This window comes from Fringilla coelebs, assembly GCF_963513975.1.
Source record: "Fringilla coelebs genome assembly, chromosome: 3".
Taxonomy (NCBI): domain Eukaryota; kingdom Metazoa; phylum Chordata; class Aves; order Passeriformes; family Fringillidae; genus Fringilla; species Fringilla coelebs.
Window position 1 is genome coordinate 61,701,031 of NC_140030.1, and position 144,179 is coordinate 61,845,209.

Genomic DNA, 144,179 nt, shown 5'->3' on the forward strand with positions numbered 1-144,179 from the left:
ATTTTATTTTGTCTTGATTTGCTATTTAAGTGCTAAAAGAAATTTCGTATAGTCAAAAACACTCTCTGCTTTTATAAATCAAAATGCACACATTCCATCAGCTGAGGAAAAGCCAACAGGCTTTGGAACATGGCAAAAAGTTTTACTAATGAATGATTAGCATTTATCTCACAAATAATATTGCTTTGTTTCAGTCTGGCATCGGACAAAAAAGTATCTGAGTTTTCAAAGCCTCCTCAATAAATCATTACCATAAACTTAAAAACACCCATTGCACTTGAGAACAGGGAAATTGGAAATTAGCATGCTGACTGTGCTGACTGTGTCCTCCTGTAATTCTCCCTCTTAGGGATGGCTCCAGATAAAAAGCTGCTGCCTCCCACACCAGCACCTGCTCCAGCATTTTAAGTGTCAAGAGAGGAGCAGATCTGGTCTAGGGGCATCATCTTTTGTTGGGAAAAATTATCTGCCATGAGTCCAAAGAAGTGGCTGGAAGGGTGCAAGTGATAGAGGGCACTTAGTGAGATAGCTACAGCTTGGTGGCTAAACCACTCTCTAATCTGCTAGCACTTTGAATTTAGATATGGTCACTTTTACAGTATTTTCCTCCCACCTACAAGTTGCACAGTCCCTGAGATTATGAAGCTCTATAGAAACTTTTTCTTTGGGAAATATATTAGTCCAATATCATAATAAAATATCACATGATTAATACTGTTCATTAGGCTTTGTTCACTTCACAGACTTGGTTAATGAGGTCAAAACCAAGAACTTTTATTCAGAGATAGAGTCCATCCACCTACATTTTATTAATTAAAAACCAGACATCCCATTTCTCTTCTCCTGGTCTGTTGACCTCTGCCCCTAAAAGTCTTGCTCTGGCTATAGGATGGCACAGAACAGTTTGTGGGAACAGCTCCTCCACCCAATAAAACCACTAATGTCACTGAAAGGACTTTGTGGAATAAGTTTTTTTCTCCCTACACAGGGTCTATACTTCTAGGCCATGCTTGTCCACAGGTCCCTTTTTCCTTCTTTTGTATTCATGTTTGATTTGCAGTTTGATTTTACTGTAGCAGATAACTTCCTACTTTAACAACACTGAACTTTTGCCTATTTGGAATCAGGAGAATTCTGCCAGCTCTGCCACATACTTCCCATCCAACCTTGTGTGCAGGCATTTGGGCTGGGTAGTATCATCCTTAGTCATGGTGATGACCATGGAAAACACATGAGCAGTCCCACTGAGTGCTCTGGCTACAACACATGAGTGAGCAATCACCAACGTGAGCAAAGGTTACAAAATCCTGTACATAACTTCTCTGCACCTGGGTTAACTACTAGGAAAAAATATTATTTCACTTTCTTAATGAGCAGTGCAAGCTAAAATTCCTTAGCTTGAGAAGAAAGATACTGCAGAAGGGTAGTGGAATGACAGGATGAACCTCTTAAGCTCCCCATCCTATGTTGTGATATTCAGTAGCTTTGATAATGCTCTCTCTGAAACCCCAAACAGGAGACTCCATCTCAGGTGTGAAATATTCTGAGTCAAAGCCCAATTACTGTCTCTGAGCTGTGCTCCCTGGCCTTCTGCAGAACTTCTCTCTCAGAACAAGCATCATGATCAGATTTGAATATTTAATCTTCTTTGAAATATATTACTAAAAAACTTGACCGAAATCCATTCAGAAAATATCTCTTTCTAACATAAATTCTGAGTTTTTCTGATAGGGATTTGTTTGTTTGTTTGTTTCCCTTTGGCAGAAAAAAAATTTCCATGTTGTCTCTGCCAGATGAGGAAAGCAGGTCATGTTGAAAACATGGGTAACATGCTGTTAGCACCCCCACCCCCAAACAAACCAATGATAAATGCTACTTGAAGCAGGTTTAACATATCTGAGAGATTAGGATCAGTCTTTGTCTCTACCCTAGATAGCTTGCTTTTAATGTGACCTCTTTTCCTTGCCTAGACAGATGCTCTTTGTCTGCTGGGAGCACTCCCCGTAAAGCCATCCTGACAGCTACTTCGTTTCCCAGTCTCTCCCGAAGGGCCAAGGCTCTTCCAAGTGGTTTCCTCCTACTGAAAAAACTATAATTAGCTGCTTCCTCCATTTTCTTCTGTTTAAAATTGGTGTTATACAGCCTTTCTTCCTATCTTCTGAAGCCTCATCCCTCATCCTGTCCTGCTTTTGGACACATGTAAAAGGAAATGTTATGCTATGGGAGTGTAAGCACATTGTTCAATAAAGGCAAAATACAAAGTTTTATAGTAAAGAATCGACATTTTCTTCCTTTCCCATTGGGCTGTGGCTTATCTGTAACCCAAAATAGATACTACCTCCTTCTTTCTGAACTATGACTTCCTCCACATTTATGCTAAATATTGTTATTACCCTGTTTATCTCAGTAGCCCAAATATTAAGGTTTCCTTTATTGCTCCAGTATATTTTCCCCTATATATAAGTAGCTGTATAATAAGCTTTCCTGTCCATTTCTATCAGTGGAATAGCTTTTGGAAATGTAAATCCAGCAACAGTACTCAGATTCAAAAACTTCAGCTAAGAATGTATTTTGAAAGAATGTTATGAGGAAATTCTTGGTTTATAAAGAATTTGAAGCTGATAAGTCTCCAAAATCTTAAGAGCAGAGACTTTTCTTACAAAAAAAGTCAGATTTCACAGTTCATTTAACAGAATTTAGTGTCGATGTTTTTAATCTTTTGCCAAAAAAATCCCCAAAACAAAGGGAAAAAACCAAACCCCCCAAAACCTCAGGATCTTAGCATCTTCTAAAAATTGGCTCTGCAAGTTTAGGGAACTTGTCTCAGTTAAAACAAATTATGTCCCAGCTTTTCAGATTTTTCCTACTCAATTATGCAGGTCTCAAAACTCAGATCACCAAAGAAATGACTGAAAAGCTATTTTAAGTTATTTCATGTGCTAGTTTATCCAAGCCAAGCTTTGTAATAAAAATGTGACAATTAGCATTCCTTTGTAATTTAATACAAATTTATTCCTTTTTGATTTATTATAAATTTATTCCTTTTAAATTTATTTCAAAGGAGGATAACTTTACAAAATAATTTTCTAGCTTTTTGCATAGGCTTTGGCAAGTACACTCTTATCTACTGAACTATATGTGTTTGAAAATAGATATACAGTACTTCAAACAGCAACTCTGAATTATTGTGGAAGCATAGCTGTTAGCATGTATTTCTTTTTGGCTTTCTAGCCTAGGACATTTTGTAGGACATACATTCACTTTGCCAATTGAAGTTCTTGTGTCAGTCTCAGTCTCGAGAGGCCCTAAATCCTCTTGTTCATTTCCATACTTTGTTCCTGTCAGTTGTATCCATCAGTTCATAAAGCTAAAGTCTAAGTTGCTGAATCCAGAATCTCCACCCAGTCCAAAAGGCTTCTGCATGTCTTTGCACACCATGACTTTCAAGATAATGACCCTATCAAGACCTATAGAATAAGCACCCAGTTAAGTTTTGTGCTTCAAACTACTCAGATGACATACTAGACAAATCTCACTTATTCCTTCACCACTAAACATAAACTCTGATTCCACCTATTCTCTATTAGTTAATATCATCTTGAGGAATTTCTGGTAGTCAAAATGTAGGTTGAACAAGGAAACATCTAAGATGTGAGCAGTTTCGCCCAAACTCTCGCAAAATTCTAAGACTATTCAAGCAGTTTATCCTGCTCCTTGTCTAAACTCAGGCTTATTGCTGGGTTTTCCTGGTCAGGATCTCTGCTATCATAGGTCATCTACGCTGGTATAAGCCAGTAAAGAAAGTGTATGCCCTAAGAAATCCAGTGTGCCTGGGAATGTTCCCAGACCAAAATGGAGCCAGAGAAAACCTCGTGGTTTACCAATGTCAGTGACTCCCTTTAGCCTACCAATACAAACAGCCACAGAAGACTGCAAACCTCAGCAGCACTGCAGGCACTTGGTTCTGCTGGCATTAGCACAGGCATCTTCTGCACGCTCGGACATTCAGAGCAACAGCAGTGTGCACTTCCAGAGATTTTGTGACCATGAGGTACCAGAAAGGAGAATCAGTACCTGTCACTGGGAGCACTTATGCTGAATTTATGGGGAGCCCCACAAGCTGTTCTACCATGAGGATTACAGAGTAAAACAAGGGGCTCTTGTCTTGCTTGACAAATAAGATGATTTAAACAGAAATACACTGTGACATCCCTTATCAGTGGAGACAATTTTCTGCTTGAGAGAAAGAATGGCCAAATAGTGATACAAGAACAGAAAGCTGACAAAGAAAAGCTATTACACATTCAGCTTTTATTTAAAATTACCTTTGGCCCCTAGAACAGCCAGGGCACTTCCCCACATGCTTCTGCCACTGGTGGCAGAGAATGAGCCTTAGCAAGAGCAAAGTACAGCAGCAGCAGTGGCAGCATCATCCCTGCCAGGCCCCAGCTCTCTGCTGAATCAGGTTGTCACTGAGCCAACAGAGACTTTCATTGCACAGCAATTAATCTACCAATGATTTAAAACAAGACTACAGCCCCTTTCCTCATCTGACCGGCTCACTGAACACCCACAGCAAAATCTGCTGGTTTAACTTCTCCTATGGATGGTAACATTCCAATTATTTTTGTCATTGTGAAACCTGGACTCTGCTAAGCAGGTAGGAGAAATAATAAATGCTATTAGGTTACTCTGAACTGTCTGTTGGCATTCATGTCCCAGGAGCCAACTGGTTGGAATAACAGCCATCAGGCTCAGTTATACTGGAAAGACACTTGAAGCAAAAACTGCCAGTTAATGGGGATACCTGAAGGAGGGACAGTGTCAGAGGAACTCAGTAGAAAACAACCTGAAATGTCCCTTCTCACATGCTCTGTAATTAAACATAAGAGGAGTCAAGATTTTCCTTCAGAAAAAAACACTCCTAAGGGAGACTCAACACCTTGCACAAAAACAAATGCGAGAAAATGACTCAGAATACAAAATCCAAGGCTGTAACACAGCCAGAGGCATTTGGCTTAGGACAGTGAGCCAGCAGCAATTGCTGCAGGGGGACACCGCAGTAGATTTGGCTGCAGAGATGTTTCCAGGCAGTCAGCCCACATGAATGGAATAATGGCACCTACATGGCTGAGAGATGTCCCTGCTGGATCAGATCAGAATATTCTGATGGCTGAGTTAAAGGAACAGTTCTTTTTGTTTAAAAGGAGCATATCTGGCTGTGTCATTGGGCACAGAATACACATGAATAGGCTTGCCTGTGTTAGGGAATACCTCTTAGCTCCAGATGAACAGCCTTTTTGCAGAAGTTCCACCTTGCCAGTCCCCATCCTTCCCCAAATCATGTGACTGAGAGGCTGGAGAGTCTCAGTCTTTAGGTCATCTCTCCTTGAGAAGAGGTCTGCAGTTAGAACCGCTTTTGTGCAAGGAAGCTGCTGAGCAGCTGTAGCCTGAGGGAAAAAAAACCAGCCAAAAAATGGTTGTTGCCAGCTGGGGTCAAAGCAGAAGCTCAGCAGGGTTTGTTTGGAGATTGCTAGGGAAAACAGTAAAGAGGTTAGCAATAGGAGAAGTGGCTTCTTCAAAAGTGAGTTTCTGTGGACTGGGAAAAACTTCTTGGCAGGTCAGAAACCACCTGTAGGGACTAGGATGAGGTAAGGCCCAGATTTTTATCAGTGTTTCAACTGCTTTCTCAATGGTGGTCAGCAGTGCCCAGGGCTCACTTCTCTGCAGAGACACTGTGGGCCTGAAAAGGTACTAGGAAACTCTTCCATTTCATTGCCATTAAAAATTTCAGGGAAAAGTAATCTCTGGATCTGATGTGGAATTAAATCTTTGAATTTGCTTTGCAAGGAAAAGAAGGAGATGGTTGGGAAACCCGACAGGTCAACTATTTAGAAATGTGGGGAAAATGTTCAGTGTGGGTACAGTCCTTCATAGGGAAGGCCATGATTGTAGATTGGAGGGCCAGAGGCTGCCACCAGTCCTATCTCACACAGATGTTTATGGTGGAAAACAAAGCTTGGAAATTGAAGATTCACAAAAGACAACTAAAAATATTTGGTTTCATGACTCACTGCAGTGCTTAAGGAGTTTTATGTTTGTTTGGGTTTTTTAAATGTCATATTGCAGTCACATTTCCTCTACCATTTGTTATCATAACTTTAAGGAGTCTATTTTCAATTTAATTTTGTGACATTGTCTGTAGCAGAAATTTTTTATTCTTCTAAACACCTTGGACTAATGCAGCAATGACAGGAAACACCAGCAACCTTCTAATAAAGAACACCTTTCGGGTAAGCACACCACCAGAGACAAACTGAATGGTGTGATATGCTGAAAAACCCACAGACTGGGTTCAAGAAAAGGAGAAAAGGTACTTCATCATATAGCAGATCTTGTCCTCAACATCTCTTAGGTAAGCTCACTGCAGTAATTTCTAAATGTCAGCTGTTACTTTGATAGCACAGTGCTTTTGTATTTGTCCAGTGACTGTTTTTGATGTCAAGAGCAGCTGTGTTCAGTCTTCTTTATTTAAAAAAAAATAGAGCAGAGCTTAGCATCTGAAAAAATTGGCTTTGTGTGACTAACCACAAACAGGACACATGACTGAGTGGTGCTGCGTTTGCTGTGTTCCCCTTCAGTTTGAACAAGTAAACTTAAAGGGGAACTCTCAATTTACAGAATGTGTTTAGAGCTCCTCATCAAAGCAAGCTCCAAATTTTACCCTCTATCAAAAAAAAAAAAAAAAAAAAAAAAAAAAGAATAGCTGTACTCTGGAAAAGTGAGAAGCAGAATTTGCTCCTCTTTGTCTTCTCTCTTTAACCTCAGTGTAAGAGTCAGATTTCCAGGAAATATTTGTAGGGTTTTTGACACCTGCCTTTCCTGGGTAGCTAGAGCTATCCCTAGGGCTGCTTCTGATAATTTGAAGAAAAGAAGTGCCAGCTAGTATGAGCATCTCACATGCAGAAAGAAGTGAAGCACTTAAATCCCTAAGGTATCATTTTTATTTTAACACTGGTAATAAATTAAATGCTTGAGTAGACTCATTGGTTTTGCTAGTAATACTGGATTTTTAAAAGAGGTTAGAATACTTAATTCTATAAAGCACCTTGGAACTGCCAACTGTTTAATACTCCTACTAATCAATTATCTTGTACCCTGCAACCAAAGAAAAATGCTTTTCTTCAAAACCTTAGGCAGTGTTACAAAAAAAAACCCTAGATACTTGAAATTTTCTGACCTGCCCACAGCCACATAATTTGCTTAGCAGCAATGCAAGATATGCAGCCTACAAAGCCTCTTTTGTAGCCATCACCTAGTCATAGGCTTTCCTTTTTCTTCTCTTGTGCATTATTATCTCTGTACTGGGACAGCATGATCTTTATTGGCTACAATGTGCAGAAACAAATCATAAGGGTCTGAGGGACCTTAAGATTCCAAGATCCTCTCTCAAGACAGGATAAGAGGTCTACATCTAGTTATAGTACATTGCAATTAATGAAAGCTTTACTTGGTCCCGTTATTTTATCCCCTCTTGGAATTGTCTGGGCTAGAAGACAGATTGTGCACAGGAGATCTAACATGGGTTGACACAAGTGAGAAATATATAAGCACTAGAAAGAGGCTTCATAGCTCTTTCTCTAGCTGCAGAACATCCTAACCCTCCTAGAGAGAACAGCTAGTGGAAATTAATATTGCTTTGCATTTGTTTTGAAGCATTTCTCATCACGGTGACCTTAAAGTGATCATTAAATGTGGGTTTATGAATGCAGGGAGACCTGCTGATCAGCAGCTCCTTCCTGTGAAATAATTTCACCGACAATTATTTCTAAAGGGATCAGTGGCTCAAAATAATATTTGAGAGTAAAGGACACTAAAGCCTGATTTAGTCTTTTTTGGTGATTTCATAATACAAATGCTACAGGACTGAATTCCTTGTGTATGGAAACACAGCCAACAAGAGACCCTGAAATCCCCAAAATTTCCAGGATGAAAACAGAAAAAAATGTGACAGAGTAATAAACTGTTAGAAATGGAAAATCACAAACTATATGAAAAGTTGGAATTGTATTTCCCCAAAACATCTGTCTGCGTCATGGGAAAAATTGTGAGTGAATGCTTTGCTCACTTGGGAGCGAAGAGTAAACCAGTGATAAAATACATTTGAAATCTATGCTGGTCAGCTGAAATGATAATTCTTGTTTTTATGAAGAGAGCGCACAAATTAGTATATTTACATTTAAAAGCATATACTCATGACAGAGCATTTATCCACAGAGTCTGCAGCTTTGCTCGCTCACTGTCACAATGCAGAGCAAAGCATGCCTTACAAAGGTGTGACACTGACTGTCCTTTGAATTTAAATATAAATGCCCATAGATATATGCCCATGGATTTGACCCTACTTTCATTAAGCTGCCTCAAAACACTGCAGCCTGGTGCTACACTGGCAGACTCATAGTGTGCCACTGCTCCCCTCCAAAGAAACACAGAGACCAGCACAGAAGGGCTCAGACCACATTTGTCCTTCTGTAGCCTTCTGTAGCTTTCTTTTCAGTGAGCTACTCAGTGAGGACAAACAGGCTGGGCCTTCATCTAAACATGTCAGCAGAGAATAATAATTTACATCTTGAGCACAATCAGCTATCTTTGTTGGAAGACAATTTGCATGCCATCTTAAGAAGCAAAAGCTTATTAAAGTTGACCTCATCATTTATTTACTTGTACATTTAGGTGAATACGCAGTGGATCACACTCCTGTTGCTTTGCTTGTTGAAACCGCAGTCCCCTGAGACGTGAGGGCACAGCAGCTGGCACCGCCCTTCCACCTCAACAGGAAAAATGGAAATAAGCCACAGGCAGACAGCACTGCAGATGGAAAGGGTCAGTAGTGGTAAGAATCAATAGCGCTAATGGTATGTCACTTTTACTAAAGCTAGTAAGAAGAAAATGGAAACATCCCTTTAAAAATATACTTTTTACTAAACTGTATTCTATTTTTCAGGAAAGCTGAGTTCAAAACCTATTGATCCCAGCAGCCCTTGCATTGAAACACAAATAAACATAGAGTATGAACAAAAGATCTAAACCATCTAAAAGTGCATGACATATATGTAGGTACAAGTATCCCATCTCAGATGTGAGCATCTATAATATCAGTGTACAGCTCAGAAGAGAATGCCAAAAAGTAAGAATTTTATTAGTGTCAGGTGTTTTAAGAAGCACCTTGCACAAGAAAGCATGATTTTTGTATAATTTCTTTCAACGCTTATACTGCTGAAAATTACATACATCTATCACTGGTTATTCTGCTGAAAAATGAGAAAAAGAATACCAGAATTGTTCAATTGTTCAGAATTGGTTACAGTTAAGGAAAAAAGGGAGAAAAAACCTGGTCCCCCCACTATTATCTAAAGAAAGAATAGATCATCATGACTAAGCAAGATCCGAACTGTTGCAGCCATGGTGCTCATCCATAAGGATCTGCACTAGGTACATTTCCCTCTCCCCTGAGTGCGATCAAAGCAGCACCAAAACATGACCTTTGCAATCAACTTCACAAAAGGAAAAAAAAAAGAAAAAAGAAAAAAGATAAAAAGTGCTTTCAAAAAATTGACCATGTCTGAAAGCCCATTGCAACAACATCTTGTCTCTTGTCTCTGGAACACCCACGCTTCCCTTCCCTTCCCTTCCCTTCCCTTCCCTTCCCTTCCCTTCCCTTCCCTTCCCTTCCCTTCCCTTCCCTTCCCTTCCCTTCCCTTCCCTTCCCTTCCCTTCCCTTCCCTTCCCTTCCCTTCCCTTCCCTTCCCTTCCCTTCCCTTCCCTTCCCTTCCCTTCCCTTCCCTTCCCTTCCCTTCCCTTCCCTTCCCTTCCCTTCCCTTCCCTTCCCTTCCCTTCCCTTCCCTTCCCTTCCCTTCCCTTCCCTTCCCTTCCCTTCCCTTCCCTTCCCTCCCCTCCCCTCCCCTCCCCTCCCCTCCCCTCCCCTCCCCTCTCCTCTCTCCTCTCCTCTTCTCTTCTCTTCTCTTTTTTCCTGAGTAGCTGAGTAGCTTTTTTACATCTTCTGTGAAAGAAGCTGTTTTTATGGATTTTTAAGAGAAAATTGAATCTGGGGAGTCCACCATGACTTCAAACTGTTAGCTTCACAAAGATGTGTTAAGAACACCCCAACACCCTGAGTAAAGAATTTGGCAAAGTGTGGCATTGAACTTTTCCCACAGTGTAAGAAAACAGCATATTCATACACAGCATAAAGCCAGTCTTGGCTGTATGTTTATTAGAAATATAACTATATAAAACCAGAACTTATCTTGAAAAGGGCCCACATTATATGCCACAGTTCAGATAATAATGGTATTGGATTATCAGCTCTAAGAAGATAAAATCCTTAATTCACAATCAAATGCATGAAGCACAGTCTTTCTCAGAACTGCTTATTCAGAGAGAAATTCAGAGACTGAAAACTCACAGGAATTTGGGTGCAATTTTGAGTGCAATTTTCTAAAGCAGCTTTTCCGGGAAAGTCTGGAGCTAAAATCCAACAGTATTTCAGGACTGGCTGCCTCACTGTTTTGATAGTGATCTTCCAGCACCAGGTGCAGAGTAAGATTGGAAAGTGTGTCTGTAATCTCCTGAGCATCCTTTTAAACTGCCATGCATAGTTCTGGGTAAATGAGAGGTTAAATCGTGCTTTCCTGCAACTGCCATATGATTCAAGATTTCATATACTTTGTGTCCAAAAGTTCCCCACATAAAACAAAGGAAAATATTAGCATTTTTTCCCCTTAGAATACATTTTGTTAAATGTATTTTTCAGATACATTTGCAAGTGATGCCACTGGACATTGCTGAACAGAGCGATGAACAAATGGGATTCAGCAGCTGCTCCCTTCCTGTGCAGATAACACTAAGTTTTATGCATGTGGCAGCTTCTATCATTCTCTGTCCAAATTTGGGGGAGGGAAGGATACAGAAGATAGGAGGAAGCAAAATTCTCAGAAACATTGAAGAAATGGTGTTAACACAATTCTGAAAGAGAAACTGCTCTCAGCTGAGAGGAAACATGACACCTAAAAACCTCCTGGGGAGAAGGGGGTGAAGATGTGCAGATATGACTTCTGAAAATGAAGACTACAGTACTTCTCTTTTTGATTCATAAACCAAATAAATTTTATTTTGAGGCTTTGAAAATGTGAAAAATCTCTACCCCTTCTTAAAACAAGAGGTGTGTATCAGATGACTAAGGTAAACATGATAATTAAAAGGAATAAAAAATAGTCGGAATGTTTTTGTAATTGCTCCCTAGTCATTGTTAGGCTTTCCTGATTAATGTAGTTAGAAACCTTGAGCTAAAAGCATTTAGTGTGGAACTGATGTTATCGTGCACACCACATTGTTAGGCTTTCAACCAAGAAAAAAATTAAATCACTTCTTACTTTATCAAACACCTTTGAAAATAAAGACCTAGAGCAATATAATCTCTGTATGCCTCCTGCAAAGACTTCCCAAAACCAGGCATTTGACAGCCTGCTCCATTTGCAAAGTTGTTGCCACCAGTGAAAATTACTGCTGAAAATTCCTCCAGAGCTGAGGTGAATGCCTTAGGGCCACCTACATCACCCAGGTACTGCTTGGGGCACAGGCTCCCAGAAGGGACAAATTCAAGGTGCACCACCTCAAGGAGCTCCAGAGGACAGTAACTTATAAACCCAAAATGTAGTTCTTTCTCCAGATAGTTTTCAGTTTGAAGGTTATTTGAAGAACACTGTTTCTTTATCATTCCCCACCAAGTTTGCATAAATCAGAACATACAAGGTCACTGAATTCCTGTGAGCTTGAAGCTACAGGCAGGCCTTGCTGAGCAGAGAACATATTCAGCAGATGTTCTCCATGTCCCTTCCCAGAGTCCATCTTTAATTTAAAAAAATCTGCATATCACTGTTGGCAGGAGCTTTTCATTTGATGAGGCTCTGCAGAAGATCACTTCTCCATGAACTCTGAGTTCCTGGGAACCACTGCAGACCAGCTAGCTGCGAAAATACACACCTAGTAGAATCTGTAGAGAGAAGGTACTTATGTGCTGGGTAAGAGATTTTCTTCTGTTACTGATTGTTTTTTTCTGAGGTGGAGATATTTATTATAGCATACATTGGGGCTTTAGTACAAAGTGAATAATTAGTCAACTGTGTTTGAAAGCTGATAAGCTCCACACAGAGCGCTACACTTCAAAACTACCAAATGCTTAGATATGTAAACAACCCCACTGAAGCCACTGAGATTTCTTTTATGTCTAATGCTAAGCAAACATCCAGTCCTAATTAACTAGGACACAGCGTGGTAGCAGAAAAGTAACTAATTTCAGAAGTCTGGGAAATTTTAGGTGGTTTCATTGGCAATTTGTGGGTATTTGGCTCTCTGTGTTAAGAAATAATAAAGCTTACTGCTAAGAAGGGATAGGTTTACTTGCAATCCAAAGTGATTCCTAAGAATATCTTCATTGAAACAAGAATTAACAGCAATTAATTGCAAATAGTATTGGGAAAATCTCATTTTTTTTTTCTTAGAATATCCTCTCACATTGAAAGAAATGGTAATATTTCCTTCATCCCTCAAACTTGTCAAGTAAGACATTTTCAGGAGTACCTCACAGTGGGAAACTGTTGAGGCTTTAAGCCTACAGAGAGGCTGAACAAATCATGACTGTGCTCTTCATTCCCCAGATGGCAAGCAGAGCTCTGCTAAAGCACACTGGGTAGCAGCTGCACATTAAACTTTTCTGGCAGTTGTACTGACCGCAGGTAAAGAATGACACACACTCAAGCTTATGCTAAAGCCACAATTATTGTATTTCACATAGCAAAGCAGCATCTGAAGAAAGGACAGAGGGTGCTTCACAGTCCTATCAGCTGGGGATCTCTAAAGGAGACAGTGCTGGGTCTCTGGGCATCATACCTCTCCCCTTTTAACAAGATGTTCACCAAAGGGCTGGATCAAAACATGCCATGTTGTAAAGGTTGTTCCTGAGAAAGTGGAAGAACAGGGTGTCTTAGTACAGAAATGAAGCCACCTTCAGGGAATTTTGCTTATAAGATAGATGAGATGCCAGTCTATAGATGGAGCACATGGCAAAACTGATGATAAAAACAATACTTCGGCTTAAAGGTGGTGTCCTACAATGTCACTTGTGAGCCACACAGAAAGGTTTCACTTTAGGTACTGCTGTTAAATAAGAAGTTGGAAATGTTGTATTTAATTGAATTCTGAAAAAGCTAAAACCAGAAGCAAATGAGTTTGGAAATTTCTGAAGTTAATCAGTTCAATCACTCAAAAAGCGTGGCAAATGAACAGCCAGCTTCCTCTTATTTCCTCATCCTCGCTTTCCATGGAAACTATTTCACAGGTCCAACTAGGAAAATTTTTTCCAATGTTGAACCTGTGAATGTATTTTTCTCTTTTAATAAAGCCCTCACTGAGAAGCTCTATCAATAGCAGGAAAAAAGCTTGTAATTCCATGGGCAAGGAAATATAGATGTAGAGCTCTATGCAGTTTCCCTACAGGATACCTGCCACCTAGGGCTCTCCCTTGTGTCCCTGATGATTACACTGTGTATTTCCTTCTACAGAAAGGAAGTCTGGTTCCAGGCCAACCACTATAAATATACCAACAAGAAGCTGCACTTTTTGGATGGTGCAGTATCTTGCATGATCACTGCCACAGGATTTTCAAATTCCCTTTGTTTTAGCCTTCCATCTCATCTCTCCTGCAGGCTGGAAGTCAAGTGGGACTGCAGGCAGTTTTTATGAGATGGTCATAGAGTGCCCAACAGGAATGCTACCGACCTTGAGCAGCCAGCCTCTGGTGCCTTTGGCTGCTGCTGATAACTGCTGTACACCAAGGCCCGGCCGAAACAGGTCAGGGACGACGTACACCGCCCTGGCAACCGCGGATGGAGCCTGGCCGAGGAAAAAATTGTTAAATTGCTTTCCTTGCTGTATGGTTGCTTTGAAATTCCCATTCAAAGGCACCCGAGGGGCACATAATGCCTTCCTTCGGGCTCTCTCCCCTACGCGAGCGAATTTGAGGCCAAACTCTGACTACAAAGCAAAACCCTTCAGGGCATGGGGGGTGGGCGAGGTCCGTCCGCCCGCCCCCATCGCCCCCGGGACCGGCCGGGGCGGCTCCCCCGGGGATCACCGCAGCGCAGCGGGTGCCTCCCTCCCCCGGGCCCTGCCGGAAAGGCTGCGGGCAAACAGCCCCGCCAGTGTCCCCGGCTGCCGAGCTGAGCCGAGTCGGCGGAAAGGGCGGCCGAGGCGGGGGCATCGCGGCGCGGCCACATCAGCCCCCGCCTGCCCAGCGCCGGCGCTTGGCTGCTGAGGCGCACAGCGGCCCCCAGGAGGCGGCGGCGGCGGCCGGGGACGCTGAGGAGGAGCCGCCTGCGCGGCCCAGCGGCGGCGGCGGGCGGGCCGGACACACCGACCAACCGACCGACCGACCGAGCAGCCGCGGCACGGAGAGAGGGAGGGAGGGCAGAGCGGCAGCGCAGCCCGCGCCGGCAGCGCCATGGCCACCAAGGTGAGTAGCGCCCGGGGCTCGGGAGGCGGCGCCGGGGCACCCTCTGTACCAGCGGGCCCGGCCGGGCGGGCGGGGGTCCCGGGCGGGCCGGGGGTCGGGGGAGCCGGTCCCTCCCCGCACCCTGCCGCCGGCCGCGGGAGCAACGGAGGGAGCGCCGCGCTCGGGCCTCGGCGCCACTGCCCGGCCCCTGCTCGGGGCTCGGCGGAGCAGCGGCGACTCCGGGGCGGGGGAAAGTTGTTTTTCTGCTGTGTTTGTGCCCCTTCGTCCCCGCTCCTCGACGGAACGACCGTGGGGTCGAAGAGCCGCCGGAGGCCGAGGGTGCTGCTCCTGCAGCCCGGGCGTCCCTTGCCCCGCTTCCACCGAGCCCGGGGAGCGGCGGGGCGCTGGGAGAGGCCTCGGCCACCGGCGGGCCCGGCTGTCCCGGCCCGGCTGTCCCGGCCCGCTCGCCCCCCGCCGCCCGGCCCGTCAGGGCAGCTGATGCTGACCCCCTCGGTGGCATCCGGGGGTGGCTGTGCCGTGTCTCTGGTGGAAGCCCACAGTCCGCACTGCGCGACCTCTTAAGAGTAAGCTGTGATTTTACACGCAAAAAAAAAAAACCAAACCCAACAGCAACAACAAAAAAAGACAGGAAGTTAAATTGTTTTGTTCAGTTCTTCAACAGTATGTGCTGCTAATGCAGCTGTCAAAATTAGCCCATCCTATCTGAAAGTGGCCCCTTTCTAAATAAACAATATTTGTTTACTATAATGGTTGATGAAAGCATCTCTGCTTGTGTAGGTGTGAGTTAACATGCATCAGCAACTCATCTGTGACTTGTCTAAGTATCTCAGGAAGACTTTTTTGGTATTTGAAGTATTACTTTGAGTCACCTGATTCCATTAGGTTGGCCATCAGTTAAAAAAACTTCCTTTTACTGAGACCTTTCTCATACAGTGCACTACTTATGTTGCTCTTCTCAGCGCTGAAGAAATTCCACATCTTGAATGTGTCAGATTTAGTGTATAAGTAGCTGTTTCTGTAACCATGTAAGCTGATGGTGGCTCATCAGTAAACTTTTTCCGAAGCATCGAGAACTTGATTTTAGGTTTCAAAATCACTTAGGCAGTTTAAAAATACAGTGAATATAGTAATTATCATGAAATTTATGTTTCTGTTGAGCTTTTAGAATTTTGTTGATAGGCTTGGTTTTTACATTGGTGGGTTCCAGTAATTCATGGGATGTGTGTATGAATATTTTTTACTCAATCTAACGATTGTAGGTAGCAAGAAAATTACTTCTGGTGGCTATATACCACATAACACACGGTATGTGAGGCAGATACTGTACTAAACCAGTGTACTGTTTCTCAGCTCCCTTTGAGGTGCGCTATCCTCATGGGATCCAGTGTTCTGTGCCGAACGCACGATCCATTTTATTCATACATTTGGAAACTTTCACTCTGCTGTTCTTTAAATATTTTTTGGAAGCATTATGGCCCCAGACGGAAGGGCGTATAATTTCTGACTTCCTAATCCAGACTGGCTTAAAATCAGGTGGTGCAATTTTTTTCATTCTAGATATTGTAAGATATGTAAGATACTTTGACTTGAAGGCTAAAATTGGTAAATGGTAGTCAAGAAGGAGTTGGTATATTATTGCTATTATTTTGCTATGCTGGTAACTCTGAGCAGTACTGAAGAGAAGCTTACTTTATTTTCTGTGAACTCTAGCCAGGAGATGGGTCCCTCTCTGCAAACTGCCCTGGTTTGAATTTTATTTTGTTCACATTGTGCAAATGTCAGCTATAGTAAAGGATATATTGTCTTTTTGAGGAGTGTAAGGGAGTAAATGGCTGAAAAAACAGTTTTTAGGAGCTCAGCCAACTAACCAGTCACCATTTCATTTGGAAAGTAATTTTTTTTTTAATTGTAAACAAATTTCTCACCTTCTGCTCCTTCACAATATGCAAGGTGTATTTGTATTTTATGTGAAATGTTAACAAAACTAAACTGTAAGTAGTTGTCTGGAGTATGAATTTTTTGAACTTTAATGGTGTCTAATCCTATGTAGCTGATAAGGGTGACTGACAGTCTGGCCTGGCCTGTACTGCACGGGCTGTTAGCGCTTCCTGAATTGATTCCTGTTTAAACTAGAATATACTTTCCAAGGAAGGCTGGGGGCAAATGCAGTCTTGGTTTGAATGCTTTCAATGGTGAAAAATTCAGTCTCTCTTTTTTGTTGTTGTTTTTAAGCCATCTCTCTTGCTGTTGATGCATCTTTCTTTTGAATCTGAACTTGCCCAGCTTCTGTTTTCAGATTTATCATTTTCTCTACAAGATTTACAAATGCTTGAATCAAGGTGTTAGATTTTGTGAGGATGGAGGATGCAAATAGGGATTTCTTCCATAGCTAGCTTGTAATCCTTGGCCAGTTTTCTTGCTCCCACTTAGATAAACCACAGCAATTAAATTGCTAGGGTTTTCATGTATGAAGATGTAATATACAGTGTAATGTGCTGGCTCTTCTCTGTACAATTCAAAATCAATGCATTTCTTATTGAAACAATAAAAGCTTTTAGGGGAAAGGACTACTATTTTCATACCAAGAAGCCTTTACTGATGCTTTCCTAGCATATTTGTTAGCTGGCAACTTGGCAGGGAGTCTTCTGTCGAAACAGGTGGGGTGGCTGTAGGCCTTAAGCACTCTGAAGGCTGTGGAGGCTCTGTCTGATGTGAGCTACATTAGCAGGCCATTGCTCCTTCTCCTTTTTTGCTCCTCATCCCATGCTGTATGTACATCCGAGGAGTCTACTCCAACACCTGTCAGGCCTGTTTTTAAGATACAGTAAGTTGCTGAAATAGCAAAAATATTCACTGAATGGAAACAGTGGTGTCATTTCTCCAGTTCTAGGTAGTTGCAGTAGTTGAAAGTTTGCTCAGAACTGATCTGATACAGAAGGTTGGGTGGGGTGGTATAGTTGGCAGCAGGAGACTTTCGCAAAGAAGGGTGAAAATGTAAATGGGAAATGGGGGATCTAAGGCTTCTGGAGGTAGTTTTTCTGTTGGCTAGATCCTTACTGTAGCTTGGCAGTGGACTTTGTGGTTAGCTCAAGGTTATGTGCTCAAAATACTGAAACAAATGTTAAGTCCTATCAAAATAAGAAAAAAACCAAGGTTATTTAGGAGACTTCTAGAGTTTCACAGTCTGAACCCAACTTCAGAGCTAAAGCAATTTCATGTCCACATTTAAGAACCGGTGATTTAAGCTAGATACTTTTATTTTGGATGCTTCCTTCAGAAACAGAGTTAACCTTACTAATTCCTCCTTTTTAACTGTGTCACAAATGATGTGACGCAGAAAGTGCCTGAGCCTAAAAAATTTTCTTAACTTGGTCACAAGGAAGATGCAGTTCGGTAAATGTTTCTGTCATAGTTGCTTACAAAAGCCACAGGTAAAATTGTCATTCTTCTCTTTGTTCCTTCTTGGTTTCTTTGGCCTTTCCTATTCTTTCCCCACTAGAGTTTGCCAAGTCCCTGCTTTACTCATGTCCTTTCTTTTGTTTTTGAGCTTCGTTGAATAGGGAGAGCTAGAAATGTCAGGAAGCAATATGCTGGCTTTTAAACAATGTTCTCTTTACCTTAGCCTATTTTTAAACTTATTTATTATTTTAAAATGTAGGTAAGTCCTTTTCTTGAAAAGGCTGATGTTTTGCCATTTGTTAAGCCCTGATTTCAGAAGGAAGTGAGAGAACTGAATAGGCTCTGGGCAAGACAGTTCTTCCAGTTCTTCTGGAACGTGTGCTGATAACATGTGGTGAGAGTTTTAATATAGAAGTTGAAACTAGGAGCTGATTTATTTGTGTAACATTGTTGATGTTGGTGACATTGCTTTCCCCAGAGAGATATTTCATAAGGCAGTTCTTGATAAGCTTTGTGTAGTTGGGCCCCTCTTACTGTCAATTCCAACAGGTTTTTTTTCTTTATAACTTTAAGGGCACTTATATCCCAGCATTATGTTCTTGATTGTTCAATGGTGTGTGTACTTTGAGGACTCATTTATCTGGTTCTGTTTTCAGGACTGGGCCCCTTTTTGTGGGAGGAAGTCCTTTGAGATGAAAGCTTAGACTGAATATTCTGTTCTTTAAAGAAGATACAACTTAACAGTACTTCTAAAACAAGGAAATGCTGTTCAAGGCTTTCTTGTCCATCTAATCATGTTGGATTTTCTTTTTTAATGTCACGGCGAGGTATAGTTGAATTCAGCATGGTTCTTGTAGTTGTGGTGAAGAAAGGTCATGATTTACATATGAAAATTTCAGGCAGGGAAAGGTAACAACACATTAGCCTTAAAGATTATCCCTAAGTGTGCATCCTTCCTTTCATCTTTCTTTTTCATTCTCTATTACTCTCAGCAGTGTAAGGCTTCCCAAAGAAGTCCCACATTTTCCCTTATACCATCACTTGAGTTGGTTAGAAACAATTCTTTGTTCTGATTTGCAGCTGGGAAGTGAAGCACCCCTCTGTGCTAAACCTTCCAAAATACCCAGACTTTGTGTTCTGCTAATCTGCATTCTGCATTGTCTTAACTTTGGAAGTAGACTCCTTTCATAAATCTCATCTTAAGGGAAGATGCGGTTAATAAATCTTAAGACATCTGTGAGTTGGGATGATCCTCTTCTATGCAGATCACGTCATATTCCATGCAACATGTTTAATTATTTAAATTCAGCAAAACAAGACATAATACAAAACATGAGATCACAGATGATCTGTGTATGTAGATTGTGATGGAACAAAATTATTAGGTGCAGTAATGATTTTGATGTTACAGTCTAATGATGTGAAATGTTACTGAGTCTTTTAGGCTAGTGTTAAGTAGATGTGGGGGTACTTCCTGGAGCTTTTTAGATGATTTTGTTTGGTGGTTTGTTTTTTAAGGGAAAACAAGATGACTAGAGAAGGGCAAAATGTTTGGTAATGCAGATTAACCACAGATTCCTGACCTATTGGAGGAGTGAGATGCTAGGATGAGCATGAGAACTGATAAAGTTATTTTATGAAGACACAGGTTTTCTGTTCTTTTGTCTTTCTGTCTGGCCTCATGGTCTTTTAAAGGTTCAGTGATACGTGTTTTATGTTACATTGCAGAAATTACCAGTTCAAGGTTTCTCATTTCTGTGCTGGAAAACTGGAGAGCTGGTAAGATTCTGAGTGATGCTGTGCTTGAGTAATGATTCCTCTGACTCAGTTTTTCAAAGTTATTTTGAGCACCTAGGCAGAGTCATCCGAGACTCATTACCAGAGGTCATCATTCAAAAACATGATTACAGCAGCCAAAGAGAAGGAAGTTTGATATCAAATGTCATAAGCTACATCTGGTTTATAGATTCAGAGTTTCAAGTTTTCACTCTGGTAGAATTTCTCATATATTGGTATTACTTCAGCAATAAGGCTTTACAGTTAACTGTAGCTTTGTAAGAAAGTTTATATTCTTTCAAGGTTTTCCTCTGAATTATCTTCGTCCTCAGATTTTCAGTTCTTGAAAAAAGTCCTAGAAGAGTGTCGGAATATTCAGTAAATCTCTCCTTATTTGATTAAGGCCTCTGGCAAATTTCAAAGTTTACAGGGATCACCAAGGTAAAAATCATTTGAGAATTTTGCCATTTCAAATATGTGGGTTCCCTCCTCTATTAAATTTACAAGCAATTGTAACATTTATGATGTTGGGAGCAGTCTAGCAAAACATTTTAAAAGCAGGTAATAGAGAGGAGACTGTAAAATAGTGGGAGTGATTTGTTTCAACCAGCCCTGAAGCAGGACAGATGAGCATTTAGATATCTAGAATTATTTTAAGTAAATAGCTATTGCAGTGTTCAGCATTTAAAGCTAAACCTCTTCTATTTCAAAGCATGTTTCACAATTACAGTTTCTCCGAATTCACTTTACACTTCTCGGAGGGCTGAAAATCAGAGCTTGTGCTTTTATTTTCTTTAGTTGCATTCCTGCTTTCTCAGCAATTTATGACTGGAAAGGAGCTTCCCAAGTAACTGAAAGTTCAAACAACAGAGCAGTCTTGTAGTAGTTCAATAAGCAAAATTCAAGTGCTACTAAAGAGAGAGGAAAAAAAAAAAAGGATATTGCTTTCAGAAAAATTTAACTTAAACTCTGAGCATTATCACTTTCTTTCCCAAACCTTCTTTATCTTTGAGCTTTGTATGAATAACAAATCTCTGTCAACAATATATATATAAAAAAAAAATAGACATTTAAGACCAGAATCATTTAATTTTGGCAGATAGTCCTCTGTAAGACCCACCGTAAGGGGAGAAGGGCACAAGGAACAGTGCTTCCTGTAGGGAGCTGCCGTTATGCAGCCTGGTCCGGCTGTTGTGTAGTTGTGAGGAGACATTTGGGACATGGCATGGTATGAAGGGCACCTGAGCCATCCTGGGCACTGCTGGTAACAGGGTGTGTGCTCATAGAAGTGTGCTGGGTAAAGTCAAACCAGTGACTGTGTGTGAACATGTGTTTTGTGGGTAAAAGCTCAATTTCCTCCTGTATTTTAGAGCAGCTCTTCCCCCAGGTCTTGCCCTTTAAAGGAAGCCACTGTACGGGAGGGGTTTCCAGTGTGCAAAATAGGTGGCTGGAAGGAGGAGGAGGTGGTGAGAAGATGGGCAGTGCAGCCTGTGGGAGGTCTCTGGGGAGTCCAAGCAGAACAGCTGCTTCTGGGGAGAGGCAGCCATGTCTGGCCCAGGGTTTCTGCTAGTGGGACTTGCCCAGCTGAAATCATTCAGTCCCACTCCTGTAAAAACGTGGAGACTGGTGAAGAACTGGTTGGTGGGTCTTATTTCTTATGACTTGTCATTGAGTTACAGACTTCTGCTCTGAGTTGCCATCTGCTCCTCCTTGGCATGGGAGCTGTTGTGCTTTTATTTTGTGTATTCATATGGTATCTCTGTTTAAACATAGTAGGTTTTGGACTTGCTTTGCTTTTCCCAGCCTTCTGAGACCGCAGTTGTCATTGTTCAGAGCAAAAATCAGTTGTCATCTCAATTCAAGCAGTATTTGCTTTCCTGGTTGATAGAACAAATTGGCTAATTTGCAAGAACAGCTATAAAAATACTCTTAGAATAGCTTTAGACTGTACCTCCCTTCTGTATGACGAGTTTGGGGTTTTTTTTCCCCTCGATGGTGATTATGTAAGTGGTTTCCAGAAGAAAGACAATTGATATTACATTTATTGTTTTTTCTAGTTCTTATTTAAATTCTGGTATTGCCTGAAGAGCCTATCCAATTCATCTTTCTGCAGCAGTAAGGCGATGACTGATGAGGTGCTTCACCTTATAGCTTCATCAGATTTGAGAGTGAAGCTTAAATGTCTTATTTCCTCTGCTACATTGGTTCTTTTTTGGGGGGTCAAGGTTCAATTCAGTAACTGAATATTGCAATTACATATGATAATATAACGTAATTAGTGCTTACCTAGTTACAGCACACTTCTTTCAGCAGTACTGTAATTTCCTTCCTTAATGGCCCTATATTTTTCTTCTGAAAATGATTGCTTGTGGAATACAAAATTAAGCATCTTCCTTGCTGCAAATAACTAGACCTCAGTCTTGGATGTTTGTATGAAGGTTGTTGAATGACAATTTTTTTATCAACAGCTCTGTCACATTCTGTCAAGCTGCCAAATTTTCTAGTAATTTGTAAGGAAGCAGAAGTTCTAACTTTCTTTTCAGACTTATTTGATGTTTTCTGTCACTGTAAAGGTTGCTGGTAAAAGAAAAGTTTGTTAGGTGTTCTGTTAAACTTTCAATGTTGCATGACTTAATCCAGTTCTGTCATTCATTACATTTCTTGGTTTGTTTTTTTATTTATTAAATGCATCTCTTCAGGCATTCTTTTTCTTCTTTTTTTCTCTTTGTCTTAAAGTGGGATATGCCTACACTGCTAGTGTGCACATTGCATTAAATTGCAGGTCATTAATGTCCAGTTCAAGTGCTGAGTGTTCTCTGGCCAGGTCTAATGACTGAGCTTTGCTTATTTGGGCTGCCATTTATCATGAAACGAAGTTTGTAATCTTACAGGGTCTTGTACTTTTCTACACTGTAACTAGAAAAGCCTAAAATAGCTGCAGGCTTGGATACTTTAGAACCCAAAAAATGTGAACCTTGCCCACTTCTAGAGTAAAGAAGCTTCATCTGATAAAATGGTAATGCATTTATGTTGGTGTAGCAATTACCTCACTTGTGTTCATAAAATGAAAGTAAACATAGGGTTTTACAAAGTAGTGTTTCTAATAAGAACTGAGATATAATAAAACATTAGTATATTGATTAACGTTGGTTACTCAAGTAACAGAGAATTTAGCAGAATTCCTTGTGGAGAGCTCATCCTGCTGTGTTTCAGATTTCTTCCCAACTGCTTTCAGTGAGCATGCTATTCAGCACGTGTTTTCCTATTAATATTTACCAGTGTTTGGGACTTCAGAGTAGTACAGCTATTCATTCTGTATTTATGGATGAAGTTTATTTGAAACAGCACCATTTTAACACGCACTTAGTTTGCTTTGCCAGGTATTCATTTGTTTCTAGAGTGGCCTGTGCATGTGGTACATTGAGATCCGCAATATGTAATAGTGTGCTGAGTCTGAAAGGGCTTGAAGTTTGCTAGATAACCAATTATTAGATAATTACTCATTTTTTCTAATCTCTGCTCTCGTAGAGGCAGCACTATTGTGACTACAAGCTGTCTTAATGAGTAGGTCACAATGTGGCAATTTTTCTGGTAAGTGCTGCTGGCTTTTTCTGAAACCTTCACATCTTACTGGCTCTGTTCTTTGGGGACAGAACTGTGCCCTAAAGTTTCAGGCAAACATCAGGGGCTTGGCACAGCAGGCTTCTGAAACACGCCACTAAATATTGGTTCAGCAAACAGTTGTAAGTTTTGCAGTTTGATTTCAGAGATACAGTAATGATTAATCTAGGCAGAGATTTTAATCACACTTGAGATAAATGCATCCTGCTTGACATCCGTAAATACAAACTCATGCTGCACTTGCTGCATTTATTACTTGCTGTAGTCATGGTGAAACTGGAATTAATGTTATCAAATTCAAAATTGTCGAGTCCCCAGTTTATCTGAGGATCTGGGAAAGATTGGTATTCAGAAAGGAAAACATGGGGAAGGCTGGGCCCTCGGAGCAGTGCAGTAAATTGATTCTGAAAAAAATCTGGTATCACTGGCGTTCCTCACTTATGGTAGGAGTTTTGCAGTACGTTTTAATTGATAACTAGTTTATAAGTAATGTTTTAAACAACAAAAAAGCTTTTCAGGTGCTTAACCCAACGGAAAGCTCAGATGTGATTCAGGGGAGTATCTGAGTCAGCATTTGGAAATATCTCTAAATCACATGGGTGTCTTAAATGTATTTCTGCAACTGAATTTCCCTTGCTTCAGTATTGCTTGGGTGCATGGAGATTCTGCTCTTGGGTCTGACAATACCCCATAAATAAGTCAGTATGAACACACCAAAATGTAACCACCTCTTTTAGTAGTGCATGATAGTTGTTCTGAAAATATGCTGGTTTTTTTAAACCACTGAACTGCTTATAGATAATTCTCGGACTTTAATATTTTTAAGCACTGCTGTAAATCTGGAAAACATCACAGTTTCTCTTTGCTTTTTTCATGCTCTGTGGCATGGTTATCTACCCACCTGGCTTGTAACTGCATGGAAAGAAGCTGTAATTTGTTTCAACATCTTTCAATTTTGAGATCTGTTTTACTCTACCACTTTTAAGAGATCTTAGTCATATAACCGTTTTAGACTTCATTCTGCATCAATGACTTTTAGTCCCAGATGCTTGAATTGAACAAGAGACTTCCTGTGTAGGAATTCACTTGAGCGCAAGTTCTTGGTGTGCATTCTGCCTGTAATGCTGGCCAGGGCCACAAGGGTGTGGTGGTATTTGCTGGTAGGCTGACAGCTGTAAAGAAGCTCATGTTCTGTGAATCAAAAATAAAATATGAAACAAAAAATGAGTGGAACTAGTCTGAACTGAGTTCAGGTGGTCTTTCATGACCAAAAAATTATTTTCAGCAAGACAGTAAAGTCCTTTGTGGTAGATCTGGAGAGTTAATCTGTCCTCTCTGAGGAAAGCCCAAGTTGCTGAAGTGGCTAGTAAGCTGTTGTCTTTATTACTACAGGAAACATTTCCAAGTCTCTTTAACACTTGAAAACTTGCCTAGACACTTCTTTCTTACTTCCATTCTAATTGGAGAAGTTGGTGGGAATTGAGTATTGCCTTCCTGTCCCTTCCCATATAAAGGTGTCAGACTTTGTGGTTTGTACTTTTTGGGAATGCTTCATATTTTGTTGTCAATATGAGATAGACCTTTTAATCCAGTATAATACTTAAATAAATACCGGCCTGAAATATTGTAGTCACATGCAACTTCTGAGTTTTGCATCTGTCTGCAAACATATTTTACTAGCAGGAAGAAATTACACAAGTCCTTGTTTCTTAGATTTTTGTCTGTGTTTAATTTAGTTCTAATATGCTTTTAGTCAGTACTGTTGACTTCAAATGATTAGCTGCAGGCTAGTGAACTTATTTTAGAGTTGAAAAATTACCCAGAGGAAAGTGAGCCAGTGGGTCAAGAGACATTTTTCATGTGAATTTGTAGAGTAATGTGAGGATCCAGCAGTTAGAGCTGGTGAAGGAACTTGGAGTAATGATATTTGAATATTGTGACCTCTCTTCATCCAGAAGTGGAGTTGTTTACTGAATTTAGTTTTACTTTTTGGATGAGTTTGCTTTAATTCTGATGTTGCTAAAAGCAGAACAAAATCATATTGAAAAGAAATGTAATACTAAAGGGAGGTTTTAATTAAACAAGTGAATTTTATTTTTTGCTTATTGTTTAATAAAATCATAGTATAAAATGTTCAGTTTCTTCAAGCTAGTTTTCTAGGCAGATGTTGCTGAGCACAAGAAGTGATGCCTAGCCCAATACAAGCAATATACATTTTCTCCAGTTTCTCTGTAGTTAAAAAGATAAACATTGGTGTCTCCTGCATAATAAGTCTTTATCACTTTACTGGCAGTTGGTAGTATAATAGATAATCTCTTGAATTCCTAAGGTACTGTTTCTGTAGGAGTCTGTCTTAGAAGACAGTGTCCCTTGTGTCCTCTTATTCTTCTTTTGTCAGTTTTGTTTTGTGTCTTGTCTCTTTGGAAAGCCTGTGAGAGGAACATGTAGACATTTCTTGGCCACAGTCAGGACAGAGAGTAGCTGCTTCTCCAGGCTGAGAGTCATAGCACTTGAGGAGCCACTTGATATTTCTGCATAGGCCATCCAAATGCACACTTTGCCTTGCAGTCTGATAGAGTTTGATCGAGGCACTAAAATGAAAAGGCATTTTTTTGTCAAATCATAGCCCCAGATGTTTCCTTCATCAGTAGTATAGATGTTTTTATATTTTTGAGGTCAGGCAGGATGGGGCTTTGAGCAACCTGGGCTAGTGGAAGGTGTCCTTGCCTGTGGCAGGGTTGTTGAAACAAGATGATCTTTAAGATCAGTCTGACCCAAACCATTCTATGATTTTGTGATTCAGTGCTGCAGATCATGCAGTGAAAATCTCTTTGGATTTAGAACACTTAGCTTTTGAACGAGCTTAGATTTCAGGCTAAAGGGTAGGGAAATTATTAAATCTCCCAAAATGTTAGGCACTGTTGGAAGACAGCTGGTGTCCTCAGTCCTCTGAAGTGGGAAAGACATGAGGGGCTCCTGTCTGTGTTCCTGTATTCTTACTGTTTTGGACACCAACCCTTTTAAACTTCTTGCAGAATTCCCTGTCATTTCCACAGAAGGACTTAGCATGTGTTTTGATCTGTGGAGAGTTTTTTCAAAGATGCATTAATTAAAACATGACAACTTAAGTAGTCTGTGAATGGTGAAACAAAACAATGGCTAAGCTGTCATTTAGATCTTTGCCTACCCTGTGTCTTCCCCGGAGCTTCACTGGCACAGTGAAGACAGCGAGGGGTTTGAGGCTTCTGCTTCAGCTGATAACAAGTCAGATGTCTTGCACTTATTCTAAGCAGTAAAATACCTACAAACCACTAGTTTTTTACAGACTGTAATCACAGGGCAAATTGCTGGGAAAGATTAGCAGAGGAAAGAAAATGCAAAACTAGTTTTAATTGTTTTTTGTGTGGAATAGTATTGTCACTCTTTAGACTAAATGCTTAATTTTGAACCATTCTTTAGGAAGTAATCAAAATATACTGCTAATTTCTGAAGTGATGTATTTGCAGCTAGGCTTTTGTCTGTATTATTTTCTTTCTGCTTTCTTAATTTCTCCAATCCTGAGATCCCAACCTGTATCCCAGCTCTGCTATTTCTGTTTTATTCTCTTAGAAGTGCCCTTTAGAATGAATATTTTATTTCTAAGAGCAGTATTTGCGGGGAAAAGTAATTCTGAAAAAAAAATAGTGAAAGAAACCTCACAAAAAATGTACTAAAAACCAAAACCCAAACCCACATCCAAAAAGCTTTTAGAAGATAACTAATAAAATGAAGTCTGGGAAGAAATAAATGCATTTTCTTCTTCTGTGCTTCCAGGTGTGAGCAACATAGTGCATATCAGTATTTCACAAGCAGCAGATTTCAAAGGCTTACTATACCTACTGAAGAATATTTGTACTAACTGAAGCAGTTTTTGTAGCAAGCTGTTCTGAAGTTTATTCATACCAGATGTGTTACTGGAGTTACTTGAGGTGACCAAAAGCCCTTTGTTGTTCATCCCAGCTAAAAGCTCAAGTCTTCTCACTGACACGGCCATTTAAAATGTGAGGACTTTGACTTGTTTAGAGCCAATGCTAATGATTAACTTTTCCTTATTTAAAAAAATTATTTATTTAAATTTTGGCATTCTGCCAGGCTTCCCAAATTATGGTTTCTGCTCCTCCAGTAGATGCAGGTTTTTTTAGAGTAACCTGCACTTATCTGCCTCGTATACTTCCCAAAAGAGAAATCCAGAATTTGATCCTCTTTCTGTCAATATGGGAACTTCTGCCACCAGCATGAGGTGTTGCCATCTTACTGCTGTGATACAGCAGTGGTATTTCTGACAATGGCAAAAAGCAATTTAAACCTCTGAATCCCTGTCTCTTGACAAGAGCAGTGCAGGGTGGCTGAAGCTCTGAACTGCTGAAGTGCCAACTGTGAAGAGAAATGTGTGCAGTTATGGGAATTTCATGCTATGAAACTTCTATGGATATTTCCTTTGTACTGTCTGCCACTGCCAGCTGACCAAGAAAAGCAGTAGTGGTACAAGTTTCCTCAATTGTAATACATGGTTGAAACCGATGAATCTATGGTGTAACACTAGATCTCTTGCTAATACAAATGAAGCCCTGTGCATAGGGAAAGTATTTTCAAAGGCGTGTCCAGTTTTTTAGGGGCTTCTCCCAGTTTTTGTGCTATAAATCATACTTTGATGCAGAACTGTTGCATTGCAGTCAGGAAGTCCAGCATTACAAAAACATTTAGCTTCAGAAGTGTGAACTTAAAGAAAAGCCATTCTATGTGGGTCGTTGATCATTTATCTCAAGGAAGGCTGAGGCAGGGACGATGTTGTAAAAGCTGCTCTGAGCACAACTGATGTGCATTAGCTGTTAGGCTGTCTGCTTATGGCTGGTGAGGAATACACAGGGGCTTTCACTCCATGACAGAGCTACTCTGCTGCAGCTGAACTGTAATGCAGGCAAGTGTGGCCCTGTGCGCGTTCAGTTGTTCAATTTCAGGGTAAGGTGCTTTTCCTTCTTTTTTTTTTTTTCCGAGTAACTTTGATTTCACTGCCATATCTGGAGACTCTAGTATTTGCATCTGTTCTTGTATTAGACGGAGATACATTTTACCTTTCCAGTCTGGTCATCACTAGGGATGTTTTGCCAGTTTTTCTGAAGGCTGATAAAATTTGTCTGTTGCCTTTTTTTCTGGTAAGCTCTCATCATTCCTGTGAACAGAAGCAAGAATTTAATACTATGGTATATTACGTGAAAAAGGCTAAGAAGACTCCCTGGTTAAGAAAGCTGCTTTTCCCATGATTCAGATGTCCAGCATCTGAGTGCTGTTAAATTGACTTGCAGAAAATGGATAAATTTTGGCAACCTGCTAGAAAAAGAACATGTCAACACTTCCATCTGCTGCTGCTGCTGAGGAAAGAGCTCTGGAGAGTGGTGCTTTTTACACCCCTGCTTAAAATGTTCTTGTATTTCTAAAGGTGTGCTGCTTCTCTTCAGTTCATTTTCCAGGAAAGTAAAGCAGCTTATTCTTATATTTCCCTGGAGGCCAGATGTGCTGCTGGAAAAAAAGCAGTCAGTGTTATTACTGAACACAGTTTTTGCCTCTTCATCTCTGTTTTGCATAGCATAATCTGAAAGTGCTGAAAGCCTCCATTCTAAGGGAAAAGTTTTCATGCAAGGGAGCATTCAGAGTTGTTAGGACACATGGTTTTCTGCAATGATATGCTGCTCTAGTGGAGAACACCAAGTGTTTGATTTGTTGTGCACATGGTTTGGGGTTAGATTTGTCAGCTGAACAGTTGAAACTTGTGTGTTTTTTCTCAGCTGTTTTTATTTACACTGCAGTAAAGTATCTTTTGACCAGCCAGAAGTATTTCCATTTGATACTCATGAAATTAAAAATGGGGGGGGGGGGGAAATTCTGTTTTCCTCTGGTTTTCTATAAGAAGTTGTGTCTGGGTGAGGATTATAACAACCTGCAGTTTTGAGACAGACGAGACTTGATGGTAAATGTCTGTCTTTTGGTATTTTTTTTTTCCTATCACATAGCTTTCTTTCAATAGAAATTATTTTATTGTCTCCAGAAAATATTACTTTCTGGTTAGTTTTTTTTTCTTCCCCTTATCCTCCAAGTACAAGAAGGAACTCATTGCTGTACACTGAATCATGTTATTAGTAAAACCAAATGTTTCAAACATTTCTTTATGTGGTGTAATAGCAGAGTCAGTGCACAGTAACGCCGTTGTGTGTCTAAACACTTAAAAATTAGATTAGTTTTGTTTTTCCCTCCCTCCTCATGCCACATATAATAAGCCTAGTCTCACTGCTTGTTTCTGCATTTGCATAATTCTTCCCATATAGAGTCTCAAAACATAATTTTACATATTACATTTTATGCACAGCAGTAGTTACTTATATCTGCAGTTGCTTGCTTTTCTTTTTCTGAATTGCTTGCTCTGTGAACTACTTCCCTTTACCCAAGATGGAGTTGGAATATGTCTTGTATAAAACCAAAAAAAAAAAAGAATTGTTTGCTAAAGTTAGGAACCTTTCCTTCTTTCCCTGGAAAACATTGTAAATATAGTTCTGGACATGACAGAGAACAACCGGTCTTAAATCCCTGTGGTAGAGTATCTCCAGCAAGCTCCACATGAGATTTTTATCTTTTAAAGTTGTTGTTACTGTTGAGTGTGCAGTTCAAATCTAGGAAATGTCAGCTTCCTATGTGCTGAGTTGCTCTTTGTACATTCAGCCTTACCCCACTTACTATTTCTGTAAGTTAAGGATAATTTGTGCTGATGCTTTCTTAATGAAGCCTTCTACAGAAGCTGGAAGCCTCACTGTTACGTTCTTTTCCACATACAGGCTCGTGTTATGTATGATTTTGCTGCTGAGCCTGGAAACAATGAGCTGACGGTCAGTGAAGGGGAGATCATCACAATCACCAACCCGGTAAGAAAACTGAGATGGAGTTTGCTTCAGTGCACTTTCCTGACCTACTTCTATCAGCAGATGGAAGGAAAATGGTGCTGGTGACATCTGAAAGTCCTGGCTACCCTTCCCTGAAGAATTAGCAAAAAACCAGAATACAAAGAATTTTCTAAAAATCTCGTGGAAACAAATGCAATGTTTTGGAGGATGGGGCCTTCTCAAACTGTGCCCACACACATCAAAATGTATTCAGTTTTCCTCTAAACAGAGCTGAGAGACAAGTAAGAGGAAGGAACTAATGGTGATGATAACCTGTACATTTGAATGCCTCATCTATTTTTGTGTGCCTAATATTGCACATTTTGTGTGTGTGTAATCTTTCATGTGCTTGCCACTTGCATTTAAATGTGACATCCAGCTCACTTCTAGGTTTTGGGTTTCTTAATCAATGACTTCAGCATTCCAAGCTTGGTAAAGAACTCACAACAAAAATTTTTTACTGAAATTTTGTGTCCTTTCATAATTAAAGAAATATGAACAAGGGATAGGGAAGAAGTGGTGACAATACCATCACAGTGCTATCAGGGCATTGTTAAATGAATAGGGCTTTTCAGCACTGACATTTGATTTATGTCCACATTTTGAATTTCAGTGTACTTTAATTGTCCCCTTATAATTTCAGTGTACTTTAATTGTCCCCTTATAATCACACTTGGTAACAAAGTATTAGTTGATTCTGCTTTGATTTTTATGTAATGATATGGCTTAGTGAATAGGCTTGCCTTTTGAAACAAATACAGACAAAAACTACCTGATTGTGAAGCGAGGTCTTATTTATTCATTTGTGTAAAACACACGCATTCTGCAGAATAAACTCAGTTCTTTGAAGATCCCAGGCATGTGTAATCCTGATAATTTTTAGTTCCACTGATCTTAAATACTTGAAGCAGATATTTAACAGAGCCAGCACCCTCTTGGATAGTGTGCTGTGTTATGGCAGGGGTAGCATTTTGAATGAATTCAGGAGCTTAATGCCATTTCACTAAAGTAAGACTAAATGTAAATAAATAGATCACCACTTTTAAACTAGCCTCACTGATCAAAACATCTGTGGCTTAAAGCAGTATACTCAAAGTAAAGTAAAAGTAAAACTTTGTTTTATGCTGTCCATGATAAATTGCCGCAAAGGTTCTGATCTTTTTTATATAAGTTCAGATGGCAATAGCTGAAGTCATGCAAAGTCCACTGATGATTGCTTTCAAGTGTAGCGGTGCAAATATGACTTCTGGCTCAAGATGTCATTGCTCTTGCAGTTTAACCAAGCTAATTGAATTTATAATCTGAGATGTCTAATTATTTTTGTGTTCTTGAGCATTAAGCTTTTAGGTATGTAAGAGAAATAAATGCAAGTTGTTATTTCACTAACTGCTTGACCTTTACTGCATAAAATCTCGAATACATAAGCAGGCTTCTCCTTACTGGAGTGCCTGTAAAGTGCAGAACTATATAAAATTTTGAAGTGAAAGAACAAAATTGTGAATAAAGAAATACATCAATTAAAAAGCAAAATAAGAAAACCTAAAATTTAGTAATCGCTGTCTAGCATATGTGTCTCCAGCATCTGTGAACTAGCTTGACATGTAGCTATGTGTTCCCTAAACAGGATGATTTAAAGCAGAGCTGGCTTATTCCAGATAATGTTGTCCTGGAATTAACTTCGCTTAACTGCAAAGATCTACAGAGCTCTCATAGTATATGTAGAATATGTGTTTAAAAAACCCCAGACAATATGAGGATGTCCCACTGAGATCAGAGCTGAACTGTTGTTAGTTCCTTCTAAACTAATAGCATAAGACTACTTCTGAAAAGAAATGTGAAGTGGAAAGAATGAGTCCAGATCTTACGTGGCGCATGTGGCTCTTTTAATTTTGAGAATAGCCTTAACATTTCTGTGGGTGATATCTCTCACTCATCACATGTCTCTGCACCTTCAATAAATGAGGCAGAGATTTTACAGATATCACCAACAGTTTTATTCTTTGAGTCTTGTTTCTTTATAGTGTGTTGATTAAAATTAATTCATTGAAATGGACATATTAATAGCTGTGTTTATATGCAGTCTGTGGCCAGACAGTTGATTGTGGTTTTATAAATGATCAAAAGTGCTGAAAAATCAATTCTTTTTCCCCTTCATGCTTGTTAAAATCTGAAGGCCAGAATAGCTGTGTAAAATCAGCATGGTCTGCGTTATGTTTAAATGAGTATCTGCTGCTTCAGCAGCTTTGAGTGAGTTTGTTCAGTTTCACAGTCATAGCTGTGTTTTGAACATTGACAGCAAGACAGTGCTTCCTGCTGAGCATTTGACAATTGACAGCAAAACAGTGTTTCCTGCTGAGCTATTTGAAGCATGTTGTGGGATCCATCTAGCAAAATTATCTGTATATTACTTCTTTTAGGATGTTGGTGGAGGCTGGTTAGAAGGAAAAAACAGCCAAGGCGAGAGAGGACTTGTTCCAACAGATTATGTTGAGGTAAGTGACTACACTGCTCAGCACTCAGAAAGCAGAACTGCTGAAAAGGCCATCCTCTGGTGTGCTGACCAAGCTGAAATGCTTAAATAGAAAGCTTGGAATATATAATCTTATTGTGGCAGTTGTAGTTGGCTTTGAACACCAGTGTAAATATGCCATCTGAAGCTCCTGAGCTTCTTAGTGGTTTACCAAGAAATGCAACAGGAAGTTGTCTATAGTAAATACAGCTGATCCGCAGAACATGAGTTGTTTTGAATCTGATTTGGCTTTGGGGGTCTCATAATCCAATAATTGGGGCTTTTTTCTGTCTGAAGATAGCAATATGGAAGTGAAATGAGTAATGCACATTTACACTGGTGTTGCTGTGGCAGACTTGACACATGCTCATAAATCTGGAATGGAGCCACATTTCTGGGGCTCAGGATCTGGGCTACAAAATCCAGGGACTACTCAGCTTTCCTTCTTACTGAGACTCTCTGTTGTCTCTTCAGTGTGTGTTGTCCTGATTGTTGTTTAAAGACCAGTGGTATTGTTTTGGGAGTGGAATGGGATCACAGTGCAAAGACTGCGATCACATTCACTCTTGGATGGCCCACTGTCTGCATGTGTGCAGGTTGCTGGTTAGGTGGATGAACAGCTTGGCTGTAATTCCTGCAGCCTCTTAGGGCATGTGTCTCTCTTCCTTCAGCAGTGCTGTGTTTATTAAAAAAAAAACAAACAAAAAGGGGGAGGAGGGGAAGGGAAAGCAGGATCACGGTGGCTCACATGACCTTGTGTTTTTGCTTCAGTTGGTTAGCTCATGGTCTGGTAGCTTTTGGCTTTCTAAACGTACTGTGCCAAATCCATCCCCTGAGCACTGAGTTCACAGTCTCCAGGCACTTACATTAACAACCTTTAATCCCTAAGCAATTTATAGATAGGTGTTCACTGCCACAACGGTCTTGTATGTTGTAGTAGTAAGGCAACCTAGTTCCATCTGGTGTGGAAGTAAATCCTCCAGAGTATCATGTCAGTTTCTTGTAAAAAATTCAATTGAATTTGAATTTTAAAAAGTTATATGCAAACATCTTAAAGTCTAGTGATATGAGTGTTAGGATGATTACACATGATAAAGCATAATTTGGTTAAATGAAGCATGAAAAATCTTTCTCAACCTTTTCCATTTCAGATTATAACAGAAGGTGCAAAGGATGGCATTAGCTGCGGTAACTCATTAGCTGATCAGGCCTTTTTTGATTCCCTTTCTTCAAGTACAGCTCAGACCAACTCTGCTGCCAAAAGCAGTAATCAGGTATGTCTTGTGGTTTTCTGGGCACTGGGGGCATGGAAACTTTTATTGATGTAATTGCTTGCTCTACTTTATTTGTGAACCTTCATGAAAGTACTAATTAAAGTAATTATGTTTTCATTAAGGAACATTTTTGTGAATATTAATGATGTGTGTGGTCAGATACTGTCACTGCTGGAAAATTTAGTAGTCTTAACACTTCCAGAAATAGAGCATTTTTATTCTTTCCAGTCTGCAGTGATACAAATCTGTGACTACTTCAGTCTCTGTAAGTGTAAGTGCACTCTTAGCAAATTTATTTTATTTTCAAGCTACTTCTTTTAGTATGCTAACCTTATTAAGGAACCAGAGCTTTCTTTTTTGATGTCTTATACAATTAGGGGATCTGTACATCAGTAGCCAGAGTGAATAGATATATTTCTTTCTCAGAATTTGAGTAAGAGTAGTTTCTTGGATTAAAAAAGATGAAGTAAATTCATGCATTATCAGTTGGATAAGCGGCTGACTTTCGGTTTGCTGCAAGAATATTTTTGTTCCTCTATTCATAGCTTTTTGCCTGGTGCACCAGTTCCTTAAGCAGCAAATATGTAGTTCCAGGTTAGGTATCTGAGGACACATTATCTTAAACACAAGCGGTTTATTATGGTCTACAGACTGGTGCATGTCCCACATGTAGGAAGTTAAACATTTTGAAGTCCATAGGTCAACAGAAGAGCAAAATCTGCTTTTTTTCCAACAGCAGCATGCAAAGTTCTTTTGTTGGAAACTAAATGCTTTACTTATGGTAACAGCTGGGGGGACACACCTGGTTTGTAGGTCAGTTAAATATCAGTTATTAGTTTTCTTAATTGCACCACAGGACTTTGACATGAAGTGAGATCTTTTGAAAACTCTACATGGGACATTTTTGTATGACAGTGAACGTAGCTGTTCATTGACTATGGAGTGTTTGATTTGGGCTTCCTTGTAGTCAGCTGGACAATGCCAGGATTGTTATTTTGTAATCGCAGGTCCTCACTAGAGGACTCCAAACCTCACTGTGACTGTCTCAATGTTTGTTTTTTTTTAATTGATACCCAGTTAATATGTACAGCTAAACACAGAACTCATGAAATGCCTCATGAATTTTTCATGTCAGACTGAGCCAAAGGTTTTGATTATAGGTTAGTTTTGCCTCAGTAAAAATTGTAGTAGTTTGAATGCAGAATGGGGAACCTCTTTTCTCCTTGCTGTCTGTTACTCTTGCCCCATTTTTTCCTGCTGTAGTGTTTCTAGCAAAACTTTGCATCTAAGAAGGCTTGAGATATTTGCAGCAGCTACTTGCTGCCAAATCAGAGAATACTGTTTCTCAGAGGAGAAACATAATTTAATTTGATCTAGGAAGAATTACTTACTAATCTAATACACAGAATATTTTGCATGGGAATAGATGTATACTGTCAGAGCTTGTTATATGCTTAATACATGGTCTTGTGCTTGGAGAAGAGAAGAAAAAAGGTCTTGTCTTTGCAGAGGGAAAGGTTAAAATAAAGGTATCTGTTATAGTCTGAATAATAGAGAATTACTCTGGCAATCTCGTCTTGGAAGTTGCATTTCTAAAGCAGTGAAAAGCTTGAAAATGTGGTCACTTTACACTGTAGTTTACACAAGATCAACAGTGCATTGTCCCTGTAATATATACAGATTGAAGGGTTTTTCATAGATTTTGGAAAAGGGTAACTTCATGAAAACGGCTTGTCACATTTGCATCAGTGCCCTACTCTTAGAAGTGTCCTGTTCCTCTCAGTTATCCTTCAAATGCTGTGTGAGATAGCTGTGAGGACCACTGTACTGTAATGCATTATGGTAAAACTATATTACTGACATGGAGAGGGGGAGAGAGGAGGACAGTGTGCACCTGGATGTAGTCAAGGCCATGCAAGATGCAGGGGAAACAGATTTCATCGGGCTGGTATCTTTAGGTCTTCAGTTTTCATGTTTTTTTCCATAGGAGGAACCATTCTGTTGTGTGGTCAGGGTTTTATGTCAAAAGTTATTTTCATTTTCTCAAGTCTTTTTTTTTCTTTAACTGATTTCAGTAACTGCTATTTGGTTATATGCATTTTCTGGAAAATTGTAGATCTTGATTTCAAGACTGGTTTCTTCAGCTTCTGACACGTATCTGGTAGTTTTTTCTAGTGGCTTATTGCTAATGGGATTTTAATTTGTATACTAAGCAGTCTGGAAGCAGTTCTGGCTTCCACTTTTGACTGTTAGGCCTTTCTCCCAGATTAGAGAGCTCTCTAGTGCTAGCATTTTCTCCTTCTATGGCTAATTGTCTTCTTAATTAAGAAATCCTGTCCATTCACTCTGTCTTTGTGGTGCAGACCCAATTTTCCTGCTCTCAGGAAGAAAAGCAAGCTTTCTCTTCTTCTGCGGTGACTTTGATCTTGTGTCTGTGAAGTTGCTCCTGTGTGCATCGATCGCACGGTGTCAGACAGATTTGACATTGCTGCGCTGGTGTAGAAACACCTGATAGAGAGAAGGATTGCATTGGTTCCAGTAATACTGCACCAGGAGGTCAGGCTGAGTCACTCATCCCCTTCATACTGTCTCTTTGAGCCACTTTCAATAAGAATGCAATCTCCTACTTTGTGGGTATGGCCCTTCTTCCTAGATGTATTACTCTGAATTTGGTTGCGATAACATTTATGTTTTTCAACATGAGTTCACTGAGGCACTTTGACTTGAAGTCAGATGCACAGCCTGTTCAAAGCTTTAATGACCAACTAGATAAATATACAAAGTTTTTAATCTTAAACAAAACTCACATCAGGCCATGGAGAGTTAAGAAAAATGACAAATTATGTGTCAGTGTAAGGGGAATGGATGCTGGAGGTAGCACTGTAGTGGAAACTAAAATGTTTGTAGATAGATTAGTCTGATAGACCGAGTAAGATATAGCAATATTCCTAAATGCTGCTATTTGATGGTATCTATTATATTTTGCAGTAACACAGTGGGGTTGCAAGTTTATGACAAGAAATTTTTATAAAAACAGTTCTAAATAAACAGGATGTTTTAGGATTTTTTTCTTACTACTATTGTATTGAAGAAATTGCTTTCTATAAACATTGTCACTCTCACATACACATGGTTGCACAACGCCTCCACTCCCCAATTCAGTAAGTCAGAAGATGTTTTAATTCTTAGAATTCCTTACATTCTTCTAACAGTAAGTAAAAAAAACCCAAACCAGGTTGTTGTGTAGTCTTTCAGTGCCAAGCTTTATTAAAAATAATAAATCTGGCTGAGTTGAAATGTGAGTGTGGTGCTTTTTCCTTTTCTATTTTTAGGAGCCCAGTTAAACCACAGTGTTGTGGTTTAACCCTGGTAGGCAGCTCAAGCCACTCAGCAGCTTATTACCTCCTCAGAGGAGTGGGGGAGAGAACCAGAAGGGTAAACATGGGTAAACTCTTGGGTGGAGATAAAGACAGCATAATAGGTAAAGCAAAAGCTTCACATGCAGACAAAGCAAAATAAGGCATTCATTCTCTGCTTCCCATGGGCAGTCAGGTGTTCAGCTGTCTCCAGGAAAGCAGAGCCCCATCATGCATAACCGTTACTCAGGAAGATAAGTGCCCACTCTAGCAACTCTTCTCCTTCTTCCCCCATCCCTTTTTGCTTTCCAGTCAAACAAGAGACTTTTGGTTTCCTACTGTGCTAACCATAACTTTTTGGTGTTAAGAAAACATCATTGACTACCTATTTTCCTAAGAAGGTTTTTGTTGTTGTTCAGCAAATAATCTCCTGAAAAGTAATTAAAGAGCAATAATTAAAAGCAGTTTCTTTTCCTTCCTTTTCTTCCACGAGAAAGACTCAGTAACCACAGCAACATTTTGATATTGTACCCTACCTGAGGTTGCCACAGATGTAAAGTGACAGTAGAAAAGGGGCACAGAGATATTTCCTAAGGTGAAGAGAAGAATTCCACCTGACCCTTGGCAGTTCACTCTCTCCAGCTCATTCCTTGCACCAGCGGTGTCCTAACAATGGCTGCCTTGATAAAGTTTGCAGCTGCTCTTTTAAAGAGCTATCTGAGAAGATGCTGAGGACATCGAAGCAATCAGAGGAATCAGTGAAGCCAATTAAACACAAAATGAGGGAAAATTTTGACTCGAGGTGACTATTCACACAGTCAGAACAAGATAAGCAGATAGGAGAATTTAGTGTTGCATCTGCCTGTAACATTTGTGCTTTAATGTCTGAAAAGCTTTAAAAAAATTATTCAAGAAAATACAATTTAAGGAAGCCTTAGTTGCCAAGGATGGAGGGTTGGCTTGGCTTTTTTATGAGTCTCATGCTGTTTTGACTTGTTAGATCTTGGATAGAGAGAGCAGAGGGAATGAGTAATCTTTCTTCTCTGTCAATCCACTGTTCCTCTGAGTGGCAATGCAAGGTGCTAATTTCAGTCTGTCATTTGGAACAGACAGTGAGTAAGTATATTAGCACTTATGCTATTTCTATTGGTTAGAGTTGCATATATATATATATATATATATATACATATATATATATATATCTCCTAAATTAAGTTACCTGTAGACTCTGTTGGTATTGGAATAATAATGGCACTGAAATGAATATAAATTTTGTAAGGTTAAGCCAAGTGAACCTAAAAAATAGAGTGAACAAAAAGATTGTCATTTTTGATGTGAAATGCATCATGTGTTTTTCTCTTATAGTATTTCTTTGATGCTGAGTTTATTCCAGAGGCTGTAGCAGTAGAGAATATTCTTTCCCACTTCTAGATAATGCTTCTTACTGCAGTTGATGAAGAGGTTATTATCTTGGTGGCGTTTGGAGCCTTCATAATTTAAGTATGTATGGAAATACAATCAGTAATGTAAAATTCATTCTGAGTTGTCTCCTCCAGCTGGGTTGGTTTGGGGTTTTTTCTGGTGGTCAAGATTAGTGCTTCTCTAGTTAAGGATGTGTTTGCATTTATTTGGTTTGTGTTTCAGGTTCAGAGACTGCTGTTCTAACAGCAATGATCTCTCTTCCCCTGTTCTGAACCACAGCTTGTGGTGTTTTTTCATTTATCTAACCTAAAACGCTTTAAAAGTTGTGAACAAGTAGCAGCTCTCTTTTAATAATACTGTTTATCTGAATTATTTAGATTTTGTTACAACTATATTGGCCCAAGCTAGTTATTTTTGTTGGGAAGTTAAAACACTCTCTGTACAGTAATTTCATTAGTGGTCCATAAGTAGACTGTATGTACAACTTGTCACAATGTAGTCCAGCTGTTTACAGCCTGTGTAACCTGCAGCCTTGAACATAGGATAGAAATGCTATAAATTTTAGTATTCTGTATATTTTCATTTGTGTGGTTTCTCCTCCGTTCCTTCTAGAGCTCAGTATAGCCTTTTTTCTTTCTTTTTTTTTCCCCTTCTCTGCAGAATAGAAAGCTTGTATTAGAAATGTATAAATGAAAATAAATTGGGCTACTGCCTCTCTGTTTCAGGGTGGAAGTGGATCACAGCTTCATTGACGTAAGAGCTGTAGATGTGGCTTCCCTGTATTTAAGATACAGAAATAGTTCTTGTACCAAACTGTATGTTGCATTTGTAGAAGAGTTTGTTCCCTTTTCTTGACACTGATTCTCTAATCACTGCCAAGTCTAGTTCTTGATGAAGATGACTGTACAGTTCTTCTTAGTTTAGGATAAGTACCGTGAGAGTTAGCATTTTTGTGAATTACAGATTTTTCCATTGATTCGTGTTGACCCTAGAGAATCCACATGTTTTTTGTCTTCAACAGAGCAGCAAGGCCTCATGGATAGGTACAGGAAGCATTTGACAGAAACCTCTGATGTTTGTATTGCTTTATTCAACAGTAAGAGTGAAATCAGTTGGGATAGTTTCTCTCACAGAAGAAAAGTGAGATAAATGGATTCGTATGTGTGCAAAATCCTTTCCCTTCTGAAAGCTGTGGGACTTATGTATAGACAGGATGAATAAGTAGTTAGTGAAAACACTTAGTTTGATGTCCAGGAGCTGAGGCAACTCAAGTTACCTGTAGATAAAAGTTGTTGAGCATGTGTAAGGAGAGCACTAAGGAAGCTATTCCCAAAATTTTACTTCATATCTTTCAGGCATTTTGCAATGAAGTGCTGGAAAGGCAAATTATCATTGTTAAATTTGCATACCATAACTCCCACTCCCCCTCCCTGAATTGCTGTGAGCAGCAATAAATGCTAAGATTGAAGAAAATAAATATAGTGCTTCTATTAAGAGTGCAGTATTCTACTTATGTGGAAATTCTGACATGCATGTTATTAAATTCCTGTAACAGCATTTCTGTTCTCTCATGAATCTGTGTGTGTGGTAAAGGAGAAGTATCATCACAGGAAATGTAACTCACTTGTACTTGACTAGGTCCAGTTTGTCTTGTTAAACCAGTATGCTAAATTATCATACTACTATGAGGTAGGTTCACCAAGGGAGTTACAATTACAGTTGTAACTTCTAGTTCCTGTTACAGATAATGACACCATAAAATCCTCTGTTGCTGCATGTGATTTGAAAGCAACTCTTTCCCCTCCACCACCTCAGTCACAATATTGCATTCAGACTGGTAACAGGAATTTGTGAGCAGCTTTCATTTAAGCAAAGTAGAAGGCAATGGCTTCTCTACAGTACTGAAAACAGTGGCTTGCTTGCTTTGAAATGAATTACATTTGCATATTAAAAAATAACCATCAACATAAGACAGCAATTTTATCAATTCCATTTATAGAGTTGTGTTGAGCTTTTTTGTGGATGACCCAGTGGAATGCAAAGGTTTAGGCAGGAAGTTGTTAAACTGGTGTATTACTGTGATCACTCCTGTACCCATACCCTCAGGCAAAATATTACTATTGAAAGAGTTTTTCACAATTTACAGTGTTGGTATGCTTTTTTCCTTGTCTGATTCACAGAATTGCAGAATGGGTCAGGCTGGAAAGGACCACAGTGGGTCATATGGTTTGACTTCCCAACTCAAGCAGGGTCATCCTAGAGCACATGGTACAGAACTGTGTCCAGATGGTTGTTGGCCATCTACAGTGAGGAGAACTCTACAACCTCTCTGGGCAACCTGTTCCAGTGCACAGTCACTCACACAGTAAAGAAGATCTTCGTGATGCTCAGGTGGAACTTCCTGTGCATCACTTTCTGTCTGTTGCTCCTTGTCCTGTTGCCTGGTACCACTGAACAGAGCCTGGACCCATCCTCCTGGCACCCTCCCTTCAGATAGTCATAGACATTGATGAGGTCCCCTCAGTCATCTCTTCTCAAGGCTGAACAGGCTAAGCTCCCTCAGCCTTTCCTCATAGGAGAGATGCTTCATTCCTTTAATCAGCTTTGTAGCCCTCCTTCGGATCTGCTCCAAAGGCTCCTTGTCTTTCTTTTGCTGAGGAGCCCAGAACTGGACACAGCTCTCCAGATGAGGCCTCACCAGGGGTGATCATGGCAATGCTCTTCCTAATGTGCCCAGGATGCTCTTGGCCTTCTTGGGCACCAGGACCCACTGCTGGCTCATGACAGCTTGTTGTCCACCAGGACCTCCAGGTCCTTCTCTGCAGAGCTGCTTCCCAGCAGGTCAGTCCCCAGCCTGTACTGGTGCCTGGGATTGTTAGCATTTCTGCTAACCTGCAAACTTACAGTGCCATGTGGCTCACATGTGCTGCACAGTCCCCTGCACCACAGCGGGGTGCTTACTGCAATATGTTGTTTCCTTGCCGAGGTGTTTGGTTGGGGTTTTTTGTTTGTTTGTTTGTTTTTGATGGTGTTTTTTGGTTGTTTTTTTTTTTTCCTCACTGAGCACTTCTTTTAAAGTAGAATCATGGGCATTTGTAATTGAAAGTGATAAACTGAAAATAGGCAGTAGCACTCTTAAATTTCTTAAAAAAACCAAAAAAAAAACAAACTAGGGACACCCCCTTCTCTGTTTCCAAACAAAAATAGACTGCTTTTCCCAAAAAGGAAGGATAAAACCTTGTTTAATCTTTGTAGCCGGATCCTGGGATGTCTGGATGACACAAGTCAACATCAAAGAGGAACAGGGAGTCTTTCTTCTCTTTCTGGCATTGCTGTGATTGCTACTTAGAAAACTGTCTGAAATTTCTCATCTGTGTTTCAATAAAAAACCATTAAGAATTGAAATCAGCTTAAGAGAAGACAAGGATATAAAGAAGTGACTTGATTGCCATTTACATGTTCAGGTGTGAGTAACAAAAACAGAAACCTGAGAGAGCTCCATTGAATAAATTATATGGGATTTTTAGTGTCTGAAAGTTGAAACTAAGCAAACTTTTTTTAAAAAAGAAAATAATTTCCTTGAAGCAGTCAGGGTGACAATAGATGTGTTTTCCCTCCCCTCATCCTATCACTCAGTATTCTTTACTCAAGTCTAAATTATGTATCTTTCTAAAACACCATTCCATACTTCAAAGATGGATTTTTTGTGCTGAATGAGGCATTGATAGATGGAAATTCTGTGCCTGCCCTGTGCACAAGCAATGCAGCCCCTAGTCCAGTTTGGTTGTGAATAACCTTATAGGTAAGGAAATGGGATTTGAAACAGGAAAAGAACAAAAAACCAACGGCTCTGCTCATGCTACTATCTCAGCTGGTCCACTGGTGGTTTAGATTTATTTCCTGCTGAAAACAGGGAGTGTCCAGTGGTTGTGTCTGGGCTTTGTGTTGTTTGTGGGCTGGCAAAGCCCAGCTCTGGTCAGAGTTATGAAGGGGATATTGGAGTTGGTAGTGGAGGTGTTGGATGATTGTTTCCTCAGGAAGGAAGTGAGAAGACAGGAGTGGCTGAAAGGCAAATGGGTTCCTAGAACAGCATTACTACAGCTGCCTTGGCAGCTGCTTCTGGAGTTCATGTTGCTGTCTAGTATTTATCTGCAGGAACATTCTAGTGTCTAAGTCCATAAAGTTGGTTATTCTTTAAAATCTAGCCCATCTCCTCTTTTGCTTTTCCTAGAGGATTTCTTTAAGGATGTTTATGTTGTACTATAGAAAAGAGGGCCTTCCTTCAGAAGTGAAAGAAATGCCCTGGACCACAATGCTAACATAACGATCTACCAAGAAGAAAGCTTAGTCATAAAATATTGTGGGTATGACAGCTGCTTCACTTATCTGCTAATGTGCACACTTGTTCTGACTTAAGCAGCACAGTGGATGGACTTCTGTGATTGCTGCAGAACAGGCTTTTAGCCCTTCATCTTTCTTCATGGAGAAAAACACTTGATTTTTAAGGTGTCTGTCTATATACTCAGTTGTTTGGGGTTTTTTTAAATGTATCTATCAGAGGCTGTTATCCAAAGAAGTTTAGTGTAATGTCTGAGTATGCTTAAGGCTTTGTTTCCATGCAGGTAACTAAGGCAGCTATAAAACTGGAGAGGTATGTTCATTCCTGTAAGCTGTTGAACTGAGTCACCTTGACTTTTCTTGTGTTTTCTGCCATTGCTCTGTGCTGTCTGTCTCTTTTAAACCCCTCTTCAAGGGCATAACGCTTCTCATTGCAGCTTTGGCTGTCCTGAACTTCCCTTGATCTGATCAGGCTTACTTTTGCTACTCACTGCTTCAGCATGGCTTCTGTCTCTGAGTAGATTCCAAGGTGTATTTCTTACAGTTGGAGCTCATTATTTTTGATGGCACACTTCACCTAGGTCTTTCTGGATACTTAAATTAGTTTTATTATCTGAACATTGTATTTGTTTTGGCTTTTGTCCTTCAGCAGTAGAATGGATCTATTTGTCCATCAGGGGCATGCATTAATAGGAGGAAGTAGTCTGCCAGGAACAAATCAGTTGGCTAGGAGAGCAAATAAAGATTTTTAGCCAGGGCAGAGAGATACCTCAGTGCCTTATCTTAGCTTTACTGTCTATAGCTTTGAATTCTCTGGAAAACAGCAAATATGTCATTTCTCCAATTTAATTCATTATTCATTTGGTAAAGATCTGACATTCCACTTCCAAGCTGATTTTTCTGTTGTGGTGGAATTTTTTCTCATTCAATCATTATTGGATCTTTAAAAACATACTAGGCTTCTCTTCCCATCCTCCAGGCCCCACCAGTAGTGATCTGTTTCTGTAGTGAGCTTGAATCTGCCCTTAGTGGAATCCTCTTAGAACATTCAGCAATGGTTCCCTCTGTTGTCAGTTCCCAACATAGCCCTTTTGTCTTGTTTTTACTCCTAGGACAGTAGAAGTGAGCAAGTAGTCTAGTAGTCTACAAAAGGGTAGTAAATCAGCCTTTTAGGAGTTTATCCTTAAATTTAATCTCAGTGTACTTGTTTGAGTCACCCATGGGTTGAGCCCTGCTCTCCTGATCAGTCTTTGGAAAACATGCTGTGGCTGATGTACCTCCGGGAGCAAGGAGATGCAATGTTTAATTTGAAGGCTGATCAATTTCTTAGTTGTGGGATGTGGCATTTCTTTTTGTGTACATTTGAGAAGGCTTGAATACTTGGATATTAGGTGTGCTGTATCAAATTATATTGACTAAATATCAGCTTCTTGTAAGGGCTCTTCACCTTCCTTGTGATGACTAAGGAGAGATCAGAGGATTAGCAATTTCAGTTATGGAAAACTAAAGGTGTTAGAATGTGGCTTGATGTGAAATACTGGAGGTTTAATTAGGGTTTATGCAGCCAGAGCTAGGCCACAAAAGTGGCTTCTCGTATGAATATTGTCAGCGGCTGAAATCCACAGAACTGCTCACTGGGGCTGAGAGGACCTTTTTAATGACTGCTATGTCTTTAGTTGGTCCTCCGTGATGCTCCAAGACCTTGAGGATGGCAGGCCTGATTCCTGAGCCCTTCCCCATGTTTTCTGATTGTTGACTGCCACTTAGGAGTGTCTACAGTATGTGTGCATGTAGGAAAACATTGCAAGAAAGTTGAAGAGGGTCCTGTAAGTGCTCCATGGAAGTTTTTATTTATAGATTCCTAAGCCATCTTTTACTGTCTTCCCCAGTGCTTCAGAAAGAAATGGGGACCCCTTTGGCTGAAAGGAGCAGAGGGGAGAATAGCATATTCCACCCCTTTTATAGCCTGTAGGGGATACACCTAGGGGTAAGAGATTACCCCACAGCTTTCTTGGACACCTTAGAAGTAAATTTTCTGATTTGAAGAGTGCTTCCATCTAGGTGCATGGATATAAGACATCTGGGAGCACAGTTTAAGTAATACATTTCCCTTTGCTGTACAGCATCTGTGTATATCAGCATTTGTCTGTGAGTGTGATTGCTCTAGACAGTCATTCTTTAGTAGTGTCAATATTATTGCCCTCCTCTTTTTTTCAGCAGATTTTAAGGTTGCTTTACCATTTATTCATGTACCAGATTTCATATGAACTACTACAGAAAAGAGGAAAACTTTACTCAGTCTTTTGGTGATCATGCCACTTCTGGACTTTCATTTGCTAGTGATCAGCAAAACATATATTGCAGAAGTATTGGTATATTAATATTATGCAAACTAGTCTTTTCTAGGTGCTCCAAGTTATGTTAGAATCAAGCATGATTTTCCATGTGCTTGGGCCCCAGCCCGGTGTGTTTTCATTTAGCCAGGAATGAGCTCTGGCTAATGCCATGTGTGGTTATTTCTCTTTGCATAGACTCATACCAGTGAAGATAGGAAGAGAGCAGACTGGTATAAGCTATCTTTGTAATTTGCTCGAAGTAGCACTGGGCATCAGCTATTGAAGAGTATTGGTGCCTCAGGGAGTAATGTTCTTGTGTCAGTTTCATTCTCAAAGAAAAAAGAAAAAAAAAGTTCCCAAGTTATCGCTATAAAAACTTTCCATGTAATCTCTCTCTCTCAATTCCTAGAGACCCACTGACACTTGTGAATGGTGATTTTTCTCCCCAGCTTGGGGGCTTGGTCTTCATTTCCACATCCTGTAAGGTTGTGAACCTAAATATATAAAGGAGTTATGTGATAACATAATTTTTGAGTCTTCATTATTTGATACTGTCTATGAAATCTGACTGTCAGATGACTTTATTTGAGGAAAAACTGAAGGGAGACTTCTTATTCCTAAGAATATCAAAGTTAAAATGGGAGGAAAGAATATTTAGTGGAGGAAATTGAGATGTGGAGTAGCTGTACCTTTTTTTTGTAAGACACTTATGCAACATTTTTGCAGATAATAATTTCGGGTTTAGTGGGAGTTTTATTAAATTTCCTGTATTGGCAAATGTTCTAAGATACATGTAAATGTTGTAGTCTAATAGTAATTAATTTATATAAGGCACTTCTTCTTTTATATGCTTCTTCATTGTAAAAATAATGAACTAGCATCAGTAGGATTTGAGACTTCTTTTTACAAAACTCAGTTTCTCCCTCTGCTGAACAAGACAAGCCTTCTCAGCTTTGTTTACTTTCCTTCCTCTTCTCTTTCTTCCTCCTACACTTTGGGTGTGTGGGTTTTGATATATGTGCAGTTTTTTCTTTCTGTGAGCAAGTCTCTGCACTAAGTGTCTGGAGTAGACTACACTTAACTAGTCAATGCTTTTTCAAAGTGTACTGTTAAAATCAAGGATCTGAGCAGGATGCTAAGCTATTAAGCCAAGATGAACTTGCCAAATGCAGCAGTTATCATGTCTGCTCTGCACTCCTTCACTGAGGTTTCCACCTCCACAACAGCATTAGCAGAAGGGGGTGTGTGAGTGCCTTCGCCACAGTCTTATGCTGAGAGAGTAGGTCTACAGGGAGATACCAGACTGTTCCCTGGCAGATGTCTGTTTTCTTCCCCCATCTTCACTGTGAAGGAGTTAAGCTCTGACAGGGAAGCTCATCAGGCTAGGCTTTAACTCCCTAACTGCCACACCAATAGTGATGGTGTGGATGGGCAATTTATTATTTGCTTTGAGTAAAGCCACTAATCTGAGTTTGATAAAATAAGTATTTACAAAAACCTAATTCTTGACTTCTGGTTTTAAATGTGCTGATTAGCCCATGGCTTTAGGTAATTACTAGTTCACAAGTACCATACTTACTAAGGTATCAGTGTAAAATAATTACCATGAGTGAGATTGCTTCCTAATGCTGTTGCAACAAATAATGTAGTTACCCTGAGGAAAAGCACTCTTATTAGTATGTATTGGTGTCACATTGCTGGAAAGCTGATCAGTTCTTCCCAGTGCTTGCTGCATGCAAGAGTTGTGTAGCTGGAAATGCAAGATTTGACAGCTGCTTCTAAATCAAACAAGCGAAGTGCTGAATGCAAACTCAGCCTATCAGCAGATGAAAGACTTCAGAAAGAAAGTACATGGTTGTTGGTCATTTCTTCAGCAACTCTTCTTTACTTTTGTCTTCATACAATTTAGGCAAGCGTTGCCAATGATCCTTGGTCCAGCTGGAACGTTGGGAAGTCTGGGAACTGGGATAATGGAAATGCTGTTGACAGCTGGGCAACGAAACCTGAAAGTGCACCTGGCCAGAGAAACAGCGCTTCAAATAACTGGGAGGCAGCAGCAGCCTTTGGTCATCCACAGGCATATCAAGGACCAGGTGTGCTAATAATGCTCTTTTTTCTCCTTAATAAATTAGAGTAAGTGGACAGTAGAGGTAAGAATTATTTAATCTTTCATAACTATATACCATGGTTTATTTAAAAAACCAAACCAAACCAGGCTCCTAATAGCACATTGCCATATGGGAAAGCTGGACACTAAAATAGCAGGGGTTTTAAAAATTAAATAATTTTTTAAAAAATTGGTTCCACAGTAACACCTCAAACTTTTATGGAAATCTGACAAACCAAAGTCTTGTGCATACATAACCTATTCTCAGGCATGTTGTTTAGCTTGCATGATGAACTTTTAAACTCCCTTGAATTTGTGCTCTCAGGCCTTTGAAGGAATATTCTCTTAAAATCCTTAATTTTAAGAAGTGCCTAGCTTTTCAGAAGGCTTCTCTGCCTTTTGCAGCAACAGCCTAAATTAAGGGGAGAACCCATAACTGGGGAATGCTGACTTGGAGTCTATAAATATGGAACACAGTTGAGTTCATCTTAACACACCATCATCTCTTCCTTATTTTTTTTTCTATTTCCCCTCTCCCTCAGTGGATTTCTAATGCACTGCTTTACAGGTTGTATTTGATGGAGATAGTGGTAATTGAGGAGGAATAGTAAAATAGAAGGCTGAAAGAGATTTTAATATATTTACCTGGTTGATTATTTGTATGTGAGTGCTGAAGTACCTGCTTCTGCTTTTGAAGAGAAATTATGTAACTTTCTCCTTTCCCTGTCCCCTGATCCCTCCTGTACTTCAGCAGCTGCTGATGACGATGATTGGGATGATGACTGGGATGACCCAAAATCAACTTCACCATCTTACCTTGGTTACAAGGAGACTGAGGCATCAGAAGCTGGGGGGGTCCAGCGTGGAAATTCTCGTGCAGCTGCTATGAAGTTACCACTTAACAAGTAATGGAAAATGCAGGGGAAATGTGTATATATTGAAGAGAATTGGAATTTGTCAAGATGTGTAAATTCAACATCCTTAAAATAAGCAATGTAAATATTACAGTTTTGGAGCAGAAGAGAAGGTGGATTTGTAGTTCAGCATATTCCTTAAGCAAGCACAGGACACAGATCCCTGAATGCTTAAAAGTACATGAGAGAGCTGTGTGATTTTTGAAGGTGTCATACAGGCAGATGACACTTTCACAATGCCTAAGCTTCAAGTCTTTGAAATTTAACTGTGTTCGACAGTTTGTTCTTAATGAAAGTCGAAGGTGATGGATGACTTGTCCATACAGTAGAATCTGATCAGAGATGCTGCCCCAGAGTTCTTGAGCAATCTGAGTTTCTGGTGGGGAAAAGTTCTGTTCTACTGTGTTTGTGCATCTTCCAAGTTGATTCTTGAGCCACAGAAAGTTTGATTTTATAGATAAAAATCTTAGAGTAGCATCAAGCTTTGTCAGGATTATGTTGCAGCTTAATTGTTTATTCTAAAACTGCCAATACTCTGAGAGCTAGTGTGTGGTAATCTCTGAGTGGATGAAAGCAGAATGGAAAAGGATTGTAGAATAATGGTTCCTTGTAGAATAATCTAACTAAAATCAACTGTCTCTGCATGACTAGTTAGTTTTGTTCATCAGTGGGTTTTTATGTCCAGTGTTGCATGAGTACCTCTACATCATTGTTTACTTGTAAACTCAGAAAAATAGCTTTTTTAAGAGATTTTTTTGTCTGTGGAATAAGTCCTACTTTACTGCTCATGTTTCTGCAAGCAGGTTGGCAATACCGCAAGGGCTAATTATCTTCCTAATTAGAAAGAGGACCACCATTTGCTTTTTATAAGGCATTTTGTAAGACTTTTAGAATAGTATAGTGGTTGTTTGGCTTTCTTTTAATTGGTGGATAAGTTATTTAAGATAACTTATGTTTAGAAGCACTTGATAGATCTTCTTTCAGGTGATTGAATTCTTGTAATTTGAAATCTCAGGTGCATGAGCATCTGTGTGTGTGGTGTTTCCAGAGAGGGTGGGGCTGCAGAGTTATGATAGATGATACTTTGTGACCTCCTGTTATGTTTTTTATGATGGTCAGCAGAGCAGGAATAACCACTTTGCTCTGCAAGAAGGGGCCTATTACACACACAGACATGCAAGATATACACAAAAAACCTGGATGTCAGTAGCCAAGATTCTTCTGCCTTTTTCCATGCCAAATGTTGATTGTTACAGTAATTCACATTAACTTTTTTCTATACTTGAGAAATATCTAGGATTTTTTCCTCTAATGGCAGGTAGTTCTGCATATGTCAAAGGAAGGAGAAATAATTTATCACTTCATTTTATTGTTAGGTTTCCTGGATTTGCAAAACCTGGGATGGAACAGTATCTATTGGCAAAGCAGCTAGCAAAACCCAAAGAAAAAATTCCCATAATTGTAAGTTGGGGTTGTGTATAATTTTTCTGTGTGGGTGGTATGGGTTTTTTTGGTCTTCTTTTCTCATTGGTTGGGTTTTGTTGGTTGGTTGGCTGGGTTTTATAATCCTCCTCACCTTTCCCTGTTTTCTCAACTGAACTTTTATCCTCAAGGTTGCTCTATATATTTGGGTCAGAAGAAACCAATGCTCAACACATAATTAGAAGTAGAACTGCCATAATAAAAATCCTAAGTGTGATGATGATAATTCTTTTCAGTACTTTTTTCCTCATGCTGCATCTGCATTACTTGTGATGAACATATGCCTTTTTGGGATTGGGATGCAGAGCAAATGCATTACACTGTCTATTCATTATCTAGATAGTTACATGTAAGAGCTACATTTGTAGAGGTCTGCAATATTCAGTTCTCCTGGTCAGGTCACTTTCTGACCTGAAAACCAAGCTCCTCTGTCTATATGCTGTTCTAGTGAAATGTGGTTGAAATAGCCCTAGAATTCACCATTCCTTTGTTATTTGGAAAAAATTGTAAAATACACAAAATAAAGTCAGCTGTGGTCTTTTGTCCCTGATTGCAAGAAGCCTCTCTGTTTCCAGACTCTCAGCCTCTCGCTGAAATCAATTGAAGCTCTCAGGTGAAGAGAGAAGATATTTATCCCCTTGTTTGCAGCTTGTGCAACATGACATATTTAAAGATAGTATTTGCAATTTCTTACAGATCGGTGATTATGGCCCAATGTGGGTATATCCTACCTCTACATTTGACTGTGTGGTGGCAGATCCCAAAAAAGGTTCTAAAATGTATGGTCTCAAGAGCTACATTGAGTATCAGCTGACCTGCACTGTAAGTGTATCTGAAACAGGATCTTTTGTCTTGCAAATATGTGTCATTTTTACATAAAAATAGAAATTGTGTGATTTGGTAAGAGCATTTTAAGAGTAAGTGGTAGTTGTAATATTTTTTTACCTCAAGGATTTCCTATTTTTCTAGAATTTCAAGTTCTTCTGTATTAAGGCTCTATTTCATAAATTTTATTTACATTCCATGTGGTTACCATTCTGGTCATGCTTGTTTCATGTGACTGTGTGTAGATGCCTGTCCAAGTTCAGAGTTGTGTTTCTCTTACAGAACACTAATCGGTCTGTCAACCACAGATACAAGCACTTTGACTGGTTGTATGAGCGGCTTCTGGTTAAATTTGGATTAGCCATTCCAATCCCTTCTCTTCCAGACAAGCAAGTAACAGGTAATTATTCCCAGGTCTGAATTCATGGAATGGGAAATAACAAAATCAGATTTTTATAAGGTTCAGTTATTTCTTACTGTTTGTTTTTCCCATTATTTTTAAATAAGGTGTCAAAGAAACCCCTACCTTTCTCCACTCAAAACTTATGATGAGTTGTTATGACTGATTGATAATAACAGATCAATACTAGGAGAATCACTTCAAAACTCGGGTTCAATTATCTAGTCCAGTGATTTTAAAAAAGGTAATTAAAAGCAAAACAAATCCCCCTAGTTACTACATGAGATAATAATTGCTATTGGAAAGAAGAGATAGCTACTTATGTTCTGTATTTGCTGATTGCCTGGGCAGATGTTTTTGTGTGGGGTTTTTTTTTAGGGTTTTAGGGGAGGGGCATGCATTGTGTTTGGTTTTGTTTGGATTTTTCTCTTTTGCATTGGATAATCACAAGCTTCCCAGAGGAAAGGGAACATCCCCTGACTGGATGGGATGGGGATCTTTTGCTTCCAAGTGAAATGTTGCATCTGTTTCTCCTCTTGCTTGATTTCACACTTGATTTAGAAAGCATCTTTCATTTGTATAGTGTTCTGCTCTGGTTTGATGTCAGTTCAGTTTGACCAAGCTGTCTGAAGCTTGTGGAAATCTTTTGTTCTGACTTCAAGAAAAGTCGGATTGGGTCCTTTAAATGCATTTAAAGTCATTGCAGCAAAATGTGACAATGCCTATGCATTTTCAGTAGTCTCTGTCTTCCTTTCTACAAGTGTATGCTATAATGCATGTGAAGGAAAGAATGGACACCTGTGTAGGAGGAAAATACTTACTTTAGCCCATTTCCACTTGTATGTTTTCTGGTAAGATTATACAGTGCCTAAGATAAACAGCCAAAACCAAACATATAAGCATCGGCATGTTGCCAACCACATGGCCATGGGCATCACTCAAAATGCAGCAGCTCTGCTGTGTTTGAAGAAAGCTGAGCATTGATGAAGTTGCTGGGATAAATGCCGAGGAAACTGAAAAGTGAGGAAGTGACTTCTTCCCTTTAGCCTCGTGTTTAGAATTGACCAGCACTTCTATTAAACATGTGCATGTCTGTTAACAGGAAACCAGAAGACATGATGGGGTCCCTAGATTTCATTGTAACTATATCTTAAAAGACCCAAGAGTCTGGCATCACACCTTGGCAAAATCCATTGCCTGTGAATTTCTGTCTTCTGGAATCTGAGGGAGAGAATATCTTGCTCCATGCAAAAAAATAATAATTAAAAAAAAAAGCCTGTCTCTTTTCTATAACATGAAGAAACTGAAAAAAGTGTGCTTATCTTTCACTGTGTTTAAGAGGCTTCTTTCTGAAGACTGTCTACAAAAAGCATTCCTGTCAATTTGTCTTGACAGAGCAAGATTCCCAACTGACTTTGTCAGGATCCTGGTTTTAATGATGTACTGGTGATGATAAGCTTAATGATCGGCATGTAATTGCAGCTGCTGCTGTTCTGGTGTTCTGCACTCCTTGCAGGAATGCTGTAGAGATTTCTGTATAGATTAAAAATTAAGCAAAGGATTACTGAAGGGTATAGAATGTCTCTTCCACAGTGTTTGATTTTTTTTTTTTTTTTTTTTTTTTTGCTAATTTGCAGGAAAAATACTCATACACAAAGTTCATTTTTCATTAGTGCTGTTGTTTACCTGCTACTCTTGCTAATTTCCATATTTACAAAAAAACTAAAAACCAAAAAAACCCAAAACCCAAACCACAAAAACCTCAACTTTGTAGATCTGCTGCCATAGTAACTGTGCAGTACAATTATATTGAAACAGTACATGCGTTCAAGGCTTGTCATCTGCGCTGCTGTGGAAATCAGGAGCATTGGGTCCTGGAGGAATCTCTCTTTCCTTACAAATCCTATTCACTGTATGCTTTACAAGTCTGATGTCATGCATTTTTTTTAAATTAGAAAGGATTCTCTCAAGAAGACATTTTCTACTTAAACGAAAAGGTTCTTATGAGTACGCAGTGATGATGCATTACTGGTTTAAGAAAAGATGGTTACTTATTTAGTTTGTATTAAAAATATCTTAAGTACAAAAAAAATCAGATACAGTCTTATATGTATGTGTATATTCTAACCAGTTTATGCATATGATTTATTGGTATTTTTTTTCCACAGTTTATCTATATGGAAGTATGTTTAAAGGAGGCACTGCTTTTTAGATTTGTGATTTGTGTTTGAGTGATTTCAAGTATTTTTGAGCAATCCAATTGTAATGCTTTTTGAGCTGTTTAATTTCGGTGCTTTGTTAGCTTGTACATGGCAACTTGGATCGTAGTTCTTTTTTCTTCAATGGTTTTGAACCTCATATTGACCAAGACTTTACTAGACTGTACCAGAAAAATGCCTTCATTCCAAGCCTGTGCCTGGCTTTTCTCTTGGGTCATCTGAATACCTAGTTTTTCTGTTCAAAAGTTTATTCATTTTTTTCCCAAAAAAATGTATTTGAATTGTGGGTGGGTATCAGGGTTTTTTTAATATTTTGTGGCTGTCTTAAAAAGGATCAGAACTTTTGCTCAGTAATCAATATTTAAAACTAATCAATTTATGGTTCTTTTGGTTTGTTAGCATAATGGGCCATTTTTTTATGAGTTGGACTCAATGATTCTTGTGAATCCATTCCAATTCAGGATTCTGTGATTCTTGTAAGTTCAGAGTCATTAAAGTGTTAATAACTCACCAAATGAATTGCAGGTTGTTTCAATTTAAATTAAAGAAAGGAATCTGAAGGTGCTAGCCTGTAAGTGTAACAATTATTGTTCAATGTGTAACAGGGCGCTTTGAAGAAGAATTTATCAAAATGCGAATGGAGAGGCTGCAAGCTTGGATGACGAGAATGTGTCGCCATCCTGTTGTCTCAGAAAGTGAAGTTTTCCAGCAATTTCTCAATTTCCGAGATGAGAAGGTAGGAAATGAAATAAAGTTCTCACACAGACTGAGATTGAGGAATTGCTATCCCCCCGCACTTCCCCTCAAACCAAGAGTTTGGCTCTGTAGCCGCCCCACTGTGGGCAGTAATGATGGGCTGGAAACTGCTGCGATACCTAACTCAGCTGATTGATCAAAACAAGGCATAAAATTGCTCAGTGAAATGCTGCACACCTTTCCTACACAGCTGTGCTCTTCAAAGTAACTTTGTTGCCAGTCTTTCACCGGACAGTTTCAGCAGACTAGGAAGATATGTAAAGCTCTTTTTGCTGTTGCCCTGCTGTGTCTCTGCTGGATTTAGTAATCACTGTGATCCTCTGAGTGGTGCTGCTCTGCTAACAAAAGCTACTTTATAGCAGATCTAGGTTGTGCCTGTATTGTATTTAAAAACAGCCCCCTGCCCCATCCCTATCCCTCAAAACCACAGTTTTTCACTGAAATGGGTTGTAATAGCACTATGTTGCAGCCTTAGCTGATATAACCAGCCATTTTTTATTCACACACACACTTTATTATGCTTTTTTAAAAGAGATTTTAATATCTTCAGTAAATGATAAATAAAGTAAGTAAATATTCAGTAAATAATGGTTTCTTCACGATTGAGCTCCAGCTCTGTTACTAATTAGGAAATAAACAGAAACACTCTTCTGCTTTCTCCTCAAAATAATTATACTTCTAAATACACATAGAATTTGCTGAAAAAGTAAATTATCCAGTCTGGTCTTAAAAATTTCCAAGGTTCAAGTCCCCTGTGACTAAGGTCACAGAAACAGCTTTCAGTCAGAGGTTGAACTAACAGCATACTTCTAACCAGAATTATTCTGTGATCCTGTAAGTAGATGCTTAATAACATAGTAAGTACTAGTCCTGGTGAAATGCTAGTTGGATGGTTAGTGGGGAGTTGTATAATTCTGCCAGCTACTCAGCACTTCTTAGTTTCTTATTTATAGATGTATAAACAGAACAGATGTTGCAATACATAGGGAATTTTAAACCACTAAGAACTTAGCATCATAATTGCATAATAGTTTCATGATCTTCTTGAGAAGCTTCTGATATGAGACTTGTCCTATTTGTGGAGACAGCTGGATATCATTGTTCTTATACTGTATCTCAGTAATACACAAGAAGGGTCTGTTGACCCCAGAATTTAGACAACAAAGTGCACAAAGGAGGAGGGGGAGAACTTTAGGAAACTGTAAAAAGCCTTGGCTCCTCTGAAGATTCCACTTCTTAATGAAAGGTTTTAATTCAGCGGTGGTCTGTTGATTAACAGTTCTCCTAAACATTTAATTCACTCCTTAAGCACATGCCTTTAAAGAAGGATGAGGGGTGGTCAAACTTTGTGTCTCTCTTTTCTTTTTTCTTTTTTTTTTTTCTTTTTAAGGAGTGGAAAACTGGAAAGAGGAAGGCAGAAAAAGATGAAACTGTAGGAGTCATGATCTTTTCAACAATGGAACCGGAAGCTCCTGACTTGGACATGGTAGAAATGTAAGGTGATTTTAAATTTTTTTTTTTTTTTGTATGAGCATTATGCATCTGGTATACAACAAATGCTGAGATAATCCAAAACTCAGATACTAAGTGTGCATATATATTCATGGATTTGAGGAGGTATTAATCAAGTCAGAGCTGAAAATTTGTTTAAATAATGAGATTTTCATATCCCCCCCTCCGATACTTGGTGGAACTCTACCTGATGTCAAGTTAGTTGATAGTTGATTAGTTGGGATCGAGTTCTGTCAGATCATACAGAGTTATGTTTTATACTGCTGTGGAAGAGTGGTTTGATCTTTAATCTTTCAACAGTTCCAAGACATGGTAAACTTACCAAGTAGCTTTAGGATAATTGTAGATGGACCAATAAGCAGAACAATGTTTCTGTAAAATAGTTGTATGTAATGTACACACAGTATGATTTGAATATCTGTAATCCATGGAAGGCTATTAAAAATGAAAAGTTATTTAAATTATCAAATTTCATTCTGGAAGTGCAAATGGATATCTTTCTTCTATATATGTGTATATTACATATACATGCACTTTCTAATGTGTATTCTGTAGGTGATAAACCTTTGGGTTTCACAGAGTTAAAGACGGGATTTACTATGCAGCCTTTATTTCACTCCTTTAGGCTTAATAATTTTTCTTAGAAGATGTAGCATGTATGACAAGCTTTTCTTACTGTTCTAGAGTGCAGAAACCTGTATAATGTTTTGTGTGTGTGTGTGGATAAACTGGATAGAAATGTTTTTAGTAGCAAAGCAGTAGTGTGTCTGCACCCAAAACAGGCTTTATGCAAGTGATGCAGTGCATATTGAGTGGATACAATGGTAGCAGTTCTGTGTGGTACTAGCAGAAAAACATGCACATTTTTAGGTCACTTACACTTCAGCCATGGGGTTTCAACCTAGACTACTTTGCTTTAGTGATGTGGTTTCTCTATATCCCAGTGGTGTAAAAGCTGAAGGGGTGAATGAGAGGGAGGATTTTGCACCCAGGGTGCAGGAGAGGGAATGTACTACATACACATCCCTGGCAGAGAGTGCCCAGCCTGTGGTCAGCTAATCAGTTTGTGCCCAAGCAGGGAGGGCACACCAGCCTGAGGAGAATGCTCACCAGGGATATGGGTTCCTGGGCTGGGGCTGGCAGCCTGGAGTAGTGCTGGGGACCTATTTCCAAGTGGTTGCAGGGTGGCTGTAACATCTCAGATGTCCACATGTTCTAGTGTGTGGGAATGCTGTTAAAAGTGTGTGTGTCTTGAAAGTCATTACTCCATTTACAGAGTGGGCAAACCAGCTTGTTCAATAACTGTTAGGTTCTTCAGTGTGAAGATGTTCTTTACTGAACAATTTCGCTACTATTTTGAGAGTCCTGCACAGGCTCATGAACATTTTCAGTGATCTTGAGACCACAGAGTGTGAAGTTTAGAAAATTAAAGGATGTTTTGCCCCTGAGGTAAGGGGAGTAAAGCAAGAGCCTTTTAGAAAGCCCAGGTGCTGGTTTTGTGCAACTATGTGTGTATAGTTTCCAGCTGAGGAAGGAAGTGCTGGTGGGGAAGTGGGAACCTCTAGTTTCTTGGGCCACAGCTGGAGCTGCTGCCCTGGCTCTGGGGAGTCACTCAGTGTCCCCTTGCTGTTACAGCTGTCTCATGCAGGCTTTGGCTGAGAGCATTTGAAAGATTGGATGCAGTTTAAATAAATCTCGTTGGAAATTATAAAATGCACATTTAGTTTTCTTTTGTAGAGTTCACAAATCACTGCTCTGTATGCAGTGCTGTGATAATGGAACACTCTGATAGCTGCATGCAAACATGCTTAAAGAGGAGTACAAAGGCACATACTAATTCAGAATTCTGGTTGTTTGCTCCCTGTAATGCAACTCAGCACAATGATATTGACAATATAATATGAAAGTATGCATATGTATTTCCCTAGGAGAGTTGCTATATTTTTATTCACCTATGTTAGACTTTATCAAAATATCTGACACAGTTATTTTCTTTTTATTTTTTCATTGTTGTATGAATTTCACTACTACTATTACACTGTCAGAAGAGTGCTAGTCCAGTGCCATGTGTCTACAAGTCTAATAGAGGAGGAAAAATGGAACAAATAATGCCCGTATATAAAGAGGGGAATTCTGAATTCAGTGAAATGGCAGAAATTTCAAGGAATTGGTTTATATCTCTGATATTTTTTGAGACAGAGTTGACATTGCTTAACATTTCAGTATTGTGTTTAAAGTTCGCATTATGCGTGTATTAAACCGCTTTTTGCTTTTGCTTTTTCAAGAGAACAGAAATGTGATGCAGTGGGTAGGTTCACCAAAGCAATGGATGATGGAGTTAAAGAGCTGCTGACAGTGGGACAAGAGCACTGGAAGAGGTGTACAGGGCGTAAGTGTCCTTCTGAACTCAGCACTCATTTATGTGGTGCTTTTCTCTCTTCTTTTTTTTAATGTATATAATTCAAGACACATCTTTAATGAAACTCCTAAATTATCATGGGAATTGTACAGCATTCTGGCTATTTTCAGTCTAAGAGTATAAATTGGGCAAGTTTTTTGTTAGTATGTTTGATGTGGGGCTTTTTGTTGGGTTGTGTGTGGTTTTTTTCTTTATCTCAGAAATATCTGTTCCCTGCCCATAGGTTTAAAAATACTTAAAGGTAAATAATTCCAGTAATGTAGCTAAAGCCTTTGTTGGACCTGTTCTCATATATTGGTCATTTATTTCAATTTTAGTGACATGGGAAAAATAGACCTGTTTATTTGATGAAATCATATTTTCAAATAATTGCACCTTATTAACCCCTTATTTAGGATCCTTGCATGCTAGGAGGAGTGATTTAAAGATGAAATGAGTTTAAGAGAAAAAGAAAAGAAAAACCAACTTGATTCTAACTTAATCTTTAGCCCAATTCTTTTTTTTTTTCCTATCTTGTCTCTTCCTTCCCACAGATATTTAGGGTTGCAGAACTTCACACCAAGTCCCTATGACTCTGCCTGGGCTCTAATTTCCTAGTCCACAGCAGTGTTCAGTGTTTGTGGCCACCACAAGGCAGCTATTGAAAGGAAGCAGGTACTACAGCTGAGGATCATAATAAGAAACACTTCAGGGCAGGCTGTAGTGTCTGGCAACCAAAGACCTGTCATATAAAACTCCTTGAATCACCTTAATTTTTTTTACTCTCCTTTAAACTCCCCCAAAAAAAACCAAACCATCAAAACATTGTCCCCAGAACTTTATCTCCTGAGTTATGTTTCCGCCTCTTACTAATCCAACACTACAGCTGAATATTTGGGGCTGACCAGAGAGAATGGGAAGTGTAGAAGCTCCATCTCTCATGGAAGTGATTACATTAGACTTTAGTATCTATAGGCTGTTACTTTAAATTATTTACATTTCTCAACTTTGAATGAAAGGGTTTCCTTCTACAGACCACTGACCCTCCTGCTGGACAAAAATAGTCTAACACATGACAGAGCTCTAACATGGTACAGATCTTGCTTCACTAGCAAATTATACTGAGGGGAAAGTGGAGAACAGGGGAAGGAATACGGTTCCTCAGATGAGACTAGAAAAACAGCATTGCTTTCCAGTTCCTGAAGCAGTGATCAAACCAAGGGCTGGCTGTGACTTGTGCTTACACTAGAAATTCAGTATTTTTTTAACTGCCAAAGTCTTTGTAAACTTACAACACTAGTGCTTTAGATACTGAATGACTCTTCTAATACTTACAACTATTAATTGGCTAGCATACATGCAGCAATACAGTTGTGATTGTGTTTTTTAAAATCTTTTTTTTTTTTTTTTTTAACATTTAGTTTTCCAGACATTCATACGGAATAAAAAAAAAAGAGAGAGACTGGTAAACTGGAACATGCAAAATGTTAGAAATCACTTAGGTTTAAAGTTCCCTGTCAGCTCTAGACTTAATTCTTAATCAGAAGTATTTTTGGCACTTCCTGAGCAATAGTTACATGCCTTCCATTCAGTGAGATTTAAAATAATTGACAGTGGAAACTTCTTAAATACATGTGAAAAGAAACCAAAGATTCTTCACTAAAGTTTCCACTGGAGATTCAGTATCAGTGTAATGGCTGATAAAAGAACTCTAGTACTCTAAATTGTACTCATAGTGTAAGACAGACCAGTTATCATAAATAGTCTGACTTCTGGAGAAGAGCTTGATCAAAGATAATCAATAAAATTAGGTTGCGGTGGGAGGTCGATTTGGGGGTTTTGTGGTGGAATTTTATACCACACAAAGGTGTTCTTCTGTAAAAATCAGATACTGTGGGATGCTAGAACAGCTAAAAACCTTCTATATTGCCTGAGCAGTGTACCCCCTGAATACAAATATTTGATAAAACCCATACCTATGTGGGGTTTTTTTCTGCTAGCATAGACAGCATATAAAAAATTGCTTTTGCTTTTCAGATTGCTTTTTAGGCCTCTGGAGTGGTGCTGTTCAAAGTGTTAATAATGAATGCACTCATAAATCACTGCTGATTGATGTAATTGTGATGGAGTAATTTATGCATGCATGTTCAATACATAAATTGTAAAAAACAATTTTATTATTCAGATACTTGCACAATTTTTATATCTAGATAATCTTGGTTTTTAGTGCCTTTAAATACAAAATTCATTATTATGGAGAGTTTAGGTATTATAGGTAAAATAATCTCCTCTCTTAAAATATTAATGAGACCTATTCTCGAGATCACAGTGCAGCACTTCCCCCTCTTCCTTCCCCCATGAGGGGGAAAGGAAAAAAATCTCACTGTATGCACAGGAGGACTCAGCTAGAAATGCAGTGAGATTTCTTTTTTTTTTTTTAATAGCATTCACACACTGTTTCCCCAACTGTTTGTACCTTTCAAGAATCCAGATTGCGATTGCTTTATCCAGTTTTGGAACATGTGTAGCAGGGGAGGGGGTAAAAAATAGGATTGTAAATGTGTCACTAGAGAAAATGTAAAACCTAGTTGTTTTTGACATCTGCTTCATCAAGTTTTGGAAATGCTGCAGATTTAGTCTCACTTACCCATGTTGGTTTTTTGCTTTTGTTTCCCCTCTTTTCCTCATCCTTTTCCCACTTTCAGCACTACCCAAGGAATACCAGAAGATAGGAAAAGCATTGCAGAGCCTGGCACTGGTCTTCAGCACTAGTGGATACCAAGGTACTTCTATAGCTTCATTTTTATTTTGCTTAAAAAGAGGTATTTTAATTACACCATGCTACTTTTTTTTTTTTCTGAAGATCTTAATGCTTTCCTCTTTGAGGTTTAGATGTCAAACACGGCTCTGGAAAAAATTCTAAAACCTTTCTTTTGTGTATGTTATGGGGGTTTTATGTTCTAGTCTGCAATCTTGTCTTCTCTCACTGTATAATCTTGTGGTGGGTTGGTGGTGGTGAAAGAGTTTAGTTTGATCTCTTAATATATAATCTGGTCACTGACCTAACTGACCAAACATGCTGTAGCATTTTTGTGATATCAAAGGGAAAGGAGAGAAAAATGAGGCCTTGAAAATGAGAACTGTTGTGTGACTTCATGATACAACAACTCCACACATCGATGGAAGACTTACTAAAATGTTTTAACATCCATTATGTGGGCTGGCTACTGTAGCCTTTTCTGTAGGGTTGGCTACTGTAGCCTTCTCTTGTCCTTCACCTTTGCTCCTCCTTCAAGAACCCTAGAAAAGAGCCTGTCGTGTTAGGTATGAGGGAGGGAAAAGGAAGACATCAATTGCTCAAAGTTTTCCTAAAATGTTGTCTTTAGACCAAGTTTAAAATATGTTAAGCTCTATTGATGTTTTCCAGACAACTGGAAAATATTTCCTCATAGACAGAGGGTGCCTGTTGAGTCAGTTTTCCCTGAAGTTCTCTTCTCAAAGGTGTTTGAGGTTTTGGGTTTTTTTCTTTCTATACTTGATAGCAAAATTACTGTGTTCTAAAACCTTATATGCTATAGCATAGAAGCATCCTGAAATGTTTCCTTAGAAACAATCTTAGAAATTTTAGTTGACCAGTACTTACTCTAATTACTCATCTATATCTTGCTTTATAATCTTAAAACATTTTGCCCTATAAATGATGTACTAAAATGCAACCTTCTGAAACACAGATTCTCTCCTGCTGGAAGTATTGGAAATAGGCATTGTCCCCATAGCTTTTTCTCATCTGTGTCCTGTACTTCAACAGGAAGACTGCTTAGTTAGAATTGAGCATAGCATATTGCTTTAAAGCAACTTTTGGATATGAGAATGAAATAGTGGGTTTGCATGGTTATGAATTCTTAGCATGGGTTAGAAAACTGTAAATTCTGCCTGGATAAAATCTGTAGCAAGAAGTCTTGTGAAAGAACTGAAAATTGCTTGGGCTCTAGCACATTCTTTTGCCAGGGTAAAGAGAAAACAGTATATCATAAAGCTAGGATACAAAATTGCAGATCAGCCTTACAAAGGAAAGCTTTGATTTGATTTCCAGCATCTTTGATTGGTATGAAAAAATTGATCCCATGATAGTTTGGGAACAAGGCAAACATGTCTATCTTTGATTTTTGCCCAGTCATAGCTGGTTGCACCTGAATATTGTTGAGAAAAGTACCCTTCCCACAGATGCCTTTGCCTTGATTCCACATTTTGCTCTTTTCAATAATTTGTACTCTTGTATTATTTCCAAATTAATAATATATGGGATTCTTTACTTTTTGAGTTCCCAGGAAGAGAGAGCAAGTAAGATGCAGATGTGGCTTTAAATGGCTTCATCACTGCTTCTCTCACTCTGTCCTGCCTGCTGCTCACATATGGATTCACCTGATCATTCCAGCAGGTACAGGTCTATGGATTAAGCAGAATCTCTGCAAAAGACATATGCACCTGGATTTAAACTGATAGGCCACAGCTTTCCAGATGTCAGTATATAAAAGAGGACACATTGTTTCCAATGAAGAAGTAGCTAGGCTGAGTATGATGTATGATTTTTCTGGAGTATCAGTAAAGAAGAATGGCTCATTCAGCCATGCTTAAGAACACTCAGTTCAGTTTCTGTTAGGAGCTGAATCTCTTCATCCTTTGTTGTTTATTATTTGGTTGGGTTGGTTTTTTGGATTTCTTGTAATACTAGTGTTCTGAAAGTTTAAGCATATAGGCCACTGATGACTGCAATGACTGATTTGATGACAGAAACATTTCTAGATACTGGTAGCTGACTTCTGACATACTGCATTTACTGTTAGTTGGTTCGTTTGCATAGTTAGGATTGGATGTATCTATTGCCCGTACCACTTTCATCAGTGATGCCTGCTTGCTCTGCAAAGCTTTATGTGTAGTGATGTCTTCTGCCTTCTCTTCTAATTTCCAGCCTAAAATATTTAAGATTGCACCAGCCAAGATACACTTGTTAATCTGACTCACTCTAGCTCTATTTCTCAAGCTACAGAATGAGCCTCATCTATTCATTGACAGTCCCAGTGTGTGTTATGGATCTGTCCCCAGTATTTGCAGAGGCAAGGGTACCTTTAAAACTGTTAAGGACACACTGAAAAGTTCTGATTTAACTTTGCTATGGACTTAGGTACTGTCCAGTTGGTTCCAAGAATGTGCACTTTCAAGCATGGTCCTGGTCCAAAAATGCATATGGGACAGTACCAGAACATGCCTGGAAGTGTCCTGCAGCCTGGTAATGTGTTGCCTATGCTACTGTGTCATAGGATACTCTAAGGTTAACACAGCCTTAAATAGCATGGTGCCTCTTTTGCGGCACCAAATCTGGAGGAGTCTTTCTCCTATATTAAGAAAATGTGAATGACTGGTATGCCATTCAACCATAGTAAGATCTCCTAATCCTACATCACCCCTCAGGAATTCTGTTAGGCAGTTACACACAAGTTTCGCTATCCTGTCAGCTAGCAACAGGCAAATCCTGCTTTACAAGCTGCTTGTGTGCTGAACGTATCAGTTCGAGGTGTACTTATCAAGAAAAGCTTTGCTGCAAGTATTTGCTGCTAGTAAATCAAATTTTGTGATTTTTCCTACTGAGTTATATTAAAATGTACTTTGAAAGAAAAGAAAACAAAAATGCTTCTTGACAAAAAAAAATTGTCTATCCCAGTCAAGACTTGGAGTATTAGTTCCCCCAATGTCTGGTGTATTCCTTCTGAAATGATTATCACTGGCATTTACCAAGCAGTTGAACTGCTAAGAGATGTTCTATTAAACATCTCCAAAAGGCTCTCCATAGTTTTATGTCTTTCTTAATCTCCTAGTGACAGTATGTAGACTGTAAATCAATGAAAATATCTGTTTCTCCTTGTTGTTGGGTTGAAATATCTATGGAATATTACTGTCCATTTTAACTGCTCTTTTTATAGCTACCTTCAGTCAATGCTTTTAGGCCCCCTGTGTTTCTTCTGGGGATATATGTACTAAACACTAACATAATTTCGTTATAAATGTTGGCAACATTTGGGGCTTTCTGCTACTCTGTTGATTAAAGGACCCCTGACATCCTGATGTATCCTTGCACTGGGACCCAACTCAGCTTTCACAGACTGAGTTAAGAAGTAAATTCCCAGCTTTGCATTGGTTCAGAAGCTGAGAATGCTGAAAATAAAAGATGATTGTTTTTGGGAGGGTTTATCTAGATCCTTTGAAGCTCTGATCTATGACGGTTCCTTGAGTGAGTATAGAAGGGGAGGATTTTGTTGTTCAACTTAAATATACATACATACTCTTCCTCGTTTTTTTTTTGTCAGATATGGAAAGTTACCATATTTCATGGCATTGTAAAATGAATAGCAATATCTAGACCAATGTGGCTTCTGACTCTGAAGCCACACCATCTTTTATCCCAAAATCTAGGGGTCAGTTGCCTAAGCAGTAGTTACTTCAAGTTTACTTCTGAACAGACAAAAGAATTCTGAAATGCTGAGAATACTTAAGCCTTAAGCCCGAAATAATAAAATTGATCACCCTACTATTTTTTTTTTGTTTTACAAAAAGGTGAACATATGTTATGAATTGTGTACCTCTTGAGTCTCTCAATGGGAATTAGTGTTGGTGGTTTTATTTTTATTTTATCCTAACAGGCCCAAATAGGAGAAAAATAATTATTTGTTTAGCAGTGTTTGTGTTACTGGACTGATTAGTTCTTAGGATCAGTCACTTTGCCTCACAGCTTTTTGATTTATATGAAACCAGTCTAATGGAAAGTAGGAATCGATTGATAGAACTGAAGCAACATTCAGTCATTACCTTGTTTCCTTCAGAACATGCTAAAATGAAGGAATCCTATGTAATAAATCTCTAATGCAGATTAGACCATATGTTGTAGTAAAACAAGATACTTTAATGCTCAGATTAATCATTAATGAAATCTATGGTACTTTTCAATTAAGTCACTGATTAATATCTATAGAATAAAATCAAAAAGTTCATAAAAGACTAATCACTGCCTAATATCAAGACATGTCTGAAAGATAAGAAAAACTCTTTTTTCTTAAACTAAAGTTTGATATCTGCAAACTCTACCTTCGCCTTTCTACTCTCTACCTCAATTTGCTTTCTGTACTGTTGACTACGTGCTTTGGACAAGCTAACATGGATGGGAAGGTGAAGTTGCATGAAACATACAAGAATGTAAGGCTTGTTTCCATCTTTGTCCCATGTAGCCTGTCCTGTTAGTAATACAGTGTTATGAGTGCTTGTGCTGTTGTCTAGCTTAGGATTTATGGTGATGTTTGTATTGTTAAGCATAGATCGTAGGGTCCTTTGATCTGTTTCATATGAGGATGAAAGTTAGAAACTCACTCTGAAAACCAGTGATTTTTACAGAGCTTGAAAATATTGTCTAAGAGTTCCCTGAAAGATCAGAAGTCTTTTTGTCCAGGAAAAAAAGTTACTTGAGCCTCCGTTTGCTTCTCTGACCTTTGAACAGTTATGGTCCAGGACTGTCAGAGAGCTCAGGGATAGTAGCACATCAGCTTTGTCAGTCTATCTTTTGTAACCCTCCTCATTCTTCCTTCCTTTCCATCCTGGTAGACTTCCTGTTGCCCCATGTGGAGGAATACCTGTGTATTTAAACTGCATAAAATTATTAAATGTGGAAATAAGTAGTGCTAGTACTGTGGTAGAACATTAATTTTCTACAAGACTTTTAGTTTTCCTCCTTTAATGCTTTAAAAAAAATTCTTCATTTCTGCTGGTTATAAAAGCATGGCTAGACATTTATTATTGTGAATAGGCTATTTTATAAATTTGCCTTGAATCAAGGCAAATTTCTTGTTGCAATTGATTTACTGTAATTTGAACACTGATGTTTGTTGAACACTTCTAGGAGAATCTGATCTCAATGGAGCAATAACAGAAGCAGGGAAAACTTATGAAGAAATTGCCAGTCTTGTAGCAGATCAGGTAGGAATATTGCAAATGCAATGGTGTAGTGTGTACAGACATATCACCTATTTGAATTTCTTCTGACTTTTCTTTTTTTCTCTCTGATTAAAACATAGCTGCTAGTGCTATAGACTGATTAAATTGCTATTAACACTTTTAAATGCATTATCATCTTCTTTTCTACTCTGTGTCAGCTCAGGGGGAATGTGATGAGAGGGCATTTCTGTTGGTCAGAAAGCCCTCATGCTTGTTTCTAAAATACTAAAATGATTGTTTGGTCTTTAAATGTGTTCATTTTTTTATGTTTGTGAACTGTCTTCATTACTGATACAAAAGAATGGTATTTAATCAAGGGCAGAGTTTCTGCCTTCTCTCTGCATTCCCCAAATGTCTACAGGACCCAGATTTTGCTGTTGCTCCATGTGGGGGAACTCCTGTGTACTGAACCTGCTCCATTGCCTTGACATGCAGTTGCCTGCTTCAGGAAAAATCTGGCTTAAATAAACCTTGATTGGTGTTCAGGACATACACTGATATTTAGCATGTTACGCTTAAAGTCTCCAAAATGCAGATCTTCTTCATCTCAAGGCTGAGTCTGAAATTTCTTAAGACACCTTTCCACATTGACAACTAAGGAGATGCACCTGTGCATGTACATATTTGTATATGTAATGAGAGACTGCACTGGAAACCCTTCTTGGGTGAAAAGGCAAAACCCCATCACTTCATGAGCTAGTGTTAAGTAAAACAAAGAGCAGAGGCATCTGCACAATGATGCTCAGTGCCTTGCTTTAAAAAGCTTATATTTTAAAAAAAACCCTTTTGATATATGAAAACTTGCATAAACAATATTTTGGTTTGGGTTTTCTTGATTGTTTCCTTCCCTTTTTTCCCCTTTGCCCTTTCTTGGCATCCTAGTTTCTTTTCTGTGATGTTAATTTGCCACAGATACTTTTACTTATGCTTATGCTTTGTTTATTAGCCAAAGAAAGATCTTCACTTTTTGATGGAAACAAATCATGAATATAAGGGATTTCTTGGTTGCTTCCCTGACATCATAGCAGCTCATAAGGTATGTGACAAGCCTTTCTTTTTAAGGGCTGGGCAGTGGGGACAGCAGCAAAAGTGTATGGTACCCTGCATTTGTGCAGCAGCCTGGCCCCTGCTGCTGAAACACTGGAAGTTTCTGTGAAACTGGTGTGTTGATTTTTAAAATAAGAAGTAATTAGAGGGAAGAAAAACTAGAATTTCTCCCAATAATACCACGACTTTCTGCTATAGTAGAGCAGTAGAAGGTTCATTATTTTCTTCAGGTTGATTTCATGTCCCAGTGGGGTGAATAGCAGTAGTGTAGATTTGTAATATTTGAGCCTTATGTAATAGTTGATAATAAAACCATGTGAGTATTGTGGGAAAACTTGTGTACACTTACATGGCTGGCTTGCTGATATGTGATAAATAATCATGCACTGTATTGAAGTTTCTTTAATATCAAAAAACAGAGATCAGAGCTAAGCTCTAACATTTCTAGGGGGAAATGTTACCAAACAAAATACCAGCAACAAAACCCCCAGCCATTTTCTTCTCTGTAATACAAAAGCTATGGTGTATAGTTTTGGATATTTTGCCTTTTTTCTTTTTTGGTCACAGAGTTTTCCTTAGGTCATATGTCTGCTGCAATGTATTTAAAGAAATACTGTGAAGTATTAAAACAAGTGCACAAATATGTGGGGTTGGGCAGTTTTTTTATCACTTGAAGTGTTAAATGTATAGAACAAGAACATAAGAATATACTTCTGAGTGCAACAAAGAAAAAAGCATATCAGATATGTGTATTCTTTCTTCAGGACGTTTGCAGGCCCTCGTCCCACAGAATCATTGGGGCAAAAATACCATAAAAGGAGGAAAATGTTTTTAAAACTTGAAACATAAGCCTACTGCCAAGACACATGTAAATAGATTCTCTTGCATGTTGTTTGGCACAAATACATTGTGTAGGGAAGGCATATCTTTTTATGCTTGTTATTTATGTGACTCGAGGATTTTCCTGAATCAATGGCTATACATTGCATTGAGTTGTAGTCTCTTGAAAAACAGTGTTATGTTGCCTTCTCTTGTAAAATGTGCAAAGAAGATTCTACAAGCTTTTGGATGTCAGTTATGTTGGTCATCTGTAATTTGAAACTTTGTCCATTTGTCTTTTTTGTATATATTCTTGTGTATTACTGCCTGTACCAAACTCAATTTGCTGATGATTCTGATCGTGCCTGTGTTTAAAGTCACTTTTTGCAGGGACTCTTGGAATCAATAAAGTGAAATAACAAACTTTGGATGAAAATGTGAGAAGGCAGAATCGATCATTTTGTGTACATATGTGTACTGACTGCAAACTCAAAATGTAGCTAGTGGCATTTTAGATTACTATGAACACCCCTAAGTTGACTACTCTTCTAACTTTTGGTTTCTACAGGGAGCAATAGAACGAGTGAAGGAAAGCGACAAGTTAGTGGCAACCAGTAAAATAACACCACAGGACAAACAGAACATGGTGAAACGTGTGAGCACCATGGCTTATGCACTACAAGGTAAACCAAATTTTGAGCTAAATGGCAGTGTTGTAGACCTCTGAAGGACTTCTGTTAAGCAGCATACTTTGAAAGAAAATCTTTTGCTACCAGGAATAAAACTTTGGCATGGGTTATTTGTGGGGGCTTTTTTGTGACCTGCTTAGATTTTTTCTAAATTGCAGTTATTTTGCTTCTCCCTTTTTTTTTTTAAAATCTCACATTGCTATTGCAAAAGACACATATGCAATTTTAAAAAACCCAAAATAACTTCCCCAGGCTGATTCTTTGATTTGGAAGTAATGTCTCAAATTAAAAGCATGGACTCTGGTGCAAGAAGCAGGTCATCATTAGCAGAAGTGTTTTTCTGACTTCCAGTTTAGCCAGATATAATCCATCTCCCAGATGAGATTCATGTTCTTTTGGATAAGATCTTTATTTCCTGGATATTTTTTGAATGATCTTTTTCCTCTTTAGGTTAGAGGCGTTGTAAATACAAGGTGCAGCACACCGCACTAGAAAAACTGGGGAAGCGAGGAGTCAGGGCTCAATCCTGCAGGATATCAAGCCATTAAGTGCATCCTGTTACTGACTTCAATGAGATTACTCATTACTGAGGAGGTTGCATCATTTTTAGATGATTTAAAGGCAAGAGTACTCAATATATTATGTGACGAAGTCAGAGCAGCACACAAAATTGATTTTAAAAACAACCAAGAAAGCTCCTCATCTCCTTCCTTTTAGTCATAGTGACGCAAGAGGATTGTGTTTTATGTGTGGTAATTGGGGAAGAGACCTCTAGGATGACTTTTACAATGTAGCATATTCTCCCTCCATTGATATCGGAAATTATATTTAACTTCTTCTTTCAGCCATGAGCTGTGATCTGAGATGTAGAAATTGATGTAAGGTGTTACAGATTCAGTAATGCTGTTCTCAGGTATCTGTTGAAACAGCATAAGTCAAGAAGGAGTCACACACTGCTGGTTGTATCTTTTTTGTTCTTTTTTGTTGAGCTAAGTATTTACAGCTGTGTCTTACAACTTGATATCTACACCCTTGGAAATCTGAATGTCCAAGCCAAAATTCTGTTGGAAACCCTTGAGGAAGGAACAGTTACCTAAGTAGAGGAAAATCCTGCTTGTATTTTTTATCGAATCTTTGTGCACCTGAGTACTGTAATACAAGAACCTGGCTTTGTCCAGGAACTGCCCAGGTTGGTGTGTAATTGACGCCCTACCAATCTGACAAACAATTCCACTATAACTTGAGTGCTGTAAGCAGAACAGGTTGTCGAAGCATGAGAACTGTCCTCCCCTGCTGGCAGGGCTGGACACTGAGCTTGCTGCAGAGAAACTAACTTGAACTGAGTGAAACTGTTCCTAATTATAAATGCTTCTGTTAAATAATTTGTCTCCTGGGTCTGATTGCAGCTGAGATGAATCACTTCCACAGTAACCGGATCTATGACTACAACAGCGTCATTCGTCTCTATCTGGAGCAGCAGGCGCAGTTCTATGAAACGGTAAGGGCTTCAGCAGTCTTTGCTTGGCGTGTACTGTGCTGCTGCTTTTATAGGAAATACAGGCTTTAATCCATGCTCCCACAGAGCACATACTTGAAGAATTGTACAAAAAATTTCTGTAAAAGGAATTGTAAAAAAACCCTGAGAAGTGAAAGAATGAGTTAAAATATTTTCCTATAGATACTGTCTTATGTACATGATGGTTACAATAAACCCAGTAGAACTAAGAACCACTGTTCAGAAACCACATTGTTGATAGCTTGACTATTTCTTCCCCCCAATGCCTGTACTAGGGTTACCAAGTTCTCCGATGTGTAGTAAGCAAGGCCTGCTGCACTGAACAGAACAATAAAACATTTCAACAAAACTTTCCTCCCATAGGATGGGAGTGAGAAGGGAAGCTTTTGTGATTTAAAGCCTGATGTGTACAAGTGTGGGGCAGGAGGGACAGGAGCGTTTCAGGTGACATTAAATATTTTAAATCTGAGCACTCTCCCTACCACTGTAGTTCTCATTTGACAGTGTTGTCATGCATGTATCCTTTGTGATTTTTAAAAAATAAACCAAGAACAAGCTTTCTAATGTGATAAGCTGGTAAACAATTGAGTTTGAATGTGCTGCAGCCTGACTTCTATCACTAAAAGGAGTCTCATGAGTAACTGGTGTCCCTTCACAGTCATAAAAGTTGCCAGTGAAGCTTCAGAGTTATCTTTAGTGGGTGGCAAATGCAGGTCCCTCATCAGGTCATTTTGCTTACTTTCCTTGAAACATCTGGTGGGGTTTAGGCTTAGGTTGCCCCTTACCATCATTCAGGCTCTTGTCCAGTCTTTTTCAATCCTTCTGCCTCACCAGTTTTTTTCTACCAATGCTCTCTCTCTCACATGTTCACATGTGGGGTCATGGCTACCATGAGAACTGTAGGGAGTGCACAGGAGCTCTGTTCTGATGTTTCAGCCTTGCTTCAGCAGGAAAGTGGGTTTCCTGGAAAATCTGGCTTTGTTCCTGTTACTCTCTCGTGCAGCTAGACAGGCAGAATAACAGCCCTGCCTACAATGCTTTCTGCAGCACAACTGGAGCAGTGAAAGTACCAAATTAACAAAGCAGAAAGTGTATATATGAGAAGTCTTTATAATGGAATGTTTTGAGAGTCCTGCATACCCAAAACCTGCAGTAACGCCTGCAGTTTTTCATCACATGAGGGAACACCTAATTTCTTAGCCTGCAGTCATATTTCTGCACAGTGTAAAGTGACTGCATATTAAATATCTTCTGTTTCTTTGTTTCAGATTGCACAGAAGCTGAGGCAGGCACTCAGCCGCTTTCCTGTGATGTAGAGAATAAGGAGTATTCAACAATACAGAACAACTCCAAAGTGCTTTTCTGATGTGGGGGCAATGCTAATAAAAACTTGTTAGCCTTTGCAAAAAAAATCCCAAAAAACCCCAAACCAACAAGAATCAGTTGTTAAAAAGTATTATTTCAAATTTTACTTTATCAGCCTAAATCATACAATAACGCTCTCCTGTCTTGAAAGCTTTCCCATTGATATCATTATTTAAATAAAAACAGCTGGGTAATGCTGTCAGTTATAGGGATCTAAATTATCAAGCTGATATGTTGCCATGGACTTCATGAAGACTTGTCTATCAGATACTATTCCAAAAACTCTTCATCAACACCAAAGTGACACATTTGTAGCTTTTTTTAAAATGGGAAAGCAGACAAACTTAAGAAAATGACCTAATATTCATTATATTCAATTGAGCTCTCCAGCAGTTCAGTAACCAGGAGGAATTATATTCATGTATGTTTCTGGCACATGTTTGTGATAATCTCCTGAATGAACGCTTTGTTCTTAAGTTTTGCTTCCCATATGCAGCCATGGCATCCTGCTCCCAGTATGACTTCTGGTAAATATAAATCATTCTTCCCTGTCTTTTTCCTTCTAACAAAATCTTGTTCTTGTGGCGCACCACCTCAGAGCTTATGCCAGGCTCACTTTTTCACTATGCACTGTGCAAGAAGACAAAGTACAAACAAGGAACGAGCCATTCAGGAAAGTGTGAAAAACAGTTTTCCATACCAGCACTTTGACACCCCCAATGTTATGCCATAAGGCACTGGTGTTTCTCAGTGCTGTACAGGGCCAGCTTCCCCTCTGACAGTTTGTAGAGTTTCAGCAGAGGGGACAGGGCCACATCTAACCCAAACTAGTAGACATCCCCAAATTCCAACTAAGCTCAGGTCTTCCTGTAGTAGTATGGTGTGCTATTGGTTCAGGTTGACTTTTTGTTGCCTTCTAATGCAAACGCAAAGGTGACAAAGTACTGAATAACATTAGTTATTACACAAACTCTGTTCTTTGATCGTCATCTTTTATCAAGTGACTCAGTATCCTCTTCCATACTACTGAAATACCATTTGAGGCCTTGGCTTTTCACAGAATCAAACCAAATAAAGCCACCACCAACTGTGTTCACAATGGGCACCAAGTACAGTAATTCATTTCTTGCCATAGGCAAGCAGGAAAGCCAAAACACAGTTTCTACTAATATGTGCCTAGAAAATAAATATTTTAGTTAAAAAAAAAAACAAACAAAAAAAACAACTAAAAAGGCATTTTACCAATAAGCCATTCTAAGTGACGGGTACAGTCTGCCAGTTCAATAGTTGCCTTACTCTGTTTTGCATTGGTGTTACTTTTCTGTGCTAGAAGGAAAATCTGGGTCTGCCTGAATAACCTGAAACCAAACCAAGCCAGACTAGGCCTAAGTCTAGATGCTTCTCAGTGTCACGAGTTTTGTTCACCTTTTATAAACCTTGTCTTTTTCTCCTCCCAATTTTAGTTTGCTTCCAAAATTCCATAGTGCAGCGTTGTTTGATACAGCCATTTAAATATGTACAAATTGTAAAGAATGTGTATAAATGTTTTACACCAAATGTAAGATCTGCTTGCATGTAGAAGCAGCTTATATAATAAATTGTTACAATGTGTACAGTAAATTCTGAAATCACTTTTTCAAGCCAGCATTTTTTTAGCATTTGTATATTCACTTTTGGTAATGAAATATCTTTGTAACAGACTCTTCATTTGGGAGGGGAAGGGGGCTCTTTTTACCAATCCTTAAATAGTTCCATATGCACTAAAGTTGAAAGCTCTTTATCTTGAATAGATTGTTTTGGAATCTTAAGTGTGAGCTCTGCATTCCCAGTGCAGGGAAGCTATGACAGTAGCAACTGTGTCAGATGCAACATTTTGGGAAAAAAAAAAAAAAAGAAAAAGAAAAGGAAAAGTGTTAAAAGATTTCTAGTAAAATGAAGTTAAACTGATAATAAATATTTATGTATATCCACCAGACTATTTTATCTTTTTTTTTTTAATCATCATGTTGGTTTTTAACAGGGTGAATGTAGAATGAGGCAAATCCTGCCTGTAGCTTTTCGCCAGCTTACACACGGGCCAGCTGAGGAATGAGGAAGCATCCATGTGTCTTCCATAAAGCAGGCATCCCAAGTGGATGCTATAATAGTGCTAGTGACTGCAAACCAGCAAAGGCTACGCATATGCTGTAAGCTTTCTTTATTCAGGTCAGTCCAGCTCGTGGCTGATGGAACCCTCCTGACTGCAAATCAGTAGTAGAGCACAGTGCTACTGTGTGTTCCTGGCTTTGTGTCAGCATGGTGTTGACCCAGAATAGAAATTCGATTGTCTTTGATATTTTTTAAATTAGATGTGAATAGTGTCAGTTTAATTGCATGAGTTGGGGGTAACAGAAAATGTTCACACTAAAGATGTAGTCATAAAACAGAAATACCAAGTTAGTGCAAGGCTTGAGCAGTGCTCTCCTGTGTTTTGTTTGTCATAGCTGAATAATCAGTCTGCAGCATCCACAGCCTTACTACTGTTTCCTGGCTTATGTTTTCCTTCCAGGGAGAGCCAAACACTGGCATTAGCCCAGTGACTTCATAAAAGACATCAATTGCCCAAGCTCTTGGGTTTAACTTTATACTTGAACTGTTTATTCTGTTACTGCGACGACACCCATTTTTTAAAAATAAAATGCAGCTGTACAGAGAGGAAGGGTACCTGCATTTCTTGTTTGCAGTCCAACATAGAATTAGACTGCAGCAGCAGATTCTGTTATAGGGTGTGGTTTTGGGGGTGTACTGTTGACTGCAATTAGTGTTCTTCAATAAGTCTTAATTTTACATGAGTATGGAAATTTTCACACTCCTGAGCAATTCCTGTTTTCTGTCACAAGATAATTGAGAAAGTACTACCATAACATACACTAGATTCTGTAAATCCTAATTAAATAATACATCAATTTTACTGTTACCAAAATTAGTCTAGTTCAGGCTCTTTGAAGGAATTCAGACTAACAGCCTTGTGAAGAAAATTCTCACAAAGGAAGAGATGCATCTCTTGTGCTGTGGCTTAGTTTGACATACACCAGACACTCTGCCAGTCTGGATTGGCCAAAATGACTCCCTCCACAGCCTCAGGCAGTGCAATCCAGCAGCAAGGAAAGCATTCACTTGGGAGGTGCCCTGCTATTGCTGCTTCTGCTTTTTGTAGGACTTCCCACGAAGACGTGCGCATGCACAGGCGGAGGCCGGTTAGTTGGCAAGGGGCAGGGGGGTCTTTGGTCAGTGGTTTGTTCACATACTTTCCTATAACCTTATAGAATTGGAATTATATTGACTGGCTGGTGACCAATCCACCCATTCTGTCGTGTGGCAATGTCAATTACACCCATGCTGTTCTAAAGAACATCTGAGTCACAACTTGGATTAGCTGTTTTTTCCCTTTTTTTTTTTCCTCCCATGGCTCTTTGCACGAGTTGTGACTCTGAGATTTTGCAGTTTTTAAACTGGCTTTATTTCCCTGTCTTATAAAGAACGTGTTTGCCTATTTTTAATCTTCTGGGCCTTTTAATTTTTTCTGATGGACCAGATTTTCTTAAACTATCCTAAATATTTTGTGTCCCTTCAGATTCCAGCTAGTATTACTACTGCCTTCCTGCTGAAGTTTCTGAACTCTAGATTCTTCTCATTTACAGATTTAAAAACTGTTTACTTCACTATAGGATTTATTAGTTTCTTTGAACTGATCCTGTCTATCTGAAGCCAGCTTTCTCATTTTTACTAAATATTGTTCTTTCCTTATTCTAGTCTGTGGCTATATTCTGTTAAAATACATTTTTTTGTGTCAGTTTTCTGTCAGGGCTGAACAAGACTGCATGTAATACTTATTATTTTCTGTTAACAACAGACTTCTGCTACCCTTAGTTTTCCTTCTGTATCTACCATCTTCAACAACTATTCATTTTTAAAATATATTTGCTAATAAACTTGTCATAGCGCACATTTGTCAATTCAAGGTCACTTTTAATTCACATTGCCTTCTGTTGCAATTAAATCTCAGTAGATCTAAATCTAGAATTGTTACTCTTCAGTCATTTTTAATCTTGTGAAATGTCATTCCCAAAAACCCCACATATCTGATGAACTGTTTTCCTAAAAACTATGTAATTGTAAAGATGTAATTAAGTTGCTAGCTCCAAGAGGTTTGTTAGAGGTTATCTTAGAAGAATTACAAACAGTAGGATTTAAAAAATAACAGAAAATATAGAAAGATTGTGGGAACTTTTTAAAAAACAGTATTAAGTGGTTTGGTTTCTTTTGAATTGTATTTTAGTTATTTGACCTTAGTATTGACCTGTCCCTATTAAATTGCTTGTCAGAGCATCCCCCCACACCCACCTGTGTGATTATGTGATGCCTCAATGACTAATGAGTTTGGTCACTCACAGGAGATGCAAAAATAGTGGGACAGCAGACTGAAGTTTATAGAATGAGGATTGTAAAGAACATGTTCTCTACCTTTTGATACCAAAGGAGGATAAAGGGGTTGAAAACACGGCAGTAATAAATTGGAAGACAAGACAAGCCTTTTATTTGTGACCATTTGTAACAGCATATCTGAAGAAAATCAGTCTGTTTAAAAAAACAAAGCAAATACAGTTGTGGATGGAACTGGATAGTAAATATAACAGTACTTCCAATGGCAAAGCTAAATATTTATCAGCCTTCATTCAATCTGTAATTATATCAAGATTTAGGTTTCTTAAGGTACTAGCTGTTGTACTCTATAGCCCTTCGTATAAGGAGTAGTTGCAGTTCCTAGGACTATTAATTATTTGGAATAATAATTATGTAGAATAATTTGAAAATAATATTGCCATTTCAGACACAGTTCAAGAAACACAAACCCTTTGTAATATTTGTAAATCTAGGTAGAATTGATCTCTTAATCCTATTAAATGAAAAGATTAAATGTATCACTTCATTATGTTCACTTTACTGCTTCATATTTTGGAGGAAGAGTATCTCCCTGCTCCCATATGATCCTTGTGCATTGTCTGCTCATCAAGACCTTTCTGGACCCATCAAAATTTATTGCACTTCTGACATACATTGCACTACATTCACTTTGTTGGCATCTCTGAGACCCTGTATCTGCTGTAGGGCAGGAGGGGGTCATTGCTGGTATGTTCTTGCCATTGTATCAGAGTGTTATGAGGGCTTTGGTAAACACAGCACCCCCTTACAATACTATCAGCACTCACAGCTGTAGTATGAATCTGAAATATCTACTGACATTTCTTAAAGTCCCTTAAAATATGAGAATCCAAATTTTGTATTTGGTTGGGGTTTTTAAACATGTCACTATGATGTCCAGTGACAAGCTGGAAACAAAGCCCAAATGAGAGAGTGATGCTGTTTATCCAATGTTCATCTATCTATATTTTATTATTTTTAACAAAATTCCAAGCCAGACACAAAATCTTGTCAAGTTTGGTGTATCCAGTAACTCATCAAGTTAAACTCTTGCAAAAGGAAAAGCTGCTTCAAAAGTAAGTGCCAAACAGGGGTGAGGGTAATTTTTCTAGCTGTTGACTAGTTCCTGACTAGTTGAATCCTATTTTAAGCTCAGTAAAGATTTATTTAAAAATGCAACAGCTGGGAAAGAAGTGAAAACTTAAACATAGCATCTGTTGCATTATAGTAGGAAAATAAAAACCAGGCTGCTTGCTTGATGGGATGGATTTGCTGAGCTTGATACACTGCCCCAGAAGATTCCCATCTGACTGCACTCACCAGGACTGCACCGTTCCAGATGGTTATGCCAGCAGAGAGAACTGAGGAATAAGAAAATTCTTCATGTGTCTTCCCTGTTTAAGTAGTGACACTTTTCTACCTGGTTACAAATTGGACCTACCAAACTTAAAGCAAGGACTTTTTTCCAAGCCTCTGGGAAGGAGGTAAGTCTAGAACACTTCTTCCCTACTTTGAGCATCTTTCTGCCTGTTTGGCAATAGTAACAACTTGTGCCAGTCTATCTGCTGCTTACAACCACAGTCTTAATGCTTGGCAGAAAGGAAACAACATCCAAAAAAGCCTCCCAAACAAATAAATTCACAATGCAACTGTTCATGAAAGTCTTCCAAATTTAAACCGCAATCCGTAAGAGGAGGTTGCTGTCCACAGACAGCTATGTTCCAAAACAAGTCTGCATGATGGCTGCAGGATTTGGGATCTATTTTAATGTGCTGTAAAATTATCACTGAAGAAGGGCAACTTAAGGGACTGCAGTGCTTTCACAGGGGATTGAAGGGCTGCTCCTAGAGTAAGAGTGGAGTTCAGGAAAGCTGTTTGTAGGTACTGTCTGGCACAGCTCACCTCTGAGCAAGGAGTTCATATTACAATTTTCTATTGTTAGAATCTAATAAAAATGACTGGTGGTCTTAAGCCATTTTTAAATAGTAAAATAAAACAGCCCTTCCTAAAGGGAATTTTTTTGTCACACAAAAAAACCCCAAAACCCAACCCACAAGTAAACACTGTAGTGGGTGTTTGCAAGGGAGCTCGAGCAGACACCTGCAGCTAGGCCCTGGACTGTTTCTCACTGCTGTGAAGCCAGAGAGCAGAAATCAGCTCAGGTGCACTGCTGAACCCTGGTTGGGTTTGGGGGTGTGTGTGTGTGGCACACAGGTCTGCTGATGAACTCTGCAGCATGGAGAAAGACAGGACAGATGTGCACTGTCACTCTCTGGTTACATCTCATGCCCAGGATGCAATGACACCTCAGCTGGCCCTCTGCAGCCAGCTAAGACCTTACAAAGCAAAGTGGTTCTGCCCTGTGCTTTGCCAAAGAGGCTGTGCTAGACAGCTGCTGACCCTGAGGGCAGAGAGGAGGTGTTCAGTGTGAGTGTAGCTGACTTCTGACATGGTAAGAAAACATTCTGAGAAATCTGTCTCAGGATACCTTAGATTTCTCTCCTATGGGACTCCAGCCACCACTAAGTTACCTCAGCACAAGGGTATTAGTTCAAGTGGAGATAAACAAAAAGTCATATAATCACCCTTATCAACATGTACAGATGTGCTTCTTAAAGCAGCAGGTTGCTTAAAAGTAGTCATAAAGACTTCTCTGCAATATGTTGTATCCTGACTCATCCATTCTGAGCAGCAGCTTCTACAATTAAACTGAGATTAGTTAATCTGACTTCCCAGAGGCATTTTTAAACTCACAGAACATCTCTGCTTTTATTCAGGCAGACTTTCAAGTCTCTGCATCAGTGTTTCCATGTGGAAAGGATCTGCACTGGTTCTGGCCCTTCCATGTAGTTTGCAATAAATCTCCAAGATCTGACAAAGTATTTCAAATTTCTGGAATAAGTAAAGAGAGAGTTCTGCTGCACTCCCACAAAAATATGCAGGGAACATTATTCAAGATAGCTACTCTGCACTCTCAGCACAGGAAATCTGTCACTGCACCCACCTTTTTAAAAGACATGGGAAGTACTTGCAATAGCTCTAGGTGTCAGGGTCACTAATTACAGAATGTAACCATCAGTGGACCAACTGAGCAAAAAGCATCAGAGAATGAAATGGGGAGGGACAGAGAAGAGGAAGGGCAACAGCAGGGCAGCAAGAAAGGCAATCCAAAGAGCTACTGATGTGGAGGTAAAAACAACAGCAGCAAACACATCACACAAGGTGAATCCTAGTGGACAGGGTCTGTGGCAGAAGAAGGGCTCTTACTCTTGGCTGCAGAGGGACGACATGAGCTGGTTTTCTCCCAAACTACAGCTTTGCTGAGGTTTTCCAGCCACACCCACACAAGGTCTTTCCACTACATGCCCCCTCCCTACCAAACTGTTGATAGTATTTTGGCCTGCCCACCCTCTGTGCTCACTCCTTCCCATGCACAGCAGCACTCCCGGGTTGCTGGTACTGCTGGGGTACCTGTAATGGTGGCTGAAAGTAAGAAAATGCTAGGAATTGAGCACAGCCTACAGAGAAAGATGATTTCTCGCCTCCCTTTCACCCAGGTAACTTTTGAGATAAACACACACACAGACACACACATATTTGGAACAGAAAAAAAAAGAATAGTAGTCTGCAAATGAGTTTAAAAAATTTGTTAACTTGCACATACACATAGTCTGTGGATTTAACTGGTGCATTAGGAATAATGTAACATACCAAAATGTTTGTTCAAATAACTTTGAACCTTGGTATTCCCTCAGTTCTTCTCTTTTCTGGTCTGTTCCCCTCATTCACACACTGTGCTTTGTCAGCTACCCCTTTACAGCAGCACTGACAGAGATTACACCTCATTCTGCAGTCCTCCTTTCCTTTCAAGAAAAACATATGCTATTCACTCTGCCTTCACCATAAATGTGGCTGTGAAATAGCTTTACTCCTTAGCCAGATTGGCCTATTTTACCATTTTAGTTTTTATTTCACCTTCTCCAGTTCAACACTGGTGGTACACTGAGGAACTCCATTAACTACTGTGATTTGAACTAGTTCATATTCACTGTCTTTTCAAATTATTCAGTCTAAGTTATCTTGCCACAAAGCTGCTGAGAAGCAGAGGAACACCTGAGATTTATTGCCCAATGCCATTCAAACTTTACAAAAAGCAGTTGAAAAAAGACCAAACCCCCAGTCTTTCAGGTAAACAAATATGTTCTCTTCCTTCACAGGAAAGGGTTGTTACACTGTCTCTTGCTCCCCTTGCTCTTTAGTCTGAAACCTCTGCTAAATCTGAAAATTAATGGATAGGACTTTCTAAAGCATGGGGAGGCATAACATCACAAAGCATCTGTTTATAAAATGAAATGAGAGAAAGAAGCCTAACTTAATTCTAAAAGCACCACATATGCTGTACTGGAAACAACTCAAATGGAAAAAATGTTGAACATTTGATCACAGAAGAGTGAATCTATGCATGCAAGACATTTTGTGTTCCATTTAGACAGTGACTGAATGACTCTTTTTGCTATATGGGTTAATATCTGGCATACAACCAGTAGTCCCTTATCAAAGGCATGACCTAGAAATTCTATATCTTAAGATAGATACAGCAAACAAATCCCAAACTTTAAACCTGGGGAATGTTTCCCACTGAATTTTGAAGTACCAACTGAGATTCTGGATTGTATTTCAGATTTTGGAGAAATTAACCTACTCATCCCAGAGATGTAAGGTTTTTCTCAGTAGTTGTGGGATGGTGGTACTGGTTGTGAGGTGGCTGATTTGATTGTATTAAAGAGGTGTTCTCCAAATAGAAAACTATTTTTAACCCTTCTTTTTTCATTCAAATACTTGAATAAATCTGAAACTTTTAATGGACAGGTTATGTCCAACTTTTGTTCCTGCCCCTGCCCCCCCCCCAAAAAAAAAACGCACCTTAATTTTACTTTTACTTTAGCTTTGTGTTTTATATGCAAGAAAAAAAAAACAGAGCTGGAATGTGAGAGAACTTTAAGATATAAGCCTCCACTGGGTTTATATGCACATTTCTGTTGACAAAGAACATGTGCTCATCTCATTAACAAAATCCTGTTATAAAATACTACAACTGTAAATAGCCAGTACTGGACATAAATTCAGTTAACATGTCCTGTTATGTTCAATCAACTTCCACTAATGTTTACACACAGAAAATTCATAAAAGATACTCTCCCTTGAATGTCTGATCCCACTGAGGGCAAACTAGAGTTCAATAAGCTTTAAACAAATTAACATTCATTAGTTATGAAAGGAACATGGAAATGCCATTCTCTTTGTCCTCTCTTCCCACCCCCCATTTCTAAATGCCTCATTATAGGTCTCATCTACCTTGTATGCTCCTTTGTTTTTCCAAGTATAGAGAGGGATCAAAAATGAACATTTTCCTCAATAAACAGAGTGTACCATAAAAATTACCCAGAAACATATGAAGTCCTGCTGTCACTTGCCTGACTGGATTTTGTCCTTGACTTTCCTGGTTTTCGTATGATTTGGTTACTCTAAAAATACAAGGGGGGTATTATCATTTTAAATTATTTAGTTTTCAGGTCAATTGTCTGAATCATAATCAGCTTTCTGTTGTGTTCTTGCGTTGTCTGCTCTTGTATTCATCTGTTTCTCTCTGGCTAGTTATAACATCTCAACAGATAATGAACCTTAAAGGATTCTAAACAACCATGAAAACTCTGGTTTTCCTTCTTACAGATATGGAGCATCAACAGAATGGTGAAATTGTTATTTAAGAATGAAGACAGGAATCCCTTTATTGCCGGCAGTCTCTTCTAGTAGTCCATTGTCACCATCTGTGACGATGGCAACTACATACTGCTGAAATGCCATAACTGGCAATGTGGGATTGCCTCTTCCTGGAGTTTTCTTCACAGCTGATTTATGGACAAAAGGAAGGCATTTCTTTTGCCTCATCAAATCTATATCCCTTGGTATGATGTAACCAGTAAACTCTAGTTTCACTGTTGATAAGCAAGAGAAGTGTGCACAATTTTTGATGATGAGGCATGTGCTCACTGAGGAAAACCTGCCAACATACTTGCTGCAGCTCTTCCTGTGCAGTTTTAAGCAGCCCACTTTAAATTCAAATTTTCTATTTTATTAAGCATTTTGTTTTTCCTGTCAGGAGTTCCAGAGAATGAGGCAAGAAGCAGTGGAAAACTCTGTGGCTTCCTAGTCCTTTGAACATAAAAAAAAGGATACCTACAACTAATCATAAGCATGTCAGTCTGGAAGAAAGAATTAAAATTTTATCTGGTTGTCTGGTCACTATTACTGCCTAAATAAACGTCATCTGACAAATGCTGCTCTTCTGCACATAGATTTGGGATGAAGAATGTTAAGCTTTAAAACAGCTGCTGTTACTGAAAATAGTCTCTCAGTACGAAAAGGCTGGTGCCTGTGAATGCAGTTGATCTGCCTCTCCAGAGAGCCCTCTTTCACTTAGCACACACAGAGTTAAAGTATAGGTGGGAGAGGAGGTGAGAAATTCCACTGACCTCCCAGCAACATAGTTTTTCATTAGCAGCATTTCTAAAACTCTTAGCACTCCACCAGAGCATCTCTCAACCACTTCTGCTACATGTCCAAGAGCTTGAATTCACAGCTCAATCTCCTGCCAATCTGGAGCTACAGCCTGCAGCCAGATAGACCCTGGCTCAGTCTGAACCTAAAGCTAGTTTGCTTCCAGTCCAACCACCTTGAGCAGCCAGACCTGCACTGTTTATTCACTTGAGAAGGAAGTTTATTCACCCAAGCAAGGAGCTCCGAGATTTAGGCTACTGATATACTTAAAGTCAGGCATATGTTTAGCTCCTGCTGAACTAGAAGCTCAGGTCTGAACCCACCCACCTACCCTCCCCTTTCAAATAATTGGTTAAAGAGTAATACAATACAGATTAATTAGCATCAAAAGTTTCTTTTTCCAATTGTAGGGATCACAGACCAAAATGGCAAGGAATAAGGGGAGCTTGTCAGGAAAGATTGCAAACAGGAGCAGAAATTTGAAAATATTGTCACTAACTGAAGCAAAGAAAATGTCCCTGCATCTCTCCTCTTACACTCATAGCAAGGTCAAATGTTCTTTGTCAAAATCTAAACAAAGCATATTAATTTATCACTCATGTTTCTCATGCTCTTCAGTTATTTTTGAGGAAATGCAGTTGATTTTAATGAGTAACAGTGACCTAGCTCAAACTGTATTGGATTGTCTCTGTAACAAAGTATCAGATGTCTTTTGCACATGAAGTTCTTTACTAGGCCAAGAGAAGTGTAACCAACTAGAATAGAAAGCTCTTCTCTCACCGACAGTGTTAAGAGTTGACATTAAAACCCCACGGATACTTTCAGAGCAACATTTTGAGCACTTTACCTAGAAGTTATAAATACTTCTGTGTCAAATTCAGCTGTAAATAAAATTCATTCTAATGTTAACAAGAAAATGTGGAAACATAGGGGAAGGTTTTACATATTAGCAGCAGTTACAAATTTTGAATGCTATGTGCAGGAAAAAATATGCTGAGATATTTCCCCTATTTCTTCTCTACTTGCTAAAGTCAAAAGTTTGTCATAAAAGGCAAAACCCAAACTGTTTTCAATGACCTTGTAAGCACACACATTTCCTGAGGAATTTGTGACCACTGAGGCTATGTGCAAGTGGCCAAAAATCCTGAGGAAATGCCGTCATATATTTAATCTCAGAGCTTCAAAAAGTTACCGAAAAAGCCATTTCAAGTAGCATAATATTGGACAAAGAAAAGTATCTTTTGTTTGTTTCTACAGTGTATCACCAAAGCTTTTTGTAGGGCCCCAGATTGCAAAGTTCACTCAAGAGTACATAAAGACAGACAAGTAATACTACAGGGACACCCATCCTATACCCCTAAGTCCAGGATATGGAGTTCACACAGCTATTCCAGACAGAGAGCAGACAGCTAAGCCAAATACCCCTTGCTCTATCCAGTTCTTCTAAACTCTGTCTTGCAACATCCCTGTTGTTCCTCTTCAGATGGTCTTCAGACAAACAAACAATGCCACCTGCTAAGAGGAGCATGCAGGACTCTTCTTCAAGGAGGCAGTTATCCAGACCCTGGAAACATCCATTACCAAAAGGACCTAGGAACAGGAGTCATTATGATGCATAGCAATGCTTCCAAGGTAAACAAGGAGCTGGGGTGGAGAAGGGATTGGAAATTTAAACCAAATGGAGTGACTTTGCAAAAGATAGAAGTGTTCAGAAATTGCACTGAGGTGATTTCTACCACTGAGGTAACAGCTGAATGTTTAAAAATATGCACACTGTGTGGACATTGTTTTCAACACAATTTATACCACATGTGAGTTAACAAGAACTGAACTTGATTTAGTGGCTGAAGCCTGTGTTCTCCTATCATGGAGGCTGCTCCTCACATACCACTGCTGTAATTTTGTTTGAACTGCATTTCACATAGTTCCACAATTAGCAAACATCATCAGACCTTAAGGATCCCTCCACTTCTGATACAGAGGGAGAAGGATCTCCTGGCCCCTATGAAGACAGGAGCTGGAAAAGGAGTTGGAAAGAGAAAAGGCAAGCAAAGGGACACAGCTGCAGACAAGAGATATTCCACCCTCCAAAACAGTCTATTCTATGCATGCTGAATAGCAGAGATAGCCCACCAACCTATTGCTTCTCCCAGCTGAAGGCTGCAGGGGCAGCAGCAGATCACCTCCCACTTTTTAGCTGTGGGAACATTCAGAAAGCAATGCAAAATATCTGTGACTGCTCAAAGGTAGAAAGGGGGATAAAGAGCCAAAGATGGGTGAAGAGGGGCAAAGAAGCTAGGATGATCATATTGTCAAGGCAGGTAGATTAAAAGGAAGGAAAACTCCACAGAGAAAGGAGGATGAAATGAAAAATTGCTGAGGAGGTAATGAGAGTATACGGCCTGGGTGAAAATAAGTGCTGTGCAAGAGAGAATGAGTTCACCTGAGGGACTCCTCAAATGACTGCAGGAATTAATGCTTCCATAATGCTCACATACATAAGGTCCAGAGCAAGACAGCTCAACTCCAAATGTCTGCTAAAAGATGCTCTGCCAATCTCAACACTTTCCCTTAAAAATGGACTTCCATGCTTTGAAACACAGTCTGGTTTGATGAAAAGATCTTATCAAAAAAAACCCACTTCTGCACACATCCCCAATATATCAAGGAAGGTTCCTATATGAGCCCTAAATTTAGATGTCATTCTTTGTGAAGGAGGTTCGTAAAATGAATGGTTTTATTTACTGCTACTCTTCACCATTTTCTGATTGTTACTTCCTCAGGCTTGTGTTTCTAACACAAAGCCTAATGAACTTACTGCTTTTTGAGTGGATGTACTGCAGCTGGAACACACTGAAGAGATCTGTTTGTAAGAGCTTAGAACAAACTCAATCAGAGAGCCACCTATGAAGCAGTGTTTTGTTATACACACTGCTAAAGGTTTCCAGTTTGCCACCTTCATCTGAGTTTTTCTCTCACATCCTTATCTCATCATAGTGGTTTGAGGTGCTAAAATATGCTATTCTAGGTGCATCAATCCTTTCTTCAGTATTTTACCCAACAAATCTGACAGTAACCTTTTTATTAACAATCCCAAATTGTGTGTTCTTGGAAATTGCAGTGAAAAGAACTAATGACAAAAATTACTAAGGAGTTAAAACACAAGCAAGAGAGGGACGTACCTGTGTCCTCCCAGTGAGAGTTTGCTCTCATGATGGAGTTTAAAGGGGACTGTGAAGAATAATCTTCCTCAAAGACACACACATAAACAACAACCAAAAAAAAGAGTCTGGGATTTTTTCTGCTATTTTTAAACACATAATGTATGATCCAGGGCAACTTTTTAAAGTAATGTGATACAACTCTCTTGGGCAGCACTGATTAAGTGATACTTTAAGTATTTCATCTCAAATGAGCACTTTTTTCGAGGGAAAGAGTGAAAATCAGTGACATAAACTGATTTTTGGTCTGTCATTCACACTGGGTGGCTGTTAGAAAGGCATCCCTTTTCTGTTTAAGATTGAGCATGGTTAATCTATGTTCTTACATCCTCTAAAACTCCCAAACTTTGAGCTATGTGCTGTCTTGCTTTTTTCATCCTGGTCACTTAATTTCTGCAGTTTCTGGGTCATTTATTTTGCTTTACCCAGTACTTTTAATCTCACCCTACATACTGTAATCAGTTTAGGATCGGGGCGGGGTGGGGGGGGGGGGGGGGCGGGGTGGGGGGGGGGGGGGGGGCGGGAAGCCTCATGCAAACACCAATCCCACTTTCCATACCAGACCCTTTGAAAATGCTTTTTTAAGGAGGCACCATAAACAAACATAAAACCAATCTCCTTTCGGAATTACTGCTGGTTATAAAATAAATAAACACATGTGTGTGACAGAAAGACAGAATCTGCTTTTCAGGTTTTTTTTCCATCACGTTCAAAGGCAGGGACTGTGACATTCCACCCGGCAGCGCGCAGCCATGACCGACGTTCTCAACGTAAATGTGAGACAACAGTAACAGTTTGCAGTTTTCTCTACATCTTAATTTAAGTTATAATTTTTGATGTTAAATAAATAGAATTCTGCGTGGTTACCCGTGTATGAATAGGACTACATGTTCTGCTAGAGGTTACAGCGAGTTGTTCTCTCATCGGAACACACTGGAGTACCTGTGCCTACCTCCTCAATCCACTCGTTCTCGGTGAATTCCGGGAAACAACCAGCACTCACCCTACACAGACTCACCAGGGAACCGTGGTGGGAACCCTGCAACACCAGAACACGTGCACTGTGCCTTTGCCCGAAACTCTTTATACCGCGGGACAGCGCTCAGTGGCAAAGCAGCCCCCGAGGGGAGCTCCCTGCCAGCGGGGAGCGGCGCCGGGATCGCGGGCGGCCACTCCCGCAGGAAGCGGGAAGGAGCGCGGAGGCAATAGCTCCGGCGCCTCAAGGCGCTGCTGGGCCGGCCGCGCTCCCGGCGGCTCGACGGCGACCTTCGCCACCGGCGGGGGTGGGGAGCGGTACCGCAGGGCCGGGAACAGCTGGGCTGGGAAGAGCCGGGCCGGGCCGGGGCCCACAGTGCGGCCGCCGCTCCTCCCCTCACCCGCGGGCAGGGCGGAGGGCAGCGCCCCGCCGGCGGCTCCTACCTGTGCCGGAGGAGGAGGAGCCGGAGCCGCGGAGCCGGAGGGACAAAGTTAACTCTGGAAAGTTTACCGTGGGTAGGAAGAGAGAGGCGGAGAGCAAAGGGGAAGGTCGCTCCCGCCCCGCCGGCCGCAGCCGGGGCTCCCCGAGGAGGCGGCCGCAGCAGCGGGTCCGCCCGCGGGGGCCGCTCCGCTTCCTTCGCCCTGCGCTGGGCGCCCCCGCCGCGGAGGCACTCGGAGGCCTGCTGAGGTGACCGGCGAGCGGCAGTGGGGCACGGCCGCCCTCCTGGCCCGCCTCCCCGGGAGAAGCGGCCAGGACCGGGGACGGGCGCCCGGAGAGGGTCCCGCGGGGCTGCCGGCGGCCCCCGAGCGCCGCGCCGTGCGTCTCCTTCGCCACCCTCTTCGGCGGGACCCCTGCGCCTTCCGCCCCGCAGCCGGCGGCTCCCATGGCTCTGAGCAAAGGGCTGCGGCTGCTCTGGAAGCAGGAGCCGGGGCCGAGCGCCCTGCTGGAGGCGCGCAGCCGCCAGGACTGCCTGTTGCTGGAGGCCGGCACCGTGGCGGCGCTCAGTAAGTGCGTGCGGGAGCGGCCGTGGGGACCCGTGGGTGTCCATGGGTGTCCGTGGAACCGCGGAGCTGGCGTGTCCCTGGGTGCTCACCTCTGCCTCTGAGGGGACAATGGGGTGCGACGGCAGCAGGCGATGCCCAGGAGCATTGGGGCACTTTCCTCCGTGGCATAGAGAGAGGGAGGGGAGCGCGCAGAGCCTCCTCCAGTGGGATGCTGGCTGCGGGGAGCGTCTCGCCTCACTTGCACCCTGACCTCCAGCACGGTCGTCCAGGCTTGGCCACTTGCTGCCGCATTTGGGTGACCCCCGGTACGTGCCGTGCATGGAGGGCTGCCCAGCATCTCCCGGTCCGTGTTCCATCGCAGCTCTGGGTATCTTTAGCCTCTTCACCAGCAGCCGGGTTAGAGGAAGCAGGAGAGGCCACCCGGCTGCGGTGCACCTTTATATACAAGACTTATCCTCTACAGTCTTGGCTGCAGAGGAGGGCCCAGGTAAAGAAATCGGGTCCGCTGCCTCTTGAGAAAGTTTCTACTCAGCTACATCAGATGCTAACCACCAGTGAAGACAGTCAGCTCACAACAGAGATGTTTTGGGACGACTGAATTGAGATTTGTCTCCCATAAAAAACTCCTGGCTTCTTGCTGTGTTGCCCCTGTGGTTTGAACGGTATTTGGTTACTTGAGTGTCTGGCTCTTACTGGAGGAGTCTCGTAAACGTTCTCAGGGTTGTCTCACCTGGTGCTTTGGGTACTTGTTAGGCCTGAATTAATGCAATGCTGGTGTCGCTAATGTTGAGGCAGACACAGAAAAACGAGGTGACTGAGAATGCAAGGGGCAAAAAGCAATGTAGGAGAACACATGCTTGTGCTGTGTTCTTAAATTGTTTTCTGCAAAATACCTGTGCCTGCAATCATACTGGTGTCCACAGCGTTGTTAGGAGTCCGTGTTCAAGCAGCTCAAACTGTTGTAGTAAGATCTGTGTGCACATTGTGATTTGCACAATGTCAGTCACAATGTCACCTCAGAATCTGGGTCCACTGAGCTGAATCTTCCACAATGTACACTGGCAGAACATGCAGAATAAAACGATGAAAGCCAGAAAAGTCATCAAGGGGCAGCTGATTTTCTCAAGAATAGTTCTGATAGCGGGGAAATTTTGACCACTCATGGAAAAGATGTTATTGCCACACTGTAGGGATTTTTTTCTGTTTTATTATATTTTATTAGAGTTTCATATTGCACAATATTTTGGGGGTTCTGTTTCTTGCGAAATTCTTTGGTAATAGTGGACATAAATGTGTTACATTTTTCTAGAGAGGGGTTTTTGTGTCAGTTTTCAGTGAACTGGCAGTGAAAGTCAGTTAGTACTGAGCAGAACTTTAATCACTTTCCCCGAAACCCTAAAACCTGTTGACACTAAAGCTCTATATTAATATTAATGGGGTTTGGTCTGTTTTGTTATTCTGTTAAAATTTGAAAACAGCTCCACTTCCTAAAGCCAATGTGCATGAATAAAAGGGAGAGTCCAGTATTCACCTAGCCAGCCCTGAGCCACCTGTATGACCAGTGGTTGGAACGACTTGAAATCTCACTAATTAAAGGAATCATCAACATAGAGTAGTTTTTCCTCCCCCAGTGTTGCCATCCCCTGTTTGAATTGCTATGCCTGAAATGATTTAGTGTCTGGAAAGTTGCCCAGCCAAAAAAGAACCTGGTGGTGCTGCTCAGCATCCATCTGAACATGATCCAGCGGTGTGCCCAGGTGAACAAAGAGATCAGTGGCATCCGGGTCTATTTCAAAATAGGAGCATGTCCTGAGAAGAACAATGGACCAGTGAAGGATCTGGAGCACAAGTCCTTTGAGGAGCAGGTGAAGGAGCTGGGATTGTTCAGCCTGGAGAAAAGGAGATTCAGGGGAGACCTTATCACTCTTTACAACTACCTGAAAGGAGGGTGTAGCCAGCTAGGGTTGGCCTCTTCTCTCTGGTAACAGGTGACAAGACAAGAGGACATAGCCTCAACTTGCACCAGGGGAGGTTTAGATTGCATATTAGGAGAAATTTCTTCGTGGAAAAGATGGTCAGGTGTATGGAAACAGGCTGCTCAGGGAAGTGGTGGAACTACTATGCCTGGAAGTGATCCAAAAGTGTGTGGATGTGGAAGCTGGGAAACGTGATTTAAATGATGAACACAGTGCTGCTAGTTTAATGGGTGGGCTCAATTATCTTAGACATGTTTTCTAATCTTAATGATTTTGTGATTCTATGATTATAGAATTTATACAGACTCTTAAAATGTGTTAGAGGAATTCTGAAGTAGTGATTTGTATAGGCTCAAAAGCCTGTTTGCCGTGCCTTTTGGAAGTCCGGTGTCATGTCTTGAGATAACTGCGATCATGTCTGTGTTGGCATTCAGCTCACTCCATGGTAATAACTTTGTCATTTTATTTCATTTGATTCCTCTATTCCTTCCTGGGTTGGTTCCTGTATTGTAGGAAAAGCTAGTTTGTCCAGTGGAGCCTGTTTAGATAACTTCTGTTTATGCAGCAGAGGACCAGAAAAGGAGGGAAAACAAGTAGTAGGTATTGTGCTGGTGAGTTTAGAAGAATTGTGAAGAGGAAGCTTCGCTGCAGGGTGGTAACAGAAACAACATTAATTCTGTTTTGTTTGACTTGCCTTTAGGTGGTTACTAACCATAGAAAATGACGGTGGGAGGTTAACATAAACTTTGTATATGTGTGGTTTCAGACATATTAGTCCTAGGATTGTATTAGTTTTGGCCTCTCTGTCTAGTTTTCTGTTTCTAAAATAAAGTTCTTTAAAAATTGCATACCTGTGGTGAAAAGAAGTTATGCAACTGTACCTCTACACTAAATAAAAGCAGATTGGTATACCTGGAGCACTTAAGTTGTACAACAGTTTATGTAGTTTTGCAATTGCACCCTCATGTAAACAGAACTGTAGAGGGGAATAATCATAGATGGACAGTGAAGGCCTGAGAAAACATTTTAGTCATTGTTCTTTTTTTTTTTTCCATAATTACCAAGTATCTCTGCCCTTGAACAGGCATGACATCTGCACTTGCGTAAAGTTTAATTGCTTCTATAATAATTTTGTACTGGAAGAAATTTAAATGTTGAATTTAACCTAGTTCAAGTGGCAGAAGGGAGTGAGAATTGTCCTAGAAGTGGTGTTACAAAAAAAGAAATCTGAAAAACCACACACTTGTACAGAATCAATACAGGCTATAAACCTCTGGCAAATTCCTCATTAAAATAAACACTTTCGAATCTGTAAGCTAACAATTTGATGCTGTCTTGTGAATGGATGACTTAATACTTTTTCCTCTCTTTATATCTTATAAAGATAATTATGACCATTTTAGTCGCAAATTGATTATGTTTCATAATTTCCTTACTGCATACAGAGATTTAATACCTGAAAAATATTTGCATCCATGATACCCTTTGCATCCTTTCCATAGTGGAAAAGTATTGTAAGGATCTCTAATTGCCTGAATGTCATCAATTTATAAAATGAGAACACTTGTCCTGTAATGGAAACTTAAACTAAAAAACTTTTGGAAAAATCAAGAAATCAGAAATCGCTGCAGGAAACCTAGTTGCAGATCCCTTAACCTCTTAATCTGCATAGTGATGTGATATCAACAGAACAGTTTTCTGTTCTACTGTAAGTTAAACAGTATTTTTGAGGATAGGAGTTTGTTTTCCTTCTCTCATGATGTCACTGTAGGGTGGAGGGTAAAATTCACTGTTTTGAATTGAATGACACATTTTGCTGGAGGCTTTTTTTTTTTTCCCTCTCCACTGGCAATGCTAAAGCTTCAGTCATCTCCAGAGGGATAGGTGACAGCCTGAAACAATTCTTCCAGGAATTCTCTGAACTAGAAGATCAATATATTCTGTGGAAGAAACCTACAGTCATGAAGGATGAAGAAAAATTGTCATTGATTTAGAATTTTTTGCTTAATACAACAGGGAGTATAGTTAGAGATGCTGTTCCTAGTTTAAACACATTACAGTTTCAGTGGCTTACAGATGAAGTGAACTCCACAAGGTAGTTCTGGACTGCTGTCAAGGCAGTTGCAAAACTAAACTAAAGCTATAGTGCTGAAAATACGGTGATTTAACGTTATTATGGCAGGTAGTTTCAGTGAAAAGCTGTCAACAGGAGTGCTCTGCTATTCAATTTCAGCATAATAATATGTTTTCTCAAGGGCAGAGCCAAAGGCTGCAGAGATTTTCTTTTTCCCCCCAAGCTCTTTGATTCTGCAGCTGGTTTTATAAAGGATGTTACATCACCTGGTATGTTAAATCCTAAATGACCATGGTGTCTGGAAAGTACAGAAGTTCAAAGCCGATACGGTGTGTGGTTTTGCAAATATGTCTGAGGTTTTTCCTGACTTTTACCCACAGATCTGGGAAGTTAGCCTTTACTAGAAACAAACTTATATAGAGTTAAGATGTGTGTACACTCTGTGGACGAGCTCAGTGCCTCCTCTGCTGCTTCAGTTGCAGGTGTGTGTGTGGTTCTCTGATGCAGTGGAGTGAAATCAGGGTAAAGTCTTGCAAAACCAGGAAGTAGCACTTATTTACCTGTGCATCTTTTCCTCCTTTTGTACAGAAAGCTGTTTCTGTGCTGTTTGTATATTCACTGTTTACAATTAGCTTTGGTTTTGTGTTTATGTGAACAACTGTGCCACTGAGTGGGGTGTGGAAATCAAGCACCAATACTTGTGTTAGTACTGTGAAAGTATTTCTAAGCACTCTATCCAAAACAGTGAGCCCTCCACCATGGCTCATTTCTACTCCTATGCTAGAATATTCATCCAGCTAGCACAAACTTTTGTGAGGTTTTGTGTAGCTTAGTGTTGTTCAAACTTTTCCATTTGTGGAAGCAGTCTCCAGGACAGAAGTACTGTCTTCCTTGGTTATGCTGGCACTGGGCACCTGCAAGCTATGGTTTCTCAGGCTGAACATCACTGCTTTAGATTATAGGAAAAAGTGTGTGTTGCAATTCTTTCACTATTGTCAAAATGCTAACTGGGTACAGAGAAGAGGGAAGATGTGTTCGTGTAACTGCAGAGTGTTGATTACAAGACTTGTTTTCTATGCTAGGAGACAAGTAGTGGTTGTGAGGGATGAACTCTCTGTAGTGGTTATGTCTGCAGTGACTGCTGCAAGTTTCTATGCAAATATGAGTCATCTATGGCAAAAACCACGTAAAGATAATGGCCAAGCTTCAGAGAAATCACTTAGGGACTTCCCTTTTATTTTCTTGACTGCCTGCAGCAGCATGCAGCTGGCCAGTAGAAACATGGTGGTTTCATTAATCCATTATTGATGGTGAATTAATATATTCATATATGCACATCCAAATATGTAAACATAGTCTCTCACTAGGAGCAAATTGTTCTCAATCTAATACAGAAAACCAGGGAACTGGTCTTTCCAAAATGCCAATTTTGTGTTTTGTTCATTGTGTTTTCAACCAGAAATGTATCTTACTAGGAAATTGGTAAATACGTTGCTTAATGTTTTAACTATTTGGATTCTCTTAACTGTGGCTCTGACCACAGACTTCTTCCCAACTCTGTACTGCTTGGCCTGTATGGTGTTTCTGAATACAGTCTGACTTTCATAATGCCTGTGTAGTTTGGATTGAATGTGAAAAGGAAGATTTTAGGGGTGAAAGATATTGAAAATACAACAAAGTACTTTAAATGTGTCTGCAGATGACTGAAAACACAATTTAGAGGTAATTGTCTAAACTTATATAATACCAGACATTGCACTTATTTCTAGGTAAGATGCTTATTGTAATGTATATATGGGAGTTTTGGTATGAAATTTCAGTTTGATTATAGTTTTTCCCTGTTTCTGGGGAAAGTTCACACCTCTTTCCCCCAAATTCAAATGACACAAATAAAGTCATCCCATGACACTGACCCTATGTTTCTTAAAGTACTTAGAAATATACTTCAGATTACAATTTTATAGCAATACCTACAGCCAAGCAAGTGACTATTTCCAGAGTCAGGCTGAAAAATCAGAAGGGAGAAACAGAATGTATAACCCAGTCTCAGACTCTTTTTTTTTCCCAGTAACTTTTCCTTTCTTTTTATCTTGAAGTTGCAGGTACTACTGTGTCTGTCCTTAGTGTTGGACTTGGAATTTTGGTACCTTTCTCTACCCTCTTACTCCAGCTGCTGACCTTTCTGGGGTCCATTTGTTGAGAGTTGTGCTGATTCTTCTTGAAGTCTGGGGGTTCAGCCCTAAGGAGGGGTTGAGTGAAGGAAACTGTGTATGTTTGGCCAGTTCCTTCTAGTGGTAAATTGAAATTGCAGCTTTTACAAGCAGGAAGTCCCACTCGGTTAGGCTATGTGGTATAATGTAGTTGTATATCTTTTCATGGTGTGGGGTGTTTTGGCTCTGAAATATTTTACGCATGGAACAGGTCACTTTTAATTGATTTTGTTGCAGCTTGGTTTCATTGAATTATTGTGTGCCTCTTGTTTTACAAGGGTTAAAGTGTTTCACAGAATTAATTCCCTTTAACTCTCTTCATCCAACAAAGTAGCACAAAAGTTTTTTTCTCTGTGTAACCACACTCTTTCTGATTCTGACTCGTGTCCTAGCCCTCCTTGAATGCCCTAGGAGATGTTTTAGGTTTTGATGACAGTTATTTGAGATTTCAATGAGACTTTGAGATCTCAATACTTCTTTTTAATAACAGGATATGAACCTGGCTCAAGCCCTCTTCAATAATGTTCTTTGTGCAACACCGAGGAGTTTAACAGGACAGGAGACTTCAAATTCCACTGGTATCTTTAACAAAGGGAATTTACACACACCACCCCTCCAAATGTGGTCCACAGGCACTAAAACGTTCTGGCCTCTCTGTTTGTATGACCCACAGACACAGCTGTGTCTGTTGAGTGTCTCCCTTTCCTGCTCCTTCCTTCCAGGCAGCTCAGCTGGTGCTGCTGTCTGGGCTGATGCTGCTGTGCAGGCACAGGTTCTGACAAGTGGCCTGCCCAGAACAGCAGCATTTCTGTACCAGGACTGCCAAAACTCAGCTGTTTGGCTGCGTGTTGGGAGGAGTCCTGTGCCAGGGTCTGATGGGTGTGTGATGCCACTGGCTTGACCTGGGAAACTCCAGTGGGTTCCATACATGCCAGTGGCAGGTACTTCTTGCCAGCAGTGGAATGAGCTATGTGTTGCCTAATTCTACACTGCAATAAATTCCATTATTTTGGATTGTGCTTTTACCAGACACTTCTAACAGCCAACTTTCCAGCTTGTAATTCTATTTTGAAGAGCATTGCCATGCTTTGGAAGTGACTTTTGAAATGCTTGCAGGTTGTGCCTGGTCTGCAGCTTTATGAGCTCCTGCATCTGTCTCAGATCTGAATCTCTGGGTGTTCCCTTTGTTTTAGATTTCTTCCTAAAGCTGGAATATTTGGAGCAAGAATTTTGGTTTTCCCTTTTTATTTTAAAGTAGCACAATTATTTTAGTGTAGACAGCTTTTAAAGGAGGGAACAGATTTAAGAAAAAATTGTCAGTGTATTGTTGCCGCTCTTTTCTACTTAGTAAAGATGCCATGGAAAGAGCAACTTCACCTTTTTAAACCTGTTTTTTTTAATATATAAGAAAGCCTTGACAAGGAGGTTTTTTTGAAAGACAGAAACATTGTTATAGTCTATCTAAACTGGTTTTGTGAAATTAGTTTTTTTTAAATGCCTGAGAACTGAACTTGGAGAGTCTCAGTCCTTAAAATGTGCCATTACTGAGTGTTTAAATCGTTATTGTCCAGAGATTTATGTTACCCAATAAAAATCACTTTATCCTCTGTCTGCTGCTTATGCTTTGCTTCACTGGTGTGTGGTATCAGCATTTTGCTAGTTTCTCCTGATTTACTCCGTGTTCTAAAAAAGTAGAGTGAGTAAGTAAGTTGTGAAAATAGGCTAGTAAAAACAATATTAAAACAAGTCTTCTTTATTTCTCACAAGTGCAAAAATTGAGATAAACATGTTTTAATTACTCTTGGGGGTTGGCTCTGCTAAGGAATTTTGCAAGAGGAATTGTCCTCCATTTCACTTCAAAGTGTCAGCAATATATGGGATATTTATTTGTTTTCTGTATTTCTCACTGAGCTCTTTGCCTCTTGAGATTTATAAAAAGAAGTCACTTTCTTTGCTCTTCTATCATGCAGTGCAAGCAGTTCAGTTTGTCCTTTTTTATACCCAGAGGTTTCAGGTTTTAACTGCTGAAGTTAATTAGGATCATAAGATTGCATATTATTAGCAAATCTCTGAAAGTACTATTTATGCTGTTTATCTGTAGTTCAAGAAGTAAAAGGACATTTGAGGGTTACAGTCTATTTTCCTCATTTGGGAGATTAACCTTGCTCCTCATTGGGAAATATATACAAAATGCAGACTTACTCATTCAGGAAGTATGCTGGTTTTATATTAAAGTAGCCAGTGGCAAGTTTGATCTGTGGTCTGGCTTCATATCTAAATGTTCATTATGTGCCCATTGAATTTGCTTGTTGCAGAAATGCACAAATATTACACGAGCATCTGACCCTTCATTTATTTAATTAACTAATTCTTACTTCACTAAAATATGTGTAATTCCTCTTGAAATCAACATCTAGTGTTGTGTCTACATTAAATCATGTTATCTTGCATAAAAAAATTCCGGTTCTGTCTGGAATTAGACTGAGAGTCTGGAAGTATAAACTCTCTCTTTTTGTACATCAAGACATATCAATATATTATCATCAAGATATTATATTTTAGCTTATGGCAAGACTGATTTATTCTTGTTCTTATTTTAGAACAGTGGAAATTTTACATGTGCTCATGTATTTCTTTATTTATTCTGACTGATGTGGCATCTGTACCATGGAATAAAATTGTTACTAACAATCAGGTTGATTTGAAAATAAAGTGAGTGCTCTTTTTTCTTCTAGGGTGGTGTGTGGAGTTGTGCATTTCTGTCCCATCATGTTTTAATTGCTATGGTTTTTACAGCCTTTTAACCCTACCTTTGCACTGTAGTCTTGTTGATTGAGAAAATAGCATTGGTTCCTATGCAATAGGAATAATAGCAATGTGAAAATTTTATGAAGACTGCATAACTAAGTTTCCTGCCTTTCTCTTTGTTCCTTAGCTCCAGAAGAAAAGGATGCAATTAAAGGACAGTATGAAAAGCTCATGGATGCTTATGGCTGCTTAGGAGAGCTTCAGCTTAAATGTGGTAAGTCGCCATCTGTATGACTGAGATTATAAAATGCCCAGACAATGCTAAATGACAATAAGTGGCTAAAGTTGTCTAATTCCTTGAATTGTGAAAGCTAGCTGCGCTTTGTCATGTACAGTCTGGAAAATATCTGTTTCTTTTTATATTTTGGGCCAAAACCATATCACTGAATGGGGGATGGATTTTTCTTAATTCGTTTTGTCTAGCATTCTTAGCTGCCTGAAGATAATTGCCATTCTTCTTTCTCTACCGCATTTGTCCAAAGCAAGCTATGATTTCTTAGTTCTTCTCTTCTTTAAGGATCATGTTTAGACACTGATTATCATGGTCATCACAGAGTACAGTACTGCAGATTGCCAGTTCTTGCTATAATGCCTAATTGTCTTTAATCATTCACACGGATAAGGATTTGCAGAAGAAGGCCTCTGGCTTCAATTAGTATAGTAAGGAATGTTTATTGTCATTGCAGTAAATTTTGGTACAGTTTGGGAATCCTGATTTAGCAAAGGACTTGTCATTACACTGCCTGCAGGAATGTTAATGAAAATAACATGTTTTTAAGAAGAGAACTGCAGTGATTGATTTGAAGATAATAGGGCCTTACACAGTGCTTAAAAATCACAGATGATTTAGATGCATAAATAAAAAAGCACTGCACGAGTTGTTCCCGGGTCGGTACAATGAGCCCTAATTTTCACTTGGAGAAATGACAAGACTTTTCCATATAACTTGGTGCTTGGTCAAGGAGTCTACCAAAGGCAGTGGTGGTGTGAGCAGTGGTGTATTTAGGACAGTAGATATAACTGCGTGGTTTTATACCCTGCTCACCATTTTGCAGCCTGAGAAATATGACTTGAAATTGACCTGAAGAGGCAACTGCAATCTGAAGGATTTTTGTGTCATGATTTAAAACTGTAGGTCCTTCTAGTCTTTTTTAATGAATGTGGACTTTTTGTTTGTTTTGTTTCTTATGGAGTTAATTAGACATTTCTCTGGAGATTTATATCAATTTGCTAATGTAATTTAAAGCGGAGGACTTGTGATTAGTTTTTCTTGGCACTTGGGTCTGTTTTTCTTCATAGAAGTCTAATGAATCCTGTTGTAGTAATAAAGGAATGTAGCTATTTCATCCAATCTCTTCAAGCTACATATAAGGGTAGTTTTTGTATGTGGTGGGAACCAAATTTATCCGATTTTCATCTTCATGTTAAAAGGTGAATGATTTCAAATGGGGTGTGAAATATTCTCAGCCTTACTGTTTCTCATGTCCTTATTTCTTCTCAAACAACATATGCTTAACTTCAGTGCTCTGAAAGTATGAGGGTTTTTCCTTTCTGAGTTTTGTCACTGAACCTCTGCCTGTACCTCTAATCTAGCATTAGATTATAAATTCTGGTACAGAACTTGGTTTGGAAGGGATTGTTAAAATTCAGTGAAAAGTCAGAGGGTCATGCTGTAATGGTAAGTGAAGGTAAGCAAACATTTTCTGCTTCTGAATATGTTTCAAAAAGCAAAGATACATGTCTGCTATCTCACTATTCAAGATATAGCCCAAGTTTTTGTCACAGTCTGGTTTAGACTTTCCATCTTAAATGTGAGTTCCATCCCTTTATCTGTTGCTTATGTAAAAGATTAACACTTCAAAGAAGTTGTACTGGGTTTGTGTAGCAAGGTTTTGGTAGCAGGAGGGGCTACAGGTGTGGCTTTTCTGAAAAGCTGCTGGAAGCTTCCCCTTGTCCAGTGGAGCCAATGCCCGCAGGCTCCAAGACAGATGTGCTGCTGGTCAAGGCTGAACCCATCAGCAGCAGTGGTAGTGCCTCTGGGATAACAGATTTAAGAAAGGGGGGGAAAATCTGCCCAGCTGAAGCTGGAGAAGGGCAGAGTTAGAATCTGTGAGAGAAACAGCTCTGCAGACACAGGGCCAGTGAGGAAGGAGGGGCAGGAGGTGCTGCAGGTGCCCGAGCGCAGATTCCCCTGCAGCCCGTGGGGCAGACCCTGGGGGAGCAGCTGTGCCCCTGCAGCCATGGAGGTCATGGTGGAGCAGAGATCCACCTGCAGCCCTGCCAGAGCGGGGGGATGCCTGAAGGAGGCTGTGACCCTTTGGGAGGCACGCTCTGGAGCAGGCTCCTGAGAGGATTTGTGGACCCATGGAGAGAGGAGCCCACGCTGGAGCAGGTTTGCTGGCTGGACCTGTGACCCTGTGGGGGATCCACCCTGGAGCAGTTTGTTCCAGAAGGTCTGCACCCTGTGTGAGGGACCCACTCTGGAGCAGTTCGTGAAGAGCTGCAGCCCATGGGATGGACTCATGCTGGAGAAGTTCAAGGAGGACTGTCTTCCATGGGAGGGTCTCCATGCTGGAGCAGGGGAAGAGTGTGAGGAGTACTCCCCAGGAGGAGAGAGGAGTGGCAGAGACAATGTGTGATGAACTGATCACAGCCCCCATTTCTCATCCCCCTGTACCACTGGGGAAGAGAAAATTGGGAGTAAAGTTAAGTCTGGGAAAAAAGGAGATGTGGAGGACGGTGTTTTTCTCATTGTCCTACTCTGTTGTGATTAGTGATAAATAAAACTAATTTCCCCAAGTTAAGTCTGTTTTGCCCATAACTGCTAAATTATCTCTCCCTGCCCTTATCTCAGCCCATAAGCCTTTCATTTTATTTTTCTCCCCTGCCCAGCTAAGGAGGAGAGTAACAAAACAGCTTTGGTGGGCACCTGGCATCCAGCCAGGGTGAGTCAAACGACCACAGGAATGCAATGTAGCTTTTTCCATTTTTGTATAATGTATTTTAGCAGCTGCTAACAAAGGCATAATTGGCTAGCTCTTCACTGAGCTTCAGTGATTGCATAGACTTTGTTCAGAAGTATCAGCATTTTTTCTTACTACTGGAAACATGCAGACCATAAATATGAAATTAACTGAGAGTATTTGTGAAAATACATTCCACTGGGATGTTAAGAGTATATTTGTAGAGCAGAAGGGAAAACTTTTTGCCAAGACATGAAAGATGTCTCTGAACATTTTAATTAATCTGTAAATATCACTACTTAGAAATCCAAATAAATCACATTGTATGCCTGCCAAAGTAGATCATGCTTTTCACAAGAAAGTAGATGAAATATGTGAAACTGACTCACAAAGTTAATGTTTCCCACCAGTAATAACATTCACTTGTATGTACTTATGTCTGTTAACATGACTCACTAAGTTCTGCTTTCTTTTGTGAGATGGATGGCAGCAGAATGGATTGTACAGTGTCTCTGAACTGTAACTCAGCCAAGATTTTGCTGCCAAGGAAGATTTAGCAGTGACAAATACATCTTAAGTGTTAAAAGAGCTGGCTTTGCAGTGGTTTTTTTTTTTCAGATACTGTGATGTCAGGAAGAGATGCATACATAAGGGGATACTTTAACACCATCACCACATAGGTTGTTTGGTTTAATACAGCTGCTGTATTTGGGGAGGCATTCTGAATTCATGAGATTGTACATAACACAGTGTATAGTTGAAAGGAAGACATTTCAAAGGCAAAGAGGACAACTAAGTACCTGTCTTCTGTTCTTTCTGCACATATCCTGAAAATGTGGTTGTGTTTAGAAGAAAGAGAAAGAGGAGTATCTTTGAGACTAAAATGATAGTTTGGAAAGTCTTGGCTCTTTTCATAATTCTGCTGTAGTTATACTCAGTAATTTTCAGCTAGGTGGTTAGAATGTACTGCTTTGCTATGTTCGGTTGCTATTTTTGAAGACAGATGAGAGGCAAAATTGGTTTTTAGTGGACTACAAAATGGAGTGGAGTATGTGTGGAGTGGAGATGGAAAAGTCTGAGGGAACATAAAGCAATGGCATGACTGTGATGGAATGGAGAAAGAGCAAAAATTGGAGAAAATCTATTTTGGAAAGAAAAGACATTCTTGAGGGAAATAGTTACAGTTAAGAAGGACAAAATAAGAATTGAATATTGTCTCCTTTTCACTATAGCTCAAAATAGGCAACATTGAAATCATCCCATAAGCTGCAGGGGAAACAATTGCCTTGAGTCATGTAGACAGGTTAAATACAGAAACTGCAGCTTATTATTGTACAGTGTGACGTACCAGAACTGCATTTCCTGTTCAACTTGGATAAAGGCAGTTGGTTTCACAAGAGCATAAGAAAAAATAGATGGAATTTATTATTGTCTTGTTTCTGTGCTAAATATTCTTCATCCTCTGCCTCTCTTGTGCACCCTAATAAAAGGGCATTCAGCACATATCACTGTGAGCCAAACAATTCCTAAATTTCTTCAAAAGTGTTCTTTACAGATTGTTGTAGTGATTGATAGCTGTAATGGGGCAAAATAATGATCTTGGTCACGATGCATGAACATTTGTACCCATTTATCTGAGATCAAAGTTTGGCTCAAAGTTTCAAAGTTAAGCTTTGAAATCATTTTTTTCTTTAGTACTATATGTGGGTCTTGCTTTTTCATAGATGTGTTGCTGTAGAAAGCATGACCGGTAAGGAACACTTCACTTCTCGCTCTAAAATTATTTCAGAGATTTCTTTAAAACATTCCATATTGCATCCCAAGGGGAGGAAGGACGTTTCTACAGTTGTGACCTTCAATTGAAGTTCTTACATTCCTAAATCACTTTTTTCTATGTGTGCAGTTTAAAAAGGCTAGTATTAATTGTATTAATAGTTAAATAGTATTAAACTACTTGTGTAAGTTAAAGGAGAAATTAAAATATTTTTATTTTCCAAGGTGGGGTATGGTAAATAGTCTACAGCTGATGTGGTTGGTGATTGGTACCAAGTGAAACTGACCTGAAAAGGCAACTGAAATCTGAAGGATTTTCATGTCATAATTTAAAACCGTAGGCCCATCTAGATGTTGCTGAAGACAGGGAAAGCCTTCTCTGTGTCCAGCTGTATAGCTTAGTGGTTAGTAGTTTCTTATACCTTTATGGGAACATGACTAAAAGATCATAGTGGAGCAGCATTAATTCTGCTGTGAGAGGTTCTAAAAGGGTGAAAGGTTGACAGGAGCATTTCCTCTGTTCAGAACCCAATGGCTACATCTCTGCTGTGAATAAAATGGGCAGGACACAGGCACAGAGGATAGGATATTGTGATTAGCTTGTTCCCTGTGCCAAGAGGACATGCACATCAAGCAGGGATCTTCTTCCTGCAGGCAGTGCAGTGACAGCCCAGAGCTTGTTCCCAGGACCACTGTCCAAATACCACCTGGAATGAAAGTGCTATCAGAGGATGGGGCTTGGGACTTTTTTCCAAGGTACAGAGTCAGAGAGATTTGTGTTAAGCTGGGGCTGTGATGTTATAGGGTTTCTGCATTGTCTGTTTTGCAGCAAATCCTGAGTGATTTAAGCAAATAAGAGAAGTTAGAGCTGTTCTGAAGACCACCTCAACTCACAGAGCAGCCTGGGAGGACCAAGTAGCAAAGCAGGCTAGCTTTAACATACCTTAAATCTCTCTTTTCATCCTTTTTCTGCAGTCTCTGGGATGTAAGTGTGAGCTCCTTTGCCAGCCTGTCTCTGTTCAAAGGCATCATGAAAAGTGTGTGGTTGCTGCTCTGTAATTAGGAGTAGTGTAGAGAGACTTATTCTGTGTTTATAGAACTGTAGAATGGCTCGAGTCAGGGAAGACCTTTCTAGACCATCTACTTCCACTGCCCCTGTCATGGTAGGGACACTACCTCTAGACCAGGTTACTCAAAGCCCCTTCCAACCTGGCCTGGAACACTTCCCAGGGGTGAGGTACCCACGTCTTCCCTGGAAAACCTGTTTCACTGTTTCACTACTCTCATTGTAAAGCATGTCTTCCTAGTATTCAATCTAAATTTGCCCTATTTCAATGGAAAACTGTTGCCCCTTGGCCTATCACTACAAGCCCTCATGAAAAGTCTCCATCTTTTGTTATAGGCCCCCCTTCAAATATTGCAAGGCTGTACTAAGGTTTTCCCTGAGCCTTTTTTTCTCCAGGCTGAACAACCCTGACTCTTTCCTGCCCTGTTACTGCCCAGTGGCAGAACAGTACCACAACTTTAGAAAACCAATCTCCTTATACTTCAGGGACAATACAATACCTTCTCAGGCATGGTTACTTTTTTGGAGCTTTTTAGCTAGTGATTTAAGGGAGTAGAGATGCTGGACCATGGAGTGTGTAGATGAGTATCCCATTTGGGGGTGAGTGGTTAAGTGGAGGAGGTAGTAAAAAGAGTTTATAGTCTCTGGTAAGCAAAAGCAAGTTTCTAGTTAAGGCAAATATTCCTATTCAATTCCTTCTTGAACTAGAGGATCATTCTGTTCAGCCCCAGTGATTTTCCACTGGTTACAAGCTCCTCAAAGGATAGAACCACAGGTAACAAGGCCTGTATTATTAAGTTTTTGTTCTCTTTGGCTAATTTAATGTTGACTTTCTCATTTGATGTCCTCTGAACCGTCTAGAAAAGCTTAAGGTCACCGAAGGCAATGAAAGTACTTGTACTCTTTGTCTCAGCGTCGCTCCCAGGCATCTCTCCAAGTCCTTCACTACTGGTTTTTTCTGACTAACAAAGCTGACTGATATTAAGGCATGCTAAGAGTGTTTCTATGTATTGCTTCCAAAGTCTCATGAGTGAAGGTTACTTTGAGCTGATCAGTTTTCCATGGTTTCAGCTAAGTCACAGAAGCTTTTATCTATCCTGAGAGATGGCTAACTCCTCCTAACCCATTCTGGAGGCTGTAAGGCAGTATTTGGTCAGTTATGAACTCTCGTGGTAATAACTGACGTGTCTCCTCCTCTTTATTCTTTATAATTACACAAAGTCATGTGCAAGAGAGGAATAAATGTCAGTATTTCTAGCCCTCTGCTGCGATATCACAAGCACAGAAAATATACTTCTTGAAAGCTCTCAAGAAGGAGAACACGGCATAGCGTTGTTACAGAAAGAAATGTGATGAACAGAGCTTTTTAGTAAATACCACCTACACTGGCCTTTATACAAAACTGGAGTCAGCAGAACAGAATGAATAAGATCTAATCTCCCACCTTGTCCTGCCATTCCAGTCCCACGTGCCTACATAAATATTCTGGCCTTGCTGAAAACCACCCCTAACTCTAGCTTCTGTAGCCAGCCTGTTAGCTGAAAGCAAGGACTCCCCTACTGGTGTTTCAGAAAAAGAATAGTTGTTGTGTGAGAGCTGGTGTGCATTTTCACACAGTGGGTCACCCTGGAGGGTTAAAAAGTGATCCTAAGTGTTCCCTTTTGCTGTCTGAAGCCATACTGTCCCAGATTGTCACTGTGCCCTTAGCTAATTAACTTGCTCTTGGCAGGTCAACTGTTGGTTCTGCTGTGCTAATTTAATAAATCTTGGCTCATTTCCACCTTTTCTTACTAACTAGAGTGACTAGGATGACATTGTCTCCATTACAGGCTGATTTAAGTGAATCAAGTAGTTTCTTTGTAGCAAACCCAGCATTTCCAGAAAAAATTGTTTTACTGTTTCTTAATTATCATTTCAGAGAGAATGAGCAGAGGTTGAGATGGTTCTGTGTATGTGAGATCTGATTACAGGGATGTTCTCAAGCTCCAAATTTATCTTTTAGTTTTGGGGCCCTGAAGTTCAGCTGCTTTGTGATTTCACAGTTATGGCAGCTGTAATGGTTTTAGTGGTAGCTGAGGTTGTCTTTGAATCATGTACATGCTTTTGTGATACAAAAAGCAAAATCTCAAGAGTTGGTCATACTGAAATTTTACAAATGTCTGAACATGCCCAGCTTCAGCTGAGGCCAGTAAGGAATCTAAATGCTGTAGGTTCTGTTGGGTGGTGAAATTGATTTTTTGAGTAGTGTTCCAATGGTAAGCACTTTGCTCTTCATAAAGTCAGTGGGGAAAATGCACTCTAGTGCAACAAAGGATGTCGATGGAGAAGTGTTGTGGAATATTGTGCAATTGCAGCCACTTATCTGGAGTTAAGAGGAATTCGGAAATGTGCAGAACGTGGCCTGCATGCCTGTTTTTCCTGTTTGTTCGCTGGTGAAGCAAAGACGCTGGCCTCTGCTGGAGCCCTGTCGGCATTGCATGTGACAGGAGTGATGAGGAGCCGAGTCCCCCGGATTAACCCTTTTGTAACTGTCTGTCACTTCCTAGGTAACGCTCGGCTGCACTTTCTGGTCCTGGTGACAGGCTGTACGTCGGTGGGCAAAATCCTGGATGCTGAAGTTTACAAAATTACTGCAACAGATTTCTGTCCTCTCCAGGAAGAAACCAAGGAGGATGAGCGTGTTACTGCCTTGAAGAAAATACTGAACTCTGGGATGTTCTATTTCTCCTGGCCTAATGCAGGCTCAAACTTTGACCTGACAGTGCGGGCTCAGAAGCAGGGTGATAACAGCTATGAATCTGGTAACTCGTTCTTCTGGTTAGTACTGCACGTTATACCTGAGTCTTCTGCTGTCCTCACCTGTATCCCATTGGTCAGACATTCCCAGAGGGAAACGAACATGTGCATTTCAAGTCCATCTCCTTTCATTTCATTGACATGTCCTTTTACAGGGCAGGTGGCTTTAAAGAATTCATGGTAACTTGTGTTTAATTAAAATTAATCTGATAGTGAAGTGCCATTATAAAATGACATTTTATCCTTCAAAGGGGGAAATACAAGATATATATTGCTCATACTACAGAAACATCTCCCTGTATGTCATGAATAGTTTCCCCTTCAGTCCTTTTTAATAATTTTCTTTAAAGTTATCCAATGGAAGCACGTGCTTGAAATTCATAAATCCCATCGTTTGCACTGAAGTATCTGTTATTTTTTAAAAGTATGTGTTTAAAGTCTGTAGTTTATTGTTTCAGTAATGTGCACTAGTTTTCATGTTGAAAACATCAATATTAATATGTTTACAGCTCAGTGCAAACACAAGTTGCACAAAACAAAACTGCCGCGATACACTGCTCTGTGCTTTTTATTTTCATGTGCTTATAAAGCAAAGAAAAATTATCTCATATTGCAGTAAGTATTGGTTGAGGGGAAGAGAGAAAATACAATGCTGGGTTGATGTAATTCAGTTTGTTTGCTTTGCAAGTTTTGGCATAATGCTTGCATTTCTGTACCCTTCCCCACACCCGCCCCCTTCTTTTTAAACAAAAAGTCACACAGCAAGCATAGCTGTTCTGGAAATAAATGAGGGTTTGATGTAGGTGGAAAATAACTGGCAGGGTTAAATGTGAATGTGCTGCTAGAATGTGCAGTGAGGCTTGTGGCCCCAGGTAGGTGAATATTAAATAAGCAAAAAAGTTCATAATGGGTGATAAATTAACATGAGAGAGCAGTTCAGTTAGGCTAAATAATCTTTCCAGCTATGATGTGATTTTGACTGGTGAGATCCAGTGGGTTGACTTTAAAACTGAAGAAAGGTACATAATAAATACTTGCTTTCAACTGTGCTAATGATGCATCCCTCTTCAAAAGCTCATCAAGCATTGTCAAGTCAGACACATGGCAGAAATTAGTTGTACTCTGATGATGAGACTGCTAAGATGGCAATATACCCTAATAAAGAACATTTAAAACAACTCTTTTCCCCTCTACCGTCTTTTGAAACTTTTTTTCTTGGAAGATAAGTATATTTGCTGCTTCTGGCTAATCTAGAAGTAAATTCTGAAGAGTTTCCATTCTCCAGTACGTTGTAGAACAGGGAAAAGTGGTGACAGCATCACATTAAAGGCAAAAATATGCTCCAAAAATTTTTTTTCTTGAGATATTTAGGTGATATGGGAAATTTCAGATAAAAAATATATGCTTGAGGAAAGTAAACAGTGAGATAAATAGTTATACAATGAAAAGTGTAAGATGACCCTAGTTACAGGCAACACAAACTGCCTGTTTGATGAACTGCAACAACAACAAAAAATTCTACTGGAATTTGCCTGAATGAGGACTTCCTATGCGAGAGGAACTGGGAGAAAGAGGTGGAACAGATAGCAGAAACTGAGCTTAAAAAGAGTTAAATTGATCTAAAAAAAAAAAAGAGATGTTTTTCTGTTGCGTATTTAGATTAAAAATGTAATTATGCCTTGCACCTTTTTTGGTAAATGCTGTACTCTAAAAGAACAATTCTTCAAGGGTTTCACCCTCTTTAACAGATCCTCTATTGAGCAATGCATGGCCCTTGAAGATATTTTCCTGGCCCTCCTATGTGACTAAAGGCACATTTTGAAACATGAAGTAAAGAAAAACTTCATAATAGAATAGACTAGCATCATTGTTCACTAGACATGACAGGTTTCTTGAATTGCTGATCTTGAAGATTAGAACAGATGTTCCTCTACATTTTAGTAGTACTTTTTGCAATATCTCCAATGACTTACAGATCCAGTTTCTGCTTGGAATTTTTTTTTTCTGAAAATCCTGGTGGCTTTTGAACCAGTTCTTCATCCTGTAGTGAATGCTAAGGTCCAGGCAGTACTCTTCCAAACAAAGTAATTAGCTTGACATCGCTGTGATTTATGAAAAGAATACTAAATATAACTTTCTGGAGCTGAAAGAGGTGACATTTGCATCTGAATTTGTGGTTAAAATTTGCCATGTTCAGTTCCCTGTTCACAAGGGTTTCTTTCCAATATTTCCTGGGTGGAGATAAGGTACAGCAGAAAAGGGGTCATAAAACATAAATTGATTAAATTAGTGATTGTTGTCAGGTGGCACCCATGCCTGTCTGTTTGTTTTACTCAGTGATGTGTCTGTATGTTGTTGAACCTTTCAGGAACCAGCTCTTGCATGTGCCCTTCAAACACTACCAGGTGAACTGCTCCGACTGGCTGCTGAAGGTGGTCTGTGGGGTGGTGGACATCCGCACAGTTTATGCTTCCCACAAGAAGGCCAAAGCCTGCCTCATCTCCCGCATCAGCTGCGAGCGGGCCGGTGTCCGCTTCCACGTCCGAGGGGTCAATGATGATGGACACGTGTCCAACTTTGTGGAGACGGAGCAGGTGAGTGCACGTATCCAATGGCTTTGCATCATTTAGTCCACTCGTGTTTAATTGGGGCAGGATTTTCAAGGAGAATTAAAGGAACTCAGCGGGATTTTTTTCAAGAATATTTAAAATATTATTGCACGGCGGATCTGTTTGTTCTTGTCCATTGAGCATTTCTTTGCAATCTGCTCTTTTTCTCTGTTTCTGACTTTTCCATTCACACGGTTTTCGCTAACACTTTTCATTTTTTTCCTGAGTGTGAAAGTCTGGCCATTTGATACTGTAGTGAAATGTAGACAAGGGTTTTTAAACCATTCAGGAAGGTGTCTAGCAAAGGTGCTGGCACCTCATCTTTGACTAGTAAAAGTTCACTGTCAAATCATCTTTCTCTAGTAAAGAAAATATTGAAAAAATAGCATCTTCTCAGAGTCAGCCAAATTCCAGTTCAACTAATTTTGGAGGAGACTGCTTGTATATTCCCCACTGATTTGTGGGGGATTCTCTCCAATGTGAGGTGGTATGACAGTTTTTATACATATGTGGTAACAGCCTCTTTTCCAGCTGATGCTGAGACAAATTATGTGTGTGAAATGCATTCAGCAGGCTCCCTTGATTGGCACAGCCAAACAAAACAACTGAATCACTTGGTTTTATTGCACATGGTTTAGCTCGCTGCCTTGAAATTCAGTAAAAGGCACTGGACCGTGGAGAATCTGAAGTCTTCTGTGCCAGCTGAAGTGAGTGCTTTCTTACTCAAGTACAATCACTCTTCCTTTTTGAACTGAAGTAGTAATTACTAGCAGTCAGAACCATCATACAGACATGGATCACTGTATAAACAGAATAGACAAATGGCTGGTAGTTTTCAACAAAGAACAGGGATTTGCCCCTAGAATTTGGTTGTTTTCAGCATCTTCTGGGCATATCTAAAGAGCTGCATATGTGGCTTAGATTGTGTATGTATGTGTCTGTATATGTAGGTGCATGTGCAATGAAAGTAGATTGCTTATGTGATGCTCATTAGGGGAGCATGAAACAGTGAGGGTGGCACTTGAGCTGTGTCATTGAAAGCCTGTGCCTGATGGCTGAGGAAGGCTCCCCTCTCAAAGGTGCCCACACTTTGGTGGGCTGACAGCACCAGTATTTCCTCAGGGCAATGTGTGAATGTAGCAGCTCTCACCCAGTGAGCTCCTTCCTATTATCCCACTGCATGAGCCAGGCACGCCTTCAGGCGACTGTTTGTGCAAAATCCAGCCATGTTTGGGTACTTTCCACATTTCCTCTTAGATGTTGTCTTTATAATACAGCTTTAACCTTTTCACCAGGTTCTGCCTAAAGACACATGCAGAGCTACCTTAGGTTTGACAGTTCTTTGATCCTCAGGAGGATGCCTGGAGGAGTTGCAGACTGGTATTCCCCAGCCTGCTGGTGAGGTTTGATTCCCAAGAGGTGCTCAAAGCATGCCCAATGTTACACGTATGACTCTCAGCCCCGTGGTCAGAGTTCTCTCTGGGCATGTGGGTGACTTTTTGCTCGTGTCCCTCCTTTTCCTGGTTTGCCTGCATTTTCAATTAGGCTGACAGTTTTCCACTTAGTGTTTGGGCTCCCACAAATTCTGCCTGTTGGATGTGAAGCTCTTCCCCTGCTGTGCTTGGGTCTCTAATGTCAGCCTCCAAATTCTCTGCTAATAATTCTCTTGTGTGCCACTGCTCCAAAGCACTTGCAAAGGAAGTCTTGCAACATCTACACCTTTCTAGAAAGTCTGTCAGTGCATTGGAAGATGTCTGCTTACTGGAAAGTGGAATTTTCCTCTGGAACCTGGAGACAGAAGAAGGGAGATCTGCCATTTTAAGTGATACCTGGTACATTCTGCTGTTTTAGTTGAGTATCTTCTTATGAATATTAGTGTAAAGCACTAATCCTGTTACTCAGGATTTGAAGAATGTTCTCTTGATGAAATGCAAGGGAAAGAAAGTGTTAGAAAGGGTTGTCAGCTTTTTTTCAGAGAGTCTCACATTTGTGGCACTGCACTTAGCAGTTAACTTATTATGGGAAATACTTCTGTTATCCTGCTCACTAGGTGGTTCAGAAGTAACTCCTTTTATTTTGTTATGTTCCTGGAGTACACCATGTTACAAATTATTAGCATGAAAAATAAGGTGGCCTTTGCATTCCAGCAGAAAACCTGAGGATGGGCTCCTGGTGAGTGGCAAAACAGTACTTGATTGCTGATGCTTCCCTTAGCTGGGTCTGGGTCAGGCTCTTCATGGGAATTGCTGTGCTTTGCTCCCATTCAGCCATATGCTGAAGTGGGAAAACTGAAGGCTTTTGAGTGCTTTTTTCAACTGGGTAAGCAAAAGTGCAAGAGTGAAATGGCTTAGGGTGAAAGGCTTGAGCAGCTTCAAAATGATAACAAGAGTTTGCAGTTTTAAAGGGTTGTGTGTTTTTGTTTGGTTTCAAAAACCAAAGAACAGAAAGAAAAGAAGATTGCTGTTACTAATGGTGCTAAACACTAGTTTTACCAAGCTGCATGTCCTAAGAAAGCAAAGTTGGGCTAACCACTAGGATGCCTGAGATCCAGTTCAAGCTGGCATCCCCTTGCCATTAGGAAGGAAGAGTCCAAGAATAAACTCTCTCCTACTTTCATAGTAAATGACTAACTAATCTCCTGTGAGGTAATATCTTGGCAAAATAACATTTTGTTTCCATTTGCTGGAGCCTGTACAGTATAATGGCATGTTGGCTATGTGCTTTCAAGGATAAATAGCACCCTAGGATTCTGAAAACCCAGGACTTTTCCCCTCTTTGTAGGAATTGCTTCTAACATTTTTCTGTTTTTAAAAGAGGGAGAAACAATTAATCTTATCTCCAGGCAGCTCTTTAATGCATCGATGGTATGCTTTTGTCTCCCACTGAGTTAGCCTTGTGGCATTTCAGCTCTGCAATGAGTCATTTTTTTGTGGGCTCACTTAACTGCTGTGAGTCAGTGTTTGAGAAGAAGGGGGAAAAGTAAAATATCTTTGCTTTTTCTTAAAAAAAAAAAAAGAAGAACGACTTATAGTATATCTTAAAGCTTTTTGATCATTTGGCTTGTGTCTTTATGAAGAAAGAAGAAAGAAAATATTAGAGGAAACACTTAAAGAAAAAAAATGATGGGAAAAGAAGGCAATCCCTTCAATGTGTACTTTCAGATTTGCTGACAAATATTTTGTAATGAGATGGTAGCCCTTTCTGCTTGCAGTGCTTGCAGTATTGCAGTTAATTCTCAAGCAACTTTTAAATCAGTCTGTTTCTCAGTTGTAGCTTAAATGTTTCCCTTCACCTTTTTTTCCTCCCCTAGTAATCCTTTGAATTTGAGACTGTGTTGCATTTTTGTAATTCTTTTCTTCTGATAGCTTTGAGGAACTAGAAATGCTTTCTTCATTTAGTCGGTGTGCCTGTTACTGTTGACATTTCAGCTCTTCTCACAGTTATCCTCCAAAGAGTTATGCTGAAATCTTAGTATATGGGTTACAAGGAACAATTCTAGTTAACCAAAGACAAATAAATTGTTTCAGCTTTTTCCCCTTTGTGGAATTGTTCAGTAAAGAAAATTGAAACCTTGAGAAAGCACTAAAAGGAAATACCATGAATTTGAATTAACCTTCCCTTTCTTCCAATTTCAGAAAAAACTGTCAGACATGGATTAAGGAAAATTATCCCTATTTCACAATACCTCCTAGACTGTGTTGGATAGCTCTCCAGGAGAGGAATGAATGCAATCATGTGGTTGATTTATTTTCTGGATCAAGTTTTAATATGACTCCAGGCAAGGCAAAAAGGATTATTTTGGCAGATATATCCTCGAGTCCCGTGGTCTGAGCTAAAGGCACTCACAGAGAGGTGTCTTTAGGCCATCTGCTGTCCACAGTCTTTGTGTGGCAGAGTTGGGGACGCCCCAATAAGCCATCTGAGTGTCCCTTTCATCAGGGACTGTGTCTCTGTTTACCCCTTGAGTCTGTAGTGAATTTTGCTGTTTGAAGTTGTGACCGGATCATTATTATTTCCCATGCAGCTGGGTGATGGAGATTAGTGAATAAATTATTCCACGCAGTAAATGGGCACAGCGTGCTTGGATCAGAACATCAGTGGGTTGACACAGATGTTCTTGCTTCTTACCCAGAAGCTTTTTAGCAGTACCTGTGCATGAAGTTTGTTTACCAGGAAAGGTCCTTGGATCACAGGGGCGAGGTCTGGTCCTATGCAACAGAAGAGAAAAATTGAAAAATGTCCCATTGAACTGTCAGTACTATCACCCTTGATCCTGAGCTGGAGAAAGAGCCCGCAAAGAGTGTCCAAGACCACAGAAGCTAAAATAAAAACACAGCAAATTCTAACACTGGAGGTCAGAGGCCAAGTAATCTATTGTTAAGGCAAATAGGTCTTTACATGGGTTAACTATCCAATTGCTACAGTGCTCTCTGATGGGAACCTGGTCTAGAAGATCATGCAGCTGGCTGGGTTGCTTGTAATATGGGCCAGAACCCTTGAGATTAATGAAGAAGACCTCAAGGGTTTTGAGGATTTGATAGGAATGAACATTCTCCCTGGGATACATAGGCACCAACTTGCTGTCATTTTGGATCTAAGACAAGAGAAAAGACTCCACAAAGAGATTTAGCAGGATGTATGAATCCTAGTGACCAAGTGTTGTCCAAAAGTAACTGATTGTTGTTGAGCTTTTAGAGAAAAACCAGTATGATCTTCTTGTCCATGAGAAAAGGAAAACTGAGGACAGGAAAATTCTGGACATAAGGCATTTAACTTTCTTTAAATTTTTTGTCTTAAAGAACTGGTCATCTTTTGTCTAGTAGCTTAAAATAAAGGCAATGGCTCTGCTAGAGGACAAGGTAATAAAGTCAAAACTATAACAACTAAAAAGTGGGACAGATATGTGCTTGTAGGAAACATAACACTGTGCACAAAACAGACCAAGGCTGTGAAGAATATGAGAAAAAAACTGTACTTGTCCATGCATAAGCAACAAAGTTGGAATCTTTTCTTTATGAGTGTAATTTCAATCTAAATATATTATCAGTGCTTATTTAAGATTTAGCAAATAGGGTTTATTACAATGTATGTGGCTGCTAAGATGTCCATTCCTGATCTGGAAAGATGTCTTAGTCTTTAAACCTGCTTTATTAACAAGTCTGATAGTAGGAAGTCCATTGCCACTAATATTATAAGATCAAGAGATGTGTACACTAAAAGGCAGTGTCAAGACCAAGGGTCATGTTCCTTGGAGTGGTGAATGAAGGATAGTGGGTATTACTGAAATTGAGGGAAGATTTGCACAGTTATAATGCTTAATGAAATGGTTAGAGTCTGTTTAAGAAGGAAGGACTGGCGGAAAAGTCATTTTAATGAGTCTCCCACTCATTAAAAAAATATTGTCTTTTTCCAACTTGCTGGCAGCTTGGAAGAGAATTATTTTGGATTCATCTAACTGGGTCATGAGAATGAGGTGAAAGGATTGTGAAAGACCAGAGAATTGCTCCAGAGAACAGAATGATGAGCCCTGTAAGTGAACAGGAAAAAAAAGTGCCTTCTTGTGAATGACTGTGTTGGAGAGGCTGTGCTCCCAGTTCAAAAACCTCATCTGATTTCTAAAAACTACACAGCAACATACATAAAAAATGTCAGTTTCTTTAAAATGCTCTGCCATCATAAAAGAATCCTGTATTAGAACTCAGCTTCACAGAGGATCCCACAGCCCACCACATCAAGGTTTAGGCATCCTGTTTGGTTTACAGGAATGATCAAGTAGTTTGAATATTTTGGCTGTTCCGTTCTCTAAAAGGACAGCTTAATAGAGCAGAAAACAGAAGAGGCAATGGGTTAAAACCAGTGAACAGAAAATATGAGTGGTACTGGTAACAAACATCTGTTAACTCACTAATAAGTGGAATCAGAGCATCTGTTAATGCAGAAATAAATGTTTGGTCAGTATTTTTCTTCTGTATTTGGCAGGAAGAAGGTAGGTTATATATTCATGGTCTGTAAGTGAGGAAATACTTTCCATTTAAACTGTAACTCAGAAGGATGTTAAACTGCAGGTACTGAATTAGAATCACTATCTGTTTATCAGTGGGTCTAGAGATTTGCAGCTGGATGTCTAAAAGAGCTCATCAAAGAAATACTTGAGCTGTCAGTTTTGCAGTTAGGTAGGGAAACAGGGACTTCCCAGAATACTGTAAAGAAAATTGATCATCTGTTGCAAGCTGAGTGGCCACCTTGTACTTCAGGTAAGGCTTTGTATTTGCCATCATTAGGTGTTTCATTTCTACTCAGTAATTGTTAAGATTATGATTATCGTCAAAATCTTAAGTAGGCCAGTCCTGAATCTTTTTTTGCACAGATTCAGGTTCTGATATTCATTTAGTATTAGTCAGGATGATGCTGGGACTGTAGTATTGCTATTAATTTGCTTTACCTTGGAGTGAGTTTCTTTGGGTCCGTGGCTGTGAGTGAAAGGATGATTCAGTGTGTAGAAGTGTCTGACTCATCTTGGCACAACCTATCTCAGGGAGAATGTGATAAAGAGGAAGAAGGTGGGGCTGCTTATTCCTCTCCCAGTCCAGCTGCAGAAGGAACGATCTCTTCTGAGCACAAATGTACAAAGAGAAGGCACACCAGTGTGTTGCCATGGAAATTAGCTCCTGCACTCAGGTGCCAATAATGTTCAGAAAACTTTACTGGAAGAGCATGTTTTAGAGTCACATTGCTCAAACTGTGACACAGGCCTTGCAAGAAAGCTTCTCTGAGCAACCCCTCTCTTCAGGGGGTTGTGCTAGGATGGAATGTAACAGAGAAGAGGGTTCTTAGCGCTTTGGCGAGAGGTTAAAAAGATGGAAACATAGTTTTGCACTAGCTCTGGGCTGGCTATCCTTCTAGCACTGACATTGTGTCCATGATGAAGCCACTTAAATCATCTTAGTGACATGGAGACAGTTTCAATATTTACCATATTTTTGCAGAGCAAAAATATGGTAAATATTAAATAAATGTTTTGTCACCAATTTTATCTAGATATCTCTTTTTCACACATGTAGCTCTAGAAACTGTGCATTGATAATGCTTATGAAGATGAGAAGTCAAGGTCAGGTACTTTCCCTGTGCCAGCCATTGACCACATCTAGCGGCAAATCTGAAAAGACAAAACACTTTAAAGCTGTAGAGAAATCCATTTTCATTCTATTCATTTTCTATTCTATTTTCGGAGCTTCTAGCCAGCTGGCAGCAGCTGTGCCAAATGATATGATGTGGTGAGTGCAGCTACCTGGATAACCTGGATAGCATTCCTCCCCAGGGCTGCAGAGCAGTCATTGTCATGCATGAGATAACAGAGATGTGTATCATGTGTATCAAGTATCCTTGTGGAGAGCAGCCAGGATTCCACTGCTAAGTATAGGCCAGAGGAGCGAGCTGGGCTTTGCACAGTTGCTCTGTGGTCATATTCAGTCTGAAGATAGTACCTTTTATGCTAAGTTAACATAATGTAACACTTTGACTGGGGACTGTGGATGGGGGAAGGCAAAAGGGGAAATCAGTCTTTGTACGGATTTGACCCAAAATCAGCTTGTTAACAGTGATCCTGAGACCACGTAAAGGGAGAGTTTGAGGTCTGGTTGGGAAAGGGAGAATTTGGAACCTCTTGTTGTAAGCCCCCTGGAAAAGAAGTAGATCACATTGCTGCTCACTGTACCTCAGGATGGGAGTGGCAAAGCTGCTGGTTTCACCGAGTTTTATTTGGGTTCTCTGACAAGGCACAGCATGCAGTGAAATAAGAAATGGTAAATGCAGCAGGAGATAAGCTTATCCCCCACCTGACGTTACCCATCATCAGTCACAAGGAGCGATGACATTTTGCACAGTTGAGTTTTGTGAGAGGGACAGCAGGAGAGTGTATGCCTGGTCTTTCCCAGTGTCTCCACCAGTAGATCAAATCCATCTTGATCCAGATTGTGGGTGAAAGATGTGGTGGTGCTTTAAGTTTTCTCTTGTTTTGGTGAGAAGTGACTTGAATCTGCTGTGATGATGACATGAAAGCAAATACGTTGTGCTTTGTTCCACTGCCTGTGAGACTATGGAAAAGAGGCTGAGCGGTAAGTGGATACAGGGAGATCCATGGTTTACTTTTTTTACCCTTGGAGTTCAGTGTCTTTAACTGTCACCTGATGAAGGGCCCACAGGCTGATAGATCTAACTGCAGAACTACTTCCCTTTTTTTTGTTTTTACAGACAATTTACTTGGATGATGATGTCTCTTCCTTTGTGCAGATCAGAGGTTCTGTTCCACTGTTTTGGGAGCAAACGAGGCTTCAGGTAAACAAATAATCAGAAAGGCTACCTTGTTTCTCTCTCTTGCTACTTATAATTTAGAATTAACTTATTTTTTTTTAATATGAACTTCAAAGCTCATTCTGTGAAAGTGCTGAGCTCTTTCATTTTAGGTTTAGCTTGCAGGAAATTTTGTGTGTTTAGATAAAGAGAACTATACCAGACAAATGGCTATAAGTGACTGAAGTTTAACATTTTTGTGTGTTCGAATGCCTCTACAGGGAATTGTTTGTAAAGAGCTGTGTCCTAATGTTATAAACTGAAGCTTACAGCTATGTATTGATAACATTTTCAGGTTTATTCATCTGAAATGCCTGGTTGGCTTGATGATATTGACCTCCACAATACAACTGGAGTATCTAGGTTTACCAGTGCTCTATAGGAGCATGGTATCATGAAACAAAGTAAAATATCTGGATGGTGTGTTTCGGGGATTTCAGTCAAAAGGGTGATAGTGATCTAATCTGACCTTTTGTGAGGCAGAGATGTAGGATTTCATCACAAGGTTATTGTGTCAAATATATGGTCTCTGGCTTGCAGTTTGTATACAGTTGTAAGGCCAAATAAGAATCTTCCTAGCACAGTTTGCATTCTTTTAACAGAGAGATACACAACTAAAATCAGTATGCACATGTATTTGTGTGTGTTAGTAGAGAAAGTACATCGCATAACTGTTTTTTTAAGACACTTTAAAGGTTACATGGTACCTTTTTTGATCATTAAACTAGAACCTATGTACTATTCAGAGGCACTGGATTTAGCACAAAAGGAAATGAATAAAGGATCCCTGTCTTGTTGTCTTTTTTGCACCATCCAGTGCAATAGTTGCTTCTTTTTATAAAGCAACTTTGTCCATATGATTGTGCATGTCCTGCCCACGGTGTAGCTGTATCCAGCACTGTTGTTCTGTACGTTACAGAGCCATTGAGCATTCCCTCAAGTATTTTTGGCTAGTGGGTAATATCTGTAGTTAAACAGAATTTTTGATTTTTTTAGTAAGCCTGGTTTTTTTGCCTAATCTTAGGATTAGATTATGTACTCTTATTCCTTGGGTGTGAATGTACTGGCACTGGTGTTAGAAAGAATTGCAGAAGCCAACCTCATGAAAAACAAATAAAGATGATGAAGTATAGGAAACAATGCATGATCCTATGCATATTTAGGAGTGTAGTTTTTGGAGAGGAAAGAAGCCCTCTGTAATAATTTTGTAACAGTAGCTACCATTCAAAAGGAACTTGAGGCTACTGTTATTGACATCCATATCAAAAGACCTGTTAGTTTGATGGTACAGAATTTCATTCTTCATATTTTTGAATCACTGATACTTTTGAATCACTTGATACTTTTGAAAGAAGTCAGAATACACAACCCATGGAACTGGTATAAATGCATCCCTCTCTACCAAGGCAAGGACAGTAAAAATGCTAGGCTCACAGAATACTCATGTGAGGCAGTGTGTGCTATTTGCAAGAGGAAGCTGGCAAAGAGATGTGATTTGTTTGGCCATAAAAAGATGTGTAGGTATCCCTTTGCTTAATGGTAATTGTGTTTTCACTTGTAATTGTAAATGTTGTCTAATAAAAGATGGGGCTTTTGTGTTAAGGATATTATGTGTGGGGGTGGTTGGAGTCTGTTAGAGATGTCTGGTGCTGTTAAAAAAATGTTTTTCTCTGAAGGAAAAAGGGAGACATCTAGTGACTTAGGACTCTAGCAGTTTAAGAAGGTTTCTCTATTTCTTGGTCTTCTAATATTTTATTTTAGGTTGGTTCCCGCCATTTAAGGCTCAACAGAGGTCTGGAAGCCAATGCACCTGCCTTTGACAGGTAAGTTTCATTCCACTTTGGCATCAACACAGCAGCCTGGCATGTATCCAAGGTTCCACAACTTGGTTTTCCTAGGAAATCTTGAGAAACATCTCTCAGATGATGTGGCAAATGCCCCAGGTGTAGTAGATTATTAAACTGGTTTACTTAATTTAGTCACATTTTTGGTGCTTTTTTCCTTCTTGTTTCCAGTGGTAATTGAATTAATTTGGTCTTCTGGCTCATTTCTGTAAAAGTTTAGAAATACTGAGTGATATGCAGAAGAAGTGTTTATGCAAACCTTTGTGAGCCAACAGATGTGAGTTTACACTCATGGTACACAGAATATGTGTGCTTTACCACGCTAACAGAAGCAGCTAAAGAGTAAACACTGCTTTCACTCCATTCTGGATTTGGTCTTCTCTTCACTGTTTTCCTCCTACACAGAAATAGCAATGCCTTATTCTGTGACCAGTGTTGTATGATGCTATTATGCTGATGTTTTCTATTTTATGCCCAGACTAGCTTGTAAACATTTTTAAACCATTAAGACTGTCAGCCAGAAACTGTAGAAAAGGACATGCATTAGCTTGATTCCTTTGGATGTCTGACTAGGAAATGCTATCCTCTAAGGGTGTGTTTCTACTGATATCCATGGGAACAGTGCCTGAAAAACACGTGAAGAACTTGGTCTGAAGAACTTGGTCTGTGGGAAATTTTCACCTTTTAAGTGCAGGTCAAGTGATTAATTTCTGTTTTGGTTTGGTTTTGGCAGATCAAGTTGTATGTTGATTTTGTGTAAGGCCTCTTTATTACCACAGCTGTTAGCACACAGGACATTATTGACTGTTAATGGTTTTGCTACAGTGAAGACCCCAAACAGGGATTAGAATCTAAAGGGACTGCACCATAGCAGTTTCTGCTCCAGAGGTTCTTGGCCTACATTCTCCAAGCTTTTAAGGCTCTTAAATCCTACCTAATTCAATGGCCTTTGAGACTCTTGGTCTCTTGGCCATCTGGTGATGTGATAACTTGCCCTGCCAGTGTCCCTGAAGCTCCATCCATAGAGGTTTGCATTTCACAACAGAGATATTTCATGCAAGAAGAAAACAGTAGCTTATTCAGCATCTTCATGTACTGCCCATGGAATTGAGAGTACCTCAGGAAGGAGCAACCTTTTAGTCCTGACCCTAATACAACTGGTGAATAGTTTTCTCCTAAGAAAGGTGAATATAAACTTGCACTATTCCTTCTTTCCCTTGTGCCAGTAAGTTAGATGAACTTAGGGATCTCTCTGCTTACCGATCTGCAAAAGACAGTCCTTTGAAAATGGGCAGGAAATAAGTGACTGCTTCTATGGAAAAGTACACTGGAATTTAACAACCTGATACAGCTTTTCTGAGATGTTAATTTGGCCATTTAACCATGTGAGAAACGGATGGTAATCTTGTTAGATATTTTTTCTTCCTCTGTCTCTCTCCCTGAGAAATCCACAGGGAGCTTTGCTCACAGTATTCAAACAGGTGACTTAATCTTCAGTAGTTTTGTTGTAAGGAAGCAAAACTGGCAGAGAGGTAAGGTCTTGATGGTGGTATCAGAAGGGTGCAACTATCTGGGATGAGTTGGCATACAGAGGACTGGTTGCAGAATCAAGAATGCACCAGAAAATATATTTAGCTGTGTTTTCTGAAGGCAATGCTGATGACTTCTTTCTTTTCTCCCCTTCCATGGTTTTCTGTGTAACTTATTTCTGGTTAAAGGATTTAGAGTTATGCCAGAAGAAGTATGCTTACTGGTTTTCACACACTTTGTCATTACACTCTATTTTGCAGCATGTAATAACTTCTCATTTTTGTGAGTTTATTTTTCTTGTCTATTTCTATCCAGCTTCCTCTTAAGTACTACTACAGTGTTGTCTGTACATGATGGAAATCAACTTTAAGATCTGATTATGTCTTGATGAGCCAGCACAGCTTCTGCAGACCATGCATTCCAACTTGAAAAAGATATTTTGAGGGGAGAATGGGCTAAAAGCTCTTGAGAGTCCCTAAATGTCAGGCTTTGAGATTTTAATGACATAGACCCAAAATTCCAGCCCACTTTATACTTGTCCTATTTTGAGCTTTTCCTGCAGAATCTGAGCCAGACAACTTGGCTGAAAGGACCTTTGTTCTGATCCAGTGCAGCAGTTCTTATGATTAGTCATCTTCCTGCTTGATTTGAGTTCAGAGTGAATGTCTCCATGTTGCAGTAGCTCAGAGATGTTTGAGCCCTGTCACCTGTGACGTGTGTTTGGACCTCTCTGGCCTTGGCAGTGTAGTTGTAGGCCTCATTGCTGCTGCTGACTCTTAGTAGTCTCAGCTCTGCAAGATGCCAGATAATTCCTTTTGAAGTGTAATACATTTTCCTCTCTTTGCTGTGTAGTTCCTGGGATAACAGCCAAGAGGTAGGAGCATGAAGGGCAATGTCAAAGCTAACAGTGACATAAAAGATTTGGGGCCTATTTCCTAAGATGCTTCTTTCTTTAATTTCAGTACAGAATACTGTATCTATTCATTGCATACTTTCACCATTTTTACTTTAATAATTGATTTCAAGGAAACTGAGAAAGATGTCTGTAGATGGTATAGCTAAGACTTTCTGCTGGATGAAACAATCAGTGATCTCTACTTTGTATTTTGAAAATGGCAGTAGGCAACATAACTTAGTTTTGTTTAGTACCTATTATGGTTGCTTTTGCTGTAGGCATATGATGCTTCTGAAAGAGCAGTATGGAAAACAAGTGATCGTTAACCTATTGGGAAGCAGAGGAGGAGAGGAGGTGCTCAACAGAGCTTTTAAGGTAAAAGCAATGATTTTCATTTTAACCGCTGATTTCCCTTGAGCCTCCATGTTCTTCTGTTTTCCTTCTAGCCCAGGAGGTGATGAATAGTATTTCTAAAGAAATTATCTTAGCTCTTTACCACATGTTACATACTGAGAATAGTGCTGCTTTTTTCATGGCTATTTCCAGCACAACCTTTCTCCTTACTTCTTCATACATTTGCGTACATTCTCCTTAACCAAACTTAAAAAGAAATTGCCTGAATACTCCTAAGGATAGTTCACATTTGCAAAAGTGAATCATAGCCAGCTTTGACATTGTATGTGTCCACCTGTGCAATCCCCTGGGACAGCTGGAGCTGCCTGGGGGCTGGGTGAGCCTTGATCACTGAGCACAGTGACATAGTATCACTGAGCTTTCTTGCTCTGATTGTAATGGGAAATAGCTATCTTGCACTGATTGTGTTGGAATTGGCTGCCTGAGCACCAGACTACAGTTTGGTACACAGAGAGAGATTTTCCTGGCCTCTAATAGTCCCCAGGCACAACTAATACCTGAAAGCAAGGTTGTCAGGTATTTTAGAACTAAAGCTATGCTGCTTTCTAGTGGGGTATTCTTTTCAAAACTAGTGTGAATTTAAAGCCACAGATTGTCACTGAATGGGATTTGCAGTAGTGCAGTAGCTGCCTGAATCTGGCTGGGCATTGATGGAAGTCTGCCTCCTTAAGTGCTTGTTGCTTTAGCAAACTGGCTCAGATACTTCAGAGTTTATGTTCCTAAAACTAATGATAGGATGACTTAAGTACACACCTGTAGTAAGTGCCATGTATATATCATTGGTAGAGAATAATACCAGCAGCTCTGAGCCGAAACATTTATTACGTGAAACTAAGCAAAATAAAGATTGTGGTTAAATAATAGAGCCTGATTTCTTTCCCTCTCTGTTGCAATAGTGAATTTAGTGGGAGTGTCAAGTTTGTTGTCGGTTTTTCTGTATGACCATTTCCTCCTCCTGCAAAAGGGCTGGGAAGGACTATCTACTTCACCAGCAGAAAACGATGAAGATCTCCCCTTGTACAGAATGTGGCCAAAGAAAGTGATTAATGGCTAAAACTTGCAAGGCAGTGAGGAAGGCAAAGGAGTGGAGTCTGGTCCTGGTTTCTGTTTTCAGCTTCTTACTGAATATCTGCATGACATGGCTAAGACTGTAATCTTTTGGTTTCCCTCTCTTTAAAATAGTTTTGCTTGTTTGTTTTGAAAACCCCACTGAAACTTAAAGGTAAAAGATAACAAATTCTGAAATGCTGAAATAACTTACATAAAGCATGACATTTGTTGATAATTTGATACTGATATTTTCTCAAATTCTCACATTCCTGAAGATCATGTTCTAGCCAATATCATGCAACCAGACATAAAGTCAGAGACTGGGCATCTCTAGAATAAAGACCTTGCATTTGTTAATTTAATTTAAATAAATTTTAAGTTGTTTTGTCCAAATTGTTACTTTTTTGCCTATTTTAGAAATAAATAAATTCTGAAAATACCCTGTGAGCTCAAAGAATTTAGACTGACATAATTGAAAACTGAAGTTTTGTATTCATTCAGAATGACTCTTTGGTCATTTTTTAACTTTGTGTTATAGGAAATGGATGTTAGGAAGAATATAGAGTTCATTTGACTTTTATGACTTTAAATGGCTTGAATTAAAAACAAAGTGATTCATAGGAGTGTGATTAGGGTTGCAAACTTGTCTCCTGTCATTAGTTTCTCCATCTTTTTTTTTGCTTTTATTTCTTTCTCTTCACTCTTGCTTCAACCTTATTAATTCTTATCAGTGTTGGTTCAAATTATTCTTGTAATTACTGCTGCTGGGCTCTCTTGATCAGAATGTCGCAGTTACCATTCATTTACCATTTATTCCATTTATTATGCACTACCTGAATCAGACCAGACTAAAAATCAATACTGTTCCCAGGAAATGCTGTTCCTCCCACAAGCATTCCCTATAACAGATGTAATTATGTTTACAGTAAAAGCAAGACTGTAGTGTAGAGTTGCAAATACCCTGACAATAATTTACACTGCAGCAGTGGGTAAATGCCATCCTCAAGTGCATTACTAGTGCCAGCATCTGTCAGGGCAGATTGGGGTGTCAACAGTAACAGTCTAATGAAATACATTTTACAGGTCTCTTTCCAAGCACTGCCTTTAAATTTCTTTCTGCAGGAAAGGCTTAATGGCTTACTCAATACAATTATGCTGGTGTAACTGCTACATCTACACTTTTAATGTAATATCAGATTTGTTTTGTCCACTGTGTGTCACAATGTAAGTGGAGAAAATCATCCATCTCTTGGGGAGAGAATGTGCAGGAGGGAAGAGAATAGACAAAGGCTTGCATAGTTTGAGTTAATGTAATGGTTCTCTCTGCCTTTCTTGTGGAGAACAGGATGTATTACTGTTGCAGATACCTTAATGGTGTAGATGTGCTGTTGCAGATACCTTAATGAAATTTGTGGTGATTACGGAAATGCATGTGAGGTCATTGAAACTGGAGATGAAATACTGAGGCTATTTGTGCCTCTTCTTTCGCTTCTGCAGTTTACCACAAACACTTTATAGTACGTTTGCTGGGGTGTAATTGTTTACTTACTTCCTCCCCCTGAGCCTGCCTAGAGCATTGCTGGTGCTGTCCTCACCTCATGCACAGAGGTAGCAGCAGCCCATTGCTGAAGGGCTGCCACCAGCCAAGGCACAATTTTAATGTATACTTTGCAGTTACAGTTTTCCTGCAGGAAAATTGGGTTCTAACAATCAGTTTAACTTCTGTGAAGAAGACAAACAGGGAACTTCAGTTGGTTTTTTAATGTCTGGCCTTTCAAAATTCCCTATGAACTATGTGATTAACAGTCAAGGCTTATTAATGATAAAAGTGTGGTGGTATCAGTCCTTACCTGTGACTTGAGCAGGGTTTGTTTTCCTTCATTCTCTTACCTAAACAGAAACTGCTATGGGCCTCTTCCCATGCGGAAGACAGTCCCATGATAAACTTTGACTACCACCAATTTGCGAAAGGTGGGAAAACTGAGAAACTGGAAAATTTGCTGAGGCCTCAGCTGAAGTTGCACTGGGAAGACTTCGGAATCTTCACGAAGGGCGAGCATGTAAGTCCACGGTGAGTGTCTCTGCCCCTCTGTCCCAGTGTAGCCAGGCACTGCTTGTCCTGGCCTTCCCAGGTTTCTTGCTGTGTTTGGACCACGACCATAAATTGACCATCTTGAAATAAAATTTTAAGACAAAGTGTAGTCTTGGTGCTAAATCAATGATTTGGCTTAATTGCGTCTCCATGGTTTCAAATCTGCAAATTTACTAGTGCGTGGATTTGCTAATATAGTGTTGCAGATGTAATCAAGTAATTAGATGTGTTAATGGAATATATTGTGCACAGTGTGCTTGCGCTGTCAAAACGTGGGTGGGTGTACTCAGGCTGAACATTTGATGATCTTGTTCAATCAACTCATGATTAGATGTTGTTTTAAAATATACCATTTTCTCCTCCCTCCTCTTGTGTTTGGTTGCCAAAGTCTGCAGACAGGTACTTTTCGAATGAATTGTTTGGACTGCCTGGATCGTTCTAATAGTGTACAGTCCTTCGTTGCACAGGAGGTGAGTTTGTCAGAGGACCTTCCGTGGGATACCTGTAGTACATACATTGGCTGTTCCGTGGGAAAGACAGGAAAGAGGCTGTAAGTCTCAGTTACGCAGGTCAGTCTTGCCGCTCTATGATACAGAATGGTGCTGGCTGGAATACTGAGGGTAAAAAGCAAAAACACATTTGAAAACAATGTTGGTTTCTTTTTTGTGTTTTTTTTTTCTCCTTCTGCTTCTAATCCAGATACTGTTTGCTCAATTAGAGAGCCTTGATTTGAACTCTAAACCTATAATTGAGCGCTTTGTGGAATCCTACAAGGAGATGTGGACTCTCAATGGTCAAAATCTGAGCAGAGTATTTAGTGGCAATCGTGCTGTTGAGGGGAAGAACAAGGTAAAGAAAAATGGCAAAACTCTTTATTTACAAGTAAAGAAAGATGTCCTATTTATGCTTCAGTGCCAGTTGAATTCATAATTCCTGTCTGCTGTAGGTTGGGAAGCTCAAGGATGGTGCCCGCTCTGTGTCTCGTACCATCCAGTCAAATTTCTTTGATACAGTGAAGCAGGAAGCCATCGAGTTGCTGCTCATGGGTGACTTCTACCGTGAGGAGTATGCAGACAAAGGCAAGATGCTCATGGACCAGACTGCACTGCTGGGTAAAGCTAGTCTAAATGCTCCCCTTTGCTTTTGCATCTGCTTTTAGCTGTCAGGTATAAGCAATTGTACCCTCAATCAATATATAAGCTGCTGTTGCACAGATCTGTTGTTAAAAGCACTACTTCCAAGAGACCATAGCACAACTCTTACACTTATTTCTCATATTTTGTTTTGAACTTTTGAGTATGTTTTTCTGCTCTTTAATGGTGATAACCTCTGACAGTTTATAGTTGGATCAGAGGGAAGTATTTTAGGGCTATATTCCTAGTCTGTCCTGAGTTTGTCTTGAGGAGGTCTCTTGAGCTCAGCCTTTTTATCTCCTTAGTTGTGTCCTTGCATTTTGCACATGCTTTTAGCCATTTGCATCTTTAAAGGCACATCTCTGTTATTTTAGTTAATTTCCTGCTTTATTCCAGGCCCCTAATAGTCCACAGCATAGACACATTTCTTTGCGCCCGTCTAGAATAAACTCAGCTCTCTCTGAGAAGATATTTACATACAAAATAGAAAATAATTTCACCCACAATGAGTGGTCAGTTTACACCAGAGAACCATTCAGCACCACTTCAGTCCTGGGCTTGTTCACTGATGTTGACCACAAGGAAAATATAGATTACTTCTCTATGCCTGACTGCAAGTTGGCTAGTTAACGATTAACTCTGCTTCATTTGTTTAGACAGCAAAAGCACATTGCTAATTTTCTATACTCAGCAAAATAAGTTAATATAGCAGGGGTTTTATTTGAAGAGTTCTTGCCCAGCTAGAGAGGCATGGTAGTGGTAGATTTCTACTGATGTGAGACTGTGCTGCTCTCCATCTTTCCTTCCACATTCTAAACTTCTAAGGGCTTAATTTTAAGTTGTAACTTCTGACATGCTTGATTGCTTGTCCTGGTTTCAGGAATGGAGTTCATTGGCTTCCTCGTGTGTGGTATAATGTTAAGACTAATGAATGAGCAAGTGCTTGTGGGTTGTACTTGGTTGCCAACTGGGTTTAAACCACAGCAGGCTAGTAACACAGCTGAGGGTTTTAGTTGTTGCTATAGAGTGTTTATACTGAGTCAAGGACTTTCCACTTTCCATGCTCTCCCATTCAGAAGGCTGGAGGACTACAAGAAGCTGGGAGGGGACACAGCCAGGACAGTTGACTCCAAATGGTCAGAGGAGTATTCCATACTAAATGATGCCATTCTTGGTATATAAACTGGGAGGGGGGAAAGCTGACTGAAGGCTGCTGCTTTGGAACTGGGTACTGTGCCGCACTGGTTTTGTATATTCTAATTCTATTATCTTTCCCCCCCCCCCCCTTTTCTGTCCCATTAAACTGCCTTTATCTCAATCCATGACTTTTCTCACTTTTACTCTTGCGATTCTCTCCCACATTTTGCTGCAGGGGCAGGGAGTGAGCTGAGACAAGTACTACTAAGCACTGGTTGCCCAGTGGGTTTAAACCATGACAGCACTGTAGACTAAACTGAAAAGATTATGGGAGATAAAAGAATTTTTTTGCTTATTACTTGAAGAAGTACAGAAAAATGTAAGCTGAAAGTAGGTAACCAGCCATTCCCAAGCTTTCAAAGAGTGCCTGGTTTCTGGAAGAGAAATTGCTGACATCAACCCCAGTTGTCTTGTAGCTACTGCCATTGCCATAGGAGTTTGGGGTTTTTTTTTGTATTGTTTTTTTTGTATTGTTGCTGCTAGGGTAATGTTATTAATTCAGAGGGACTGTGCTGCTGCAGTGTGGATGGCTTCTGTCCTTTTATAGCACACTCTTCTTTTAAACGCCATCTTTCTCTCTCCCCTCTTCTGTCAGTAACTCCAAGTATTTTGAAGGCCATGTCAGAGCGTCAGTTTGAATTCACGAGCTCCAAGCGTGTTCGTGTTGCCACGGGGACCTGGAATGTGAATGGGGGAAAGCAGTTTCGAAGCAACATCCTTGGTACCAGTGAGCTGACAGACTGGCTGCTGGACTCTCCCAAGCTCTCAGGAGTTTCAGAATTTCAAGGTAAGACTTCACAGTCAAAATGTGCAAGCAGTATTTGCTGGCATCTCTAGAGATGGTGAGTCAGGACACAAGATTTGACCAGCCTTTCAAAGGCAGTACATTTCAGGGGGCATTTTCTGTCAGTTCTTAGGGGTGTATTCAGCTTCTCCATGCTTTTGCTGCTGCCCTGCAGAAGTGGAACGGTGTGTGAAGAGCTCCTGACAGTCAGAGTTCTTTGAACACTTGGAAACAGTCCATGTGACTGTTTCAAACATTCAGCAGGTCAGAATTCAGAGCTCTCTTTCATGCCATCATGGAATGTATCTGCCTATTCTGCACCCTGTATGTCTGTATGTCATTTTCTTCTTCCATATCTCTGTTCTTTGTTCTTTGTTGTAAGCAGGAGCTACGTGCTTAGGTGCCATCTGACCGTCTCCTTGGTCTCTCATCTGGAGCTAAGCATATCAATACAATCTGGACTATGATCTTGTCTGGAAATGTTACTATCAAAGCCTTCAAACAAAAAGGTTTACTTTGTTGAAGGCAATATTTCCTTTCTTTAGCATTATAGAGAAGTCTTATGCTTGTGGCTTGATGAAATTGGCTGCTGAATTTCTTATTTGTGGAACAAGGTCAGGTATCGCAATTGATTTTCAGATTTTTTATTAAGGTAAATGAAAAGGGAACATTCTGTCATTTAAAATTGAGTGGTTGCAAACCCCATGCTTTTGTTGTTAGAGTGGAACATTTAGTTTCCTGCAGGCATCACAGGCATAGTCCTGTACCTAACCTTGTAGCTCAGGAATACATTCCTCAAATCCTTGGCTCCCTTATACAGGCTGTCTCATTTGAACCCTTAGTTCCTGAGTGGTATGTGATTAGGTGCAGACCACTGTATTCTGAGCAGCCTAGGTAAGTGATTAGTCCAGTCTAGTCTATTTCAGAAACACTTCGGATGTGTTAGCACATGACTGTGCCCATAATACTAAAACTTGTGGAGAGCCTGTCATGTGTTAGCCTTGCCAGACCGTCCCCTGAGAGAAGCAGAGGAGCAGGGCTGCATGGAACAGGCAGCTCTGACATGGCAGGTCTGAGCAGCTTCTGGAAGAGAGCTGAGTTATGTGAATGGGCAATTTGTGACCATGCAAATGTCTGAATCCATGTTAATGTCAGTGCAGTGCCTGCACAAATGGGCAAGTGTTCAAAGACCAATGTCCAAAATTATTAATGGGAAATACATGTGACAGTGCCTGTCTGGTTAAGCTAGTAAAGGAGGCTAGCTGTCATGCTAGTTTCACCCTTGTGTCTGCACAGAGTTGCTGCATATGCTGCTTTTTGTTTGTGAGTCAGATTTGATTTAGGTTCCTATGTTTGTCTATATTTAGATCTTCATGTTGAATTAAGTTACAGTCACTATGGTCATATGACACTTTAAAAAAATTTAGAACTCTTTAGGCAATGGACAGACCTAATGGGTCAACAGATTAGTGTCACACTATGACAGCATCTGATCTTTGATGTTTCCTCAGAGTAATATCCACAGAACCAGGGAAAGAGGGGTGGGGGTCACTGTGCTCTAGGGTGATCTAACTTTAAATACAGGTGATCTAAGAAGGACTTGGAAGAAAGAAGGCAAGAAGAAACTTCAGAAGCATCCTTTAACTAGATAAATTTGCTAAAGGCATTGAGATGGAGGTGACATACTGGTGTGTAGTTACACAGTTACACAGGAATCTGTGTCAGAAAGGAAAAGCACATCAGGTAAAATGACAAGCGGGTAAGAGATGGTGAGCAGTGAGGTGTTGTGGCTTTAGTGATGAGTGGGGTGTGGGAGAGATGGCTTAATGCTGCTGCAGTATAATGTTCTGTTCTGAACTGCTTCCTGCAAGAGAGATGGAGACCAACTGGTGGGAGAAAAGCAGGAAAAAAATTCAGAGGAACTGCAGGGGATGTTTTATGAGATTAGATTAAAGGAGCTATGAATATGTATAGCTTGGCAGGGGATACACAAGATAGAACTACAGGAAGGATCTCTGACAGAAATTAGAATACAAATCATTAGAAGAAACAACAAAATTGTAATTCTGGCATGACTTTTCCTTCCTGCCAACAGATGATGATAACTGCCCTCCTGACATATTTGCAGTGGGATTTGAAGAGATGGTTGAATTAAGCGCAGGGAACATTGTGAATGCCAGGTATGTTTAAAAAAAAAACTAAACAAACAAAACCAACAAAACCCCCTAATCAACCAACCTAAAAACCAACCAAACAACCAAACAAAATAACCCTTGCAACTATAAAAAAACAACCCAACCAACCAAACAAAAACCCAACAAAAAGAACATAATCTTCCCCAAAGGAACTGGCCATGTTCATTCTTATGGTTACTGGGCTCACTCTGTTCCAACTCTGTTGTTTGCAACCAGAGCTGCAAATATGTTTCCCATTAAAAAATGTCACTGGGATGATGTTGAAAGTGCTCAGTTTCCTAAGTCTCTTAAGTCTTCATGTTGTCAGAGAAGAATTCTAATGGTTGAGGTTGATCTAACACTTGTCCTTAAAGCTTTGCTGATGTTGGAAAAATGTGCTCAATGAGCACGAACTTAATTGCCATTCATGTGGCAATTCTAAAATTGTCTAAAAATGTCTCTGTGTCTAATTGTATTTGTGAAAACTGTGGCTAGAGAAGAAGTTAAATGCAAAGCCTAAGGTTGGCATATCAGCATGTGTAGTAGGCTGTTGTGTTTACTGGTCCCTGTGAATCTGAGTGGAGGTGGAACCCTGAAGATTGTTTCCAATGCTGTTTCATTAGGCTGGCCACTTAGTTGTCTGTTTTGGGAATGACAAGTTGCATCAGTGCTTAGTATGGCTGCTGGGCTAGTGATATATCTGCATGGATATGTTGACTTTGGAGAAAAGAAAAAGCTAGATCCACTGACGTGAAGGAATATACAGCTATTCACAAACCTTTGCTAGGAACAGCCAACAGCTGTGAGTAGCCAGTCACCTTCCAGTCACAAAACCCTGAGAGGATCTCTCCACTGTGAGCATAGAAAAACTTACAAGTCATGAGATTGATTTGGAAATTTGTTATTATGGTTATGATTGCTGTAATCATCTTCCAGTTATCCCCAGAGAAGGGGTGTATCCAATGTCATGTGAGTGTGGATGTTTCTAAGTGTAGTAGACAAAATCCCTCACACATCCAGAAGCAGGATAACTGTGTTTGTGTGCTGTGCCTCAGCTCACTCACCCTGCTAACTCTAGGCTGGCTTACAAGGAGGTATTATCGGTCTCTGCCATGCATTCTACAGCACTTTGAGTTCTACAGCCTAATGGGATCTCTGTAAACCTAAGGCACAGTTAGTCTGTTCATTTTATTGACTGTATGTGGTTTGTTTTGATTCCATTAAATGATTTTATGTTTGTTCCAGTACAACGAACAGAAAAATGTGGGGAGAGCAGCTTCAGAAAGCTATTTCCAGGACTCACCGCTACATTCAGCTGACATCAGCACAGCTTGTTGGTGTTTGTCTTTTCATCTTTGTACGACCGTATCATGTCCCCTTCATCAGGTAAAAAAAAGCGCCAAACCAACCAAAAGAACCCCACCCAAAAACCCCAGCAAACCAAGCAAAAACAAAAAAACCCACCTCAAAATAAAAATAACCTAGCAACAACAATAACAAACCCCAGACCAACCAACCAAAAAAGAAAAAAAGCCCCAAAACCAGTGTCTCCATCTGGTGTTGGAGTGTGGCCAGAGAACATGGAGGCGGATTGCTCATCTTGGTGGGAGTCATGCAAACCTGTGTTCTGGTCTCTGCTCAGCACAGAGGAGAGGCATGCTTCCAGACAGCGACAGGCTGGAGCCCTTCTCCCTGGGTAGCACTAAGGCCAGGCAGCCTCAGTGTCTTCCTCCAGGCAGCTGAAAAGCCAGGCATACTCCGAGTGGGCAGTCAGGGTGGAGCACCTTGTTTGGGTGCTATCTTCCCGGGAAAGGAATGACCTGGGCTAGTAAGTCCAGGAGTATTTGATGCACTGAATGAAGGCAAGCGCCTGTCTCTGCCTGAAGGGCAGGTTTTACTTCTGTCCATACTGTTTCCTTATGAAAACAGGGATAGTTCTAGACCTGAAAAGAGTGGGGGAAAGAGACCTAATTTTGTCCCTTGACATTTTATAGAATTGAGAGGTAAGAGGTAAGAGAACCTATGAAGTGTTTGTGTTTCCCAGATGTCATGAGAACCAGAACTGTGTGCCCAGTCAGGGGGGTGCAGAGCTTTGTATTCTCTGCTTACTAGCTCAGCTGTCCCTAGAGAGTGATCAAACTCCTCCTAGAAAATTACCAACCCATGGGGATGCTTGCATTACAATGCCTTTGCTGTGGGCAAGATGCCTTTGCTAAGTGTGAAAGAATTATGCAGGCTAAATGGTTAGGAAGTGAATAATTAGCCAAGACTATCTTTGGGCATCTGTCTGACCTTAAAGCCCCGAGATCCAAACGCTCCTTTCTAACCCCATATTAGGGCACTGATTGGCCACTGCATTTTGTGGTTAAAATATCAAAAGCTGCCTCTTTCTTCCCTGTGATCTCATATCTACTGAAAACCTCAGAACAGAGCTTGTGCAACATCAAGTGCTGTAGGCCAGACAGAGCAATACAGTGCAGGTAACTGATGGACTTGCATTGCTGCTTTCCAGTAATCTTTCTTCAAAATTATTTTAAAGATTTTTTTTTCTGCTATGAAGCAGTCCAGATGAGAAGTGTTTCTCTCAGTTTGTGACTTTTCACCTGGCTTACAAAAAAATCTCAGTAATCCAGTAAGAAATTTATGGTTTAAATGGAAATCAGAAGCAGAATAGCACAGTGTTCTGTTGCAGTTGTCTGACTGCTGGAAATTGGATGTAGCCCTTTGAAACACAAGAGAAAAAGGGAAGTTGATTTTAGTGACCAAGTTTCATTATTTAATGCAAATGTGCTGCTATGTGCCATGTGAGCATAATCAAATCTAACCTGTATGCTTGCATATTTTTTCCATGTCTAGAAAAGGAAAGGAAAAATGTTCAGAAGTGCAAAAAATGCTTCTGTGCTTACAGAGATTGAAGAGATTTAGACAGAAGATAGAGAATAGCGAAATAATGAGACAGTAGCTGGTTTATACATCAGTGAAATGATTGATGAAATACAAGCAGCTGAATTTACAGTGGGTTATCTCAGCATAACCTTTGCCCTGAACAAAAATCAGTTGAATACCAGTCAGGAGATGGGTAGGCAGGCAGCAGGAAGGGAGAACTTTACAGTGAAAAGACTGAACACTGTGCTTCTGTAGGAGTGCTTAAAACCCATTGTTTCATAGAAAACTTTGATGTTCCTCCTTTGTCTCCCTGAGGGTGTCTTCTGGTGGTGTCCTGCTGTCAGGAAAAGACAGGAAATTAAAGATAGAGAAAAAAGGTACAAAAGATGGGGGAGGAAGAGAGAAGAAAATGAAGGGTGGGGGAAAGGAGACCTGTAACATCTTGCATCATTTACGTCACAAATTTCTGAGAATAACTCAAATAAGACTTAGCAGTTTTCTGCACATCCCTTTTTAACATCAGTAATATTCTTGTCAAGTCTGCTTGGTGTTTTCGCTGAAAAGTAAAATTTTCTCGCTGGGAAAGACATGCACGGTACTGGGGTTGGCTAAAACAATGATCTCATCATTTACTTATCTGATCAGACAGCCATGCTTTGTTCTTGGAATAGCCTGGCTATTTGGGAGAAATTACCCTGAGAGCAGGTGGTCTGCTTTATCAAGTTATCTTTCTGTAGTGAAGTGTGTGCTAATCATCACATTGAAATACTAAGTGATTAGCAACATGGAGACCTTAAGCAATTTGTCATCAGTACAGAACTCATTTGAGAAGTTACATATAAAAAGTTGTATTCAATAATCTCTGATTTTATCACATCTGATTTAATGAAGTATGGGTTATGATCTGCTGCTCTTTAATTAAATGGAAAATCCATCATTAATTGTGAAGTTGGGTTTCAACACATATGAACAATAAATTGTTAGCTGTCTGAAAAGCAGATTCCCATATGTTCAAAAGTAGAAGGAAGCATAGTAGTAAATTTCGTTATTGTCAATATTTTAAGGATCATGGTAGAGGGAAACTTGAAAAGTATATTCTATAGAAATTCCCAGTATTTCAGAAATTAGGCCTCACTGGTCTGTTTGGAAGGGACAAGAAAAGGACAAAAATATTTTCAAACAGTTTTATTTCTGTAGTATTGTATTAAACTTAATTTGAAACATAAGTACATGAACATCAAGAAACTAAAAGACATGCCTAAAACCAGCAAGCTTTCTAGAGGGGAGAAGACATGGCATTGTAAACTGGCTTTTCCCTTTATGTTGCTGTCAAAGTTAATTGAATGTTTGTCCCTGAAGCCTTTTACTCTGTTCCCTTTCTATTTTTTCTTTTTTCTTTTTTTTTTTTTAATGCAGGGATGTAGCAATAGATACCGTGAAGACAGGAATGGGAGGAAAAGCTGGGAATAAAGGGGCAGTGAGCATTCGTTTTCAGTTCTATAGCACCAGTTTCTGCTTTATATGCAGTCACTTGACTGCTGGGCAGACTCAGGTGAAAGAGAGGAATGAAGATTATAAAGAAATCACACAGAAACTCAGCTTCCCAATGGTAAGTGTAGATGTATGTGTGTTAAAAATTTTGGAGATAAAGGTGGTATCTTTGCATCATGAAAACTGGTCTCAGGCTGCCTTTGATGACAGGTTATCAAAGAGGGCATCTCAGTACCATGAAAGAAAATGTTAGCAAATAAATAAATAGGGAAGCATGTTTCACAGAAGACTTGATACTACCCAGTATAGTACTTGCTTTACAGAAGTACTAATCCTTTCAAAAAACAGAGTTGCTCCAGTGCTTGAAAAGTCCTTGGCCTTGTGCAGTTAAGCTCTAGATGACTGATGTTGGAACTGGAGGGCGTGATATTGATAGCTCTTGCTGGCTCTAGTAAGTGAGAATTCCTGAAAGACCATCCATGCCATTCAGTGCAGCAGTGCCTTGGCTGCTTCTGCTTGGGAGTGATGGATCAGTTCTTGGGCACTGACGTGGTACCCTCTGTTCCCTTCCTTTCATCCTCGTGAATGTGTCACTCTCAAGGAACTGCTGGCTTCTCTCAGAGCATGGCAATCAGGCACCACTGGTCTGCATGAATAACTTTTCCCCTAAATTGTGTGAAATCAACCACGCTAGTGTTTTAATTCCAACTTGTCTCCTCTGGCCAGTCGATAACCCATGGGATTTGGTGGCAGGGCTCCTCTGCTTCCCTTAATGTTGATTGCTTTCATTTCCACAATAGCTTCTTTCTTGGGCCTCTCTGGAAAGGCCTAAGCCAGGAAGGGATTGGTTGAGTTTGTGTATTCTGGTTAGTCAGCAAAAAATGGCAGTTAGGTTGCAAAGCATAAAATTTTACCTTCCTGTTGTTTGTAAGGTTTAGAGGCTTGGCACGTGCAGCATATCAATCAGTTGGTTTATGTAGGAGCTAATACTGACAGACTGGACATCCTGCAAAGAAGAGCTGTTCCAAATGGCCATAAAGTTGTGCTTATGGTAGTTTTTCTTTCTAATACCTCGTTAACTATTTGATGTCCTTTACACTTGAAGCAGCTAAAGGTACTTTGTGTGTATAATGCATATAAAGAGTGCCCTCTAGTGCTGTGACAGCCACAGTCTGGAGCATTTCCCTTATGAATCTGGCGTTTAGAGGCTTATAGCTGTACTGGGAAGGAAGAAAAAAAAAAAGACTGGTTAGAGGACAGGATGCTAAATTTAGAACTGGAGTGAATTTTATTGGCATTTTATTTCAATACCTTTACAAAACTGTGACGTGCACATAAGATTGAATTTGGAGGTTGTTCTTACTCAGGAGCTTGTTGCTAAATTTGCCTTGGTACCAGAAGCACATTTTGTGTTATATTTAGAATATGCAAATATATGCATGTGAAATGTGTTAGGGAAACAAACATATTTTGAATATTCATGACAGACAAATTGTGAATTTAAAGCTAGGATCCAGTTTAGACATACCTTCAGGAAAGAGGGGTCAGAGTCTGACATTCTTGTTTACAAAATTCAGCTCAGTGGGGTGCCAAAGCCAGTGGAGGAACCATTCTATTTTAGCACAAAATTAATTTTGACAAATAAATTGTGACAAGTAGATCCAGTATTTAGTAATTCAGAGAGACTGAGTGCTAAAATTCAGTGCATTTTAAAGGTGCTTTCATGAATGTGATCTAACATTAACAGTATTCTGTACCTCAAAACTAGGGGCAGAACATGTTCTCCCATGACTATGTCTTCTGGTGTGGTGATTTTAACTATCGCATTGATCTAACATATGAAGAAGTCTTTTATTTTCTCAAACGCCAAGACTGGAAGACACTTTTGGAATTTGATCAACTACAGCAGCAAAAATCCAGTGGAAAAGTAAGGCAGTGTGTCTCATTTTCTTGAATAGCTGCATGTTGGCTGGGTTTTTCTTGTTCCTTGAGAGAGCAAAGAGGTTGCACTTTCAGACTCTTGTTTGTAGCACATGAATGCAGCAATTGGTTTAAAAATCAGAGCATTGTTTGCAAAGAAGCTGATACCTCACAGTGGCACCTTCCTCATCTGTAACTGAAAGAGATGTTCTTTATTTAATTAGATTTTTAAAGACTTCCATGAAGGGACTATTAATTTTGGACCAACGTATAAATACGATGTTGGCTCGGAGGCTTATGATACAAGTGATAAGTGCAGAACCCCAGCATGGACCGACAGAGTGCTTTGGTGGAGAAAGAAACTGCCCTTTGAAAAAACAGGTGCGTGGAATCCTTCTTTACCTGAAAGTTGGTTTAGAATTCACAAAGAACCCACTTAAGGGGTTTTAATCTACTGAATGGTGCTTTACTCGAGCAGATGTTCTTTCAGCTTCACTGGATTAAGTGTCAGAGATAGAGAAGGCCCTTTCTTCTTGTGTGTGTGAGCAAAGGCTTTATGCTACAGGTGCTGGGAGCTCACTAAGGAACTGAAAACAGCCCAGCTGTAGTAGTACAGAAATAATTTTGTTGTTTTTCAACAGAATCATTAGTCCACATAAAGTTTCTGTGTTATAATGGCTAGATAGTTAAAACTGCACTTCTCAGTAGATGGAGAAACAGTTTTCTGTAATTTCTTCTGTACTGGTAATTCTTAGGAGTATTTCTGCTAGATTATAGAATTGGGGGATGTTTCATTAATTAGTGCTTATAAAGTACTTTGAATTCATGAGTGGCCAACACAACAGAAAGACTGATTGCACTTGTTATTCAAAAGTTGCAGTTAAGAAATAAAAAGTTTCTTTGCATATCAAGAGATAGTTCTCATAATCATTCTCTCAGTCTGCAGGAATATCCCCCAGTGTTTCTAAAATTTAAATAAATTCATATTAGAAGTGTAATTGCTGGAGAATTAATTTAGTCTGTGCCTGCAGATGTGGTTTTTCACATGCCTGGAAATTTCTGCTTAGAATTTAAGTCCTACCATGACTATGTTAAGTGGAAAAACTGCAAAGCAAAACTAGGGCAATGAGAGAGTGCATGTCATCATACAGTTATTCACTCTAATCTAAGGAATGAAAAACAAAGTAAAATGAGGAGCTTAAACCATTGATAGAGATGCAGTCCAGGAAAGAAAAGCTGTATGAGATATAATCAGGAAGTTAAAACAGCCCTCTTGTGTAGGCCTCCACAGCTGGCTCACATGGGTCCATAACCTACTGGTACCTTCCCAGCCCTGCAAAGCTTTCTTAGTTTGCTGCCAGAGTTCCTCTCCTTTACTGCTGGAGGCAAGGTTCTTCTGCCTCTCAGCTCTTATTGTGTTACATCTTGTTGTTATGGGCTAAATGGCTGCTTGTTTTATGAGAAGAAAGTGTAGCCCCAGTGAGAGTGATTAGGAAGAAATGCCATATTCCACATTAACTCATTTTCAACTTCACAGGAAAGAGGGACAGAGTTATCCATTAATTCAAACACTGACCCAAAAACTTCCTTGTTGCTAACAACAATAGAATGCCTCACTCTAGTATCTGGAGCACTTTCTGTCACCTTAAGGGTTGCAATGGAATTATTTGAAGGTTGGATTTCTCATGGGATGGGTTTGGTTTCTCATATCTCTTGTGTATTATTTCTCCAATCCCTGTCTAATACTCAGATTTACAAAATAATTTCCAAGTGCAGTGTCTGGTTTTATGCTCAGTATTGAGGTAGGAGGTAAAATATTCATATGACTCTATCAACCCCTGTTGTACAGATAATTAATTGGGTGACATTTTGGTCAACAATTTTGCAGGTGTCTTACTCTACTGATCAGCTGTCTCAGTTTCACTCCAAATCCTTTCTCTTTTTTTCTTTCTAGTCCCTAATTTGTAAATCTTGTAGGATACAAGCCCTTCTTTGAATGATATATGTACAAGAACTAAAAAAACCCCACCGCCCGCTAGCAGGGTCCATGGAGAGCTTCCTAACAAAATAGTGTTTAACTGCTAGTAAAAGTAGATTTGAGTGAGTTTTAAATTATGTTTTGTGCTGCACAGCTGGAGAGATCAATCTTCTGGACAGTGATCTGAGTGCTGATACTAAAGTCAGGCACACCTGGACCCCTGGAGCCTTGATGTACTATGGGAGAGCAGAGCTGCAAGCGTCTGACCACAGGTAACTAAACAATCAGAGAGAGTTTAAAATGTGCCAGGTTAAAATGTTCCGTGCTGAATTACACCTTCAGAGCAAGGGACTAATTAAAACAGGAATTACACCTTTATTCCATGTTCAGTATCTGCTTGATGGGTCTTTTCCTCTCATGGTGGGTTTTGTACCAGAGTAGCAAGTATCTAAAGTCATGTATTTATTTTTCCTGCACAGTGATTGCAGCAAGGGTTGGATAAGTTGCAGCAAGAGGTATAGAAAACAGAGTTTTCTGTTGCTTGGCTTTGAAAAGCTCTGATAGCTAAGGAAGCTGCTCTAATGGATTTCTACTCAGCTTGCTGCAGGAGAGGAGGAGGTTGGGACTGTGTGGCCTGAAGAGGTGTAAGCCAGGCACACAGGGACAGGTTTGGCCTCTTCACAGTACTCAGGTGTGGGGCTTCTGTGCCTCCTTCTTAAACAGATATGGGAAAAGGCAGAAAAATCAAAGGCCAGTGTTTCTTGTTGGTCTATATAATTGACTTTAGGGATATGAATGACCTATATTTGATAAAATTGTTCTCTGCTTCACTCCTGAGAAACAAATTCTGAGATAAATACACTTTGAAAGGGTCCTTTATATTCAGAATATTTGTCTCACCCCTTGCATGCTTTGTGGCACTGCTACAATACTGCTCCTCCTAGCAATGCTCAGTGACCCCCAGTAGCTGTCTGTGTGCTTCTGGTGGTGCTCCTGCATGCCAGGACTGGTCTGTATTCCTCTAGCAGTGAAGGAACATGCCTCTTGCAATCAATTTCTTTGTGTCAAGGCTCTGACATTGCTGTGTTCTGCAAAGCACAGCAGAGCTACTGCTCTCATTATGTAGGACCCTGAGGATCTGTGAAACATGACTGTTATACATGGTTTTCTATTTCAGCAAACTTGACTCCAAAAGCTGCTTTTTAATTGCAGTCAGCAGCTTTGCTTTCCCAAGGTTTGTGCTAGAAAAAGGGCATAGCTGTATCTTTGTGACATATGGAAATGCATTATGATTCACAATGCTTAGGGAAATAGTTAATGCTTCCTATACAGTTTTTCCCTCTGTTATCCCTTTCTAGCCCTGCTGTTGTTGCTTTCATATGTTCTGGTAATGTGTATTCAAGTGCCAGGACTATTGTAAGTAGAAGGCAGTAATTTTGACACTGTTGTAAGAGCAGCTGTCCCAGTCACTGGTCCGTGTGTATGTGCAGGTGAAAATCTGAGAATGTGGATTGCACCCACTGAGATGAGATGAGTTCTACTCTTTCAGACAGCTCTCTCAATTTTATTCAGGCCTAACACACAGAGAGGTAATTTGTAAGAAATGGCTCAAGAAGCAAGTTTTTGCAGTGTTGGCTGCTTTAGTGTAATGAATTGGCACATATTTGCTACATGACAACATTATACATCTAGAATACCTTGTCCTTAGTTTTTGAAGGAAGATATGTGGCCTTGTCTAACAGAAAACAATATATTTCCATATATATTAATAATATAATATATAACATAATATATTTAGATGTTTGGGGCCACAGCTGTTTGATAATGAGTGAAGTATCCTGAAATTTTGGTCGGTAGGTTTGCCATAGGTGCTTCATACAATTGTTATTTCAATTCACTTATGGTGTGTCTTCAATTGCATTCAGCTAATGCAGGACTGGGAAATACTGTTAATAGCACTCAAGACATGATGTTGACCACTGCAGAAAAAATGAAGCTTACCTGTCCTCCTTTTTATACAGATTTTAATTTTATATAAGCAGTTCTTGTTTTTAAATAAGTATTTTTCATTTGTTTTGTGCAGGCCAGTGTTAGCTATTGTAGAAGTGGAAGTTCAGGAAGTTAATGAAGCTGCCCGTGACAGTGTTTTCCGAGAAGTGTCATCTTTCCAGGGACCACTGGATGCCACAGTAGTGGTGAATCTGCTATCACCAACACCTGAAGAGAAAAATGAATTTCCTGAAGACTTGCGTACAGAGCTTATGCAGATGTTTGAGGATTATGGCACTGTTGTTCTGGTCAGGTGAGTCTGGGATGTGAAATGGCATGGCATCTATTAAAAACCACAGACTGTCCTGACAGAGTTAACTTTGTATTGGAAAATTAAGTATGTAGAATTCCTTTACTGCACTTTCAGTTCTTCATTAGAAATTGAATGCAAGTGTTTTGAATATCTTACACTTCTTAGCAACCTTTTAAAGAAGTGATCCAACAGCTCTCTTGTCTGACTGGAAGAGAATTTCATTCATTACAATGCCATAAAGCAGAGACTGATGTAAATCATCATCTTTAGATTCAGGCCTCACTTCCAAGCATTGCTGCTTCTGGTGGATCCTCGGGCCCTGCTTCACCTCCTGTGGTGGGGGTTTGCTCTCTTCCACCACTCTTTCACACTTGGCAGGAATTCCTGGCTGGCTCTCCTTCCTGTTGGGGGTCATTTTGCTTGTTTGTTAACAGTACAGCTTCTCACAGAGCTATCACCCACTGGGTTGGAGAGGGAGAGTGTGATACCTTCTGGCAGAGCAGCTTAATTTCATTCTGCCTGATTCTCTACAGGGCTCCAGCACAGCTGTGAGACTTCTGTTTTGAGAAATACAGGCAAAAGACCTAACAATGACCTCTGGGAGACACTGCCAAAAACTTATTCATGTTTATTTGATTCATTTGTAAGTGGAGAAAGCTGATGACCTGTTGTTGTGTAGTTTTATGAAGTACCAATATAAGCTGAGGGTTCCAAAGCATCTGTGCAGAAAAAGCAGCACCACCTTGCTTGTAAAGAAAAGGAGCAAGAAAAGAACATGTTTTGGTGAATTGTTCTTGGTTTATTTTATTTTTAATTGCTTTAGATCTTGATGGAATACTTGATGGGAACATCACATGTCATCTGAGGTGAAGGATATGCAGAACCATGGAAGTTAGTCCAGAGGGAGTGTAGATATTGGAGTGGGTATCCTTTCAAGAGTTACTGAGATGTTTGTCCTGCTATTCCAGGGGTGATCCAGAAAAGGGCAGGGTGCTGGGGTCACACTAGGGAGGATTGGAGAGAAAAGGAGCCCAGCTGGGATTAATAGATCACCTGCTCCTCCTTAATAAATAGAATTTTCAAGGAAAGTACAACTAAAACTAAATGCATATGTATCCTGTATATAAATCTATATGGTAGATTTCTATCATGCTAGCCTTTAGAGGATTTAATTCAATGGTGAATAAAATGATTTTTGTCTGCCTTTTTTCACTAGGATCTGTGGAGGTCAAATGCTGGTGACATTTGCAGACAGCAAGTCAGCTCTTCGTGTTATGGATATAGATGGTGCCAAAGTAAGACTTTCTCAAACCCATAATAATAATTTCACAACAAATTTCTCAAAAGTGGTTGCTTAGAGTGAGGTACTTGAGTTTCTATCTAAATCAAGTAGCATTATTTCAAAGACAGTTAGTGCTCATGAAGTCCTTTACTTTCACATTTGCTGGGGCTATTAATGCAGTACTTTAGTTTCAGGATGGCATGAGGTGACTTTTCATGGATCCTTAGCAGTGCTTAGGATCTGGCCTCTGACACCTCTGCAGAACATGTGGACCTGTTCATGGTTGTGGCTCCTTGAAGCAGTTCTCCTGACATTCTGTGTGACTTCATGCTGCTGCCAAAGCGTCCTCATGATTGTGCTTTGGAGGTTTTTTGTTTCTCCCCTGTATCAAATAGGCTCCTTCTGCTAAGCTGTAACAACATGATTCATTGGCTTCCATGGCAAATCCAGCATTAGCAGTAGGAGTTTACCTTCACATCCCCTGCTTTTCCTTCCCACACACATACTCTACAAATCATCGACCCCTTGTGGAAAAAACTGCTTGTGGTGCTGCCCTGTAAACTTTATACTGAAGTAATGGATCTTAACTCTCATTCTTCTTTCATATTTGCAGTTTTATCTTCTAATTTGACTCCTGCCATTAGTGTAATTTACAGCACAGACTGAAACACAGTTGTATGCGCACAATATGTGAAAGTGCTAGGACTCTGAGTTGGGAACTTTTAAACTGATTTTCCTGTCAAAGCTGCTGTCTTGTCTGCCTTTCACCCCAAATGTCATAGAGTAATACACATAAGCAGCTGAAGTCCTAACGTGTTTGAAAATTTTTGCACCTTCCATATGAATCACATATAAGATTGTCTGGTCAGTCTCCTTAGAGGTAGCAGCAGATACAAAACTCTTGTGTGTTTTAAAGCTGCTGACTCAAAAATGGCACTCTTTCATGCCAATATTGCTATTCCAGTGTCATTTTGACAATATTTGATGTTTCACCTATTTCTCCAGTATTTCCCAAATGCAGCAGCAGTGCTTTTGAGCTGTGAAGCTCATTCTCTTTCAAGAATATTTTACAGCCTGAAAACTTGGTTGTGGGGGTAAGAAGAGTGTTTCCTTTCCATTTGGTTTCTGAAGTGAAGCTTTAGTCACATCAATTTCTGAAGCAGTTGTACAGCTTGGTCAGAGCATGGTGCTAATATCATCTTGGGTTCAGTGCCTGCATGGGCCATTCCTTTAATAGCTGGACCTGATGATCCTTCTGGGTCCCTTCCAACTCAGAGTCTGTGATCTGTGTGATTCTGAACAGGCTGACAGCACTTGATTGTTCTGTTCAAGCATTCTTGTTTTTTGAAGGTGCTTGGCAAAGGGAAACAATGCTTTCTGTGCTTAGGTTAGAGGCAGAATAGTGAAGATCCAGCCCAAGACTAAGGACTGGCTAAAGGGCCTTCAGGAGGAAATTGCTCGAAAACGAGACAGCGTTGTCCCCATGTCCCCCACGGCAAATTCACACCTTCTGGAAGAAAATTTTGACTTCTCAAGTTTGGACTATGAGTCAGAAGGTAAGCAACATGCTTCTAAGCTAAGTAGTGAGAAATTGCTTTGCTGGTTTTAGTTGCACAGAGTCAGTGCAGTACAGTATGAGTGTCAGTGGCACCTTAATTTGTAATGAAGCCACACTTCTTAAAAAAACAACTGTAATTAAAGCCATGACCTGACTGTGCCTGGGCATAGGACTGTTACTTAGATCATCCTGTCAATTCAGTGTTATATGTTAGCAAATTCAATGTATGGTACAGCTGTCTGTAGAGACACACTGTAATGAAACACATGGTGTCATTACACAAGAATCTGGCCCAACCTATATATTAAATTATTAAATTAACTGATAGTATAGATTAATTAATTGGGAATGTAGTGAGACAGAGAATGAATTTTCTCATTAATTCTTTGTTATCTGATATTTTAATCCAGGTGATATAGAGGATGAAGATGATTATTTAGAGGATGCTCTGTGTCAACACCTAGCAGCAGACACAGCAGAAGATACCTCGGAGCGCCCTGGACACTGTGCATCCATAGCTCTTCCAAACAAATCTGGACAAACCCCCCGCCTGTATAAAGGTAAAGTATCCACCTTCCTTAAGGTAAGACCTGAAGGACTGTTGTTTGTTCTCTTGTTGTATGTACTTCCTGTTCATTTATATTTTCATTCTACGTTCTCCTATAGTACCTATTCATGCTCAACTCCCCTTGAGTTAGTAGTGACTGTAGTTGAGGTCCTCAGGCATAACAGCAGTACAAATAAATGATGAAACTCATGATGATTCTCCTTCTCTCTAGGCTAGGGCAAGGCAGGAAAGCTGGAAAATGCTGGTTTTCCTTTTCTAGCCAGAGGAAATGAAATCTTTTTTATCCATTTGATGTTGTTTGGCACCAGAACATAAAACAAAGAAAAAAAAGCATGCTATTTTCTTATTGGTGAGGGCCAAAGCAAAATCAAACCAGAATAATCCTGCTGATTCAGTGATGGGCTCAGCTCTGTCCTTTGGGCAGTAGCAATGGCAGAAGAGTTAGCTGTAAGCTGGGAGGTTGCTGTGTTCGAATTACTTCAGAGGCCTGAAGTTTCTCCTTTGTTCCCATTTGATTTATTCCTGAAGGAGTCGAGGTTCATAGAATATATATGCATATAATCATTCTTTAGGTACTTCATGA

At 39.9% G+C, this 144,179-nt stretch overlaps 2 protein-coding genes across 4 annotated transcripts in view; both read left to right on the forward strand.

The window, feature by feature from the left end:
* The first annotated feature begins 14,377 nt into the window (after nt 1-14,377).
* On the forward strand, nt 14,378-73,621 carry SNX9 (sorting nexin 9). Of its 3 annotated transcripts, none has more exons than XM_084202330.1 (19): nt 14,378-14,569; nt 19,697-19,747; nt 30,229-30,315; nt 32,751-32,825; nt 33,994-34,116; nt 47,478-47,661; nt 48,427-48,580; nt 49,966-50,050; nt 50,768-50,893; nt 51,179-51,296; nt 54,121-54,251; nt 55,662-55,765; nt 58,069-58,172; nt 60,887-60,964; nt 66,124-66,200; nt 67,165-67,254; nt 68,653-68,767; nt 70,180-70,271; nt 71,558-73,621. In XM_084202330.1, exons 1-19 carry the CDS (start codon nt 14,558-14,560, stop codon nt 71,603-71,605), a joined length of 1,854 nt encoding a protein of 617 aa, XP_084058456.1. In that variant the 5' UTR covers nt 14,378-14,557; the 3' UTR covers nt 71,606-73,621. The 3 variants fall into 3 exon arrangements, with proteins under 3 accessions (XP_084058456.1, XP_084058457.1, XP_084058458.1); XM_084202331.1 differs by having other exon boundaries at nt 48,430-48,580; XM_084202332.1 differs by lacking the exon at nt 19,697-19,747 and having other exon boundaries at nt 14,379-14,569.
* A 13,986-nt stretch (nt 73,622-87,607) lies between these two features.
* SYNJ2 (synaptojanin 2) overlaps nt 87,608-144,179 on the forward strand; it is a 64,892-nt gene continuing 8,320 nt past the window's right edge. Inside the window, exons 1-22 of the mRNA XM_084201910.1 lie at nt 87,608-87,874; nt 97,070-97,156; nt 105,291-105,561; nt 107,909-108,134; nt 116,400-116,483; nt 118,260-118,321; nt 121,046-121,142; nt 124,130-124,302; nt 124,712-124,793; nt 125,023-125,172; nt 125,270-125,435; nt 127,249-127,440; nt 129,533-129,617; nt 130,857-130,997; nt 133,914-134,106; nt 135,757-135,915; nt 136,133-136,289; nt 138,041-138,158; nt 139,970-140,188; nt 141,405-141,483; nt 142,858-143,026; nt 143,439-143,588. Coding sequence (XP_084058036.1) covers nt 87,754-87,874; nt 97,070-97,156; nt 105,291-105,561; nt 107,909-108,134; nt 116,400-116,483; nt 118,260-118,321; nt 121,046-121,142; nt 124,130-124,302; nt 124,712-124,793; nt 125,023-125,172; nt 125,270-125,435; nt 127,249-127,440; nt 129,533-129,617; nt 130,857-130,997; nt 133,914-134,106; nt 135,757-135,915; nt 136,133-136,289; nt 138,041-138,158; nt 139,970-140,188; nt 141,405-141,483; nt 142,858-143,026; nt 143,439-143,588 — 3,181 coding nt within the window. The 5' untranslated portion in view covers nt 87,608-87,753. The remainder of the gene's footprint in view (nt 87,875-97,069; nt 97,157-105,290; nt 105,562-107,908; nt 108,135-116,399; nt 116,484-118,259; nt 118,322-121,045; nt 121,143-124,129; nt 124,303-124,711; nt 124,794-125,022; nt 125,173-125,269; nt 125,436-127,248; nt 127,441-129,532; nt 129,618-130,856; nt 130,998-133,913; nt 134,107-135,756; nt 135,916-136,132; nt 136,290-138,040; nt 138,159-139,969; nt 140,189-141,404; nt 141,484-142,857; nt 143,027-143,438; nt 143,589-144,179) is intronic.

What these genes read in the sequence shown, in the direction of transcription:
- SNX9 (XM_084202330.1), top strand. An exon ending in CTGGAAGAGGTGTACAGGGC is followed by an intron (nt 58,173 to 60,886) that starts GTAAGTGTCCTT and finishes TCCCACTTTCAG; the next exon opens with CACTACCCAAGGAATACCAG. An exon ending in CATGGCTTATGCACTACAAG is followed by an intron (nt 68,768 to 70,179) that starts GTAAACCAAATT and finishes GTCTGATTGCAG; the next exon opens with CTGAGATGAATCACTTCCAC.